We start from the raw sequence: 132,639 nt of genomic DNA on the forward strand, positions 1-132,639 counted from the left end.
CTCAGCAAGAAATGTACTATTGTCAAGCTTATTTTCACCCGACATTCGAATCTTTCTATTACTATAATTGTTAAACTTCATTCCCAGCCAATAAACCTCTTAAACTTCACATTTTTTGACATGTAAATTCCTTTATTCAAAAAATAACTAAAATGCCTCTAAAAACATGTAATTAATTAAAAAAAATATAACAAATCCAATCCGACAAAATCAAACCTAAAAAGACCTAACCAAATTTAAAATCATCTAACCAAATTTAAAATCAACACCCATCTATCTACTACTATACCTGGCGGAAACCACCTTTAGTATTCGATACTGTCCGGATTATTGATTACCAAACTGCCATCTTCCTTAACTCCAGTCATCGCTGCCCACCTCCATTTGAACCACCACCATTGTCCTATCAACCTTAAACCACCTGAATTCATTCCTGCCATCGGAAGACCAAGAAACAAATCGTCTAAGAACAAAAAAACTTGTTCATCTTCAAGCGAACTCATTCTCGTCTCGATGGTGGGTGGAGCAGCGGTGAGTGGTCGGAATTGGGTTGAGTGAGTTTTAGATTTATTTTTTGGTTGAGTTGAGTTTGGGTTGGTTATATTTTTTTAATTAATTACACATTTTTAAGGGACATTCTAATTATTTGTTTGGCAAATAACTTTACTGACCAAAAATGTAAAGTTTATAGGTTTAAAGGCCGAAAATAAAGTTTAGGAACTATAATAATAAAGTGCTTAAAAGTCAGGGACAATTAGTGAAAACAATTACAATTATCTCCCATTGTTTTTTGAATACATTCGTTAATTGTTATCATCCATCTTTTTTCGTTTTAACATACTCGATGTTTAATTTTGTCACAACGATTTTTCATTGGTTGAAGCATAAGCATTCAGGAAAAAGAGCATATATCATCATAATAATTTGATATAAAACAATATGCTTGCGTAATTATATACATAGCATTGCTCGCTTGTCGCTGGTAAAATACAAATAAAATATTATTTAATTTACATTATACATTTTATATATAAACCTTTCATAAAAAGGTCATAGATATAATCTTAATAGAAAAAGATAGACGATAAAATAAAATATTTTAAAAATAAAACTATCATAATCCATAAGTGATTCTATTTTTCATTAGATTATGCAAACATTAAATAGATTTATCGTAAACATTGAAACTATGCACAAAAATCCATGTATTTTCACTATAAAAATACCTACATTTCATAATCTTATGTAGTAGTATATTTTTATTGTATATATTTTGAGAAAATATATTAATTTTGTAGATAGTCGTTACTCATTTATCATCGATGCGTGTATATAAACAATTAATAGATGCCATGAACAAGCACAATTTTTCATTAAATTAACACAATATGGAGTTATAAGCTTTCATAGAAAGTATTATACTCCTCCAATGCAAACTTATATAGCCAATTGAATAATGGTCAATTCGTTACCGGCAACCCGATCCAAATACTAACATTTTTAGTGATAAAAGATTTTAATCTATCTTCGATTTATATTTTGCATAGTAAATAAACTTGATATGTGCTCCGTTGGCAATTTAACCGACTAAAATTGAAAAAGGATGAAAAATATTTGACTTCCACAAGCACTCCCCCCCCCCCCCCACTCCCAATTATTAAAAGAAGACGACTTCCATTATCGTACAACAAGAATAAATCATTAAGAGCGACTGGAAAAAAATTATAAACGGCCAGAACTTTTTATTTGAAATAAAAACGACAAAAAAGGAGCAAGTACTCAATATTTAAGCGCCTTATAAAAGAATACTTACATGGCCAAAACTCACTACATGTGATTACAAACCCTCTATAATTTGCATGACATAAATATTATATTAATTTAATGATATTTAAATTAAAAATAATACATTATGCAAAAATTAAAAAGGTTCGAATTTGTTTCGTAACATTTTAAACATTAGACTTAAATCGCTAAAAAGATAAAACGTTAAAATTTGTTTTATCAATACTCCTTAAATAGTAATGATATTTGTCGTATAATTAACAAATATGTATAACTATAAATGGTGAACTCGGATGAAATAAGAATTTTTGTAAAACTTTCTTATTAGAACATGGAATTCAATTCCAAGTTTGAACATAATCCAACAAAAAATAATCAGCTTTACATGGCATGCATTTTTCGGTTCCTGTCTTAGTTTTGTAAGTTAATTTATTGAGATTCCATTTCATTTTGTTGTTTTTTAATTCAATAAATAATTATATATCCTTTTAGAACATCTTCAGCAGAGCCGGCAAATCTCAGTTTGCCGTCCCCCGCAACACCAATTTGTGTTGATATTTTATAATTTAAAATGAAGAAAAAAGAGAGAAGAATACAAGTATAACGTCAAGAATAATACTATGTGTTAGAGTAAATTTAATATATCTACATTAAATTGGTGTAATATTAATATGGGGCAAGCAGAGGTGGAGCTAGAGCAGGGAAAGATGGGGAACTTGTCCCATCCCCATCCCGGTTCCAAAATATTATAAATCGATGAATATCGAATAATTAATTTAAAAGAATTCGATATTTTTTTTAAAAAAAATTATGTCAAACGATATGTCATTTGGTATTGATAACGTAGTAGTATAACTAGTAGGGGCGAAGCAACCTCGCCTGGAACAAACATCGCTAAATTAAGCATTTAACCGACCTGATATCTAAGATAGACTCTAGGCTGTGATGAGCAAAAGACACTCCAACCAAACACTGAAATCCGGAAACACATAAGGCGGACGACTTTCATAGGTCGGACCAGATTACTCCAAAATCATAGACTGCAGGACCTGAGGGGGTCACCAGACCGAAAATGTTGAAATATCATCCGAGCTTTGGAACCAGAAATATAGAAGCTCCGCAATGATCCATACTCACGTGTAACTGATTCTGAGACCACAAAAGATCCTCTGACAGGTGCGAGAGGAATGTTCCCTACACCTGACACACCTAACAAACTGCGACCAATGCAGGGGATTTTCGCCACGTAGGCGTAACAGAATACTGGGACCACAAGAAGGAGAGCATGCCAGCAAGGCAAGGTTTGCACCAAACCCTTAACTATAAAAGGAGGTTTATGGTGCAAACCCTATGTAATTTATTTTTTCTCTCTCTAAGTCATCTTCTTTCTTTCTTTCCCCACCGAAATTTACTAGAGCGTCGGAGCGAACGTCCGGTGACCCCACCGGAAGTTCCATCTGACCTCTATTATTGGTCTGTGGAGGTTTAGCAGATCAGATCCTCTTTTGGTGATTTATTAGGTATGAAAAAACCAGTAAGTCGTTCGGTCTAAGGAATTTATCATTTTTTTAAGTCAATCGGATATCGCTCAATAAAAAAATCTGTTCCGCCTGAATAAAATTCGTCGTTCTCCCATCGGTGTGAGAAGAAGATTGTACCATGGCAGAAGAACGGAGGACAACATCTTTCAAATGTACAACATGAATTATGTCAATGCAATTTACTCGCATGTCGATCCGAATGTAGGGTTGTAAAATGAACCGAGCCGAGACAAATTTTGAGCTGTTCATGTTTGTTCGAGTTTTGGACAAAGTGTATATATTCGGTTTCGGTCCATATTCATCCCATGTTCTTTTCTTTTAGCTGTTAAAAGAACGAGCTTGTGTTTGACAATTAAACGAATGCACTAAACGAGCTCGTTCGTTTAGCAGCTAAATGACAAATACAAGCTCAACTTGTTTAACATATGAAGTAGAGAACATGAACGTTGAGATAAACGAACATTTTTTTTTAAAAAAACTAAATAGTTTTATTTTAAAATGAGTAATTTTAATAAATTAAAAGAATATTATATATTTAATCTAACTGCAAGCTAGTTCGCAAACTCTAAACAAAACTTTTGTATAAGCCGGAGAGTTAACTATTTATCGAACCCATATACGAGCCAATTTACAAACTCTTAACTATGCATATATTTGATCGTCATTAAAAATTAAACGAGGTCATATACGAGTTATGCGTAAACATAAACAAGCTGAACATCAATATATTCATGTCAAACTCGTTTAAATAAATGATCGTAAAATCAAGCTTGATCTCGGTTCGTTTAATATATGAACGAACGCGGACCGAGCTCTTGTTGAGCCAAACGTTGACCTTGCTCATGAGCAGCTCAGAACTCTAACTAATGGCGACATTTTTTACTTATTCAATTTATTTTATTTATTTTTAAAAATAAAATATATAATATTCTCGGAACTCTAACTAGTGGTAACGTTTTTTATTTATTCAATTTATTTATTTTATTTATTTTTACAAATAAAATATATAATAATTTTATATTGATTAAGTATAAAGTATGTATAACACGGAATAAAATATCCAATAGATGAATGTAAGACATGAAGCTATACTAATTTTTCATATAAAAAAAGTAAACATCTGCTGGAATTAAATTGTAGTTTTTACCAACTTGAGAAAATTTATACTAGTTTAATTAGAAAATATTGATACGAGCATGGTTCATATGCCTTCATCTTCATGGTCTGACAGTTGGATTAAATAAATTTATTCCGTTAAGAACTCCGTCGGCACACGTAAACAACGCTTTCCAGCTGACAGACAAACATCCAAAAAATTCATCAATGGAAAACGAGTCCGTCATTTATTTATCGGCTGTCAGTTTAACAGATTCATATACACGTAAGCTTCGCTGAGTCAGCTAAATAACTGATGCCCCACAACTCCAATCCGATCCAATCCAACTGGATAAGCCCTCTTGTAAAACTTGGTAACCAATCCTTAACTAACCATAGTTAAAACACCTCACTAACACCTCTTTATAAATAAACAAACTCCCCCAACACCCGACCCATAAACCAAAGAAACAACCCAAGCAAAACAATGGCCGCCACGTCATCACACTGTTACTCCTCCGTCGCTCAATTCACCGGCGCAAAGCTCTCTTCTGACTGTAATCGTACTCCGCCGTCTCGTATCAGCTTCCGTCAACTCCGCATCTCCGCTAATTGCGCTACCACCGCGGAGAGAGCATCATCGGCTCATGTTTTAACAACGCCGGGATCACTTTATGAAGTGCTAGGGATTCAAATGGGGGCCACGTGTCAAGAAATTAAGTCTGCATACAGGAGATTGGCTAGGGTTTTGCATCCTGACGTAGCAGCAGATCAAAAGGAGAACAATGTGAGCGAGTTTATAAAAGTAAATGAAGCTTATGAAACTTTGTCCGATCCTGAGAAAAGAGCCGATTATGACCGGAGCCTTTTCTGGCGAGGGAGGCAGCTGAGTTCGTCTTTTATTACGTCTGCAATGGCGGGTTCGTCAGGATTCTCACGGCGGAGATGGGAAACTGATCAGTGCTGGTAGAAATACGTAAATTAGTAATTAATTGACATCATCATATGTTTCAACTAGAATCGGTAAAGGGAAAATTATACAACAAATAATAGAAGCATTCGGTATTAGTTACCTCCAAATATGTTAAATTGGGGGTTTATTACTGTATTCATGTACATAATTGAAAGCAGGCGACATTTTTACTGCCTGTTTGAATTAATAAAGTTCTTATTCTAAATTCCCATTTAATTTCTGGAGATTTGCTTTAATTGCATTTAAACATTTTGCTGCTAGTTAGTGCTAGATTTAAACATTTATCTGTTATTTTCTTCTTCTTTTATTTTTTGGGATAGATTTGGATAATGTGTGGATAGAGAGGGCCCTTTTTGAATCAAAAATTGGTTGAGTTACTATAAATGTGACAGACAGTGACATAGATATTTTTTGATTGGAAGATGGTTTTATTTTTACTAATGAAAATTCTAATATAAAAGTCTCAAATTTAGACTAATTGAACTAGATAAATTTAGACTAATTATAACAACGTTTTCAGTTTTTGACAATATAAGTGGCATCCAACATTATCTTCGCAAAACTAGATTTAAAAATAAATTTAAGCAAATGAACACGAAATATACAAATTAAAATAATTACAATAAGCAAATCCTAGATTTATAACAAATGAAAATAATATTCAAACTGTAAAAATTAAAATTGTAAATAAATTTCTCAAACAAGAGCGCAAAAAAATCCTAATTTGAAATACCACAAAGTGATATCAAAAAACCCAAAATACTTTGCAATGTTTCCATTTGAAGAAATAAACCTATAAAGAATATATGAACAATATGAAGAAGCTGCAATGTTACACTAGAATAATAAATAGCCTTCACAAGAGTTTGTAGTTTTAATAGCTTCAGCATAGTATTTGTAAAAAGGACATGGACGTGATAGAAGATAGTTGTGAGATGCAAAAATTAGAATAAAATCCTCTCAGTTTATTCGTATCGTCCTAAGAGTCGCCCTGCCGACCGAAACACTGAGAAGTTAAGTTCAATGAATCTATGTTGAACTGAGTATAGGTTCTTTTCTTTGTATAGATTTGGATAATGTGTGGATAGAGAGCCTTTATGAATCAAATATCGGTTGGTTTACTATAATTGTGATAGTGAAATTGAGATGAGCAATGTTAAGACATTTGGTGCTTTGAGCACTAAAATATCTAACAATAATAATTGTCTCCATAAAAATTTGTAAATTTGACAGCCTCATTTTTTTTGAAAAGGACAGGGGACAAGATAGATCAGAGGAAGAGAGCTGTATAGAGCTTAGAAATAGAATTAAGATCCTCCACGTGTTTATTACAAGGGTGCAGTAAATCCCAATTCTAGAATTATGTAGCCAAAAAATCTATGTATCTCAATGGGCTTTTTACTGGACTGAAAGACCCAAAGCCCACTTAGATCTCCGGCCTATGTAGGTTTAATGAGGCCTCTAAATTTTTAATGGCTTCTTTAAATAAGTACCCTACATGGCTATACTTAATTAGATTTTTACTGTTGACCAAAAAAAAGTTGATGACATACTTTTTAAGTTTCTAAATTGCACAAATAACTTTATGATATTTGAGGATTACTGTCAACTATAAAAAAAGGAAGGAAGTGGTTACAAGAATCAAAATCTCAAAGCATAAATATATAGCAATTAATATTCAAAAATCTTTAATAATCCTTAATTATAGCAACTGATAATTTGAATTATATGCCATAAACGGCAAAAGGGAAACCAAAAAAATAAAATGATTAAAAAAATGAAAACAACAAGCATTTGAGAAATAAAAAAAATCCAGCAAAACAAGAAATTCAAATGTAATTCCCATATATAATGGCAAATACATGATTATTCAAATACATGATTCTTAAAAAACAAATAACAATTTTTTTAAAACTAGCTGTAATTATTTTTTCAACAAAAAAACGATTTGATTTTTTTTAAATAATAAAATTTTACTAATAGTTACCTAATGGTTAACTAATATGAAAATTAACAAATTTTTTATTTTATAAATGCAAGAATGACAACATTGAAAGTTCTGATATGACGGAGTATGGAAGGAAGATCTTTATGTAGACATTGATTTTACTTTTCAGTTAACTAATAGTATACTATGAATCATTAAAAATATCAATTTGTTCTTAATAACTTAACATTAGGTTGAAAAAATAAAGTTAATATGAAATTAACATGCAGTTAACTAATAGTATGCTATTACTCATTAAATAGGCACAATTAGTTAACTATTAGTCACATATTAGTTAATTGTAATTAAAAAAAGTAATTATCAATATATATTCATATTTTATATAAAAATTCATACAAAGTCAGTTAACTATTAATTAACCATTAAAAAACATATAGTTAGCCTTAATTATTTGTACATCATTGCCAATATCCCAATTATAATAAAAAAAGACAACAGCTGCCAGACACCGCGCCTTCGTTTATCGTTCGCTTTCGTTCATCATTCGCCTATCTTCGTCCCACTCCAACGACTGCTTTCTTCGTTCATCGTTTTTTTCATCAGTTTGCAAAAAAAAAACTGCAATATAAAAAATAACAAAGACGATTCAAAAACTTTAGAAATGCTTGCAGAATTAAAGTTTCTGTTATGAGTTAACTAATAGTTACCTAATGGTTAACTAACATGGATACTAACAGTAATTATTTTTTAAAAATGCAGGAATGACTACATTGAAGGTTGTTGTTTATTATAAGATCAAAGGAATTTTAATTAAAGACGATGCCGGATTCTGAACTCTAAAAGAAATAACATATAAGGATTTTTTAGAACAATTACCTTGACATCAACGGATTTCTTGACGTTTCTGTCGTCTCCTCCATGACTTCATATATGCGATTTTTGGACGTACGACGGCAGCTTGGCAACGGCGGGCTTGAGACAAATAGTTAGCTGAGGGCTGCAGCAAAAACGAACTCGATGGCGGTCGCGATGGCGGAGGGCTTGCGTCGGAGGCGGGCTGAGAGAGATGAAGAGATTTCTCGGTTGGAGGTGGGTTTTTTGGCAGCCCTTGTTTTCGTCATTTTCAGAAGATATTCAACCTAATTTCTAAACAAAATTGGGAATATTTTGTTAATGATAGGAGTTACAGATTGAAGGCAAGAATCTAGGGAAAATATATGAGGAAAAGGAAAGTGCATAAAGATTGTGGGTGTTACCAAAATAACGGCATTGTATTTCTTTAATTTATAAAGTGTATTTGTGTAGAACATAAATTGTTAATTCAAAAAAAAAAAGATGGCAACTGTAAATATCAAAAGAGAACTTACTCACCGTATAAATCTAATTAAGTTGTCCCAACCAAGTAACTGAGCTAATTTTCTCATTTTTAATTTATGTCTTTGTCAAAGAAAAAGGCTTGTAATCCGACGTGGTATTATTGATTACAATTAAATAATTATTTATATGTTGTCAAAAAAAAATCACTTATATATATATATATTAATTAATAATACTTTATTTAAAATTATCTTTTTATTGACTATCATAATTAATAATGTTATCCTACAACATAATAAAAAGATGATTTATAATATTACAGATTTAAGTGGTAATTTACTCTTTCAACTTCTAAATGATGGACAACTAGCTTAGCATATATTTTAATTTTATAATTCATTCAATATCAAATTTAATTTATATGGCTATTTTATTCAATTCCAATTTACTAAACAATTATCGTTTAGGGTGAATAACACACGCCGTTACTCAGATGTTGATGGAGTAGCTATAACTCACAAATTATCATATTGTATAAGAAACTTAATCAGAGAATTATTTGAGTGATATCTTTTTTCAATACAATGTTATAATAATTAGATGTTATAATAATTGGATGACCCATTTGTGGCTAAACTAATCATTCAGTATGACTGTATTTACAGTATCATCATTTTTTTAAACTGACTCACTCAGTTTGTTGAGGAGTTACATATTCTTTATAATTATAATAATTCTATCAATGAAGATTAGCCTTTGAAAAAAAAAATACACTCTAGGATCAGGTTTAAAAATGGAATAAATTGACTATATAAATTATATTTAATACTGAACTGACCATAAAATTAAAATATATGTCAATTTGGATATCACTTACAAATTACGGAGAAAAATTGTGAGCTTATAGTCCAATTTTACATGGTAAATTTGATCATTTAGTTATGTTTCAACAGGAAAGTTGAGTAATTGTTACAAATTTTCTTCAGACATAAAAAAAAAAATCCTTTTCTATAGTAAATGTAAACGAGTGACCAAAAGAACGAGTAAAATGTTTAAGTATTACCAAATGATTTAGGATACACATATAGAATTATCTTGATAGAATCAAAAAAAACTCTCCAAAACCACCAAATTGCCACAGATTCTAATCTTTCAATTCTCATCCACTCGCTCTGTAATCTTCTCAGGTTCTCTCACATATTCATTTTTTGTCCCTTCCTCTTCTTTATTTTTAATTTTCATCCTCCTAATTATTTCTCCTCTTCATTCTTGATTTTCATTAACGATGGCCGCCACTGTAAATGCCGCAGTTTCATTCCCAACCACTAACTCAACGTCCCTTCCCGCCAGATTCTCCACCATTACTCCAGAAAGAATCAGCTTTAACAAGGTCTAATATAATTATGCATTTACAGTTAAGTTAATTACCACTTAATTTATCATAGTTTTAATTAAGATGTGAATTCTGTTACTGTAGGGATTCTTGTACTCCAGAAATGTCTCATCGGGTGGAAAAGCTGTTAAAATTAGAGCTCAAGTTACTACAGAGGCTCCTGCTAAAGTGGTAAAGGTGTCAAAGAAGAATGATGAAGGTATAGTTGTCAATAAATTCAAGCCTAAGAATCCGTACACTGGATTATGTCTTCTTAACACCAAAATTACTGGAGATGATGCTCCTGGAGAGACCTGGCACATGGTTTTCAGTACGGAAGGTGAGACTTGGTTGCCGTTATCTTGAAAATTTCAGATTATATGGACACTGATCATTTGGAAATTTCAGTTTTGGCTCAAATTTTGAAATTTGGTGATGCAGGAGAAGTGCCGTACAGAGAAGGGCAATCGATCGGTGTGATTGCTGATGGTATCGACAAAAATGGGAAGCCGCACAAGCTTAGATTATATTCAATTGCCAGTAGTGCTATTGGAGACTTTGGCAACTCTAAAACTGTAATCAGTCATCTAATGATTAAATTATATTGCTTGCTGGATGATGCAATGGAATCATAACTCTCTGAGTATGATTTCTACAGGTTTCTTTGTGTGTTAAGAGGCTTGTTTACACCAATGATCAAGGAGAGACAGTGAAAGGAGTCTGCTCTAATTTTTTGTGTAAGAATCTAACTATTTCTTACTCTTATGGTTGGAAATGTTGCACGAAAATTATCTAGTCTTATATTTCGGTGTTCCATTTCTTTTCGGAAAAATATTTAAAAAACTTCAAAAGTTTATATTTTTTACTTATTTCTGTTAAAAATATTTGGTTTTCCATTTTAGCGTTTTAGATAAAGAATCGTTTAGATTTAACAATTTCTTTTGCATTTAATCAGGTGACCTGAAACCTGGGGCAGAAGTAAAGATCACAGGACCTGTAGGAAAAGAAATGCTCATGCCAAAAGATCCAAATGCCACAATCATTATGGTATGATGTTGCTTATATTTCCAGCATATTATGCTAATGTATAATCAAATTATATTTTACATGATTTATTATTATGCTCCATTCCCTTAATTATGTAGCTTGCAACCGGAACGGGAATTGCACCATTCCGCTCATTCTTGTGGAACATGTTCTTTGAGAAGCACCAAGACTACGAGGTACTTCCTTCGTCCCAAATTGTTAGAGTTAGACATTATTTAAATTTTTTTAATTATAAATTATAGGCTAAATTTATTAAATAGTATCATATAGTATTACCCTTGTTAATATATCAGAATGTGTTAAAAATAAGTATAATTATGGTTTTATTTTTGTATTAACTCATTGTATCTAGGTAATATTTTCAATACTTGTATTTGTACTATCAATTTGGTATGTGATTGGTGCAAGATTAATTAAATGCAGTTTAAAGGATTGGCTTGGCTTTTCCTGGGTGTTCCAACCACTAGCTCACTGCTATACAAAGATGAGTTTGAGAAGATGAAGAGTAAATACCCAGAAAACTTGAGGGTTGATTATGCTGTGAGCAGAGAACAAACAAATGAAAAAGGTGAAAAAATGTACATTCAAACAAGAATGGCACAGTATGCAGAAGAGTTATGGGAATTACTCAAAAAGGACAACACCTTTATCTACATGTGTGGTCTTAAAGGAATGGAGAAGGGTATTGATGACATTATGGTCAATCTCGCAGCTAGAGACGGTAAGATCATACGCACATTTTATTGATATTTAGTTATTTAGTGTCCTTGTCTAATTAATAAATTTCTTATCAGGCATTGACTGGATTGAATACAAACGGCAACTGAAGAAGAGTGAGCAATGGAACGTTGAAGTCTATTAATCTTAGCTACTGATTTTCTTTTGGACTACGTTAGATAATGTAAACTTGTAAAACTTCTTCAAATTTCTGGCTTTTTGGTCCTTGTATAATTATTTTCTCAATTTTTTTGCTTTCTAAACATGAAGCAATTATATCAGTATATTCAATGGAAGTGTCTCATGTAAACAGAATTATGAGTCCCATGCTTCAAGAGAGTATTGATGATCCCTTTTGCATCTTAACAAAATTTTGACTAAAGTCCCCTTCATTCATGTTATCATCTTATAGTAAAATTAGATTTAAACCCCAGTACTTTTTTTTTGATTATTGAAAATAATGGCTACAGAGACCTCTTTTTTTTTTCTTATTTTCACCAACAATATTAGCCTCATTTAGTAGTTTAAGATATTTCCACCCCAGGGAGATTCTTAGGTAGACTCAGTCCACCACGTCATCCGTGGACTAAGCCTATCACAAAATGACACGTCATTAAAATGATGGCAATCTTGTAAATTCTCTTCCATCTAAATATCAATTTACTCATGATCTTCTATGTATGATCAAATTATTACATAAATTATTTCCTTAATTAAATTTATTGAAAATTTACATATTATTATCAATTCTCACTTCCTCCATAATCCCAACACATGCATCCCTGGTTCGGCAGTGCTTATACATTTTCTTTATCGAATCAATGATAATAGATAAATTTTTAATTCATCGAACAATAAAATAGTTTTCCATATAAATTAATTAAAATATTTAAATTCAAAAATAGATTAATTTTTAAGCTGTGATATTCTTTATTCATAGTAACATAATTCCACATAGCCAATTTATTGGGCCTACTTTTCATGGATCAGAATAATGGGGCCTTCTTAAAATGGGCTTTGAAGCAAAGCTGAAAATGGCTCAATAAAAGGCTCAGTCCAGCATATTTGAAAATTTTAGGATTTTCTTCTCCCGTGCGTACAACGAGAACCAAACAGAGCGCCAAACTGTCAAATGGCTAGACTGATACGGCCACTAAGACAATGGCCAATGCTGTTGCAGCACCAGTGCAGTTCTCACACTACAATTCATCTTCGCCTATCTCCATCTTCTCTACTATTATCCGCCCAAACGAATCCTCACATTGTCGCTTTCGCTACTTCAGCATCCTCGTCCAAATCTGGTCGCAGTGTCCAATTCCGATCACGCGGTCTTATATCACCCGACGCTCCAACACCGGTCGATCACGATGACGGAGAATCAAAGAGTAGCAGTGATTCAGAATCCGATAATGCAAAGAGCCGCAACCAGAAGAAGCGCGAAGCTAAGCGTGCTGTCAGTTGGGGCATGCAGCTTGCTTCCTTCACTGCTCCGCAAATCAAACGCATTGTCAGGTAACCTAACCATCAAACGTTACAAAATCAGTTTGTTTTTAGGTTATTTTGTGCTTTGTTTTCTTGCTAGCTTATGTTATTGTGTGTCTGCCTGTAATTTTAGAATGGCGTCACTTGAGCGAGAAGTGTACGAGGGGTTAATGCTAGTCAAGGTAATTCTGTTGTAATATGCTTTTTTTTTTAATGTGGTTATAGAATGGTTAATTTTAGTTGATTTATTGCTGTTGGCTTTGGTCATAAGTAATTTTATGGGAATTAAATGGGAAAAAACCCATATATAGTGTTCTTGTCTAACTAATAAAATTCTTATCAGGCATTGACTGGCTTGAATACAAACGGCAACTGAAGAAGAGCGAGCAATGGAACGTTGAAGTCTATTAATCTTAGCTACTGATTTTCTTTTGGACAACGTTAGATAATGTAAACTTGTAAAACTTCTTTGAATTTCAGGTTTTTTGGTCCTTGTATAATTATTTTCTCCATTTTTTTTGCTTTCTAAACATGAAGCAATTATATCAGTATATTCAATGGAAGTGTCTCATGTAAACAGAATTACGAGTCCCATGCTTCAAGAGAGTATTGATGATCCCTTTTGCTGCTTTACAAAATTTTGACTAAAGTCCCCTTCATTCATGTTATCATCTTATAGTCAAATTAAATTAAACCCCAGTACTCATTATTGAAGATAATGGCTACAGAGACCTCTTTTTTTCTTATTTTCACCAACAATATTAGCCTCATTTAGTAGTTTAAATATCAATAATGTATTATCAAATTATTACATAAAATATTTCTTTATTTAAATTTATTGAAAATTTATAATATGTAATATCAATTCCCACTTCCTCCATAATCCCAACACATGCATCCCTAATTCGGCAGCAAACTGCTAGGTCGTGGGTTCGATTCCTCCCACAAGCGCTCCCCCTCCCCAATTATAAAAAAAAGATAAAAAATCCGGCAGTGCTTATACAATTTTTTTATCGAATCAATGATAATAGGTAAATTTTTGATTAATCCAATAATAAAATAATTTTCGTATAAATTAATTAAAATATTAAATTTCAAAAATAAATTAATTTTTAAGCTGTGATATTCTTTATTACATAGCCAATTTATTGGGCTTACTTTTCCATGGATCAGAATAATGGGGCCTTCTCAAAATGGGCTTTGAAGTGAAGCTGAAAATGGCTCAATAAAATGCTCAGTCCAGCATATTTGAAAATTTTAGGATTTTCTTCTCTGCGTGCGTAAAACGAGAACCAAACAGAGCGCCAAACTGTGAAATGGCTAGACTGATACGGCCACTAAGACAATGGCCAATGCTGTTACAGCACCAGTGCGGTTCTCACACTACATTTCATCTTCGCCTGTCTCCATCTTCTCTACTATTATCCACTAAAACGACTCCTCACTCTGTCGCTTTCGCTACTGCAGCATCCTCGTCCAAATCTGGTCGCAGTGTTCAAATTCGATCACGCGGTCTTATATCACCCGATGCTCCAACACCGGCTGATCGCGACGAAGGAGAATCAAAGAGTAGTAGTGATTCAGAATCCGATAATGCAAAGAGCCGCAACCAGAAGAAGCGCGAAGCTAAGCGCGCTGTCAGCTGGGGCATGCAGCTTGCTTCCTTCACTGCTCCGCAAATCAAACGCATTGTCAGGTAACCTAACCATCAAACGTTACAAAATCAGTTTGTTTTTAGGTTATTTTGTTCTTTGTTTACTTGCTAGCTTATGTTATTGTGTTTTAGAATGGCGTCACTTGAGCGAGAAGTGTACGAGGGGTTAATGCTAGTCAAGGTAATTCTGTTGTAATATGGCTTTTTTTTTTATGGGGTTATAGAATGGTGAATTTTAGTTGATTTATTGCTGTTGGCTTCGGTCATAAAGACTTGATGTTAAGGTGTTTGTTTTAATGCCGCAGAGACTAGGACCTGATGTTCGTGAGGGTAAACGGAGGCAATTCAGCTATATCGGTACTCAATTCTCTAGTCTTTTTGGTTTAGTCTTGCCTTTCGACACTCTAACAGGCATTTTGTTTAATGGAATTAACAGAATTGATTTCTGAATTTGCTAATTTATCATCTATTGTTAGTATATGTGAAAACCATGGTAATGTATGTATTGATCTGTTCTGAAGAATCATTGAGCTTGAATTTGTATTTGATTTTTATTTACGATAGTTTACTTGCACATTTTTTTCTAATTTATTTGTGAATGTATTGATAGGAAAATTATTGCGGGATGTAAAACCAGAATTGATGGATGCTTTAATTCATTCAACAAAAGATGGTGACTGGAGCAGGGTGCAGGCTGTGTCTGATTTAGACATTGAGATTATTGAGGAAAAAGTTGAAGAATCTGAAGAACATGAATGTGAAGAGGAAGAGGAGGTAGAGTACTCATTCGTAACTTTGATTATGTTTATCTTTGTGAAGTCTTGTTAGCTTCATGCTGCTCTGAATATTGACTCATGGTTAGACGATTCATTCCTTGTTGCAGAAGTATCATCAACTTTTTTTCCTGAATTTTCTTTCAGCTAGACATATGCTCTATACCACTATAATTGTTGTCTTTCTATATTCACAAACTAGTCAGTAAATGTCAGATACTTTACATGGCACTTAATGTTACTGGCATCTAACAGAAAGAGGTTGATTGAGAACCTCTAACTTTCGTTTGAAATTGAAACTTGTTGGGAAATTTCTGATTATCACCATGGAAAAACAAGTAAGATTAAAATTAAATATGCAAAAACCAAGCAAAAAAACTTTCCTATCTCACAAATGTTAAGATAACATGTACAAGGTGACACATCGCATCTTACTTCTTGTGTAACACTTCAGGATTCGCATGAGTGTGTTGAAATAGCTACCAGATGGCTTGACGGATTGATCACTAAGGATATTCAGATTACGAATGAAGTTTATGCCATTAGCTCTATTGATTTTGATCGCCAGGTTAGTATAATCTCACCTTTATTATCGAAGTATATGCCAACAAAATGCTTGCCTACTATTTGATGGAACTTATTGTCTGAATGGCAAAAGAGAAATATAGAACTCATCATAACTTCTGTCATTGCAAGTGAAAAGTCTACAAGTCATTTTGTGGAGATTTCAAGTTTTTGGGTATTTAAAGGACATAATGGAAGAAAAAGGAAGAACTCAAGAAAAGAAGTAGCTATGAACTTGTTTAATCCAACACATTTTGGCACATGTTTTTGTCGAAAGGATCATTTTGCAACTGCTTTGTATATCTCATATAGTTGCATGATTGTTTATCTACTCTTGTTTCTTATGATGGCATTTCTTCGTTAGGAACTACGTAAACTTGTCCGGAGGGTGCATGAAGTTCAAGATCGCAAGAATGTCACTGAGGAGAATGAACAAGAAGCAGAAGCAGCAATATTGGCTGCCAAGAAGCCCCTTACACGCTTTCTCCGTGCCCTTGCCAGGCAGATTCCAGCTGATGCATGACGGTTTGTAACCTTATTAATATTTATTCAAAATCATTTATTTATGCAATTGAGTTGTCTTAGATGAACCATTTTCGATAGTAATATAGGATAAAGTAAGTATATCAATTTATCTGGCAGCTTTAGTGTAGGATTGGCCTTTGCTAATTTATGCCATGGTAGGTAACTATTTTTTATCTAGTGATCAATCATCAGACCATGTAAGCATGGTTGGCAACCATTTTTAGCCTATTGGGCTATGATCAGGACCATGCACCATGGTTGCATTTTTTCTTTCAGCCCTATTTGAGCTGTAGGCCCAGTACTATTGGTAGAAATAGAGCACATATTGAGCTTTATCAGTTACCTAATAGAGACTTGATGAGGATGGAGATTTAGGCCTTAGAAGTTTAAAGGTTTGATATGTTTTGGGCTTTTCTCAGAGTGGGTGGGGCTAGGAGTTTTGGATCACTTTCAAAAGTCATAATTAAACGTATTGAATGACACCATTCACATCCTCTATCTTACGCGTGTTTCGTTTACGGTCCTCATTTCTTGTGAATTGTTTTGGCTCAGAACACTTTGTTTATTAGCTATCACAGTTTTTCAATGACAAAATTGTGATATTAGAGAGTGAACAAATGAGGACAAGAGATGGTATAGGATAGCAACATATTTGTCATGATAGATACCTACAAAATAGGCTGTTGAATTATGCATAAAATTTCTCAATAATTGTCGTGCGTGTCAAGTCTTTCATTTAGAGTTCCTTTTTGCATCAGCTGATGTCAATTAATCAAAGATTGCTTAAATTTCCTTTAGTGGAATGTTGTGTAGTGAATGATGCCCATCTCTTTCTATTATATTTAGTCATGTAGTGATAAATATGATATCATCACTATAGTTTGTGCTGAATATGGTGTGAATCTATTCTGATTTAAAAATAGGCAGCTGATATTATTTTAGTTTTGACATTTTGTGGGCGGCGTTTAATCTCTGTGTTGCTTATACTTCTGAAACTCTTAGCTTGAATTTTAGCTTATTAATTTCAACAATCTACTTGTTTGTTCACAAAGTGATTTTCCTTTTAAATCGTCCTCAGAAGTTGGAATTACAAAAACTAAATATTTTCACTATTGATTGTAAATGAGATATTTATAGGTGAAAGGCAGATTTTTTGTTTTAAGTGGCTTTCTAATGTCATTTTCTGGTTAATAAGTGAGGCAACTGTGATACTTTTCCTTGAATATGATAAAAGTGCCATTGCTTTATGGCAAAATTAAGCCAATATCATACTCTGGTCCCAAAGCTGAGTCACGCTATTAATTTAGATTTCTAGGGAATTCCCTTCCTATCGACTGTTAGATTCAGACATGGGCATTTGAGAAACATTTAATTCAGACATGGGCGTTTGAGAAACATTTAAAATTTTCAGTTTGCATAGTCAGAAAGAAGAATACAAATTAGATACATTTAATTGTTGTTTCTTGGGTGGGGGACAAAGTAATTAGCTGAGCAAGTGAAATGAGCAGAATTGAAATGAATTAGCTGTTCTACCTACTACGATATTTATTTGTTCTAATTATTTTTCTGTCATGAACCAGCTATAGATATTTGTTTATTTTCCTTTATAATGGCTTAATTCTTTCTGAATTCTGGTAAATTAAAAAATGTAACCTCTGATATCCATGTGAAATATGAAGAGCGCAAGTTGCAAATATTGCTATTTTTGCTAGCAGTTAGGTAACAGTAAATTAATGATGCCAATTTGTACACGAAATTCGGCATATGATGCCATGCTTGTCATCTGAAATCTAGTTGCGTCAATTTGTAGGTCACGGCCTTATCCTTTCTGACTTTTTGTTGTGCATCTCTGAACCAACAACACTCGTGGGGGTTTAAATGAACTGCACATGGATAGAGCTATTACGGGAGGAAACTAGGTTGTCATATTAAGAGAGAGCCTTCTTAGTTGCAGATAGAAAGTGTTGAAAAAATTACTACTTAGTTATGGAAAATTCTAAGGCTTGGTGGTATAATGGCCAAGTCCTTCCATATGTATGAGGTCGGGGGTTCGAACTTTCGATTCTCCTCAAGCCGAGATTTGCATGTTTTAATTTTGAAAATGCATACTAATTTTCCCTTATTTCCACTAATAACTAATTTAGAATAGGTCTATATCTGATAAAAAAAATATAAGAGAGAATTCTAACTGCCGATTTTTCATACCTCCAAGTGTGAAATTTAGAATCGAAGATTGCTTTCTAAATAAATTTTCATTTTGCACCAGGCCAGGTGCTAAGGCCCACCCGTTAGTGCCCCCCCGTGCCATACATTCTGAAGCTTAATTGGCTCCCCAATATGAACATGAATGATTGAGATTATTATCTCACTCAACCAATCAACGAAAATTTACAAGGATATTGAACCTAAAACATACTCAAACCGTTGGACTGAGCTCATCATTTGGTTTGAATGGTCTAACTACCGCCATTAAGTAGGCATATATTAAATTAAAGATTATTAAGTATAGCTATCTAGTTGCTTTGCAAAGCCAATCAAATTTTGGGACTTGCCTAGCTGACCAAGTACCTTGTATGAACTGTTAGCGTTAGCGTGCTAAGCTTGCAAACATGTCAATTTGGACACTAATTAAACCGCTCTAGTCCAAGCTGGTGGCTCAATTTCTTACCGGAAATCATCTTCAAACCAACTTGTACTTTTTTTAATTTGTTTGAGCTCAGACAGACCTTGCGTTTTAAAATTAGTTTATTTCTTACATTCAATTAAAAGATGCTAATCTTTTATTAAAATAGGTAGATATGGTCTGTAGAGTTTCCAATCCGATATTCTAATAATTTTTTGTGGAGATGTTTCAACATTGAATGATTATGATAAAATATTTTCAAGAACTAATGGGCGAGTTGTTGTTTTCTGGTACGACTAATTTCTGGTCACAACTAATGTTTTCAAACAATAGAAACACACCAAACTTCAGGCAGTTTAACTATACAGACATGTGGACTCTGAAACAGTTGGGAAGTTGAAGCAAACTTTAACTTACCGCGAGAAATTGTCAGACCAACTCAAATCGATTGGTCACTGGTCAGCCGACCTGGATAATTTCGATTCTAGGCTGATTAAGATTGAAAGAAAAAACGTGGGTTATATACAAAAGTTAACCAAATATGACTCTTCCATTATCCGCATAAGAAAATATTAGTATTTCTAAGACGACCACTATGATGAGCAAAAGGCTGCAAGCCGCACTTGACTTGACCCTCTTTTTGTCCTTTGTATTGTAGCTCTTTTTTTGAAGGGCCTAATCACTCAAAAACCCCTCACCTTTAAACTTTTTTTCAATTCTACCCCGACGTTGAAAATTTGTCAATTTTACCCACTTTTGAATTTTCCGTTTTCAATTGTACCCCAATATTTTAATTTTTGTTAATTTTTTTACTTAAATGATGAAATCATTCAATTAATTAAGTCTAAACATGAAATTAAATTCTTTTTTATTCAAAAAAGTACAAATAAGTCCTTTATTTTTAAAAACTAACTAAAAACCATAATCAAATTAACACTAATTTAAATTCTTAATTAATTTAACTAAATTTAAATAAATTTTAAAAATATACAATTAATATATGCGATACATGTAGAATGTTTTAAACAAATTTCCAAACGCAAAAGACGTTAATTTAATTTTTCAGGATACAATTGAAACACAAAAATACAAAATAGGGTAAAATTGACAAATTTGCAACGTCGGGGTATGATTGAAAAGGGGCTAAAAGGTCGGGGTTTTTTAAGACATTAGGCCTTTTTTGAAGAGTGTCCTTTGTAGCACTGATCTTAAACAAATTTATCTTTACTCATCATTTATTTATGCAAGAAACTATTAAAATCATTTATAAAAACAATAAGATAGGTAGAATGTGTTTTGTTTTATAATAATCATACAAGCATTAAAAATTTCATACATCTTTATGGTTTGTAGTTCATATGCTGTGATATAGTTTTTATAAGATAATCATTTTTATCTCAATTTCAAATTATTTAGCTAAAATCTTATTCTCTCCGTTTCATAAGTATAGAAAAATGAAAAGACACTTTTTTATTTGCACATGGAGTAAGAAATATCATTATATTTGTTTAATTTTGTTTCTAAGATAGCTCTAAAGTATAATTATTAAATTTTAAATTAATTAAAAATCAAAAATTTACTGAAACTATCAATATTAATTCATAATTATTAGCAGCCATAAAAATTAATTAAAAATGTTTTTTTATCAAAAATTTAAATAAGAGCATTTTTTTTAATATTTTAGAACACTTCAAAATAGAAATATATTTTTATATTTATGGAACAAATGCAATATTTGTCTTATCTATTCTTGCTGAACAATCAACTTCATTCTATTGTATTCAGTATGTTTGTAGTTTTTTGTCAAAGTAAATCTGTATATATTAATTAAAATTTATGTACATGCACTGTAATATTTCGATGTTTGTTTTTCTGTGGTCAATTGAAAAAGTCATATTGGCAAACAAGTTGGTCTTGACCTTCATGTTATTCTTTTTGCAAAGATTCATCTCATTTTTCACATTGCAAAGAATAGGAACATATATTATCAGTGTATCACCCACCATGCCAAGTGGAGGAAAGTCCAGCAAGCATAGGATGATCACTGATCATTGAAATGTTTTATTTTATTGCGTATACATCCAAATATTTTATAGTACATCTTATTTAAACAAAAATATTACTCTTTCCGTCATATAACGATAAAAAAATAGTATATAAAAATTGAGAAACTCACTGATTATGGTTGATATATTAGAATATTTCTACAACAGTCTTTATTTTTTTTAAGAATTAATCATTATAGACCTAGTATAGTTCATACAATAAAATTATGAGAGTAGTTTGATAATTTTATTTTAAATTAATAATAAACATGGTTTTTTTTTTATTGTTTTTGTTTGACCATGAGGCGTCATAAACAAATTCTAACTATGAAACAACACTTTTAAACTTTCTACGTTCAGACTAATCCCCGCTCGACCCGGATAGGTCTTTTGCGGGAGGCAAAACTCTGGATTCAAGTTTTAAACAGCTGCATACATGAGTATGGTTCGAACCCGCAACTTCACATAAGTCAGAATAGCGTTTTACCAACTCATCTGCATTTTGGGGTTTATTTTTCGATTTTATGAGATAAAAGAAGCGCATGTTTTTTCTATTTTTATGGGACAAAAAGAAAGAATATTTAATAAATGATTGAAAAGATTCTTTTACAGATAAATTGCATTCTCGGGACAAATTATATAGCCGGATGATTAAAACTGTATCATCCGTCAGGTCAATATTAAGAAGGCGATAGCACCTGGTTGGAATGAGAATGCGCCACTGATGTTTTCTCATTCAATAAAAATTCTTACGTAAATTATTTATAAGAAATAAGATAAATTATAAATCATTTTCTATTTTGATATATAATATGCGTGGCAGAAATTACTTTGTTTTCTGCACTACCGACTGTGATATACAATGACGAACAATACAAGCAGTTTGGAGATCAATCTCCACGATGGTTAGTGAAAAATGGTACTAATTAGTAAGACATTACCACAAGATAATGGTGTCATTGTTACAGAATTTATGATATTATGCCAACCAAATCTAGTGAGGTGTTAGCAAATGGACGTTTCATCTAAAGCCACAACTGGAACACGACATCTAAGCATCCATTCAAATAGTTCCACTTTTAAGGTCTTATTAATTCCAAAGAATTTCTTGACATTTCATTTCCAAATTCCTTTTCTCCTCTTTAATACTTTAGAAAATGATTTATCTGCATCTGGTTTATAAATTTTCTCCTTTAATTACTTTACTAGAAGTTTTTTAAATGAAGAATAAAAGCTTTATATCACTCGTAAAAAAGAATTAAATATATATTAAAAGGAGTTAAATACATAAACAAAAACAAGTTAAAACAAAAACTAAGGCACCGTTTGGATTGAGGGTTTTTAAAATCCATGGATTTTAGCAAAATCGATGGATTTTAAATCAATAGAATTTAAATCCATAAATTTTAAAATTCCATCGTTTGGATTGAATATAAAATCAATGGATTTTAAATATTATTTATGAAAAATAATAAATAGTATAACAATCCATCATCTATAAAAAATGGTGGATTTGGACTTTTTCACCTAGTAGGTGGGAAATCAAAACCCTAAAAAATGATGGATTGTAGAAAATGAGGGAATTTATAAATCTATGGATTTTATTAATTTTTTTTCTAGATAAACGATAGATTTTGTTTAAATTCATGGATTGTTTAGAATCCATCGTTGAGAATCTATTAATTCAAACGGTGCCTAGAGGTTAAGTTAAGTTGGTTTGGCTATTGATTATAGACAAGGTTAGGCATTTATATATGTATGCAAATAAAAATATGTCGTTTTGAAATATAGCTGGACCAGTTGGTAGTTAAATATATAATATACAACAGAGTTGTGACAATATTATTTTGGATTTATCATATTTTAAAATAAAATAAAAATATATATCTTCTATTAAATCAATTTCTTCTAAGAGCTACAATTTTTATTATTTTATAAATTGTAATATATACAGGATGTTTCAGAAAATAATTATACTTCTAAATAGTGTTTCTTCTAGTCAATTTTAAAAGTCTCACGTTTTATTTTAGAATGTTGTATTTTAAAAGTTTTATTTTCAATTTTAAAATAGTTTTACATTATATTTTCCTTTTCCTCTTTCAATTTAAAATAAATTTCATAAAAAAATTTAAATATCATTAAGAAGGATAACAAAATAATAATAATAATAATAATAATAGTTATTATATAGAATTAAATGAGAATTATAAAATGAATAGAGGATTGCCCTGTTTCTTAACAACAAGACCATTAGTATAACCAAATGAAAACGACAATGTCGTATTAATGAGGAGTAATGGTCGCGCCACGTCAACAATATACATGTGGGTCCATTATCAAACAAATACGCACCGTTTAACTCTCTTTCCCTTCTATAAAAACCCCACTCGTTTCAGTTTTATAAAATCCAACCCTCCTCTCCAATTTCTCTTGAAGAAGAAGTTATTTAGCTTCAACATTCTTCTTCTTCTCCATTAATATCTCATATTTTCTCTGTAAATCTATTTCAATGGCACAATTAACATTTCCATCCATTCTATTGTCTCTCGTAATCGCTCATTCATTCATTTCAGGTACTAATTACAATCTAAGTCCTTCAGTTTCGATTCTAAACAAACAATCTACTCCTTCAATTTCAATTCTATGTATAATTTTAGCTTAAATTAACTAGCTGTTTTTCACGATTTGTTATTGTTGCTGTAGGTGTTGTTTCAACGTCCTTTACATTATCGAATAAATGTGACTACACAGTATGGCCAGGCATTCTCTCAAACGCGGACGCGCCGCCTCTCTCAACTACCGGTTTCGTCCTCCAAAAAGGCGAAACGAAGACCGTTACAGCACCTGCTTCATGGGGCGGCCGTATGTGGGGCCGCACACACTGCACACAAGACTCCACCGGAAAATTCTCTTGCTTAACTGGCGATTGCGGCTCCGGTAAGCTAGAATGTTCAGGAACCGGCGCTATTCCTCCTGCCACGCTGGCGGAATTCAAGCTTGACGGTTATGGCGGCATGGATTATTTCGATGTCAGTCTTGTGGACGGCTATAACCTTCCTCTGCTTGTAGTGCCTCAAGGCGGCTCTGGTCAAAATTGTACAAGTACTGGCTGCGTTGTGGATTTGAACGGCGCGTGTCCTTCCGAGCTTAAGGTTACCAGTACAGGCGGTGATGGTATTGCTTGTAGAAGTGCGTGCGAAGCTTTTAGGCAACCAGAGTATTGTTGCAATGGCGCGTATGCTACACCAGATACATGTAAACCGTCGTCGTATTCTCTGATCTTCAAAAACGCGTGCCCACGTGCTTACAGCTATGCTTACGATGACAAGACCAGTACCTTCACTTGTGCATCCGTATCAGATTACACAATCACCTTCTGCCCAACCCCAAACACAAGGTAACCTTTTTTCACTTTACTGAGTTACTGCGCTTTAACATTTACTGTTCCATGGAAATGAACGTTAGGCTAACTTTATTAAATATTTATAACAAATACTGATACAAAATACTTATATAATATACTATGGAAATACTTTTTTTATAATAAGATCGTATATAAATTTTTACCGTTGCTGCCAGACAAAGCATAATATGTGAAATTATTGCATGTGTCAGTGCTGGTGCTGACATTTACGAGGCTTAGTAGAATGTGGCGCGATTCGTGCTCATAAAGTGACTACTTTTTCTAAGCCGACATCGGTTTTAGTCACCTAGTGCTTAAAACGTCACCGTTTCTGAAGTTCTTAAACGGTGCTGTTTTGTCATCTTTTGCCAATTGATGTACGGATTTTTATATGAATGCACATCTCCCGAGCCCACCTTCGTAACGGCCAGTTATGAAGTCTTATTGTACACCAATCCCCATCTGACACGTTTATTGTATTTTTCTGGGACAATATAGTACAGAAGCTAACGGTTATTTATTGGACATTTTGCAGCCAAAAAGCATCCCAAGGCCAAAACACAGAGAATACAAATACTGGCACAGGAAATTCTGTCATCAACAGCACTATGGTGTATGAAGGTGCATTGGCTCAAAGTGAAGCGTCATCATCCATTAACCACGTGTATGGATCACATGTAATTGCTGGCTTAGTCAGCATTACAGCAGCTTTTTGGCAGTTGAGGCACTTCTATTAAGATTTTTTAAAATTCTTTTTAATCTAGAAAAAGAAATAGTTATACACACCGTAATCAGTTGAGGGGAAGGGTAGGCTAAAGAAACAAGAAAACCAAAATATTTTTGGCCCAATTAAAAGTCTCGAGTGGACCCTACTGGTTTATCTCTTTTTTATGCATGGGCCATACGATTGGGCCCCTTTACGTGGTAGTGAGTCATGATTGAAAAGGCTCACCACCCTCGAATTGATGGCCACCCCACTCTACCCTCCGATTTTATGGTTAAATAGGATTTAATTTTTTATTTTATTTTAGTATAGTACTGTAATAAAGTTAGATTACTATTTCTTTTAATTACTATCGAGTGAAAATGAGGATTCATTTGTTGGTTTAGAAATTAGTAGAATTTTATAACGTGTAGCCACCGAATATGGTACCAATACATGAATTCTCTATTGAAATTCTAGCTTTTTGTCTACTTGCATGTGTTTCATGTCATACTACCACTCTGCATTTTGTAATCCCACATTACAAAAATAAAATAAAGATTCTTGCCAGCATTATGGAGTAATAATCGCTCATTAAAATGTTGAAATATTTTATGTATTCTACGGATTGGATAATATAAACAATTTGAGGGGTATTTGAGGCGTGGACAGTGATGCTACTAATGACTTGTTATTTCCCAACTTACTCGGTTAATGCAATCATATGTTAGCGAATTAGGATTTTCTCAAGTTGATTTTAATTTAAAGGATCAAGTTCATGATTTATACTGTTCATAATAAAATGAACGGTGTAAATTAATTTACTTAAAATGGTATTTTTTTTTTTAATTTACATCATACATATTATAATGAGTGGTGTAGATTTCTTGAATTTAATCATTTAAATTCAAAAGAACTTGACAGAATCTCAATCTATATTGGGCAGCCTTTTTGACCAATTTTTTTTTGATATAATACTATAAAAAAGTCTACCGTTTTAAACTAATGCAAATTATTTTATTTGTCCACAACTAAATAAATAAAAATATTTAAAAAAGAAAATACTTTCAACAATTTGACCAATCATTGACCTATCATTTTTATAAATTTTAATATATACCATAATAAAAAAAATTTAAATTCAAATTCAAATTTATTATCTTATTTGTTTATTGTTCGAATATAATATCCAGACTTGTAAAATTAACGGATGAAACTATTTTATAAAAATATTTATATTATTTTGTTCATAATTATAGATAGATAAAATTATTACATTAATTAGTTATTTTTACTAGGGGTCAAATGTTATTGTAAGGAGTTAGGCAGTTGGCCATACTTAAAGAGACGTTAGCCTGTAAGACTTATCCCTTCAAGGTTGAAAGAGTCCCCACAAGAAAGCATCCAAAATCGTAAAAAGAACCTAACCCCATTACCATAAACATCCAGTAATCTGCCCTGTCCCGAACCCTACAGGAGTTTGGTATCGATTGAGATGTTTATAGTTGACAAATTTAGCTTAATAGTTCCTAAACATAACGCATTTTATGGAATTACGAATTTAATCAGGGCATAGTACCCCATATTGAATTGATTTATTTCCATGTGTATCCCATGTTAGCTGACCTCAGCTATCCTAAAACTTCACATTAGACTACAATGATAAGGACCCAGTACCTTCAGCTTAGCCACATATTATGATATTCATATAGTATAATGTTCAATTGATTGTATAATAATTGATTTGAGAATTATTTATTAATTACTTAGTGGAGTTAAATGGCTTAGATTTAAAGGAACATATAATTATAAATTTTGCAAAATATTATCACAATTATAAGTTTAAAAGAGTATAATTTATTTCACTAATTATTTAATATAATCAATATGTTATGTTTTTTTTATGACTAGAGGAAAAACACTTGTGGAAAAAATGAGCACACAAATTTGATAGAATGTTGATCAATGATCATACCATCTGAACTATAATTCATTTGTAAATTAATATTGTATGTTGCATGAGATAATTATTTATAATATATATGGAAAAAAAAGTAAACATCTAAGTCTCACATGGCAACTTTGTCCTTAAAACGAGAAGAACGTGCAATGTTGCATGCTTGGGTTACACACACAATCAACCACTTCATAATATGAAGAATCATCACCACAAAATTATTAGAAATGAAACTCCAAATTGTTTATCTATTATTTGACAAGATTTGACTGATTAATTCAATTATATAATTAATATTTCTATGTAAAAAAATATTATTTTCTGTGTGCATATGTTTGGTGTTTCACTAGCTGAAATTCAATATCAACAAGATTATTTTTAATTTATAGGTCCAATGAACCCTGTGAACTACACAATGTGAAATGACTTATTGTTCTTAAATTAACCGTAAAGAGGATAAATTTTCATCTACACATATGATGTGGCAATAAGGAGACTCGAATGTTGTTGGGGAATAGATCGGACATTTTATTGTTATAACTAAATGAACCTTCTATCTTACGACTTAACTTATTTTTACACAAATTTATTAGCCTTTGTCAAACTTAATTATCCATTAACCACAATTTATATTAGAATCTGAGAAGATCTGGACTATTAATTATTAAAATTATAGGGATAAAAAGGAAATTAACGCATTCTGATGCCTCGGATTTTATGTTGCAGATTCGTGATAGATTCAAATTTGTGATAGATTTTTATGCCAATAAGCTTGTATCTTGTAGATTCATAATGAATTGTGTTTTTTTTTCAGCTCTTAGCAGTTATGTAATTTCACTTTTTTAAAAATTGAAAGATGGTTTACGTTCAAAGTGTGTACATATTATGTCGTCTTATTATGAGCTAATGGAATGGTTTTTACCTTAAAAATATAGACTAAAGGCAAAATAATGCGTTAGCACCGATTAGTTACAAAGTTAATAACACCAAGGTGGCATAATATCATACTTTTTCTTTTCAAAAGGGTAAATTTTTTATTAATAATAACAAAAATTACATGAACGGTTTCTCAACACATTGAGTCAACTATTCTAGAAAATATGATGAGAACTGTAAAAATACAGTCATCGACCATGGCTCAACTAACCACCACGTGTCACCCAATTATATAAGCTAAAATAACTAGATCGAATAATTGAACGTTATAAGGGACCCCAGAACCTGAACGCTCCAACTTCGGGCTTTTATTGTTGTCGGTGGTCCTGATTAACAGGAACCACCGCTGAGGATACCATATCCGACTCTCCACAATATAGTCTACAGATTGAGATAATATTTTTGAAATACAACCATCTTTTTTTCTTCTACAATTGCATTTCCTTTCAATTTACAAGATCCATTTTGCTCAGGGACCGTTATATAGAGATATTTGTAAACGGTTTACCACTAAATTGGAGTTGGGCTTTCTTAAACTGATTATTTTTTGAGCTGGGCTTTTTCACCCCATTTCCGTTAATTTTTAAGTTCTGAAAAAAAATCACACTTAAGTTTAACTAATCAAGATTGTTTGATCAAAACGCTGTCATTTCTCAAAAAAGTTTCCAATTACAAAATTATAAGTTCTTTGGCAATTTCACACTGAGAAGAAACTCAAGGTCAGAAGCCCAATAATAGAGCTGTGTGATTTTTATTTTTTTACCATTAGATAGGGTAGATTTTTCAATTTGCGTTTTCTTTCATAGAAAATTAAAAATTGCTTTCTTGTGGAACTCTCATAAATTGGATAAACAAGGCTAATTACCTGATCTTGTTCTAAAAGAGAACTTTTAGTTGGGCCAGGCCTGTGCTATTAAGCCCAGACCCTTGACTCTGGGCAGGCAATGCCATATTATCTAGATAAAATAATAAAATTTTGAAAAAAAATGTAATTTAGCTACATAAAATCAGTTAATTTATATATATAAAAAAATATTATACGTGTCTTTATTTAATTAAATAGTATTTTTAGGGACTTTTAACGCATTATGTTATAGATAATGAGATTAATAGCTATGGAATTTAATTGTTTAAATAAAAATGAATGCTTATAATTTGAAATAAAAAGTTTTAAATAGCGTCTATTAAAGTGAAACTGAAACAGTATATAAATTAAGAGATAATGAATCAATTTTCTAAAATTTAATTTATCATGTCCATTTTTTGCATAAACAAATAAAGGGGCAAAAACTTAGCTTGGAAGGTAGTGATGAATGGTTGTGTTACTATTGTGAAGGATAATGTTCACTTTCGATGTCATATTTACACCAATTTTGTTATCTTTCCTTTTTGAGCTCCAACTACCATCAAGATTTTAACACTGCCTTTACTGAATTTGTATAAAGTTGGCAGCTGAGCTAAAGCATGCATGTAAATGGTTGTCTCAATCATCCAATTCAATTTATTTCTTTTTATAATATTATACCACGCAATATATCCAAATGCAAAGGATTTATTTGCATGCAGAGCTCTAATGTGTTGAATTAAACCTTAAATTTGTGTTTATTTGCAGCCTATTAGTAAGGCATGCAGACGTGAATTTCGTTAAATCTAAGAAAAGAATTAGAGAAGATGGATACTCACAATAGCGGACTCAAAAATATATTTTTAAAATATAACATAACTTTATAGAAGTTGATAAAAATAAAAATTTCAAAATGATAAATTATCAATATAATATTATTTCAAAAATTATATTTATAAAATGGATCCGGCTCTTAAATTTGTGTTTTGGTGTTAAATAAATTATTTTAATTTTTTTAGTAAATTAGATCCGTAAATTTATATTTCTGAATTATATAGATCACTTTAGTCAATTAGATTTCTAAATTTATGATCGAAATGAAATAACCAGCTACTCATGTTCAATGTAAGTCTGCCATATATATGCGCACAGAAAGAATAGCTAAAAAATAAAAAAACTTTTTGAATGAATATATCAAATTTTAGCTAGTGTGACGAAAATGTTTTCATAAAGAAACCAAAGTTGATGTAAAAGCCAAATTTAAATATATTGGACCAAAAAACATATATTACAGTAACAATTATCCATATATTATACTTTACACGACAGATAACATGTCAAAAAGCATTCATTCCATCTGCAAATATTGAAATTAGTATGACCGTCGTCACTTAATTATAAAGAAAAAATTGGTAGGGTCAATTTGTAGATTTAGGATAAAATGTTGACCTCATAAATAAATTTTGCCTTCAAGATTTATTTCACGACTTCTGTAGCATTATCTAAACTTTTATCATTATGTCAAGATCCATCTTTATGGCAATTTAGTGGATTGATCGCAACCCTATATGCCGGCTAGCTTGCATTTTGTCGAAACATAAGTTTTCAATTAATTTCAAATTTGTTTTATTTTAGGTTCTTTGCAAATAAAGTCTACTCTTTAGTTTTTTAGTGATTTAAGTTTAAAAGTCGGTAAATAATATTCTAACTTCCATTTTTTGGTGAATTCTAGTGCTTAATATTTTCTACCAAATTTAACTGTTTCTAATAAATAATATTACGCCGGATAATGATATTAGAATGTAAATTACAAATTTAAAAAAATGTGTTGTGCATGGATAAATTTTATAAGTTGTGATTAAATCGTTAAAAAGTGGAAAGATAAGTTTTTATTTACAAATACAACTCATTTACTTTATCTAAATTTCTAATCTGTTTTGTCCTTACTACAACTAGTTATAAAGCCTTATTTATGTGGAAATTAAAATCAAGTGATAGAGCAGAAAATACTGGCTATATTCAGATGCTTGAAAAGTGACAGGAAAGTTAAAGAGCATGCATAATAGAAATCAAAAAGTTGTGGCGAAAAAGAAATGGTATCCACATCATGTTTACTCGGCTACAGATCAACAATTGTCATCCGTATGAGGCAGTTGAATTTGTCTCAAAGATACTGCGCTAAAAATTAATATTGCTTTCTGCAATTAATGTCTCCCGATGCATAACAAACTACAATTTATTAAACCTGAAAACTTATTCTACAATTTCTTTTCATGGTATGCAACGTATAGATATTGCACTTTTGCATGTCATGATCATCTGCTATAAGTCTAATCTTGCATGGTCAACCACTAATTTTTTTTGTTACAAATACGAAATACGGTATTCAGAAACGTTTGTTAGAGGAATTGAACTCACGACCTTTCCCGGCGTATATACCATTTGAGCTATATCTCCGCTTTGCTAATAAACCACAAATTTGATGTCTTACAATTTATAAAACCACCAAGCTGTAGCTGTGGACAATGCAATCTTATCTTGAAAACAACTAACATTACTTTGAGAAACTTCAAAGATGTTACAATTTTTATTTTATTTTTTGTAAGTCTATTCGGTTTCCAAGGCTTCGCCCTGACTAATCTGAATCCAACCCGTATCGCGCACCTGGGATGGTGGGTGAGTCTATCGGTGGAAATTTTCTGCATTCACAAGGACTCGAACCCGATACCTTGCTTAAGCGATAGCAAGTCGCTTACCACTTGAACCAACCCCCATTGGTTAATTTTTCTTTAATTATGTGATAATAATCTTCTACCACATGTTAATTATTGCTTATTTATTCTTATCCTTGCTTTTAGTACACTACGTTTGACTATATATACTGTTATTATCACTAATAAGTAGCTGCTCAAGTTTCGCATAAAAACAAAATATTTTCAATAAATAATTAAAATAAGCTGACGAGAGAGTAGATGCTTATCAGCATAATGCAAAAAGTCAATATTAAAATAACTAAGGTATCAATAAAAGTAACTAATGGGTGTTAATGAATTAATGCACTACATAGTGTCCAATGCAATTTTCTGAAGCTTCAATGAACTTGCTTCTTTTAAATTAAGAACCATAAACAGATATCCAGATATACATTTATAATCTATATTTAAATGTAGATGTACATAAATTGCTATCAAGCATTCGAATGGCTTTAAATTGGTAAATTTTGATTGGATACTTTATACAAATTAAAGCCAACAAGGAAATATTTTTTCTAGCCATGCAAATCTCCACTTTAAAAGCACCCTCCATCTTTTCTACACGCTGCATTGATTCTTCGCGAAAAAATTTTAGATGGACCAAAACCATCATACAACTCATAAACTATTTATTTAAAGACTAATTTCATAAAAAAATCACGATATTTTATCTGAAATTTTATTTTAATCACGATTTTTAAAGTTGCCATATAAAATCATGATCTTTTATTTATTTCAAATATATCATTTCAATGTATTTTTAAAGTTTAAGATAATCCTTCAATTTATATTTATATACTAATTAGGCGTATGTTATAACTCTTTATTTAATTGTTTTTAATGTTTTTATCCTTTAATTCATTAAATTGTCAATTATATTCTTGTATTGGGTAGAGATGAAACTTAAAAACTCAAAATTGAGTACAAATGATTTTTTTATAAAATCAGGGTATAAACGAAAAAAAAATTTAAAATAGAGTTTTTTTTTAAATAATTAAATTAAAATAATTTTCTCAAAAAAACATGTGCTTTATGAGTCTGTATATCCGGAACCTTTATTCTGGAAAGTAGTATAAAAATAATGAAAAGAAATTTTAGAAAGTGGGATGATGAAGGAAAATTTGTAGGTCATATATAAACATTGGAAAACAAAATTAAAATGTCAGAAGTGGGATTTGAACCCACGCCCTCTTTCGAAGACCAGAACTTGAGTCTGGCGCCTTAGACCACTCGGCCATCCTGACTTGATTGTTTTGTTTGTTACAGACAGATAATTAAACCTATCATGGGCATACAATCACTCCGCAACATGAACAGAGTGGGCCTACAGTCTATTTGCTAATTTTGATTTTTACTAGTTTTTAGATTATTATTTTATATATATATGTGGTCTTTTATTTGCAATTGATTTTTATTTTGTTATTATCTAATAAAATGGCATTTATGAATGTTTTCTAAGCAATTAGGTCTCTATTTATGATTCAATCAGCAACTTCATTATATGGGTCCATATTTAATATACTATTTGTGACTGATTTATCTACATTAAGATTTGAATTTTTGGCTTTCAAGGATTATACAAAAATTGGTACATTTTTTTTTTGATACATTTCTGCTTTTGATTCTATAACAAAAATAAAACGCACATATTACATTTAAATATATAGTAAAAAAACATATTACATTTCAAAATTATTAAAATAAAATTATACATTGTAGTCGTAGATGCTCTACCATTCCATTATCAGTTCAGCTATATTGAAGTATAGCTGCCGGCACTAACAACGGAGGCAGTGTCCACGGTCGGTGGCACAGTGTTGCCGAAAACGTGGCAAACTATTATGCAGAAACAATATTTTTATGTAGCCACCGCCCCACGATCCATTTCTCATGGATATGAGGTGTCAATTTCCCATGCAACATCTTGCTTATTATGCCAATGCCTAATTATTATATATCACCGTCATTTCTTCCATAGATGTTGGAGCCATTACTTGCTTCAATATACACATAAATCAGATTCAATTTTAATAATTGGCTTGATTCAAAAGCTATAGAAAAATAAAAAACCAAAATTTCCAGTTCAAAAGCTGATATTATATATCTTTTTCTATTCACAACCACCTAAATCAAACGGAATGATTGAAAAATTTATGATCATTAATTGGAGTAGTGGAGCTTTTTAACAACTACTACTAAAAGAAAAACTCATACTTACACTATATGTTACCGACCTTAGTTCTTTGTTGTACTAATGTTAACTTAATGCCAACAAATAAATAAAAACTGGTTGAATCATCAATCAGATTTCTGAGAATCTAATTCCATTAAAAAAGTTATAATAAAGACCAAAGATTTGTATATTTTGCCAGATAGCCTCATAAATTCATTATTAAAACTAAAGAAATTGATCACGAATTTATTTCTTCAAACAGATTAGGTAGGTGCATGGAATAAGCTTTTTAGCAAATTGAATTTAAAGATGCTTTTGACAAATTGTAGTGCAGATCATTCCTGTTCAAGATATTATGAATCGAATTTAGCTTGAATTATTTTCTCAATCTAAATATTTATTTTGTAATGAATCTTCATGAGTATTTTTGTCGGCCAAAGAAGCACTTTGGCATTGGTCAATTAATAATGTCATTTTTTGATAATTAAATTGATTTAAAATTTAAGAACAGAATCAAATGAAAATTGTTTGAAACAAGTCTGTATTCGGTGAATTTCCGACTTAAGTGACAATTTGCCCCACCAATTTGCAAGTTATGGTCAAAAATAGCACATACTGTAACTTTACAATTATTTAACCATAAACTTTGTTTTATCAATTTATCTCATTTTAATATAATAATCAATATTTGAGGTGAGTAACACACGCCAAATTAGATAATAAAATGGGATAAACTGATAAAAAAATGCCAAATGTGCGATTAAATTGACTGTAAAATTAAAATTTGTGCTAATAGAACATCGTTTGTAACCTGAATTTCCTGTATTTGAGTTTGACTGCCATAGTCGACGTGGCTGTGGGACTTTGTCTGTGTTTTGTACATGATATATGAGTCAGCAATCTATATAAATACACAAAGTGACATAAGTTACTTCCCCATCAAATCCTCCTAATTCCATTCTCATTTTCTATTCAAAAACGCACCAAACACTACTCTTAAACTCCTTTGTATTTTCATCTTTATTTTGCTATTATTACCTATCAATCCAAAAATTCATCTTTAAAGCCAATGCAACCTTTTTTTCATCATATAAATCTTTCATCACACCTAACCTCATAAGTCATATCCATATATAATTATTTCATTTTAGTTGTTTCTCTTTAAATGGATCCATTTATCGTCCTCATCACTTTGCTTACAATCTGCAGAGGTAATTAATTTCCAACCATTGCATTTTTCCTACTTTAGGAATAACTATGTAAGTGGTTTGTATTTCGGTATTTGTATGATTCATAGTCGATCCGCTCAATTAAATGAATTTATGGGTTAATGTACATAATCCGTTAAAAGAATAATAGCTTTGCATTTAATTTTTGTGTCGTTTTAGTTTTGACACAGATAATAATCCGATCTTGTTGACTTTAATTGTGTCACTAAAACGGATCGACATGATAATAACATGAACACGACCCGTGAATCCGTTTTCACTGCCCACTAAGTCTTTATTGTTTTCACTTCAGGAGTATCAGGTGCTACATTTACACTGATAAACAAATGTGGATACACAGTATGGCCCGGTACTCTATCCAATTCAGGCAGCACTCCATTGGAAAGCACCGGATTTGAGCTTCAACCGGGTGGGTCTCGATCCTTTCCGTCACCGCCAAATTGGTCGGGTCGGTTCTGGGGTAGAACCGGTTGCACATTTGACCCAGCTACAGGTCAGGGTACTTGCTTAACAGGTGATTGTGGAACGAACTTAATTTCATGCAATGGTCAAAATGCCAAGCCACCTGCCACTTTAGCCGAATTCACAATCGGGTCGGGCACCCAGGATTTCTACGATGTTAGTTTAGTTGATGGGTATAACGTACCAATGATTGTTCAACCCAATGGTGGGTCGGGTCCTTGTTTGGCAACTGGATGTGTAACTGATGTGAATCAGCAATGCCCGATGGAGCTACGGGTCGGGTCGGGTGAGGCTTGTAAGAGTGCTTGTGAAGCATTTGGGACGCCTGAGTACTGTTGCAGCGGCGCTTATGCTACGCCGGACACGTGTAAGCCGTCTGTTTATTCGGAAATGTTTAAAACGGCGTGTCCGAAATCATACAGCTATGCGTACGATGATGCTACAAGTACATTTACGTGCACAGGAGCTGATTATTTGATTACATTCTGCCCTTCCTCAACAAGGTAAGGATTGTCTTTTTAACTTTGTTCCATTCTACTACATTTCATCTGAAAAAATTAACTTTAACTAAATCTTATTTTATTGATTGCATTTTTAAGAATATTTAAATTATTTTTTGACATTGAGAAAAAAAAAATCTAATTTCTTATATTAAAAAATTACTCCATATATTTAAAGTATTTAGAAATCAATAAATCAGTCCTTCTGGTTAATTTCGTTTATCAATGAGTGTAATATTTTTTTAAAAAAATTAAGTGTGTAAATGTATTTTTTTTATCTTCTCATTAGTTTTTTCTTTTTTATAATTGGGGGAGGGGCAGCGCTTATGGGAGGAATTTAATCCACGACCTTAACAGTTTTCTGCGGAGCGTTTATACCATTTGAGCTCCAGCTCATTGGTATCTTCTCATTAGTTAGCTATATTTAACAATATCACTTGTTACGGAATTAATGAGTTATAAATAATTCTACGTAGCAAACTAAATTTATCTAAATGCTTCATAATGTAATTGAATTTGTTTTAATTAATAATTGGGTTATTTTTGTAGTCAAAAATCTGCAACTGCAGCTGCAACTGCAACAGTTCCATCTCAATCTAATAGCACAAGCACAACAGATGGATCTGAAAATGATGATAATAATGGGGTCGGCATTTCATGGTTGCCAAATTTGTTCACCGGAGGCTCGTCCAAATCGTTTTCTTCATCATCGGCGGGGTACTTCACATCGGTCGCTTCGACAATTTATATTATGTTCATATATTCATAGGCTGTTCTTTCTTTGAAGAGCAGACTTTGGAGTTGTAAAGCCAATTTTCCAGGCCACACACATGTATATAGGAGTTTTATTTAAGACTTTAGGAAACTGCATCCTTTGGCTTTTTTATTTTTCAAAACACTTTTTGAAATTGAAATAATGTTATCTAAAGCCGAAAGAAAGGGATAATTGCTAAAGAAAAAAAAACTTTAGCGTATATTATAATTATAGTATAAAATTTTAATTTCGATAATTTAAAAAACGCAGTTTTCTTTTAAATTTGAAACACAACAATTTTTTAATCAAAAAATCAATAATGTGGATACTGGAATAATGAACACCGGAACGGTCCACATCAGTGTTCTTTAAAAAAAAATTATTGATATTCTACATTACAAAAATTGATAATTTATAATATTTTTAATTATCAAAATTAAATTTTTTTTGTTAAAATTAAAATACAACAAGTTCATGTTTTGTTTTACAATTAGCCAATAGAAAGTAGGGGTGTGCACGGATCCTGTATATCTCTAAAATCGAACTACAAACCGAACTGAAAATATCTAGCACCGAGAAATATTTGTTGACCATTGACTTTTCCCAAACCGAACCGTATCGTACCGTACCGAACATTTTATTTAAATAATATATATTAAAAATATGGCTTATCCCCTTAAAAACCCCTCACCTTTTACCCCCAATTCGTTTGCACCCTCACGTTGCAAAACCACCAAATATACCCAAATTATGACCTTTCACTTTCAATTGCACCCTCAAGCATTAAATTGATCTCTTTTCACTTGAAAAAATAGATTTATTTTTGTTTTAAATAAATTATTAAGTCCTATTTTAAAATATATGCTAAAATTTAAAGTATTGATTTGAACATTTTTCAAATAAAAAGAGGTCAATTTAATGCTTGAGGGTACAATTGAAAGTGAAAGGTCGTAATTTGGGTATATTTGGTGGTTTTACAACGTGAGGGTGCAAATGAAATGGGGGTAAAAGGTGGGGGGATTTTAAGGGGATAAGCCTAAAAATATTAGTCTATATAGATATATATAAATTATTAATTTACATAAATTAATATGAACAATTTACATATATTTTTTATCATTGACCAAATTACATAATTTAACAAAAATGATATAGTTTTAGACTTCAGAATAGCTAAAAGTACCTTTATCAAATAATATAAAATTTAATATTAAATCGAACGATAACATACATGTTATGCATTTTTATTTTATTGATGATTATTTATTTGTGATAGTCGAAAATTTAAAAAAAATGAATGAGTAGCTAATTAATTTTAAAGGTCAAAATAATATATTATAATACAGTAGAGATTATATTTTAAATAAAACAATATTCATAGTTCTAGTAATATCCATACCGAACCGTAACAATCCATTAGGACTGAACGTACTGAACCATACCGAAAAATAAAATTTCCGAACCGAACCGAATCGATTATTGGTACGGATCCGGAGAATGAAAAATAATTATTTGTAAAGAAAAAATATGATTGCTTTATTGTGAATCTTGAGTTAACTTGGTTGGTGGATGGATGCCAAATGAACCCAACTTTGCTGGGATTGCACGATTTGTAGATTTTTATTATTTCAAATGATGTCTTTTGGTTGTAGAACGATTTTCATGATGTTCTCCAGGAGATTAATCAAAAAATAATTATAGAATATTACGTCATTCGTGTAATAAATCAATAAAATACTTGCCATGTTAAAATATTTAACGGAAATCATAACTAAAAATTTATATTGCAAATGCTCATTAATTTGTTATAAAAATGATATAATATAACTGGCATGAGATAAATACTCATAATTATAACTTGAATGACAAATATTTAGATGCGTGTATTAAAAATAAATATCAAATTGTACATACTCATTCAAATTCATTCTAGTTGTACCGAGTCAAAAATAAAATGAGAAATAAAAAAAAGCTAAATTAAAAAATAATCAATAACTAGAGCCGCCTAGCGATAAGCAACAGAAATGTACAGATATATTTCTTGACTGATATGATTATTTAAAAAAATGTTGTCTAATTGGGGGTGGAATCTCCGGTTTTAAGTTTCTTTTTTATTTATAAAACAATGCTCTTGATATTATATTAATATTAATAAGAAATATTAAATTACAATGATATCTAAAAAATTAGAATTTATAATCTTCAATCATTAATAATATAAAATAAATTATATAAATTCTTTGATTATATAATTCTTTTTAACATTAATAGTAGAGTCAAACTTCTGTAAAGTTTTATTTCTAAAATTTATAAGTTCTTCAAAATTAATTATAAAGATATATAAAACACAGTAAGTTAAAAAAATAAATCTAACTTTTAAAATTCTATAAAATTTAAATGTTAATAACACAAAAATTAATTAAAAAAAAAACTTAATATCTAAAATCCTTCAAAATATATAATTTTAAAAAAGTAAAATCAAACAAAATATAAATATAAAAGATCGTTGTCACCTTTTAATGATAAAAAAAAAAACAATATCACCTTTTATTTCTGTATTCTGTTTGGAAATGAATTGTCACCATTCAATGAAAAATGCCGAAGGGAACAAAATAAATCAAATATTTATCTACCTCCTCCAAATTGGGAGTACTTTTTGGCCTCTAAACCAAAAAAAAAGAATTCAGTCTAATTTAACTAGTTTTAATACAAACCCAAATTCAGTCTAAGCCCAGTTCATATCCTATATTCATAAGGGTGCAAATGAGTGTGGATACTCGCGAATTATTCGAAAGCGACTCTAAAAAATTTGAATTGAGCTCAATCTACTCGAGCTTCACTCTAAGTCGAGCTCGAGTATTAGTTAAAGAGACTCATACGTCTAAATGAGTTTAAAGGAACCTCTTACGCACATAAAATGATGATTTATCTTTAACTATATTGGCTTTTTATAGTTCTAAATTTAATAGATAATATAATTATTAATTAATCAATGTTTATATTATATGGTGAAAATAATTTAAAATACATCAAATATGATAATTTTTAATAGTTTTTTATTTTTTGTTAAATTCTGATAGAGCTCGAGTTCGAGTAGATCGAATATAGTTCGAGTTCGAACATAAAAAATTAAGGTCATTCGGATTTGAGCTTGTATAACACACTCCAGATTGAGCTCAATTTAGCTAGGGACTCGGCCCGTACACACTTTTATATATCTACTACAGTAGACCCTTTAATAATTTATATTCAATAAATTAATAATTCTAATAATTAATTAAATTTTAGGAAATCAACTTCAATATTACGTCTTATGTAATATTCAATAAATTAATAATTCTAGTAATTAATAGAAATTTAATCCACCATGTATATTGATTATTAGAGAGTCGACTGTATACGAATCCGTCATGTTTATTATAATTTTACGAGCTCAATCTGTTTTCAAACTTATATGAGAAATTAAACAATAGCAAAAGTCTAAGTCCGTCATAACAGCGAGCTGATTAGGGACTCAAATTGAGCTTGAATTAAAAGCTAACCGTCTATATCCGAGCCAAGCATACAGTCCCTTGATCAAGCTTAAACCCCACAAGCTGTGTTTACGGTGATCTACACTCGTATATTTTTGCCTCCTCCCTAAATGGAACTTAGGACATTGGTCCAATGTAACAATCATTTATGTCAACAAAGAAACAAGAGGTATGAGAAAAGGAAGCAACAGTACTTGAATACTACAAGGGTCGTGGATTAGATGCTAAAGGCAAAATTCTTGATTTTATGATTACATTAACACTACAAGCTAGAGTTCTCCAAGTTTGACAAATTGAAAAAAATTGCACAATGCAGCTGTTTCAACCTTACTCAAGCGAGTGACTAAAATGACCCGTGCTTAGGGCAATCTACAACTCATCCTTGGCTTCAGATGGTTCAGTATCCTCATCATCTTTGGAATCTTCAGTTTCACCCTTGAAATTGTCTTTTGTTTCCGCTTCGGTTTCAGTTTCAGTTTCTTCAACATCGTCTTCCTCCTCAACACTTACATCTGGACTGATGTCGAGACTAGTTCTCACCGAGCTGTAAATACGGGAGGCAAAATCCTTAGGATCCTCCAGCATGAAGCCACTCTCTAGTAGAGCTGTTTGATAAATGAGCTGCGCTGTTTGCTTCACACTTTCATCCTGAAGAACAAGACTCGTCAGTAATTAACAACAGCAAATACTGATGAAATGTCAAAAACTTCAAATTTGTGATGTTTACATAAATACAGCCAAATCTCAGCATTGCAATCAGCTACAAGATCCTAGCAAACTAAAAAAACAAACTCAAACTTGCTAAAAACATAACATTATAACTTGTTCTCAAATTTTGAAGGAAGTTGGTTTTCAAATGAGAAATATAATTACTTAATTATTTCCTCTATACTATGAGTTAAACAAAATCCAATTAACAACCCATAAAAAAATGGCAATATGGTCCCAAAAAAAAAAGTACCAAAAATAATAAAAGTACCTCAGAGTCCTTTACTACTCTCTCGCGAAGCTCCTTGATGATAGGGTGTCTGGGGTTGATCTCCAACACCCTCTTGCCGCGCATATATGCTTGCTTGCTAGCATCTGATAAAGTCTGGGATTGCATGATTCTCTCCATGTTGGAACTCCATCCGTACTTAGATGTAACTACTACACAAGGTGTATTATCCAAACGGTTGGATATCTTCACATCATCCACATTTTCATTGGCAAGGGTACCTTTCCACCACTTGGTAAGATCCTTGAATGATTCCTTTAGCTCCTTGGCTTTTGAGTCTTTGCCAAGTTTTAGACCCTCTTTGGACACATTCTGAAAATGTTTGCCTTCATAATCCATCAAATATTGCATCAGGTATTCATCAACTGGATCTGTGAAGAAAATGACCTGCCAAGTGACAACAGCATCAAATCAGAAGAAACAAGGGAGAAACAAGAGAAAGAGAAGAAATAATAATGTGGATAAACTGCATCCTTCAGGAAAAATATATAGAAATCATACCTCATAGCCTTTCTTGTTGAGTCTTTCAAGGAATGGAGATTTTTCCAATTGTTCCTTGTTTGATCCAGTAATGTAAAAGATATCCTTTTGCCCTGACTTCATTCTTGAAATATACTGATCAAGTGAAGTCAGTTTACCATCGGACTTTGAGCTGCATAATGAGATTCATTAACCAGAAATTATCACCAAAGAACTGTTAGACTTATAGAATATGATTAGGGGGTGTATGAAGAATAAGAAATTTACCTCTCAAATCTGAGAAGGTTTGCTAATCGATTTCTGTTGGTTGCATCTTCAATGATACCAAGCTTTATGGACTTGCCAAACTCATTCCAGAATTTTGCATATTGACCTCTCTTCTCATCGTCACTTGATTCCTCAACATCTGCATACGTTTATCAAAATATTGATGATTAGATAAAGTATCCATAAACCACAGAACATAGGTTGGCTAGTTAAGGTTTATAGTGAAAACGGTGCTATGTCAAGGGTGCAATAAATAACTTCTGTAGAAATAACTTAGTTCAAGAACAGAACTGCTAAGCATCTTGCAGTGGAAAGGTAAAGTTTGCAGTAATACCTTTCTTGTCACTGTCCTTAACCTCATCTGGATCTTCCTTGGCTATTTTACGGATCATATCAAGGGCCTTACGGATAAGTTTCTTCTTAATTGTTTTCAAGCTGCTGTGTTGTTGGAGCATTTCTCGAGAAACATTGAGTGGTAAAGTGTCGGAATCAACAAGACCCTGCTCGACAGAGATTACAGATAAGTGACAAACTACCTCTACAAATTTCGTAAGGCTAAATGAGATGGTATTTTAGCATTAATCACCTTCAAAAAGTTCAGATATTTAGGCAAAAGCTCATCAAACTCGTCTGAGATGAAAACACGTCTGACATAAAGTTTCAAATTGGATTTTTGAGCGTTGTAATAACTTTCATAAAGATCATGAGGAGCCTTTGGAGGCACAAACAAAACAGCCTTAAACTCCACATCGCCTTCTGCTGTAAAATGACTCCAAGCCATAGGCTTCTCATCACCGAAATCCTGTATTGCACAACAAAATATTTTAAAGTTGAAGAAAACTTGATTTTCAATAAAATTCTTTAAATGTCTTATTTTATTTATGGTAGAGCCATCATAAAAATCAAAAGCTTACCTTTGCTAGAGAATGATAAAACTTTGTGTACTCTTCATCTGTCACCTCCTTCGGATTTCGCAGCCATATAGCTTTAACATCATTCAAGAGTTCCCACTCATAGGTAGTTTCCTTCACCTTTTTAGTCTTTGGTTTTACCTCTGCATCCTCGTCTTCATCTTTCACAGATTCCTCTTCTTCCTCAGTGGAGCTGCTTTCAGCTGTTTGTAGAAATGGAAGAAACAAAAATTAGATTCTAAACAACTCGACTGAACACAGCAATAGCATATTAATCTGTACACAATTAGCTGACATGCTGCCTACTTTTTTCCTCTTCATCATTTGCTTCATCTTCATCAACAGGAACTTCCACGTCAACTTCTTTACTTGCCCATAAATAGATGGGGAAGTTGATGAATTCAGAATACCTCTTCACCAGCTCCTGAAAAGAGAATTTGTTATGGCAAACTGATCTAACCTTATCTAAAACAGTAATTCTTTAAATGCAAAAAGGAAAAGGATATTTAACCATAGCCAACATAAAAAATAAAATCTTAAAATTCAATTGAAGCCTTCAACATTCAGTACATATACCATGAAATTTAAATAGAACTTCATAATTTTTAAAAATAAATGTACTTTTCTAAGCTAAGCTGCAAAAGGAAATAAAGCTGATATTTATTTATTTTCCCTGATATATAAAATTCTAAAATATCATCCTACAGGCAAGAACCCAAGAAAATTTAGGGACAACAGCAAAAAGAATAGTTCTCAATAATAGTAGTCCAAAACTCTAATTAAAAAAATGCTATTGTGCTGAAGATACTAACTTTCAATTTACTCTCTTCCAAGTATTCTCCTGCTTCATCTTTAAGATGAAGTCTAATTTCTGTTCCACGTCCCAACTGTTCATTCCATGTGTCCTCAGAGATTGCAAATGCTCCATCAGCCTTTGATTCCCACACATACCTACATAGATGCAATAGTGAGTCATATTAATCACCTCAGTAACTCATATCATACATAAGTAGTATTTATTATTTAATTGTACAAGTTTGCCAAATTAATAATCATAAAATCTTACTGTTTATCGTCGTTATGTTTACTGATGACTTCAACATAGTCAGCAACCAGATACACAGAATAGAATCCAACACCGAACTGTCCAATTAGATTCAGGTCTCCACTTGTCTGCATTTTCTCCACAAATGCTGGACCCATAACAGAACACTTTTCATGAGAAATGGTTTAACACTTTGGACCCCTGGAAATATGCATGAGGAACATTTATACCTGAAGTTCCAGACTTTGCTATGGTTCCCAAGTTCTTGATCAAATCATCCTTTGTCATACCAATACCTCTATCACGAATCGAAAGAATTCTCTTTTCTTTGTCCAGTTTAATCTGATATTACCACATATAAAGAAATGCATAACGTAAAATACCAAAAAAATTGAACAAAATTATAAAAATTAAAAGGTTAGGTCGTAATTGATAAAAGAATCAAAGGTTTGGATTTAAAAAAAAAGATAGTTTGGCCCTCAAATAACTATAGCGCCTACATTATCAATTTATCAGCTACACTACAATCACAAATTGATACTCCACATGTGTATGTCTGAGATATGTTACCTGAATGTCAAGCTTGGTATTATCACCTTCGCCTAGAACCTCTTTATCAGTGAGGGACAGGAACCTGATTTTGTCTAGCGCCTGAATATCAGAACAGTCTCTTTGTTTAAAACATTCAATTAAAACACAACCAAAATAAACAAAGGAAAAATGTGCGCATCAATATACTGTAAATAAGAAGTTCCATAAGCTTACATCAGATGCATTGGAAATCAACTCCCTCAGGAAAATGTCTTTGTTACTGTAAAGAGAGTTGATAATGATATCCATAAGCCGAGACACCTCAGCTTGGAACTGAAATTTCTCCGCGTCAGCACGGATTGATCTTTTAGAAATCGACTCAGATTCCCTAATTTAAGACAAAATCAACATATTTAATTTAAAAACATACAGGAGCAGACTGCACTATAGCTCTCACTTACTTTAAAGAAACATTTTAAACATTTTAAAATACCTCTTAACAACATCAGAATCAGTGGATAAACCATGAGGAACAGCACCGAGTTTCTCCTCAATTTTAGGAGGATCTACGGGATTCTCCGAATCAGCTTCAGCATTTGCGTGTATATTCCGGCCTAAACAGTCATAGATCCAAACTTAAACTAACTAAGTAAAACAACATAAAATGAAATAACATTTTAATACTAGAAATTAAAATGTTAAATGATTCAGATGCCAAATTAAATCTGAAAAAATTCTCATCCAAATGAAACTAAGAAATGGAGAGTACCTTGATCTGAAATGAGAGAAAAAAGACATAACAGAAGCAAAGCGGAAGCGATCGTCCACTTCCTCATCGCAATTTTTCAGTGTCTAGTAGCTTCAGTTACAGAGCCTTTCAATGGCTAATGAGCATAAATAATGTGTTCGCCAATGAATTTTGTAGGGTGGTTTTAAATGAAGGAGCTCCTAGATCTCACCAAGTTAGAGCTTAAAATATTTCGATTGGGTTCCCACTGCCAGCATGGATAATCCGACGGTGAAAATTTTCCAGATGAGACGTGGCGGATGTTGATTGGTGAAAGAATCGGTAGTCGACGTGGAGAAAACAAGGGCTTTGGACGGTCCCACCGTCGACTTACAACTCCAGGTCTTATTGACCGATATTGGCTTATATTTGCCACGCTGGATCATCGAACGATGAACTGTGCTTAACTGACACGTGGTATATTTTTATTGGAAGTTCATCTTTCCATTGACGTGGAGTGACCGATGTTCTGGATTGCTCTATGCTACATGAATTATTTATTAGTTTGGCTGTGAAGAAGTTTGTATCTCAGCTGCGGATAAATATATCCGTGCATCTGTTTTAGGAAATTCGCTTTTGATGTATCTATGAGGGAAAATTATACAACACAACCGTGCGCCATGTTATTCGTGCAACAAATTAATAGCGGTTAGTTTTATAGAAAATAGAATGATAAAAAAGGGATTTTTCTATCGGAAATGTTCATTGCCTTGTTATAAAATAATATGGCGCAACGGTTGTACGAGATAAACACTCCATCATCAGATAACAAGTTGAGGAAGGGAACCAGTTAAATAAAAGAATTCCTAAAATGTTCTAAAAAAAGTTGAAAGTGTCTGATAACAAATTAAGAAAAGGAACCAGTTAAATAAATGAAAAATTAGATTCCTAAAATGTTCTAAAAAAATTGGGAGTACAAATTAAGGAAAAGGAACCAAGTTAACAAATGAAATTTTAAATTTCATAAATGTTCCAAGAATATATGAAAAGGAGCTCGTGTGCTAGTGCTCAAATTATTGGATCATGCAAGTCCAAAAACTTATCCTTGATAAATAAAATAATCATAATGAATCTTAAGATTTACCAAAAAACTTAATAATTATTATGAATCTTTAAGATTTACCAAAAAAACTACTACGTTTTTATAGTAGAGTGTAAGTATAAACAATCTTTTTGTGATTGTCCGATTGTTATGTACATTATATTATACATGTGCCAACAAGCTTTGTGTTTGTTGCCTAAATGTGTGGTAAGTTTCATATAAAGAATCACACATATTAACTCCATCCTGCAAACTCTGGTATCTCCATTGATCTTTTAGTTTGTTCATAAGCAGTGCTACATTGTGTGTTTTTTCTCTGGTTATGCTGATTATAAATATAGGTGATTGTTCAAGTCCGGATCAAGTCTAAACGGACTTGACTTTTTCAAACGCAACAGCTATTTCGATCCAAATTTGGTTCAAGTTTAATATTTATTAATCTGATCCAATTATGCGAGTTTGAATCAAATTTTCATATTTACATATACAAGTCCAACTAAAAATAAAAAAATTGAATATGCAAGTAAACACTCAGATTTATATTATAACACAAAATTTGATGAACATAAATAAGTAGCAAAGCTCAGCCAAAATCGGGTTTAACATGCCGAACAGATAACGATCCAATGATAAGCTCCAGCCCGGGCAGAGGGATAATGCCAGCAGGGCCAGGGCAGTCTTGTGTCCTTACTTGTCCAAAGGTTCAAATTGACTTCAGACTTCAAAGCAGTGTTTAAAAACTAGACCGGACTTGCCTGTTGAACCGGTTAAACCGGGAATCGGCTAGTGGCCCGGTTCAAAACTATAAAAAAACAGATTTTTTTGTTGAACTGGGTTGGACCGGATTGAACCGGTAAAAAAACTAGAGATTAAACTGGTAAAAAACCGGTGAACCAAATTTTTTTAAAATTTATTAAACCAGTTGAACCGGTCATTGAACATATATTTAAAACACTGCTTCAAAGTCCTTCTATTGATTGCACCAATAATTTTTAGAATTTTCACACCAAACCTTGTGATAGTAACAATTTCACCACTGTTGAACCTTACAATAGGTTCTGTAACTCTTCATCAAACACTAATCTTTTGAACATATATTTAATTCCAGAGCTGCATTAAACTCTAGGCACATACATGAACATTGAACGCACAAATACATGAACAATGAATATCTCCAAAGGAATAGGTTAAACTAAAATGCAATGAATAAGCAGATTGCAATTTAGGTATCAAATTTTGGGCAAACATGTCCCAATGGATCCTTTTAAGGCCTTGGCCAAGAAACGAGGTCAATTTATATAATGGTACTAATTACACATGGAGACTTAGAAGTGAAATTGTTGAGATGATAGGTTTTATATAATGTCTGGTGGGATTTTGTAAGAAACTAACCAAATCGAATCGAAAAGATAAATATGGCTCCTAAACCCTAGATTATCTTCAGCGCTTTTGTAGAAGATGATTTTTGGCCAAAATAATTTTTTCTATTTACAAAAATAAATAGTTTGTTTACCATAAATTTCTAATTTGTTGGTTTTTTCGGTTGTTCTTGTGAAGAAATCAGGTTAAAATTAGTTATGGTTTTTCGGCGGCTTTAGAGTCTTTTCAGCGGCTCCAGCGTCATTTTCGCGTTTTTGGTGTCCTCCTCGATATCTATGGTATATTACGATGAGTTGGAATATTACATTTACAACTCATGATTAGATATGACACTATTGTAGTCGGTGTATTTCATTAAATAAAATTTTATCTTTTGACAACAAAAAAGTTTTACAATATAGTTTTTATATATCCTTTGAATTCCGTTTAGTTTTATATGTAAAGTCTCCCAAGTTAAGGTTTAATGTAATCCTGATCGAAAAATTGAACCAAACTAACAATAAATCATGCCATTTATATTATTTCAATTTAAAAAATCACAATTTTATAAAATTTGTTCAGATTAAGTTTGAAAAGGTTTAAAATACAGTTCAATGATTTGAGATTTTTTTTTTTGTCGAAAAATGATTTGAGATGAATGCACAATTTCTTTTATTAGGATGCACCAGCGACTTAAAAAAGTTAGAGTAAAGTACTATGAGATTTTCTACATATATTATAATTAACAGTTTGATACTCTTTTTAAAAAAATCATATTTAATGGTCGAGCACTTTCAATTTCATTAACTATTAGATCCTTCTGTTAATTTAAGGTGCCAAATTTGTTAACGAAATTGAAAGCGGGGTACAAAAATGTCTGAAAATAAGTTAATGGAGGGGTTTAATAGTTAATATAATTAAATGTAAAATGACCATTAAATAAAATTTTAAAACAAGAGACATCAAACTGTTAGTTATGGTACAATTGAGGATTTTAGAGTAATTTGTTCAAAAATTTATACTTGTGGTATTTGAACTTATCAAAGTTTGTTATTTCATTATCCGTATTTTTATTTTTCACAAGTTTCAAAAAGTTCAAACATCATTTATATTATTTTCCTTTAAATATAATTAGAAAAGATAAAGCCGCACTAAAGTGTTGAGTCATTCTCATGGCCTAATCAACACCTTGTTTATACTTGGATGGAAAGTGAAGTTGTAAATTAACTTTACGCAACAGCAAAAACAAGGATTTTATTTTTTATTTTTCCGTATAGCTATTTTTTGAATGATGAATTTCCTTATGGCTATTAAATTAGCAAAATGTCATCACATCAAGGAATAGCCAAAATTAACCCAGAAAATAACTTAACAAAAAAGTTGGTTCATATCATGTCTTACATCAAGAAAAAAAATCACATATGTTTACATGAAATCAACGTGCAGGACCATTGCATTGATGACATATAAAACTTAGGTCCAATTCATATACTCTTTGTTTTTCTTTTTTAATTCTAAAACTTCTCAATAAGCAAAGTTTAAAACGCTTCCATGTATAAAAAATATTAAAAAACTCTAAAAATCAACTATGATGGCTCGAAAAGAAGCGGACGGCTTTATTAAAAAATACAATCTAATTTGATAACCACGTTCGACCACCCTTTGAGCGAACTAAAAATTTCCCAAATACCAATAAACTCAGTAGAACACGAGTTAAAATCGTTTCGATACTTGAATAATCTAACCACCGCTGGCCCGCGCCATTCACTCCATAACAATACTTTCCGACAAGATTGCAGCTGCATCATCGTTGTTTTTTTACTTAGCCGTTATACGCTAAATTTTATCACTTCAATCACTTACATATTTTTAAATTTTAATAATAACATTATAAATCCACTTATTTATTATATTTAGACAAATTTAGTATAGTTATAAAAATTAATGAACCCTATATTTTAAATAGAGGATCAAAAATGATGAAAGTTCATTTCTTTGATAAATTACTTCAAATATTTTATATAATTTTTTTTATCAGATATCTTTGTTTTATTAGATATAGTGATTATTTCTTTATTCGTCGAATACCATAAATCAAAATGCATTATACTATATAATATCTATAGCATAACATTTTTTTTTTATAAATTTCAAAAAAAAAATCCACTAATTCTCTTAATGATTCTTAATTTATAGTTCTCAAAATAGTTCTTTCTGGGTTTCTAAATGGTTCAACATCTTTTATATGTGTTTAATTGACACATTAAAAGATCAATAATATTTGTTATCCTTTTTAAATTTAAATGTAAATTTATACTATATGGTTTAATAGAAAAAACTAAATTTATGTTGGTTAATTACGTTAAATTAAAAAAATAAAACTTGATAACAATGACTATTGATGTTAGCTTATTATATATCACATTGCATTTGATCAAGTACGTAGGAAAATAGCATTGAAATTCAATGTTAGATTCTTATATCATACCGGTGAGGGATAATACACATACGATGCTATCTTTTTAAATACTCTAAAACCGGTGAATATATATATATATATATATATATATATATATAAATATGGATTAAATATTCGTTATACTCAACGGTGGATGAAAAAATAATTTTAAAGTTTAAAATTGTAGCATTTATGCACAAGTATAAATAATGAAATACTAAAAATATGTGTATTTCATAAATTGCTATGTGACACAAATGGTAACAATTTTCGGTATAAATAGAACTAGATAGACCTTCCACATTTCTTCCAATAAGGGAGTGTGAAGTTAGGGAGGATAAGCTCGATGAGAAGGTAAGCAAATTAAAAGAAATTAATCAAATCCTATTTTTTTCTGCAATTTCTTTTTGATTAAATTCCCGACATTCACTATAGTCGCATTAAATTAAATCAAATTAAATTAAAATATCTACCCCCTTCTAAAATTCTTTTTATCTCTCTCAATTATGATTCGTTCATCTCCCTTTCACTCTCCTTTTTAACACCTCAAAACCTCAGTTCTAAGAAGCGGCGGAGATGGCGGTTTCTGATGCAGTAATTGGCAATTTAACGACGATCTACGTGGCAGTGATCGCAGTAATTAAGGCGTACTGTCTGGTATGTGGACAGAGTTTCAGCGGCGGAATTGTGCTGATTTTGTCTACTACTGTTGTTGGTTTGATCTTGATTGGCTCGCTTACATGGGACGTTTCTCGAAAAGCTACGTATGCAATTTCGCGAGATCATCACAATAACAATTTCCATTCTCACGAGATGTGTAAGGGCGGAATTTGCTGGCATGGAGTGGCCGTCCGGTCGCCGGCTTCTCAGGTCCGATTCAGACTGCCTCAACATCAGCAGCAGAATCACTACGCCCCTCTATGAATTGAAACCGCAATTTAATTATAAGGGGGAAATTGGAGAAGAATAGTTTTGCTTACGGTGTTTTTGTAGATTTTGGGGGTTTTGTTAGATAAAAAGAAAAATTAGAGATATATCAATATTAAGAATGTGCATAAATAATCAAAAATTTGATACGTTTTGGTTGGTCATCCATGTTTTAAGTTGTTGTTAATAGAGGTGAATTGGATGCTCTTTGCTCTCGTTTTTCTCTCTGGCTTTGGTTAAATTTCCATCAAATTTAGTTGGACAGAACTTGGCAGTAGAAATTTGAACTGAAATACCAAGCTGAAAGGATCAGAGGTTTTGTATAATGAATCTAATTTATTTCCTAAAAAAGGCTATTTTTTTGGCATTTTAGGGCAGTTTGGATGACTAAAGTATCTCTAAATGCATTAAAAAGTTGTGGGTTCAAACCCCGTCCCTGTTCCGTAACTAACTACTAACTATTGAGATTCTAAAAGTCGATTATCATCTCTGACCAAAAAAAAAAAAAAAAAACAGACTACTGATCATTGTTGAAAGGTAGCGTCCCGTGAATTCTGGGCGAGGGAATTGCATTTCTTTCGGAAGGAGGTGCGGAATGCAACGAGTACCATCGCTGTCATGCTACCTACTGTGTGAACTAAAAGAGGGTCAATTTTTTTGGTTTCAATCTGTTCAAAAAGTTTCAGCAAATATCAAATCAACATTTCAAATTGATTGAGTTGGTGTTTCTTTATCAAGAAACTAATAAGCGCTGCATAATGCAATGCAATTGAAAGATGATGGTATTATGAGATTTAGATGAAACATTGCCATCCACTTTCTTTAGGTAGCATTTGATGAATTTTTTTGTTGCTTATCTAATTCTGCTAAATGAGTATACATAAACAGTTGCCCATTTGTTTCATAATTTTGGCCAAGCTGGATCAAGGCTAGATTGAGAAGTACAGTGTAACACCAATCCAATCTGAAATTCACTACATTATGAATTAGTGTTGATACAATTTCTATTCAAACAGATTAGGCGTGGCTTTTACCAAAATGAAGTCAAGTTTCAGTACATACACTGCTTTGGTCTGGTTGATCTAACTTCTATTGTTTTGAAATTTTTTCCATCTATTTCTATCAGTTTATCGCACCAAATTATGCTCTTCATAGTATTTATTTTTACTATTTTTTAATAATTAATGAATATACATAACTGGACTCATGACTTTAAAAATCATTATATCTGGTGCTCTTTTATTAATTTTATCAATTATCTAATTTGAAAGATTTTAATTTAAATAGTGGTGAAGTTAAAGGCATAATCCATCCTCAGGTCCCTGTATTTTTTATTTTTTATTTACTTGGTCCATAGTCTACTTTTCTTCTTTTATTAGTGTCTATAGTTTTCACTTTTTATTTATCTAGTTCATGTACTTTTGTTTTTATCAAGATCTTTTGTAAATTTATATTATTTTCTTATCTTTTATGAAGTTTCATTTTTTATTTACTCCGTCCCTAATCTACTTTTTAAGGACTAAATTATTAAGAAATTTGATAATAGAGAGAATAAGTAAATAAAAAGTGAAAGTATAAGGACTAATTAAAGAAGTAAAATAGATCAGGGACCAAGTAAATAAAAAATAAAAAACACAAGGACCTTAAAATGGATTAAGCACAATTTAAACCCTATTTTATTTATATAAATAATTATTTCACATATTCATTGTATCTCATCATTGTACAACAAATCAATAAGATATATGAATTTTCGATTTTTCTATAATTCCTATATAATGGCGAAATAAATACACACATTTTTTTAGTTTGTTGTACAATCCGCTGATTTGTCCTTCAAGCGATGGTATAAGGTTTGAATTTTAAGAATTACGGAATCGATTAAAAAATTGTTAAATAAAAGTTATGAGCCACTAATACCATATTAAGGTAATCCAAAACATATGTGCTAATCATACTTGTACTAAAATTATGTTCAATTGATTTAGTTGAATATACTTATCAATTAAAATAAAAGTAAATAAATTTTACTATAGCTGATAAAATTAAGATTTATAAAAATATCAAACATTTTAATTTTTGTAGATTTTCTTTTTTCATAGTGCTAAAATCCAAGACTTTGTATTTTTCATTATTTCGCATATAAATACATTCAAAAATATATGATGAGAGTCAGTTTTTTTGTTTTTTGATGAAGGGAAAAGGGTCATTTATGCCCTTAAAGTTTGCCTTTAGGATCAAGTATGCCCTCAACGTACAAAAAGGTTCAAATATGCCCCTAACGTCTTAGAAAATGAACAACCAGGCCCCCGAATTGGACAACCAGACCCCTAACGTTTCATTTATACGTCAAAATTAGGGGTATGGTTGTAAACATTTTAAGACGTTAAGGGCATATTTGAACCTTTCCGGACGTTGAGGGCTTAATTGATCCTGGAGATAAACCATAGGGGCATAAATGACCCTTTTCCCTTTGATGAATAATGAGAGTAAGAACATTATGTTGACATCAATCAAATGTTTATGCAACATAAAAATATAAAAAAATCCAACCGCCTTTTAAACATAATAAAAACTTTAATCAAGCTGCTACAAGGTACAAACTACATATATTGTCAATCAGAACAAGAAAATAAGAAGAATGAAGTCATTACTGATCATAGCTTTAAAATATGATAAAACGACACCTTTTCCACAGTACTACATCAGGTGCCACGACTTGGTCATTAACCTTCAAAATAGCTATGTTAATGTTTACAACTTACAAGTCGTTTCAAAAGCAAGTCAGAGACAAACAAACAAACCTCTTACAGATACAATTACCCAACAGCCGTTAGATTGTCCAGCGCATCATATAATTCAGCCAGTTACGTCCATCAGACGGCTGTACATCAACCGCATCAACAATCTACTTACAATAATTAACGACAGTAAGTGTACCAATCGACTCTCTCTCTCTACCCACTTTCTTCGCAGCTTCCTCTTCTAAGCGGGCGGAGGTCCTCGGCCGTATCAACCCACGCTGAAATGGCCGATAGCCCGTCTCAGTCGCCGACACCTGGTCCGGTATCGGAAACCGAAGCGACGCCGCAGTACTGGTGTCACCACTGCGAGAAACGTGTCTCAATTGAAACCCTAGCTAATCAATCTGATGTTATTTGCCTTGAGTGCAAAAATGGTTTCGTCGAATTAATCGCTGCAACGGCAACCGCACCTTCTGCTACTCCTTCGTTCACATCAGACCAGGATGACGAGTCTTCTTTTGGATCTCAATTCCTTCAAATGATTCGCATAATCGCGCAAGCGGCGCGTGATGAGGACGCTCCCCCTCCTCTTCCGCAGGATTCTCAATCTAACGACGATTTTCTTAGGATCGAGCTTAATGGATGGGGCAACGATGAGGACGACGAAGACGATGATGATGCCGACGGCGCAAACAACGAGAATGAAAACGAGAACGAAGAGAACAGGGGTGAAGGAGAGCGAGGTGATAGATCTGATAACGAGAATGAGGAGGAGAACAGAGAGGTAGATTATGAAGAAGACTTGAGGAGACGGCGGCGCGATATTCTCCGTCTTCAGATACGTGATATTGCGACCCGAGCAAGAAGTGGGCGTAACCGGATCCTTGATTGGGCTGAGATTCTTATGGGACTGGAAGATAACTCCATCGAATTTCGCCTTGAAGTCCCCGAAACAGATAGATACATAGGTAATCCTGAGGATTATGTGGATGCCGCTGGATATGAGACGTTGCTTCAGAATTTAGCTGAGAGCGATAATGGAAGGAGAGGGCCTCCACCTGCTTCGAAATCTGCAATTTCCGCATTGGCGACCGTTGTGATAACATCTGATAACCAAACTGAAGCATGTGCTATATGTAAGGATATGGTTAATGTTGGTGAAACCGAGACTAAATTGCCTTGTGGGCATGGCTACCACGGGGACTGCATTGTGCCTTGGTTAGGTTCTAGGAATTCCTGCCCTGTTTGTAGGTTTGAATTGCCGACTGATGACGTGGAGTATGAGGAGGAGAGGAAGAAGAAAGGCGCCGCAGGAGCAGCAGCTGCAGGTTTGGGTGGAGCCTCAGGTTCTGGTGGTAATAGTCTGTTTTCTGATTGATTGGTACGTTTAAAAACCAGTTCAAAAGAAAGGAAATTACTCCGCGTAGTTTAAATTGTTCATGTAATTTTCGTTGTTTTGCTTTTCGTGGATTAGATAAAGTTGGATTGACTTCCATTTTCGCATTAATGTAAATAATATTTTACTTAGTTTTCTTATAATCATATTACTTGCTACCTTGCATACAAGTTGAAATTGGAACATTTATCTTAAATTTGTGCATTCCAGGGGTTGAAGATGATTTCTTATAGCTGTTGATTGTCTTAGTTTAGTTAAAGGGCAATGTACTCGAGTCCTTGCTATAGTTGGTCTGCATCTCATTTTAAATGGCAACACATTTGTTTTTTTTTTTTATGGTTTATGGTGGTGGTATTAGTCTCTGACTGGTTGTTATGGATACCTTGTATTTGTAACTCTTACTTGTGCTTAATTGGAAGGTGTCATCTAGTTATATAGGGCTGTTCGTCTCGTCTGCAATTGATTATGATATCCCACAATTCTCAGAATCACAATCTGTGCAGAGGCTGGGAAGTGAACAGCAATTAGAAGGTGTAGTTCCTGGTTTTCGTTATGCATATAGCTGTATAGGCATATGCTGTTCAGATCTGTTTCATAATTCATCTTTCTAGTAAATGAAGATGGTTTTGGATGTTTCTAGGCTAGAATTTTTGAAAGGAAATTTGGCGGAGGAATTTGTAAGTTGATGGTAGCTTCTATAGAGGTTTGAACTTGACATTTTTGCAGCTGTTCAGTGTTCAGCATAAGAATTAAGAATTGATTTGTTGCATAAACGTTGGCCTTTAATTTGCCTGCAATTACTAATTTTTTAAGTTACTGCCAAGATTTGAATCCACACTTTTTCTGATCCTATTCTAATTGCTTTTCATTTTACTTTACATATGATATAGCTTATTTGACAGCAAAAAGTGGAACTTTTACTTGCATCATTGGCATCACATTGAACAATAGCATTTTAGTTGCACGCAGAACAGCCATTGTGGATGCATTTTAGATTCTTGTTCTCTACGATCTTTCTATTTTGGAGTAAGGAAAAGGAAAATCAAATTAATCAGTGGCTAGAGACTCTTCATTTTGTCCATCTTTTTACAGGATTTGCTATCAGATGATGGCTTTTATTTCGTATGCAGCCTTGGGTTACCAGGGTGTTCCATTAGTTTTTAACCGGCTTAATACTGCTACGGTAGTTTAAAGAAACAACATTAATCTGTGCAGAGACTGGCAAAATTATTATATATATAATGTATAGTTTTGAAATAATTATTTTATAATAGAAAAATAAAATAAGTATTTTATAAAATAAAAACTCATAAAAATTAATGACTCATGAATCTATATAAATTTAAATTTAAATTATATTTTTTAGAAATAATTACTTTTATAGTGAGATAAATATATGTAGTTTTATATCAAGAATCTATAACTCAAATGGTCTAAATGAAAGCCATAAATATTAAGTATATTGGCGAAATAAATCACAACTTTTCACTTTTATAGCGATTGAAGCCTAATATTTAAAACATTACGAAACAAGTTTTAATTTTTTAAATTTGTATATTTTGTAGCCTAATTTCGAATTCCAGTCATTTTTATCATTTTTAGGCTACATAGAGCAAAAAATGAGGAAGGTTAGGATTTTATTTGTAACATTTTTAAAATATTAGAATCTAATATGCCAATATATGTATCTAAAATGACTGTCATGTATGCAAATAATTGTCGGAAAATGGTATGGGTTACAAAATGTAAAAAATAGAAAGATTGAGATTTGTTTATCACGTTTTGCTAATATTCCTAATACCATTTTCGGAAAATGGTATGAGCTACAAAGTGAAACGTTGGAATCTGTTTTGCTAATATTCCTAATACTTATGGCTTTCATTTGTTCGATTAATCAAAACATCGACGTTCATGTTATTTTTTTTTGACAAAGACACATCAAAATGGATAAGAACATTTTTTTTGTTATAACTATTTAAAAATTGGAGATTATATGGTTAGAAATTGAATAGAAGGATTTTCCAGTGAAAGAATTTAAATTCAGGGATGTAGATGAAAATTATCCGAGAAATTGAGCAAAACAAAAGAAATTACAAAATATAGAAAATGTGGTGGTATAAAAGGCGAAGTTGAGTGACTCCATCTTTAAACCCAAAACCCTTCTATTTCTCACTATGGCTAAAAGCTTCGTATTCGAACCTCCCAGCGACGAAGAGCTTGAATTTTCCCACGAGGAAGAAGAAGACGAAGAAGAACAAGGCGAGCAAGAAGAACGAGAAGAAGACGATACTACAGCTTTAAATAATCGGAAAAAACAATCACCATGGGACCTTGCTTCGTACTCTGAATCAGTAGCAGAAGAACATGCTCGCAGAAGCACTACCTCTATCGATTTCAAGATCTCCAAAGCCCTAGAGCACCGCTCTTTCCCGCTCACTACTCCCGACGATGACGACGACCGCCGCAGCGACACAACCTCCGATTCAGAACCTCACAGACAAGTAAGTAATCATCTCGAATCCCTATCATTTAAACCTAATCCACACTTTGAATTAAGAGATTATAATTCATTTCGGTTTATTGTCATTTGCTTGAATCAGGAAGATTACAAATCTGAAGAGGATGAAGATGCCGCAATTACTCCCGTTGAGACTAAATCATTTTTTGCACCTTCTGAGGGAACTTCTTTTCATGCTAATTCGTTTATGGAGCTCAATTTATCCCGTCCTTTGCTTCGGGCTTGTGAGGCTTTGGGTTATACTAAGCCTACTCCAATTCAGGTTTTATTTTCTCCGTCCTTTCTTTTTATTTCATTTTTCTTAGATTATTGAGTACTAAGATTTTACTGTTCTTATTACTGTTGTAGGCAGCTTGTATACCACTGGCACTCACTGGCCGTGATATTTGCGGGAGTGCAATTACTGGCTCTGGAAAGGTATACTTGTTTCAGTTTCGTATTCGTTTAGAAAGCTGATTGTATACACAATGGCACTCACTGGCCGTGAAGAGAATAAAGCTGCTTTTCTTGTTTTCTTCTAAATTATTTGTATGTCTGCAGACAGCTGCCTTTGCTTTACCTACTTTGGAGAGATTGCTTTTCCGTCCGAAACGACTGCAAGCTATACGTGTCCTCATTTTAACTCCTACTAGAGAGTTGGCTGTTCAGTGAGTGATTACTTTAAGTTTTTGATGCCCGTTTGTAGCATGATTTTGTGGAAATATGTTTCCGGGAATTTTGTTCTTCTATAGTAGTTTATTTTAATTCTGTGAATTTAGTTAATTCTTTGTATTTATGTTTTTGTTGCCAGGTTAATTAACATTCATTTCAATTTTTACCTTGAATTGCAGGGTACACAGCATGATAGAGAAAATCGCTCAGTTTACCGATATTAGATGCTGCTTGATTGTTGGCGGTCTTTCTTCAAAGGTTGCTTCAATTTCTTTTTAATCTAGTATTACTATCAGGTTCTTATCATTTGATAGGCGCAACATGTTAATTTTTTAAAAAATAGTGATATGATGTGTATCTGTTTAGCTCCAAAAATTAAAGGAACATTTTTGGTTTTAACGACAAACATTATTGACAGCCAAATTTACTATATGAGGGTCTTCATTTTTTCCTTTTTCTTATTTGTAGTTTTATGTCTATTACTTCTAAAAAATTTAGGATGGCTATATTTTCTTAATTTCAGGTACAAGAATCTGCCTTGAGATCTGTGCCAGACATTGTCGTAGCAACCCCAGGAAGAATGATAGACCATTTACGCAATACTATGTCTGTGGATTTAGATGATCTTGCAGTTCTGATCCTCGATGAAGCAGACCGCCTTCTGGAACTTGGATTTAATGCCGAAATACACGAACTGGTACTTTTGACTGTTTTGTCATTTTGGCCATTTGAGAGATCTAATTGCAATTATAAATTAGCAGCTGTGCAAGTTTGCACTTTTGCACTTTTGGTTTGGAAATATTTATTCTATCTATAACTTTTCTCATAATTTCCTTCGAGATGCCAAGAATTGTGCCTCCTAGAGTAATGGTTGATTTAATAATACATTGCCTCATGAAGTAATTTGTTCTTGAATGCTTATTTTGGAGCAATCTTGTGCAGCTTGTAGACATAGAATAACTGCAATAGACCAATTTTGGTTTATATTAATGTGATGCGAGTATGCCATTATTACTGTTATATTTCTCAGCAGTTATTAATTTGCAGGTTCGACTATGCCCCAAAAGGAGGCAGACAATGCTTTTCTCAGCTACAATGACGGAAGAAATTGACGAACTTATCAAACTTTCACTTACTAAACCACTGCGTCTGTCGGCGGACCCATCTGCAAAACGACCGGCAACATTAACTGAGGAGTATATTATACCTATCCCAACTTCTACTCCATTGTCTTTCTTTTTCTCAGTGGTTATGCATTTTAGTATGCTGTTTCGCACACATAATTCGTAAAGCTTTTAAATTTTTCTGATTCTGTATGCTTATCAGGATATGGTTTTCTCGTTTGCAGGGTGGTTAGAATACGTAGAACACGTGAGGTGAATCAGGAGGCTGTTCTTCTTGCATTGTGCTCAAAAACATTTGCGTGTAAAGTGATCATCTTCAGGTTGTTTATCATGGTTACATTAACAAATTTCTTATTGATTTTTCTGTTTCTAAATTATAGTATACCATATATTCTGAAGCCTTGACACGACTATGCTATAGCTGTGATATTGGTATTGTTAATATGTTTTTTTTTTTCCATATTTGAGTTATGGAATTAATGACCAATTGAATTCTATTGGCAGTGGAACTAAGCAAGCTGCACATAGGTTGAAGATTTTGTTTGGATTAGCTGGTTTTAAGGCTGCTGAGCTTCATGGAAACCTTACACAAGTCCAGCGTCTTGATGTGAGTAGCTTATTTTTGAATGTCTCAAAAGTATTGTTGGTTAAAGCTTATATCCGTATTTGAATCTGACTTACGATTTATGGTTTAGGCTTTGGAACTCTTCAGAAAGCAGCAAGTTGATTTTTTGATTGCAACTGATGTAGCTGCTCGTGTAAGTAGAGATAAAATACTATATTCGCATAGTTCGCTAGCAATTTTGTGACCTTCTTGTTCATATACAACATTACCTCCTTGACGGTATTTCTTATCAGTGCTCATGATGGCACATGATTTTTAGTTGCTGCACTTTTAAAATGAATGGCAGTTTAATTCTGAGTTTTGAACAATTAACAGTGTGTTTTCCCTTTTATTTGATGTTTGAAAATAGAGCAAAGGGTCATCGCGGTCCCTGAAATTGTGCAGTAGGGTCAATTAACTCAAACTTAGCAATTTTAATCAATTAGGGTCCAATACTCGCTAATTTTAGGTCAATTAACCCCCAAATTATACAAAATAAAAGCGTTCACGAACCGTGATGACCCAATTTGGGGGTTTATTGACCTCAAATTAGATGCTATTGTCCCTTACTGATTGAAATGACTAAATGTGAGTTAATTGACCTCAACTCTCAAATTTAGGGACAACAATGACCCTTTGTTCTTTGAAAATAGGGTATTCTTACTGCCTCTACATTTTCCTCCTCTCTATGGTTACCTTATCACTATCAATATTTGTTTTATATTCTTTGATATTTTCTTCATAAATTTTTGTAGGGACTTGACATTATTGGCGTTCAAACAGTTATTAATTATGCGTGTCCTCGTGAACTGACTAGGTGAGCATGTTATACATTTCTAACAGCGTTTTTTTTATTCCTTTGTATATCCATGTGCAGAAATTCTTACTAAAATCTCCTATTTCTTTGTCTTTGTACCAGCTATGTTCATCGAGTGGGTCGTACAGCAAGAGCTGGTAGAGAAGGTTATGCTGTTACGTTTGTGACAGACAATGATCGCTCTCTTTTAAAAGCCATAGTGAGCCATGATTTTTCCTTCTTTCTTTTGGGGCTTGTTATGTCAAGTATTTTTTAAGGATAAATTGAGAGTTTTTGTTTTAATGCTAATTGGATATGGTATGTCAGTAAAACCATACACTTATCATTATAATTCATCTTAGCTGTTTCTTTTGTTGGAGATATTCTGATTTTCACCTGTTAAATGTATCACTAATGATTCTTATGAAATATTTTTTGAGGCTGTATGCTTTATATTAGATCTGCTATGCAAAGCAATAATTTTGAAATTAAATTTATAAAAGGATGGTTAATTGAAAACAGTCCCAAAGTTGCTTTCTTTTATTTGCTTCGTCAGTTGAGCATAATATGACTCACTAGGCGGTTTTATCAATGCAATAGGCGAAGAGAGCTGGTTCAAAATTGAAGAGCCGTATTGTTGCAGAGCAATCAATTTCTAAGTGGTCTAAGATAATTGAGCAAATGGAAGACCAAGTAGCGGCCATTCTTCGAGAAGAGAGGTTTTTTGACTGTGGTTCATTGTTCCAAGTTCTTATGTTTGACCAACACTTGCTTTTTCTGAATTGTGCTGAAGTGAAAAGTATTGCATTACTGCAGGGAGGAGATAGCTATGAGAAAAGCAGAAATGGAAGTAACAAAGGTATTTATGTCCATTGATGCACTGTTTCAATGTTGATGCCTTCCCAAATTCAGTTACTCGGTCATGGCTTCGATACTTGTTATAAGTGTCCTTATCCTGCCATGGCATCTGTCTGAACAATCTTTATCATCAGTAAATTTTCTCCGGTGCCTACTGTAAGCATTTGTTTTGTTATGAACATTGTTTTGCAATTGCGCAGGCAGAAAATATGATTTCACATAGGGATGAAATTTTTTCACGCCCCAAAAGGACATGGTTTGTAACTGAGAAAGAGAAGAAGCTAGTGGAAAAAGCAGATAAGGTAGTTTATGATGGTTATTGAATTTCAATTACACCACCTACAGTTGTTCAAAAAAAATTACACCACCTACAAAGCAGTCTCATGTGAACATAAGTTGGCATACAATAGATGATTACTATTTCTTTGACCATTAAAATTGCCGATGAAATTATTGCCGATGAAATCATTTAGATTCTTGCTAATGAATATTATGCATCATATGAGATTCTACAAATTTTAACATGATGGAAGTTGTTTGTTTGATGTGGATACAGTGATGTCTATCTTTTGAACATAGAAATGACGAGTATGTCTAATTTGATTTTAGGACAGACCTAGATGGCTGAATAAGATTTATGCTCTAGCTTATCACATCCATTTATATACAAGGAGAAGTGGGCTAGAGACAGATGGTATTTTTCATATTGATGTATTAGTATCTGTTAATTGTGGGTGGAGTACTTACCAAAGATGTTCCTTGCTTTGTCGATTGTTTTTTCTGCTTACAGTATCAGCTAACTTTCAGTTTCATAATTTGAGTATTTAACCGACGATACCTAATCTCCATGACAGGCATCAACTGTAAAAGAAAATGGTCATGGGAGTAAAATTATCAGTGCCCAACAGGCTGAAGAACTTAAGCTGAAGGAGAAGAGGAAACGAGAGCATGAGGTATTCTTCTCAAAAATTAGTTATGTTTTAGTCGGAAAGTATATTTTTAAGGACTCATCACTGTGCATATGTTGGACAGAAAAATTTGCCTCGGAAACGGCGTAGAAAATTACAAGCAGCCAGAGAGATGTTGGAGGATGAAGATGAAACTAAACACTCAGATGTATGCATCTTCTCTTCTGCACATTTAATTTATGCATGTATATAATGTAGTCACATTGCATTCAATCAACGGATTTTTCTGATTTTTTTTCATCTAATTACATTGTAATCGTGTACTTTATGCATATTGGATAAAAACTGATGAGTTTGTTAATTTGCGAATATGGACACTTAATCCTTATATTGAAAGTGCTTTCTACTTATCTAATGATCCTCAAGTCTAAATTGGTGTAATTTTTTAGTTCAACGTTTAGATTTTCACTTAGTTGCATTGACATCTTGGTATTTACGTCAATATAAATACTGCAGAGTTCTGGGAAAAATAAGAAAGAAAAGACTGGATTGTCCCTAGTTGACCTAGGTTATCGGCGGGCAAAAGCAGCCAAGGCTGTGAAAAGGGCACTAGATTCAGGCAAGATTGTAAAAAAGGCTGAAAAGAAGTCAAAACATCCATCCCAAAGAACTAAGCCGAGGGCCGAAGAAATGCAGGAGCTATTCCAGAGTGACATGAGTGAGGGCAAGCGGAAGAAAAGCAGTGGGGGAATACGACCCAACAAAGCTTCCAAGAATTCATTTAAGAGCAAATCACGGTATGATACAAACTAAATTATCTAACTTTTCTAGCTCTGCTGTTATGTTCCAACAGGTAGCAATAGCATGCTTTTATATGGATGTCTTTCTGGCATAAAATATAAGATGTAGACAGTATAGGAGTTTATAATGTGATATCCATGTTCATATAGTTTTGCTGGTGGCAAGTGTTATAAATAAGTATATCTTAAGATGTGAGTTTCATGTTAAATTTTTAAAGAAACTCAGAATTTGGATAAATTTTAGCTCAAGTGGTTGATCATTAGGCTTTTTAAATTTTAATGTTTGCTGAATTTTTATACAAGTGAAAGACTCGGAATGAAATATTCATTGCCTTTTAATTTTATGATCTTTGTCTGCCTTGTTTGATGAGATATTTCTCTTGGCTAGGTATAAGCGAAGGTAGAATCACCAGAGGTATATGCTCCATGAAAGTGATCGACCTCGGTGTTGTTACAAAAGGTCCCATCATTCGCTAGGTCTCTGCAGAAAAATGGCGATGTAACAATATATACCACAATTTTATAAGGGAGCATGCTGCAAATCAAGTTGCTCGACGTCGTTTTCTTATCTTAAACAAGAGAGAACATTTCTCAAGCTAATTGTTGTTGACTGTGATTTGTAATCTATTTTTTAAAAAAATCAACATGAATATTTATATCAGCTCAAAATTATAGCAGTAATTGTAAAATTCGAGAAAATTTTGATGACTTGACATAGAACAAGGCCTATGCTATAGCATAAATTTCTTGATTGCATATTGTCGTATAAATTATAAAAAAAATAAATCAAACAACTGTGCCATAGTTACATAAGTTTTAAATTTTTTAAAGTCAACTTTTTAAAACAAAAAAAAATTATAATATACAAGCTAATCCATCACAAGAAAGAAACATTTAAATGAATCAAGAGGCATATAAAAATGGTTTTAAGAATTGGAATAAGTGATTGTACAAAACGATAAAATCTTGATCTGAGACTATAAAACATCAATAGAAAATGAAACAAACATACCATAAAAAATTCCAAGAAGGAGCATTTATTAGAAAAGCAAAAAAAGTAAAAATATGATTGGAGAGCTAGAAGCCGGATATCATCGTCAAAAACTACCAAATATGGCTTCCTCTATAGGTTCAGTAAGTTTGATGTAATGACTTGGTATTTGATTGAAATCCCAGCTTCTTGTGGATAGGAGCCTTGTACGGTACTAGAGGTGGCAAATATATGCCCAACCCAAGCACCCAATCCAACCCGCCCAAAAAAATACAGCCCATTTGCACCCAAAAAAAGTTTGGGTAATTTTTGACCCAACCCATTTTAGCCCAAAATATTTTGGGGTAAAATGGGTTTATAAGAATGACCCAATGGGTGAAATTAAGTCCAAACAAATTTCAATATGAAGAGTATTTGAGTTTTTAAAATAATATTTATAAGTTGTATAATTTATTTTTCAAAATAATTTTTTCCATAATTTTTTTTTTCCGGAAATTTATTTTTTTTCCATAAAATTATTTTTTCCGGAAATTTATTTTTTTCCGGAATTTATTTTTTTCCGGAAATTTTTGTTTTTCCAGAAATTATTTTTTTTCCAGAATTTTTTTTTTCCAGAATTTTTTTCCCAGAAAATTATTTTTTTTCGAAAAATTTATTTTTTTCCAGAATTTTTTTTTTCAGAAATTTTTTTTTTCCCGGAAAATTAATTTTTCCCAGAAAATTATTTTTTCGGATATTATTTTTTCGGGAAAATTATTTTTTTCCCGGAAAATATTTGTTTCTGAAAAATAATATTTTGAAAAGTAATTTCTTTGAAAAAAATTTAATTTGGTTTTTTTATTTTGAACTCTTTATCTCAAATATAGATTTCAAGTATCTCACTTTCTATTTTGGGTAATTTTGGGTTTTCATGACCCAACCCAACTCAAAATTACCCAACCCAAAACTACCCAAAAATATTATGACCCAAAATTATCCAACCCAAAAATGCCCAAATCCAAAGAAGCCCACCCAAACCCGCCCAAGAACACCCATTTGCCACCTCTATACGGTACCCAAAAGGTTCTTGATCCGCTAAGGTGCTTTGTGGATAATGATGCTCCATTATGGGTTAGTTACTGTATTACCCCTCTCATTTTATTAGACGCGTTTTACATTGAGCAGAAAAGGAAGTCAAAATATCAGTTAAATATTCTTCAAAAAATTATTATTAAAATTTGGAATGAAATATCGTTTTGATACTTTTTTAGACGGATCAAAATGATAAAATATCTATTCGATCAATGGTACACTATACGTTGAAGGCGCATCAACTCAGCCTTCTCTCCAAACCCAACGTTAATCCTAAACAGAATTATTTAGTTGGGTGGTCTTCCCCTCCATCTGATTGGATCAAGCTAAATACGGATGGTGCGATGCGTTCTTTAACGAACAATGTTGCATCCGGCGGTTTAGCTCGCAACAACGTCGGTGAATGGGAATTTGGTTTCGGCAGATTTATCGGTGTTTGCTCTGTGCTCCAGGCTGAATTGTGGGGTGCCCTTGATGGTTTGGATATCGCTTGGAATAGAGGCTACAAAAAGGTTATTCTTGAGATGGATAGCAAGCTTGCCGTAGATGCTCTTCGGAAGAATGTCAAAGTTACTAATGCCAATACGGGTTTGCTTAATGCCATCAGTTCTATCATCAATAGAAATTGGCAAGTAACTGTTTGCCACACGTTTAGAAAAGGGAATCGTTGTGCGGATTGGATGGCAAATCATGGCTTCTCCCTGCCTATTGGAGCTACTATCTATGATAATATGCCTACTGGCATTTCTAGTCTCATGCTAGAAGATATTGCGGGTGTTTCTATTCCTAGAATGTGTAGGATGAACTAGTCTTCTTGGCCTTGGCCATTCCTTTTAAATCAAAAAAAAAATGATAAAATATCTACCCTTTTTTCTCTCTCTCTCATAGCAGTCATTTTTTCCTCCATTTGTTCACTAATATCTCACATCATAGCACCAAACCTAAACCAAAATATCAGTGTTAATCTATTTAACAAGCGATTTCAGCAGTAGAGATGGAACACCAAAAAGATAATATCTTGGACTTCAATATAAATGCAATAGTCTGATAATATTGAAAGAAACAATTAAAGTCGGATGAAAAAGAAATGTTCCAAAATACAATATTTTATTGATCTAGCTCCCAAACTTAGAATAAAAAATTGCCCGACGTATAAATATAAAGAAAAATACTGAAATAAGATGCATTTAATTGAAAATTGATAGAAATAGAATTAGTTTGTAACCTTTGAAGAACAGACTAAAGTATAGTGAGCTCGTATAGAAAATGCGGAGACTAGAGAGTGAACTGAATTAGTTCCTTTGAATACTTGTGGTGCTATATAATAAAAAAGAAGAAACTACATGTACCAAAGCTTCTATGGTTGGGTTGGGGTGACGCCTTCTATGTAACACATTAAGTAAGAAATTAAAATTAAAACCAAAACTAAAGCAACCTAACACTTTTTTCTTCACCAATTAATCTCATGAATCATTACATTCATCAGTCTCCCACTTCTTTTATTCACTTCTGATCTCCTCTTCAGTGAGGCCAATGGAATCGCAGGCTCTTCGTCATTATCTTAGTTTAATTTCATAATAAATACCGTCTTACCCACTCCACCTCCCTGAATGAATTGTCCGATCCAAACATTTACAGCTCAATAATACCAAAAGAGGATCTCTGGCGACTACGACGTGCCTTATCTCCATGGAGGTTGTGGGTGTTTATACGGTAATGAGTAAGGCTCCCACCCACTATCCGGCTCCCGTCTTTTTCCACCCACACCAGAACCTGAAGACGGTTGAGCATTGACCCGCAAATGCTCTTCCATTGACCTAGTTTGACCAGGCATGAAAAGTTGTCTCAACCCTCCAGTGTTTCCACCTTCATTTGCAAAACCTGAATTCAGATCAAAGTTGTGCCGTGACGGTCCTGCACCGTTCAAACTTACTGGTGCACCGGTCATACTCATGATGAACGAAGGCTGGGAAAACGTAGGAACCGGAGATGCAGAGCCCAAAATCTGAGGCATCACAGGGGCACCTCTTGTATCAATCATGTAAGGAACTGATGAACCATGTCCGTAAATAGACATGGGAGCGGTTGTCAGTCCATTGTACCCGAAAACAGGAGAATGTGCGAACGGGCCAGTTGGAATCCCCAGAACACCTCCCATTCTTGCCATGTTAGCATCCATAGCAGGATCCATCGGCTTCCCATTCGGGAACTGAGAATGGAAGTCCTTTCTACCAATTTCCATTCTACCACCGACTTCAACTCTAGTACCCATGATTGAAATAACAGGATCGCCTCGTCTTGGTCCTACAAAAGCACCAACATTTTGGGTGGCACTGTAAAGCCCTTGGTCTAAAGAATCGTTATGAAAAAGAGGCCTATCGTTCAAATCAAAATTCCTTAGTGAAGGCTGCATAGATGATGATGATGATGCGGGAGATGGGCTGCGATGGCCATTCCGAGGGTAAAACAGCTGTTCCTGTATTCTCAAACCTGGAGCATCACCGTCATCACTGATACGATTTAAATCCAGGTTGGGCCTCTCTGATCTTCTAGGACCTACTTCAATCGATGATTCCCCAGAATGCAGGCCAGATGTGACTGGAATTTGTCTTCCGGAAGTTAATTCTATCATCTTCTCATCTCCGTCCTCGGCCACATTTAGATCAATAACAAGGCTGTCCTGTCTTTGTTTTGAACTGCTGCTAGTTCCCCCAGTCTCAAGAATCCTGTCAACATCTGAAGCCCTGCGTGGGGAAGCTGGACGGAAAGCACTAGTAGCTGCAGAACCTTTCCACCCGAGAATCCCCTCAAACTGCAATGGTGCATAAGGAGATCCAGAAACTGCTGTTGGTCTTGAAGCTGAAACAACAGAAATTGGAGTGGAGATGGGATTCATTGGGCGATCCATATCATCAGAACAGACTTCTTGATTCAAATCAAAGCCACAAAGCCCTTTCTCTGTATTAGCTTCTGGTTCTGGAGCCACTTCAGTCACCAGCGAGGACTCCAACTCCTGTGTTCCATTTTCTGCTTCCGCTTCCACATTATTTGAACTAGTTAAGCGTCCATCTTCTGCAGGGGAAACATCAGCTGACGGATTCTCTCCAATTCGCATGTCCTCTCGAGGGACCTCCATGTGTGGACTCTGTTTTCCATTTATAGAATCAGGGCTATCCGGCTGTCTAGTATCAGTTTCCATGACTTCCCCAGAGGAAGAGCTGCAAGACGGTTCATTGTAATCAATCACCTCCCTTTCCACTTCTTGGGCAACTTGTCGAGCAACTTCTAGAGCATCAACTATGCCATATTCAAGTTCAGTAGCAGATCTTCTCCCGTTAATCCAATCAGGTCTCTGAGTATCCATGGCGGGTCTAGAGATATCAGAATCATCTCTTACATCCTCAGCCCCATCACTGCTATGTTCTCTATCATCATCAGCAACTCCAATGTCTTCCAGTTCCATCCGTGAGAAAGGAGTCCCTACATCATCAGATTTCTCCAATTCCTTATCACTGTCAGATGAACCCTGCAGAGTATCAGGCGAGCAACTATCTTTGGCTGTTGACTGGAGCACTAGTGTTCCACAACGATTCATAGCCCCTGCATCATCTGGACTAGTTTTTGTTGGAGATACAGATGTTCCTGTATCTCCACATCCAGTCTTTGAATTAAAATCACCCTCCTCGGTGTCGACATTGTTTTGCAATTCAGGTTTTGCCAAATCCTCTTTAGCACTGGTAGCAAAAGCAACAGAAGAACTGGTGACAGCTTCCACCTTACTAGAGGGAGAAACTATCATACCTGAATTGTCAGAGAAACTGCTACGGGCCTTGGATGAATCCAGCTCTTGTTCATCAGTATTTTCTCCTCTGGGAACAGGAACACTACAAATCTCAGTCAAAGCAGCTCCTTCAATAATAACTGTGGAGGATTTTTCCTTCAATAAAGGACTCTCTGGTACAGAGTTTGACAAGACAGGCATGCTGAGAGGATCTGAGGATTTATCTTCTATGTTTTCTTGAGTTTGAATCTGTACATCATCAACTCTTTCTGATTGAAGAGAACTTGAAATAAATTGCAAATCTTTGTCCCTGGCAGACTCTGCCCCATTATTTTCTACATCGACATTTCCGTTAGGAAGAGGAACATCTGCAGCAGTACATTTTTCCCTGCTCTTCTCACTGCTAAGCAGACTCCCATCATGATGAATACTATCACTAACCCTATCTTGCTTCCAGCTATTGAAAAGTGCTCTTGCTCTATCCTGAACACGGGAGCAACCATGGTCAAGAAGATTATTGACAGTGATCCAGATCCCAGAAGAAACAGATCTCTCTTTATCTATTTGCAGTTTTTCCAGTGCTCTCAACAGGGCAGTAAGTGACTCTTCTATGAAACCATCAGCTGTATCCTTACCAAAATTTTGAGCATCTTTTAACCATCTATCTATAAACAATAGTCCATCTAATTTAATGAAAAGATCAAGACAATCTTTATTCTCTGTAGCAGCTATTGTGCTTGCAACCGCAGCCCACTGCCTGGTAGCATCACCAACATTCTTCACGGTACAATCTTTCTCCTTCTGCATTACAGCAACCAACTCATGTACTCTAGACAGGGCTGTGAGCCCATCTTTCATCTCAGTTAGTGTAAAGAAATCTTCAAGTGTCATAGTGTTTCACATTCGACACCTCCAGGTACTAAATAAGTCCTTGTGATGAACTGATCCTTTCTTTTCCATACAGAACAATTAGCTTTGGAAACAATATTAACAGAAAAGCTGCAGAAGACACAAAACAGAAATCAATAACACCACCAGATGGTATACAATAAGTCACATCGCCACTGTAAATAATTCAGATTCGAAGTCATAAAAAACCAAGGGCATAATTTAAACAAAAATTGGCCACGCGCAAGCCAATGGTAAAAAAAATGCATGTCATTGACAGGACTTATTTTGCTTCAGATGAAGAAAATTCAAGGAACATAGCCCAAACTCGTTGATTACTGAATAGGAAGAATCATAATAAGCTGCTATACTTCGAGAACATCATAAAAATCTAATCAGCTGTTAAACCACTATAAACTATATCCACATCATATATGACATTTGCAACTAATTTATTGTGAGGAGATATGACACAGCTTGAAAAATAACGAGATTCAAGATATGGCTTATTCCAATGTCCTAGATACTTCAACAACAAAAGAAACAATACTGAGTTTTGACAAAATTTACATAATACTTCCAATGATTGTCCAAAGTTGAGGAGTTTAATTCAAGGAAAAAAGAAAATTAATAGAGGACTCAAAGGAAACAAAAAACACAAGCAATTTGAAATCTTCGTCAAACAAGGCAGACGACAATCACCAAAGGAGACTTTTGTTTGCTCTAATAAAAGCACAATATCAGCTAATGAAATTTCCAAATAAGTTTATCAGCACTGACCTGCATTGTTCCACCCATTTCAGGCAAAATGTAGCTAGGCCAGGTAAACAAATGAGATTCACAGTTAAAATGAGAACACCATACAAACTTGCAGCTTGGTGTAAGTATTTTATTGACAATATATTGTTTCATTCTAACACAGAAAAATGAAAGTAAAAAAGAGATCTTTCAACTAGGGTTTTTTCGTCTAGACATTTAAACCATACCATCACAATACTGACTTCTTTTAAATCCCTTTCCATTTATTTCGTTCAATTTGTCAATCCAGGTAATAAGACATCATACAGATAATGTGAGTAAAACACAAGGAGAAACTTGTTCTTACGTCTTAACTTTTTTAGATGAGGTAACCATGAAAGGATAATAAATGTAAATTTTAAAACTCAAAGCTACGGGATCTTCATGAAAACAAGCCAAGCCACAGTTGGGAGAGGGATGGAGAGGTGGAGACGGATGGACTGTCTAACATTCTATGTTGGACACAATTTGCTTAAGAAAAGTCTAATCAAATGCCAATCCTACTCTAACATAACAATCTAGAAGTAACTAAATAAATTTACTTGCCAAAAAATAAATTATAGCCACGTACAATATGGTGATTCAAAAACCGGTGAACAGAAAAAGAACTATCCGGAAAATTATATGAACACCTTTGCATCTTCTAAATCCAAATTTCTATTTACACAGTATATAAGAGAAATGTCTGTAAAATTATAGCATTGGAAGAAACACTATTATTGAGCATTACAAACAAAACACAAGACAGCTAAAAGTTGAGTAAGAGAGCAGTACTTCATAATTAGAAGCACAAGAATCATTATACAGGTATTATATAATCAAAGCTTAATACATCCTAAATTTGACACCTAATAAAACATGTATATGTTACAGTTTACGTTATGGATGTCACCTATCAACTTGACTGCTGTATAAAGTTTGTGTGTGCATTACATAAACCAGAACCACTTGCAACCTTGCAAAGGGTTGCTCTGGCCAGACAGATGATACAAGGGGGGGGAATTCATTCGCCTTGCAACACCCAATTACAGAGGTAGCATATACATTCAACAGATCACAAAGACTTCCACAAACAACACATAACTTAAATTTCATTTTAAAACCTCAACAAAACTTTCAACATGAGCAAAAATCATACTAGTAATCTATTGAAAAGTACAAACCAGGCATACTTACAATTATCAGAATTAAAAATTAAATATTTAATGAAAAACAAACACGAACAAACATAACATTGCATAAGCGAACAAAAATAGTAACATCCGAAGTTATAAGTAAATAGAATTAAAATTACCAGGCTCGTGAAGACCCGTTTGAAGAGCAGCAAGTATACACAGACCACAACTTACAGACAGTTTCACCAAATAAATAGTTTGTCAATCCAAAAACTGCACTGCATAAATCGAATTAAAAAAAATCATCAAATAAACATAATCACACAAAGAATTGCAAAGATAAAAGTTAAGGCATAATTAAATTAGCCTCAATAAACTACATAAAACAACACTAAACAAAACTTTATCAATTACAAATCCTAAAAAGATCAAACCCTAGAAAATCAAAAAATCATTAGCAGAAACATGAAAAACAAAACCCTAGCTATTATGGCAGTGTATATAAAGTGAGGTGTATAATAATTGAATTTAGATTAGGACAATTAATGCAGGGAAAAATGAGGATTAAATAGCGCTAAAACTCCAAAATAGAATAAAATAAAAAACAATAACTAGAAGCGAGAGATAAACTTTACCTTCAATAAATTAATGTTCTTCTATACAGCCGAAATCACAAAAACGGAAACCCTAGCTGCCAAACAGCTATAGTAGAGAATAAGAAACTCAATTTTATTATCGACGAGTTTTCCTTTCTCTCTCTAGAAAATTCTCTCTCTAGAAAATTCTCTCTCTAAAAAGAATTTGTTGTGTTTGGTTAATAGTTTATTTTCTCTCTCTTCACGAAAACCTCGCTTGCTTTGTTCTCTGCGAAAGGCGAACCAGAGAAGAAAGGAGGAGATAGAGAGAGAGCTGTGCGTATAAATTCTTTTTTATTTTATTTTAATTCTGGCCTAATTTTGAAATTTAATTTAATTCAATTTTCTGGTCGCTTTTAGTTTGCTATTGGGTGAAGCGCACGTGCCGCGCATGCGAGCGAGAGCGGCTGGGTTGGAGCCGGCTCGATAGATAGACAGGTAAGCTACCATGGCATCTTAAAAAGGACAGAATTGGAATGAAAATAAAAGAAGGAGAAAAGTGTCAAAATCGGTATGGTGACGTGGCACTGAAGATAGAGTGGACATGAACTGGTCCAAGCTGATATTGATAGGAGCACATCGTTTTCTATGGCTCCATGCTTTTTAAGATAGCAGCTTCTTCTGAGTCACGTGCTCTTTACACGTGTCCCTTTTTATACTGTTTTTTCTTGCTGACTACATGATCTTGTTTCTTGTCATTTATTTGAAATTAAATAAAAAAATTATATAATTTGTTTTCATTAGCACAATCCTTAAATTTCCACAAAAATAAACCTTTGATGAATACTAATTAAGTGGTACAAATTTATGTTTGAAACTATGATAGAACTTAATAAAAAGACATTTGCATGTGATCAAAAGGTAGCTCACTGCAAATTACTGTGAAAAAATAACTCCTTTTTCACGTGGTGGGATTATAGTAAAATGAAATTAATGTCGTTGCTGTGTATACCATATCTTTTTTTTTAATGTTTTATGGATATTTTTTTTTTGATAATTAGAGAGGAGAGCGTTTGTGAGAGACAACGAACCCACAACCTGAGAGTTTATTATGTAGCGCTTATACAGTTTGAGTTATAACTCATTGGTTGAACTTATTGTGCAAGTTAGATGGGATTAATTATATATAGCTTAAGATTGAGGAATATTTGCAACATATTAATAAAAATGTATTTAACCCCAAGGCGCAAGTGAGTTGGTAAAGCATTTTGTTGATTTAAGTGAAGTCGTAAGTTCGAACCGTACTCATGTATGTAACCGTTTAAAATTAAAGATACGAATTTTTCCTCCCGTAAGGCACTTATCCCGCTCGATTGAGTATTAGTTTAAATATAGAAAGTTAAAAGATGTCGTTTCATAGTTGAGATTCATTCAGCATACCTCATGAAATTACCACAAAAATATATACAAAATGTAAGATATAAATTTGATATTCTGATGAATTATATATATGCAAAAATATGTATAAATAGCATGAGCATATGAGTGAGGTCTATCTGCAGAAATGGAGGCTAATTAAAGGAGTGATTGGTGTTGTCCATTTCCTGCAAATCCTAAAAGGTGACGAGTCTCATCAACTATTCATATGCAGGGGCGGAACTAGGGAGGGTCGAAGAGGGTCGGCCGACCCTCCTTGCCGGAAAAAAATTAAAAAAAAATATAATTTTTAGGGTTTTTTCCATAAGGGCGGTTATAACCGCCCCTAGAAACCGCCCCTACATGTGTTAGGGGCGGTTTTTTCTTTGTAAGGGCGGTTAAAACCGCCCCTACAACTACAAATAAACAGATTTAAACTTTATTTATAGCCGTTTGATTTTTAAATAACCGAACGTAAAAATTTCGACTCTCCTAAGTTGGAGTCCTGGTTCCGCCACTGTTCATATGTATACTAAGTTTGTGTACTTTTGAAAGAAATAGTAGGAGAATAAATCATACTCGGGGATTAATGAATAAACACTATAGTATTTTTCTTTGTACAAGACAATGATTCTAATTTATGTAGACTTTAAGCCTTAGTTTTATAGTATTGTTATTCGGATAACAATTAGATCGACATGGAGTCAAAAAGAATTTAAGATTACCAAACTTTAGATTTAATATTTCTTTTTTCAAAATGGTAATCGAATTTTACATTTTTTAATTTAAATAACCAAAAATTACATTCTTATCAATGAGATGTATTTACTATTTACATAATTTCCAGTGTGCTTCTACTTATATGGACGGCAAAAACAGTGTATTATTAATTTTGAAATTACCAAGCTATATACTTTATTTTTTTTAAAATAGAATCTAATCCCATATTGATCTAATTGTTGTTCCACCATCCACGTAAGTAAGATATTGTCAAATAAGTCACCTTCCTTTAATAAGAAAATAAATATTTAATTATCTAAATAATAGATAAAATTTTGATGAATATTATGTAAAACCCAATGTTGTCAAAACCGATCCGGTCATCGAACGGTCGAACCGGTGACGATAGAAGGTGAAGGGTTTAAGATTCAGCCGGGGTTGAATTGAAAATTCGAAAATAATAATATATTTAATAATTATTTATATAATTCTATGAGAAATAAATAGTTTATATATAAAATTATTTAAAAATATAATTATATTATAAAAATTATAATAAATTATTAAAATAATAAAATAAATATATTTTATCAAAAGAGTTTAGTCCAACATTTCAAACAATCTCTATAAAACAGTATGAATCTCTATTTAATCAAGTAATTTGATTAGAAAATAAGATATATAGGTCTTTTAATGTCTGTTTTACGGTAAATAAATTTTTTTGTTTAGAGTGAAAAAATAGGCTAAATAAAAAATAAAAAACCCTTAATACCCATTAAATTCGGACTGGGTCGGCCGGATTTTGTCCGGGTTATTAAAAGAAGGGTTTTATGGGTGTTCCGCCTCGGCCAAGACACCGGTTCCCGGGTTATCAGGTTGAACCGGCCGGGCAGGGTCGGTTTTGACAACCATGGTGAAAACACTAATTTGATAACCTTATTTTTTTTTAACTCCGTGGATATGTATGAATATGTTTAATTACTACACAATCTTGTATCAGTTAATGCCCGACCAATAGGTGCTCTATATGTGTGATGTTGGGAGATCAACTTATTTGGTTCTTTCAAATGCAATTTATTTATACTATTTGACGAGACAGAGAATAAGAACAAATTGGGTAATTATCTTCATCTTGAAATATTTTGATCCTAGAAAAAGCTAAGATACGTCAAGTAAGAAACAACAGACAAATATTCTTTATCCAAATCCATAAAACAAGATATTCATAATATGGTAAATTGATTCGCTACTTCAAACTAATTTTCCTTTAATATTCTTACAAAATTCCAGTCAAAAATTGATCGTCACACTAATGTTAAACTCACTTCACAAGAAAGAGCAGTAATAATTAAAATTGTTCAAAGCAGCCATTTTGGAAAAATTGGTTCAGTAAAATAAACTAAATATGAATTTGCCTTTCGGGTCAGCAAAATTGTAAGTGAAATAATTCTATCAACTGGTGACTTCTTCCAATATTCAACATTGTCGTAATTCTTTTGAACTTCTTTGCACCAACTAAAGTAAACATAAAATTTTGTATCGTTACATGAGCAACGTGATGCTTTTAGTTTTAATTTTTTAAAAATGAGGATTAGGGAATTTCACTTCTATTACCGCAGTCCCGAACGCAAGTCCTGTCAATCTTAGATGAGCTACTTTTACGACTTGGGCAAACCCTTCTCGTCGAGAGTATGCCGTCGAAATTGAATTGATTCACTAATTGACCCAATGTTAAAGCAAATGTTTTAGAAACTGAATTTTATTGTTCAGTCCATGAAGTAAAAAATAAATTTACACTTATACTATGGTGAACACATATTTTCTAGAACCTCTATACATTTAAAATTTAAACACATACAAATATTTTTAATAAGTAATTAGATTGAAACTAGTTGATAATCACATTCTAATTTTACACTTTTATTAATTTAACAATTTTCAGAGTTTCTGAAGAATTATTCGATTCAAAGAAGTTGTGAACCATTTTTAGAGGAAAACCGAATCAAGCTAACATATGATTCTCAATCGAGCCGATTGAACTATCAATTCAGTTCTTAAAGTACCCATTAAAGCTTATTACTTTAGATATTAAATTGGAGGTCAACTATCAATCTATGAAAAAGAGAGAATTTGTTGCTTAAATATATGTGAAATAGTGAGCAATAATTATAATGTAGAACAGACACCTGAAAAGTAAAGAAACAAAAAGGAGGGAAAAAGATAAGGTCAAAAAAGGGTTTAAAGTTTAAAGTTTAAACCTAATGAGTTGGGAGTGAAGTCATACATACATCCCCACTTATAACTCTAATTGCTATTTCTAATCTCATTTCATGCATACAAAATCTCAAAATTAGAAGTTTCTAATTGAGACAACCTGGCCATGAACCTTTTTATTAAAACCACATAAAGGTTGGTCAATGGTCTATCATGATCACCTGCTGGACCCCGTAGAACCATTAAACTACTCAAATTATTTCACTCGGTTTCTACTACCAAAATCGTCAATGGGTCACCTTTAATATTGCAAATATCTTGCTAAACATAATGGTGTTTTAATCAATCGTAAAAAGGTAAATACATGGCCACGTTAAACATTATCCTCCACCGTGAACAACAGAGTTCAGCTTTCAGAAATGTTAAGATTTCTATCAAGCATTATGCAAAACATAGAAAATGCCTAAAACCAAAAGAAAACACACACAAAAAAAGGAAAAGTTATCTGGCATTTTCATATCAACCCACATTCTCATATTTTTACCATAAAAAGAGGGGAAATCAAATTGAAACTCTTAGGTCAAATTACAATGTTCCTACTAATAGACTATGCAAGCGAGGACAGATCAACCAATAATTTCAAAACAAATACATGGCAGTAAAAAATACTTAGGCACGGTTCTAAACAAATATTTTAAAATCAAACCCGAAGGCCATCAATCCACGATTTAATCAGTTCAATCAGTAAAATAAAAACAAATATGTTTATACAACATATACAGTATGTTTATATTTTTTTAAATAACTATTTAAAATTTAAACACAGATAATTTTAATTAGCAAATGGATCACATTCTGACTAGTAAATAAAGAACCACATAATTTTTACAATTTAATCAATTCAATAGTTTTTGCATTTTTTTTCTGTTCAAAGAGATTGAACCGAAAATCTGATTTTTAAGAAAGAACCGAACCAGGCTCATACTGCATTCACGGGCAAACCAGTTAAAGAGGACAGCCCAGTTCAGTTCTTAAAACACTGTTCTACACTATCATTACAATGTTAAAAACCCAACTCCATTAATGTGCTATAGGAGTTTGCTACGCTACCACACTACCCATAATCCATTTACATTTGCTGTAAGTGGTAAACCTTTGGTTTCGTGTAGCATCCAGACCGGAGTTAGTCCTGTGGCTATGACTATAACGGAAAGGCCCAAACAAAAACCGAAAAGACCTCTCCTTTCCTATAAGGCATATGTTACCAAAAACAAAAACTGAGTCAGAAAGATTCACATACTAGCGATACAGTTTGCTTTGAAGCAAACGTTGAAGAGAGATACTGCCCTGAGTTCTTTCATCAGCAACCATTTTCTTTCCAGCCTTTTTACCCTGCAAGTTAAAAAACAGCAAAAGAAAAACGAATAAGAAATTTTGCGTCTTTTGTTAATCAGGCGACATCCGATTTGAACCGGGGAAAAAGGATCCAATAATAAATAAAAAGTAAATTTCCCTCTTTGATAAACTTACTTTTGGTTTCTCAGGCTCATTCTCAATCCCTAGTGCACTAATGTCCCTTAGCAATATAGATGAGACTGGCATAAGTCTCCTGATTTTTACCATACAAATAAAGACTAAATTAATTAGACAGCTGACAGTTTCAAATTGATTTGAAGACAATTGAAATATCTTAAAGAAACAGTATTCGACATAATAATTGTAAGACAGACAACAAACCTCTTTGGTTTTTTCAATGTCGATGATGTTCCTGAAGCCTTGGATATTATTTTGATATCTGGCTCATCAAGGTTAGATGTAACATCATCCTTGTTTGATTGTGGTAGATCCACCAGTTTCTGAAAAGAAAGAACAGAGTTAATTCTTCTTCCGATAGTTATCCTTAGGAATCGATTTGACTAAGGGGTGTTAGATAATGAAATTTATGAATTTAAATAAATTTAATCATATAAAAAGTTTATGAAAATCCAAATTTTTTAAGAACGTAAAATTACAATTTTTATCTCTTAAATGAAAAAGTTGAAATCTAACAAGTTTTTTGATAGGTGAACTATTTTAATATTTTATTATTCTAAATTTAACTTTAAAAATTTATTAATTTCATATTTAATCTAAATGATGAAATTTTTAAATCCATAAATTTATATTCCATGTATTTAAAACTTGGTTTTGATAAATACTATGAATTTCAAACTTTCAATCCAAAGGGGCCTTCATTTAAGTTTCGAAGATGAATTGGAAGGGAGGAGTTCAAAGGTATACCCTATTAGCCTCCTTCAGAATATCCTGATCCTGTCTTGGTGAGCTTTTAGATGCCTTCACAGCTGAAGAATGAACATTCACATCCACCTGGACATAAAAATTTCAAACATAATTTACTTCAACAGTGAAAAAAAAATGCACATCACATGTATTATTGATAATCACACACAAGCGTTGAAATATAATGATCGCATCTTGTAGAACTACAACTTTCAGATTCCTTGAGGTTGGGAGAAGGAACATTCACATCCGTCTAAAAACGAGACCCAAATAGTAACTACTTTGTAAGGAAGAAAATGCACATTTACTACTTTGACGACTGCATACCACTGTTGTAGTGTCTTGATCCTGCATTGGTGTGCTACTGTGTGCAGATACCTTCAGGCCCGAAGAATGAACACTTGCGTCTGCCTACAGACAAAAAACCCCAACAATGAGTTACTTATAAAAGTTGGAGAAATACACTTTGTTATTGATGGTTACATACCAGTGCTGAAATATCCTGATTACATCTTTGAGCGCTTCTGCATTCAGATTCCTCAAGATTGGAAGAATGAATATTCACATTTGTCTAGACAGAAAGAATTAAATACAAATAAAATCCCTTCGCGAGCTTCAAAATGTGCATGTATTACTAATGATTACATACCGGAGTCGAAATCTCCTGATCATGGCTCGGAGTGAAACAACATTTAGATTCCTCAAGGCAAGGAGAGGTGCTGTTCGCTTCCATCTTAGCAACAAAACCCCAATATTAATGGATAGCTTATAAAACTTTAACTGCAGGTATTTACAAGGTGTAAGACTTCAGTCTCCTATTCACCTGACTTCTAACACCCTGATCGCCTTTAGGAGAAGTGGTACAATCAGATGCCTCAAGGTTAGGAGTATTACTGCTCGCAACCATCTGAAGACTAGTTTCATATTGATTTTCCTGAAAAAGTCAAAGTAAATTTATTCAAATGCAATCCATCATTTTCTGCTTGTGTCAAAACATACTATTTGCTGATTGTGCAGTATAAAGTGAAAAAAAGGTTTAAACAGTTATTCATCCAATATTCACATTTGTCTAGACTCAAAGCATTAAATATAAAATCCCTTTGCCCGCTTAAAAATGTGCATGTATTACTAATAATTATGTACCGGAGTCGAAATCTTCTGATCATGTCTTGGAGTGCAACAGGATTTAGATTCCTCAAGGTAGGGAGAAGAGCCATTCACTTCCATCTTAGCAACAAAAGCCCAATATTAATAGATTATAGCTTATAGAACTTAACCGCATAGGTATTCAAGGGGGTGAGATTTCAGTCTCCTATTCACCTGACTTCTAACACCCTGATAGCCTCTAGGAAAAGTGGTACAATCAGATGTCTTGAGATCAGGAGAATTTCTGCTCACACCTGTCTGAAGACTAGTTTCATATTGATTTTCCTGAAATAATTAAAAGTAACTATTGATTCATTTTCAATCCAATATCAATTGCTCTTTGTAAAACATGATGTGAAATAAAGGTTTAAACAATTATTCATCAGACATTCACAATTTTCTAGACAGAAAGCATCAAATGAAAATCCTTTTGCCTGCATGAACATGTTCATGTATTACTAATGATTACATACCGGAGCTGGAATCTCCTGATCATGTCTTGGAGTAGAACAGGATTTAGATTCCTCAAGGTAGGGAGAAAAGCCATTCACTTCCATCTTAGCAACAAAACCCCAAAATTATTAGATAGCATATAAAACTTAACTGCATAGGCATTCAAGGGGATGAGACTTCAGTTTCCTATTCACCTGACTTCTAACACCCTGGTCGCCTCTAGGAGAAGTGGTACAATTAGATGCCTCGAGAACATGTGAATTTCTGCCCACATCCACCGGCAGACTAGTCTCATTTTGATTTTTCTGAAAAATTCAAAGTAACTTTTGATTCATTTTCAATCCAATCTCTTATGTGAGAAAAACATACTATTTGCTACTTGTAAAATATATGGAAAAAAGGTTTAGACAATTATTCATCAGATATCTGCACAAATGTCCAGAAGACATCATATTTGTCCAGAAGACATCATATTAGTGCAGTGTTTATGTATCTTATCCTTGCAAAAATATAATTTTGTTTTAGATACAGAAATAAGAGACGATATTTCTTTGGGATATTATAAGCATCAATTTTACATTATTACCTTCTTTCAAATGCATATATGACACAATACAAATATAAATTTGAATATATTAGTCATGACCACATGATACAGAAATGAAAGGAAGTGCCATCCTCTATTGAGTGTCAAACGCCATGACACCAAAAACTTTTATTTAGTTTTCATATTTCTTTTTGCAATGCAAAATTGTGCTCACAGTATACGCGAGCAACCTATATTTTATTCTACTTCTAATTAGAAGTCAAGATTTAGGATAAATAAAGAAAGGTCTTTGCACCTGGGACAGTAGATCTTTATCCCATAGTGGACTACAGTCACGATTTGCACAATTACTATTAGACTCGAATGCCTCGCGATTCACATCATGAATGCCAACATTCATCTACAGGGGGAAAAAAGAAAAATTATAAAATCAGTAACTCTAAGCAAAAATGTGAACCAAAAAAGTAAGGAACCGTTTCTAGATAGACCTGGTTCAATAAATCTCGATCCAGGTTGCACATTGTAGGAGAACAGTGGAGCTCATTAAGCATCTTCATCTGGACATAGAAACAAGTTTAAATCCATTATCTTCATTATGGATAACTATACAGGTGCGAATAATAGAAAGAACCATAACAGTAACCCAAGAATTAAACAAGGAAAGACAGTTCAAACTTATCAATCGGAAAACAATATCAATCGGAAAATATAACTGCAACATTTGCTTACCTCCTCACTGTAGCTACTTTCATTTTCCTGAAGATATACTGGGACAACAACTTTGTTTTCCGCTTCTAGAAAGGACTTCACAGGATTTTCCTGGGAACAAGTGCATCGTGAATTCAAATCCTCCATCCGCTTTTCCAGCTCAAGATATTTCGACTTTTCACTTCTAAGGTTCTCATTCATACTTTCAATTGTCCTTTCTGCAACCTAATTTACACAATGTGTCAATGGCTTTGACAGGAATATAATAAAATTGAAAAAGACAAAACATAAATTCCTTAACACCTTCAGTTTTCCGTTACATTCCTTCAAGACATTCCACAATGCTTTTGCAAAATTTTGCATTATCGTATGGTTTCTCTCCCTTGTTGCCAAATTACTACAGTCAGACATTACAGAAGCAATTTCATCGGAGTCCAATTTAGAGATTCTCGAGGCTTCTGTCAGTCAAATCAGAATCTTATAAAGAAATAAATAAAGTGGATCATTAAGCAATTTTAACTACACATATAAAAGTAATTACCTTCAATCAAAAGTGAAGTTTGATCTCCATTGCTTTTTTCTTCTTCAATCTGGAAAAAAAAAATTATGACGTAATACTAAATAGTTATGTCTACATAAATAACATAGAACCCTGTAATGTAACATTCAGTTTTAATATCAAAGCTACCCACCAAAATCTCATGCTCAGACAATGAGATCTCATGAAATCAAATTCACAACCATTGCATTTAAGAAATATAAAGATTTACTCAGGAGTGGTCAATTTCAAATTTCAAAGATCCATAGTTGTTGAAAGGTATTCTGTAAATGTTGTATCTGTTCAAAAGGGGAAAAACACAATACCACATGAGGAACAACGCTGCAGAGTTTCTTTCTTTTCGGCTCTACATTTCTAGATAAAGATTGAATTTGCCTCTTCTGATGAACTGAAGAGGATTGCTCCTCAATATTGAACCTATACATATATAGATAAGGTAAGCTGCATCAAGATAGTCCTCAATAAACTTTAAGTGTGAATAGATGTGATAAGTTTACTTGATTTTCATATAAGGTGAAGCTTGTCTAAGGAGGTAAGCTGTATCAAGATAGTCCTCTTCTCCTGGTTTTACCGTTAAAATCTGAAATGACAAAAAGGAAAAAGATATATGAATATATAACATAAAGAAAACTGAATGTCATGAAGAAGATATGAGAGATTTTGCAAAAGTAAAACATATATCTCCAGAATATAACTCGATTAGTTGAGCCAACAAAATTTGGAACCAAAAGTGCATACCAAAGCCATCCGCTTCTTGCCTTCAAAATAGTCTCGTAAATACCTAGTCAGCTGTTCCAAGGAAGTCAAAATGTGTAACTTATGTATAAATCATAAGGAACATTGTTTATCAAACAAAAATAGCTCTTAAATGCAATACAAAACAAATATGATCCATTATAAAAAGATAAAGAAATAATCTCTCCACCGACAAAAAACACAGATCGAGAGAATCAATAATAGACTAATAGTGTCATTTAAACATGTAACAAGGTGCACTATAAATTACCAAAGAATTCTGAAAATGCTTCTGCAATGGCTTCTTGGGGTTCTTTTGGTGCTCCAATAATGACTAGAAACCAAAAAAAAAATGACAAAAGTAAATGAATATGAAAATGTTCAAAAGCACTAAAAAGTAACTTTTTGACATCAGCCAGAGATAAGGCTTGAAAAATAAAAATTGTCACAAGAATAACGAGAATCCCATTTAAGAAACAAGAAACCAAATTGTGATTACGTACTCTTAGGCACAGACCAAAAACCATTGATGTGTTGTTAATGAAGTTACTTTCAAGCAATCTTGACCCCTGCAAAATGATAAACCGAAATTCAGATCCAAGGGATTGAAAGTAGTTTCAGAGCTCTGAAAACTCCAAAGATGTCTACAACAGCATACCAGAAACATTGTTGATTGTCCCAGTTCCAAAAAGAAACCTTTCTACTTAACTATTTGAGGCTTAAATTATTCTTTTCACTAAAAAAGAAATCAGATGTTCCAGCTACCTAGATGTTCTGATCTTACTACACCAGGGAGTTTTTGCGACCAAAACTGTGATTTCAATAAGCATCAAGTTTTAAATTGTACAAATAGTAGAATTAAATCTCGAAACCTGATTCCCTGTTCTCCTTTCTCTCTCAGCTCCAGCAAGGTCAACAATGGTTAAGACAGCATTATTTGGTTGAACATCTACCGCTCTATTGCATTTTTTCGCACAACTGTGAATGTTGATGATGCACTGGGATCGGCTGCAGAATGCAAACATGATGAAATGGGAAAATTTGATCAACCCTGAACCTTACGAGGTAAAGCAATGCTGGTAGAGACATACAGCCAAAATAAAAGTATATATATGCTGAGCACCTCGATTGACTGTTTGTATTGGTCATGGCTGTTGCACGTTTCAGCATTGCAGAAGCTATCAAGGATTCTGCTTGTGCAGCATCAGTAATTGGAATCTGGTTTCATAATGAAGTAGCATAACTTAAATAATCTGAAAGCATCTCAACTGTTATAATAACAACACAACCATCGTTTAACATGAAAAACCAGAGCAAGTACGTTGAATATTAACCTCTTGTAGACCTTTGATTGTTGATTGCTGCATTGACAAATCAGCTCCATCTGGGGATAAATCAAACATTTTCTCTGCCTTCCCTCCTTCAGAATATATTTCAAACATTGATATGGAAAATCTGCAAGCAATCACATCAAATACAAAAAGTGGCCCAAAAATGTCAGTCAAAAACCACACTCCTAAATCATGACCATCATGAGTACCATAGTAAATGGACTCGCGCAATTTTTAACCAAATCATAAGAAGAAACATTGTCAATAACCTTGAAAACTTAGAGCCACCAGCTTCCAGCACTCCAAATATGCGTTTAAGCGCAAGCGGAACCATGCCAGGCTCCTTGGCGGTGCCAAAAACCGTATGAGTCTTTCCTGAACCGCTAGGCCCTAAAGCAGCAATCATTCCATTTTTGCCATTAAGAAAATCATCTACCAGTGGCTTCACCATATCATTGTAAACTGTATTCTACACAACAAATTCAACATTGTAGAGTTATAACCTAGAATCCAAATAATTAATGAACATAGAGCAGACACAAACCTGGGAAGAATCGGAGGGAAAAACACACGAAAACCCTTCATACACCACGGATTTTATCCTTTTCGATTCTTGTAAAGCTACAGGCGGTGATAAAGTCACCGACTGAGAATCATTAACCGAAATACAAATGTTGTTAATCTGCTTCCTCTTCGTGCAATTAGTACTGTTCTCTTTGGTATTATTTTTCTTCTTTGCTTGAGGCCATACATTTTTCTGCCTCAGCTTGATATTTTGATCGTCTTTACAGGGAGTCTTTGGCGGCAAAAGAGGCTTAATTCTGAGATAGACTCTCAGACTTTCGGAATCAGAAGTTAGGGTTAAGGGAGACGGGTCCGGTTGAGGAACATCGATTGAGAGAATGTCCTGCAGAGGAAACGGAGGAATTTCTTGTTTTTTAGGTTTTGAAGAGGTGAAGTTTAGTGCAGGAGGGTTTGATAACGGCGTCGGTCTAGCCCGCCGGTGAGGATTCCGGCGGACGGTTACGGACCATGGAAGTGGAGTATTGGATTCCATTATAATCTATGTTTGTGTCGAAGAGCTTGGAAACGGTGATCTTGTTCTTGGGCGTGAGCACTGAGCAGTGAGTGGGAAGAAAGAAAGAAGGGCACAGTGATTTTGAATTTTAAGGAGGGAGAAATATTGTCTAGTTTGCTCACTCATTTTCCTTTATTACTCCCTCATTTTATCCAAATACTATAAATTAGTACCTCGTGTTTCTACCTTGACAACTAGTAGCAAAGTTGAAAAATATTATCCAGAAATACTACTGCTAAACTGAATTAACCAATCGATTCAATCCAAACTAATAATTTTATCTCTTTAATAGTATTAATCTAATTATTAATTTTAATTGACAATAATATAATTAAATTAATCAAAATATTTATTATGCAACTGACCACATAAACTAGTCAATTAATTCAGTTTCAACCAATAAAATATAAGTTGATTTGAACAATTGAGTTAATTAATTTTTAAAATGTTTAACCATAATGGAACTTAAAATAGTTTATTCACGGGGGCAAATTAACGGATTTAACCAAAACGTATAATTAAATATAATCTAAATAAAAAAGTTAATCTAGTTAACCGACAATCTTATCACCCCTCAAGACATGTTGGTAGGAGTTCATCATAGTTGTCCACTACGTTAACTCCAAATATGTGCTTTACTGGTAAAGAAAGCTGTAAATAACCACATTTTCCATAGACACGGATTGCATTTTCTTTCCTTTACACATAGCAAATTGAAACAAGATCAACAACCACTTTAGTACACATAATGCTTCAAACATTTCATTTTTACAACCTTATTACACTTGTCAGTTTTATTGCTCAGACATTAGTCTTAAAGGCCGGTGCAGACGGGCGGAGGAGGATTAGTGAGCATATGAACAACTTCCCTCATGGTAGGCCTAGCAGAGCTTTCATCTTCAACACACATTATTGCTATCTTAAACAGGTGAATTACTCCGGCCAGCGGATACCCGGTAAGCCTGGAGTCCACAATTGCCAGGATTGAAGCTGCATCAGACGGCTGTGATACTTCTGATGTCATATTCCTTACCCATCTCACTATGTCTACTCCTTCTTCAAATTCCCCAACTGGCTTTTTCCCTGCTATTAGTTCCAGTAGCACTACTCCGAAACTGTACACGTCACTCTTTTCGTCTACTTTTAAAGTGTACGCATATTCTGTTCCACAGTAAATCAATTAGACATAGAGTATTTGAGTCTTTGCAAGAAAATTAAATAGTACATGACTTGGATTATTTAAGACCTAATGATCTACTCCAAACGTTCACCCTTTGATACATTCTAACTAAAACATTTAATTTGTTAGTTATAGCGTGATCTGAATTTTATTTCAGCTATAACGGACGAGCAAGCAATAACCAATTGAATAAATTAAGTATGATTTACTCACTTGAGTTTATTGAAGATAAATCTACCCAATTGAATTTAAAAATTCAAACATAAAAGTCAATCATGGCCGTCAAGTGAGCAAAATCAACTCAATTGATTCAATTAAGAATGACTACAGCTAAAATACAAATTTCAAAAATAAAAAATAAAATCATGCAATTAGAATTGATAAAAGTATAATACTAAAAGTGTAAAACATGGGTCATTATGCCATTATTTAAAGCAATTGAGATCTTAATTCAACATTGTAAATGCCTTGAATCATGAATGATAGCATTAAAGGCAAAACATATCTTCCAACTGAAAGAAATAATTTTGTTCTAAAGATCATGATTGTCCTTGTTTTTCACACAGAATTCAGCAAAGTCAATTCACATCACATGGAGAGAGAGTGAACAATGCTTCAATTATAGCAAAAGCCATCAATTATCATCATATGCAGGCAAATAAATTTGTTCACAAGATTTTGCTGTAAACTATTAAATGATAAATTCATAATTGAATTAAGAAAGTTGAAGATCATGCAAGAACCTGGTGCGATGTAGCCATATGAGCCAGCAACAGCGGACATACATTCCGATTCACCCGCGTCTAGCAAGAATTTAGCCAATCCAAAATCAGCTACATGAGCTTCGAAGTCTGAATCGAGCAATATATTGTTCGACTTCACATCTCTATGTATTATCAAAGGAGAGCAGTCATGGTGGAGATAACAGAGTCCTTTTGCAGCCTCCACAGCAATCCTGAACCTCGACTCCCATTTCAAATGGCCTCCTTTTGAACCATGTAAAACCTCCCCTAAGCTTCCATTAGGCATGTATTCATATAGCAACAAATTCGTATCCTTGTTGGACACATAACCTAACAGCCTCACAATATTTCTGTGCCTGATCCGTCCGAGAGTTTGAATCTCAGCGGAGAATCCATGATCATTCCGTCCACTTCCTCGACCGATCAGTCGTTTAATTGCCACGTCAGAACCGTCAGGCATGGACCCGCGGTAGACAATTCCAGCACCGCCTTTGCCTATAATGTTCTCTTCTTTCAAGCATTCAAGAACGTCTTCTGTTCTGAGATCTAGCCGCTGGAATGCTGTTAATTTCCAAGCCTTTGATTTCTCGAGCCTCCTCTGTCTCAATCTGTAAACTGAGACAATCATTAGCAGCAAAGCTGTAACGAGCGAAATGATCGTGATTATTAACTTGGGAGTGCTGAACGAGGCCGTGTGACCATGGCCAGAACCATGACGTGAGTTTATCAGAGACGGACAGGATTGTTGGTGAGGTGCACAGAGATTGGGGTTTCCGATGAAGGAAACATCCTTGAACACAAGAAACTGACCTCCAGTAGGAATTCGTCCAATCAGATTGTTGTAGGTGAGATCGAGAGTTGTGAGGCTCGTCATGAACCGAATATCGTTAGGTATTTGTCCTGTAATCTGATTTTGTGAAACATTGAGAATGCTCAAATCTTTTAATTTTGTGATCTCCTCAGGAATTTCGCCGTGGAGGCGGTTTCGACTGAAATCAACTGATGTTAGAGAAGTGCAATGCGAAATTGAAGCAGGAATCTCACCGCTCAGATTATTGGCACTAATATTGATCGTTGTAAGATACTTCAGATTAAAGATTTCGTCAGGAATTTCACCTGATAACCTGTTATTCTCAACCTGTATAATGTGTAAATTCCTCAAATTCACAAATGAGCCCGGAATGCTCCCGCCAATTCGGTTGTTAGAAAGCTTCAATAATCCCAGTGCAGCACCTGACATCTCCGACGGAAACTCACCTGAGAAGTAGTTATCATTCATCTCAATCATCCCCATCGCCGGTAAGTTGAAGATTCCAGTCGGAATATTTCCACTCAGGAGATTATTCCCCACACGAATTTTGTTTAACGACTTGCACTGGCCAAGTTCCTCAGGTAGAGGCCCAAGGAAGAAATTTTTCATCAACACTAACTCCCGTAGTCTCCCACCTTTACATAAATCACGCGGAATTAAACCGGTGAGATGATTGTAAGACACGTCAAGCATCTTCAACTTTTCGTTCTGGCCAAGATTTCTCGGTAGTTCAAAAGTGAAGTTGTTCTCCCAAACGTGAAGAACCTCAAGATTTGGAAGATCGCCGATAAACTCAGGGATTTGACCGGCCATGGTGTTCTTAAACAGATGGATAAGCGTGATGTTCTTCAATTTCGCAAAGCTGGCTGGTATTTCACCTCTGAGCTCATTAAATGAGAGGTCAAGAGATTTCAAGCTTACTAAACCAGATAATTCGGAAGGAATATGACCTGAGAGACGATTCATTTGAAGAAACAAAGTGTCGAGATTCTTTAACTGGCCTAAGCTTGGAGGAATCTCGCCGCTGAGATTAGACTGCGCGATGTCGAGAACTTCAAGCGAACTCAACGAGCCAAATTCCGGTGGTATACCTCCCTCATACAAGTTAAAGTACCCGAGGTACAACTTTTTAAGATTCTTCAACTTGGATAAGCTTGCAGGGATGGTACCTGATAATCCGTTGCCGTTTAGCCCTAAATATTCCAAGCTTTGTATCTCTGAATATGAGTCCGGTACTGTACCAGTAAAGAAGTTCCCGCCGAGATGAAGATGCCTGAGATTCTTCAGCTTCGCGAGGTCCAATGGCAGGAAGCCAGAGAAGTTATTGTTGTAAATGTCAAGAACCTCAAGCTGAGTCATGGCGAGAGTAATTTCTCCAGGGAAATTACCAATGAAAACATTATTAGAAATATTCAAAATTCTCAGAGAAGTGAGCTGCGCCATTTCCCGAGGAAGTTTCCCGGTGAGAGCAAGCGAAGGAATAGTAAGATTCACAAGCCTGTTCAACAGGCCAATTTCCGGGGGAAGGAAACCGAAAAAACCTTTACGTGACGTCAGGTTGAGAGAAACAACACGTGAGTCGTCGTCGCATGTAACTCCGGAGAAAGAACAGTGAGCAGACGGCGACGGTGAGAGTTGCCAGTCGTGGAGACCAGAGGCGTTTGATGCGATCACGGAGGATTTAAGCTTCAATAGTAATTCTAAATCAGTGTAGCCATAGCATGGCGCAGAGAACAGAAGAAGAAGAAGAAGAAGTAGAGGAAAATAACTCATTGTGAGTGTAAGTTGCATAGTCTGTCTGAGTTGATGACTGGTTGTTTTTACAGAGAAGATAATGAGCAGTGAAGAAGAGTAGGAGAGTACGGCTATAATAAGTAGAGTTTTGAGTGAGTGCTTTGAAAAACGAATCGAAAAGAAGACTTGCAGAATCAAACTTGAACGAATAAATAAATAAATAAATTTCATTGCCCTTTGCATGAGGTTTTGTGTGTCTGCTGCCTGGACCCTATCGCTTCTCCTGCACCTGCAGTGGGGTATGGCCGTGCGGTCCCCACCACACACACTCTGCCTGTATGCTATGGATTTCAGTTAACCGTGAACGGACCAAGTTAATAGTAAGTTAGCTTCCATCTGTGTATTTTAGTATATGCAGTTAACAGTAAACACTTGACGGAGTTATTCATCTGTCAGGTCAAGCAATGGAGGGCGAAAGCTCTGTCTGGCGTAGGAATGTACCTTAATCTAGCCAACTCGTGGCCTATTCAGGATCGATTCAAAAAATTCTTAAAACCAACTCAACCCATATCGAAATAAGCTGTAGATCGAACTATTCAAGTTAATTATCGAGTCGAGTTTTGAATTTTAAATTTTAGAGTCGAGTGGATCCGGAAGTGGATTACACTTCTAGACTCTAGACTCGTAATTGTTACATTTATTATTGAAACAAAATAAGATTTGTAAAAGAAAAATATAAGGAGTAAACGACATCGTTTGTGGTAAATCTTTAGAGCAATCTGGTGCAGGAAGGTTTTTAATGGTTTCGTCTGGTAGTTAGCAAAAATGAATGTCCTTTGTTTTTGGGCTTTTGGAAAGGATGAGATGGGCCCAGAGAAAGATAACAAAGGTGGTGTGTGTCTTTTCCCAAACAGACAGTTTGGCTTCTGAGTCTGACTGACTCCAATTTGGCTGTGCGCTAAAAGTCCACTCTTTTTGTTCGTTCTCTTCTTCTTACACAAGCTTTGATTTCTCAGTAGCGGGTGGGTCCTTTGTCAAATTCAGACAATTGCATTTGCATTCTTCGCTTTCTCAATCTATTCTCGTGATCCAATTTTTTAAGCAAAATGGGAAAAATAAGTGACCAGCCTCTTTTTAAAACTTATAAATAATTTAATTCGCTCATTAAAATAAAATTAATTATATATTTGGGATGCTTAAAAATTTAGTAGACTACTATTTACCGTCCCAAATTACTACCTACCGCCCAACTTTTTACTAAAATATCCCTAAACCATTTTCAGTTTTTTTTTTTAAATTCAATTCTCTCAACTCAATTAAAAACCCAACGAATATCCGAGCGAATTTACAATAAAAATGTCAAAATCGACTAAAAATAGAAGACGAAACCTCCGGTAAATAATCGGTTTTTATTTATCTAATTTTTTTATTTTTTTTATTTTTTTTATTTTTTTTAATAGGCCATCGCCCTCAGATGGCGATGGCCCATAGAGGGTCATCGCCTTGATTTGGCAATGGCCCTATGGGTAGGGGTGAGCAAAAACCGAACCAAGTTAAAACGGTTAAAATGGATTGGTTTGGTTTAAAATTATAAAAAAATATGGTTTTTGGTTTTGGTTTGGTTTCAACTAATAGTTAACCGAACCGACCTAAAAAAGCGAAGTTTATAATAATATTATTTTTATTAATATTTATATATGTACAAATAAATATAAAATTTATTTATTGAAATATTTATATATAAATATAATATGTGTGTATAGATACATGTATGAAAATAAAACATATAAACTAATACACACATATAAGTAAAAATTATTACGTATAATTTTAAATATTACGTATAATTATATATAATTTTTATCTAAATTTATATTAACCAAACTGAACCGAAACTGATGCTAAAGTTTGGTTAACCGAACCGAAATTTTACATAAGTATTTGACGTGGTTTGGTTTTTATATTTTCCCTTAAAATATGGTTTGGTTTTGGAGTTTACTAAACCAAACCGAACCAAACCGAACCATGCTCACCCCTACCTATGGGGCCATCGCCAAATCAAGACGATGACCCATTAAAAAAATTAAAAAAAAATTAAAAAATTTTAAAAACGAAAAAATTAAAAACCGATTAATTATTACAGGTTACCGTCCTCTATTTTTAGGTGATTTTGATATTTTTATTATAAATTTGCCCGGTTATTTGTCGGGTTTTTGGTTGAGTTGAGAGGATTGAGTTTTTTTTTTAGCTGAAAATGGCTTAGGGATATTTTGGTAAAAAGTTGGACGGTGGGTAGTAATTTTGGACGGCGAATAGTAATACCCAAAATTTATTGTGAAATTTGTTTTATTTAATTCGTCAAATTTCAATTAAACATGATTAATATAAATTGATTGTGGGCGTGATAGATCCGAGGCAGAATTAAAACTTTTATCCAATTGGGGCGGAATTATCTTTAACTTGCATAAACTCGGTCCAAGAAAAATCACCAGTTCCAATTGGTTCAGAATCATATATTTCTTCTGGATGTTTTATTGTTGTTATTATTATTGTTTTTAGGAAAAAGGATACTTTATGCTTTGATTAAAGAAAGCTAAAGTTGGTTGCCAATGGTTTTGTTGTGAAATAAAGTTGGTTCCCAAATAATAGTATAAATTTGGTAGCCGCTGTAATTTGCGGCCAAGAAGATGAGAATTTATTCTAATGAAATTGGTTGGAGAATTTATTCGTATTCTTGCTATAAAGAGTTTTAGTGGACATCTGCAAGTGTTTTACAGAATAAATCTTTTATTTGGATAAATAAATGTTATGATGTTCTTCAATATCCAAGTAAAACAATGTGCTTAATGCAAATTTGGTTCAATGCTACTTTTTGTCCATTGACATTCCATAGAATCGGTTTGTGGGTTTTAAATTTGTAATTTATCAATGAAATCAACTTTCTTATTTTAATGGATTTTTAATTGAATGAAGTGTCATTCCAATTTTTTATATGTAAAATTTGGATGTAAACTAGTCAGACTACTTGCAAACTGCTCGAGATTGATTAAAAAAAATCGAGATCGACTAAAAAATTTGTGTCGAATTCAAAGTAGTTATTTATTTCATTTTAAAGAGATAGATTAAATTTGACGATCTTAGTTTACATGAGTTTATCCCATAAATTCAATACCCGAATAACCCTCTCCTATTATTAAAATGATCAAAGGAACCGTTTGTATTGAGGGTTTTTAAAATCCATGGATTTTAACAAAATCGATAGATTTTAAATCAATGGAATTTAAATCCATAGATTTTAAAATTCCATCTTTTGGATTGAAAACAAAATCAATGGATTTTTAACATTATTTGTGAAAATAATAATAATATAACAATCCACTATTTATAAAAAAAATTGTGGATTTGGACTTTTCCACCTACGTGGAAAATCAAAACCCTAAAAAATGATAAATTGTAGAAAATGAGAAAATTTATAATTAAAATGAATTCAAATTAATTTTTTGTGTAGGCAAATGATAGATTTTGTTCAAATTCATGAATTGTCATTAATTCAAACGGTGCCAACATGTTTTCTTTTTTTTTTTTAATAAAAATGATCAAAATGCCTCAAATCCATTGATGTTATAGAGAATCATTTGACACACCAGGTGGTAGAATGCTGCATGTGGGCAGCGCTAGGGTTAGCTGTATGTATATTTTATTGAGAAAAACAGTGAAAAAATAGCAGTAATTATGGTAGTTTTACTAGTTATAGTAAAAGCCAAAGGCCTTTTTTCACTGGATTGATTTATGATAGAAATCCAGCTTTTAGTGTACAAATTCAAGCAGTCAATGATGATTGATAATGAATATTTATAATCATCAGTGTTCAATCAAATAGTGTGTATCAGTAGCCAACATGTCACATCTCTCATTGTTTATTTATACATTTTCAGCTAGGCCTTGTAAATCTTCTAAAATTGTTCTGTTTGCACTTTGAACTAGAATAAAATGGCTCTTCCATACAACAAAACTATGAAAAATTCATATTGGTAAAGAAAAAACGGAGGATAAAGTGTTAAACCCACGTAAAAAAATCAGGATTAGCTAAAAATAAATTTATGATTTTTAATATGAAACTAAAGTTTTATCACGTCCTTTAAATGGTAAATGCATACACCATACTTTTTTCTTTTTACAGTTTTATTACCATTTCAAAATTTAATAGTAATTTTTTAACTGACTACCGGAGTTTACAATTCGACATCCACTTATGAAACACATATTTCATTTTATGAATTACTTAAAATTCTCTAACAGAAAACATCAAAATGATCTATTTATAACCTATTCATGTAAAAAACAAATCATTTCAACATTTTCTGTTCGGCGTTTTCCGAATGAGAGCGTGCTAACATACTCTAACTTTAAGGAATTACATGTATGCCACTGGACTAGTAGCTCATTGCCAGAGGGCATCTGAAAATGGTCTCAAATACCTGAAGAAATGGTGTATCTGTCTAATTCCATTCTCCAAGGAAACAAGTTTGCTTTACTGAAAAAAGTTTGAGTGGTAACCTTCAAAGTTTTACAGAATTCATTCAACAGTATATTATTAAATAGCACACTAAGGCACTACAAATTCTATCCACAGATTGCACAATAAGAATGTACTCCTCTACTTAAAAAAACCTACCAACATGGGCACTCTCTATGAAGAACTTCGCCACTGCAGCTCAATTTGAATCCGGCCATTCCTTGAATCGATCAGATGGTACTTCTCATTGGTTCTCTTATTGCTTACCACATCAGCCAGATTTATGGTAATATACCCCAAATTTTCCTGATTGTAAATTGTTAATGAAGAAACGATCATAAGTATGGTTAGTTGTTAATTTTCCATTAAGTTTACAAAGGAAAGATATACACAAATACACACCTTAGGATGAAGTAGACCAATCCGATTGGAGGCGCTAAGAACTTCCACGTAGATTTTATCATTTGTGGGTGGCTCCTCTAGCATGAACTGAAACTCCTCGTTCCACCTTGGATCTCTATTTTTCTTCACCGGCTGCATCAATTCCAAATAGAACATTAAATTCACCTGACTAAATATAGCACGGAAAAGGAAAATGATGAAATTGAAAATGTTGAAACATGAAACAGGGAAAATATTTTTTACAAGTATGGGTTATAAAAGATAAGTTTCGGAGCTTTAAAAGCATTTGAAGAAACGGAAACAAAACACCAAAATTTTGGACTCATAAGTTTCCCTGCAACAACATAGGAACCTGAGTCTGCATAAATCAAAACGTGAATACAGAGGATATTGCATACCTTAGTTTTCCTTTCCTCCCCTTTGAAAAGTAATCGCACATAGGGATTCGTGTGGTGTTTTCCTTCAACGTCTTGAGCTTCATGTACAATAACCACAAACAAACCCCCACCAGCAGGTGTTCCTTCTGGAGGTTTTTCTACAGCATTTGAATCTTCAACATTATTTGGCATCTCATCCTTCTTGAAAGCTTTATATAACAGTTCCAAAACAATCTGCCCGCGTGATTTCTCATTTTGAGCATCATTTGGATCCATGTTTTTAAGCAGATCAAGTGTAATGACTTTTGGTTCATCAGCTGTAAGGTCTTTCAATGGAAAGACATTCATACCCATCTTATCATGTTTGCCAACCTAAATAACGAAAGGCTTTAGATTCAAAATGACGGGTACGAAATCTGAAATGTATTTTACACAAGGGAAACTATCTCCTACTAGAGATTAGCACGGTTCGACATTTGTTTTGTACTTCAAGAACTCACTGACACTCCATACTGTGGTTTATGAACATAATAAATCCATTTAGTGATGAAGTGAGAGCATTTACATTGATCAAACAAGGCGTTCAAAGAAACAAACCTGTTCCCAGTCATAAACAATGACCTCCAAGGCTTGAGATTCTGGATCTTTAACAACAATGTTGAATTCCTCATTCCATTCAGGGTTCAAATTTTTATGCTTCACAGTTGTTTTCTTTGAAGGTAGTTTATCTTCAGTGAGCTTTAATTTCACATAAGGATCTGATGCTCCAAGAAGATCTTTCTTTTTAAGCTTTATTGCCCTCACAACCTTCACCGACAGAATCCCAACAGGTCGCTTTGCAGCTCTGACAAATTTTACAGAAAATTATGAATAAGCTCATAAGTTTAAGGATTGGTGTCATAACTGATAAGTTTAAGGAGAAAAAGGAAGAGCGTTTACTTTGCAGGATCCAGGACTGGCACTTGTAAGGCTTTCGGCCATAAATACATATTTGCAACTTGATCTTTGATAAGCTCCTAGAGGGAGGAAAAAACAAAGAAACTAATAAGAACCTCATCTATTTCGTCACGCACAATGCAGAAAGAAATGAAATAACAAATGAGTGCTCATAGTGATGTGATCACTCTTTTTTCTGCATAGCCAAAGAATATAAAGAAGAAGAGCAAAGAACTTGAGGAATCCAAATTATGATCACCTGAACAAATCGATACAGGCCAGGAATGGCCATGGCATCTGCTCCAAGCAATTTCAGTCCAAAATCAACATGGGGCTGCAAAATCAGGGAGAAAGAGATGACATGACTTCCCACACTGCAGATCATTAGACTTACAAAGACGATAATCTTTGTTAAACTAAAGTTGATGGTTTAATCATGTAACGGAGCTAAGATTAAATTAATATAATTTCACTGCAAAGATACATCATATGAGAAGGGTTGTACACCATTAGCACACAAATGAAAAGTACAACTCCCCAGTCATATATGAAACGCCACCACTCAAACATCTTCTGCCATACGGTAAAATTATTTTGACTATTAGCACATACCTTCTCCATTAAAGAGACAAATATAGTGGCAAAACAAGGAAACGTGGGGACTAAAGGCTTCAGCGTGATGCGTGGAGCAGCAAATACTTGCAAATCAACTACCTGAAATGCTCTGAAGAAATTAGTACGCATACATAGGAAAGAATCAAATGACGATTGTGTTATATGTTCTCATTAATCACTTGTTCATGTATGTGTACTTGCGTGTGAGTGTGTGAGAGAGAGATGCACCAAAAGTTGATATGTTTCTTTTAACATATGCAACATAGTCATAGAAATCAAGGAGTAAATTCTGGAGTGCAACATTTTTTCCTTTCATAGATAGTAACAGGAATCAAATACCTGAACCGTTGCTCTCAGACCATATGCTTTGGCTGCAATAGTGATGTTTGGATTTCCAGCCCATTTCAAAACTGGTTCGATGATCAGCTCTTTCTCATCAGTGAGATAAACTTTTATCCCTGGAAATAAATTAAACCTAGAATGAGAACTTCTCTAAAAGTTAGGCATAGCTACCATTTAAAGCAAGCCACAAGGTAACTACATATACAAGTGCTATTCTAGTTATCACAGGTAGCCTTGCCATTTGTAAAGGCAACAAAAGCAGCAACATAAGCCCCGACAATATTTAATATTATGCATAAATTCATGGGAATAAATGCCTGTTAAAGCCTAAGGGGGATGGTAAAACCCATTGATCAATCTACCAGTTCCACTCAATTCCGTGGCCCTAGAACCACTGAGGCTGAAATAATGAAAGCCGGAAAGTTATTCCACAAAAATTCCCCAATATGTTATTAAGTGAGAAACTATGAAAGCTCTAAAAATCTGTAGACATGTATGAGGTTTCTTTTTTCAGATATTAACCTGACAAGAAGTGCTTAAACAATGCAGAATTTAGTTAAGCATACTTATCTTGAAACAGAAGTCAGTTGAATCATAAGCCGAAGAAAGCAATGCTTAAAAAAAAATAAGTGCCTTCAGTTTGTTCAAGTATGATCAAACCAGCACGCATGAAGCATCTAATCCTAAAATGTTATTCATGCTTCATGCTCGGGTTCTGCAGTCACACTTGGTAATATATTACATTAATCTAAAGCCACCACTCTATAGAAAAACAACCACCATTATTATGGCTTCTTTCATTTGCATTCTCTGTTTCTCCTAGTTGACCTTCTACTATCTTAATCAAATAACTTCTGATCACTCAATGTGGTCAACAATCTTTAACATCTGGCAAGCACGACTTCTATACTGAAAGCATAAATTCCCAAAGGGTAAAATTATTCTGACTTGAATGCGAAAATTTCAGAAGACGGATTTTACATATAAGTTAATCCAAGATTTGCACAAAAAACATTTTATACAATTGACAAGTTTAGCCATGAAACCAACTTTGATTTCTCAACAACAGCAATTAAATATGATAAGCCAGCATAGAAAATTCATCTTAACCAGTCAACCGTGATTTATCCAGTGCTCAGGTTCTTCTAGAATTGCTTGCTCTTTATGAGTCCCGTGTAAAAGGGCGTTTTCTTTAACGTTGCAACATGCTTTAACAGATAAAGGGATACATATACATGGTCTATAAGTGAGAGAGATAGCAACTTAACCTTGAAAAGTTGGCGGAAGGGAGCCCAAGGTAAGTTCTTGAAATTCAACAGAGTCGATTTTATATTTCGGAATTTGCTCAGCAATAATGGGCTTTGCTATAGTTTTTACTGTCTTGCAAATTGCCTACAAATTTGATACATAAATGAAAGGTACATAATGGCAAACGAATTTGTCAACAAAACAAAACTAGAAGTCGAAGTGGAAGAACCGATCAGCATTCAAGTACATACTGTATCCAAGTACGGCCACATGGCTGCAATTAATTTGTTAAGCCAGTCAACCTTCACCAGAACAAAACATAAATATGAGAAGCATGCTTAACACGTACAACATTATAAAAACAAAATAGCATAGAAAAAACTCACACGATCATAGTCTGGGTTTTTCACCCAATGGGGTAATTCTGGGAGCATTCTCTGCAAAGTTTTTGAGTCTTGCTCAACCAAGGGACGGATTACAGGATCCTGAAGAATTCGGCAAGAAAAGCAAATTTGACCATTAGAAATTGATATTTGTAACTGCATCTTTATTTCTTCGGAAACTTCTGCCTAGTACCGATGATTGAATGTCACAGAAGACCCAATCCATTTCCGCATAAAAAGATGCAACATCAATTGCTGCTATACATGTCGTATTAGCTCACAAGTCTCAAATATCGCAGTCTACTTAACGAATTAAATCCTACTTCACATCAAAGTTGCATGCACCATTTACAGACGATCCGGAAACACCAAAACAAGTTCATATTACCTAATCATTTCCCATTTAAAGCATGGAAAACATTGTCCTTGCACAACTTTCTTCATTTAGAAAAGTAAGGCTACAAGATGTCACTCACCATTGAAAGAAAGTGGACCAGTAAAGTACAGACAAGGTCGTGTAGAGAGGGTAAAACTCAAATTGGCCCCATAAAAGTAAATCATATAGTTGTTAAATTTTCAATTCAAGGGTTTCTAGTTTCTACATCCAGTAAATCAACAAAACTAGCACACACACACACACACTCATTACTTAGTCCAAACATAAAAAATCTACAGAATTAAGCAGAATAAGCGAAGTAAAATCAAGTTAAAAACACAAACAAACTGCAAATTCATCAAACACGAGCATGATCTGAAGACCTATTAATGTTACGGACCTTGACATCAGTCGGCTGAAAGTAGATAAACATGTAATAACCGATTACAATTCCGATTGAAGTTCCAATTCCGAACCCGCAAAAACCCAGAATACTACTCAAAATACCCATTTTGAATCTCTTCGGTTCGACTCGAAAATCAAGAAAATATGGAGACTTGTTATAGTGGTAATGTTTCAGTTTCCGAAAGATTTCTTACTATTTTTACCATGAGAGAGTAATAAAGGAGCATTTATTCTTGGTGGTGGCCGATCTTTTCTTTTTCTTATTTGGTTTACGTTTAACGGATTGAAAGAAACTGAAGAAAGAAAATCTGTTACGCGCGTGATACTTGGCCATTGTCGGCAAACGCCTATTTGGATATTGGAATCCTACTTGTTCTCTTTTGATTGGCTCTTTGTTTTTGGGACAAACGGAGATATTAGGAAATGGACTAGTAGGGCAATGCCAGGTATTGCTATGCCCGGATCAAGAGGAAAAATATAAGTGATAAATTCCATTGTTATGCAAAGAAAGGAAAAAGACAATCATAGTGATATATTATTGCCTTTTAGATTTTGGCATTATTTTGGATTTTTATTTCTTTGTTGCTTAAATTTATAATTTTAATGTTTATTAAATTATTAATTTTTATGTTGCTAAAATTATTAATTCTGATGTTGACAAATTTTCATATTTACTAAATTTTGCTTCTCGAACTTTTTGTTTTTTTAGAGGTCTAACGAAAACCAAATATTTTGGTTTTTTTAAAATCTATTTAAGTGTTTTAAAAATTATAAATTTGTTTTGTTTAGATTAATTCACCCGAATTTTAATTTTTTTTAAATTGATCTCTATGTAAACAATTGAATGTGTATTTTTAAAAGAAAGTCAATTCTTTTTTACCCATTGGAATGTCGCATGGTTCAGATAATTCAATTTTAAAAAAAATATAATATTAATCTTGAAAAACCTAATAAATTTCTAACAAATTGATAAGCTGTGATAGTTTACAAATTTTAAAAAGTTAAGAATGATTTTTAGAAAATTAAAAAATCTAACTTTTTGACACCATTAGACTTTTTTATAATAAGATAATATTATTAAAATTCAATATTGTATTACAAATCTATTTGTTTATAGATGGAGTTTTGGACGAAATTTATTTATTTTAAATATAAATTTGACATTGGTTCATATCTAGCTCTGGTTTGATATAATTTAAATTCCATTGATATATTTAATTTATGCGGATTTATATTAAAACAATTTAAATTTATATATAGATTTACTTTAAATCAACGAGTTATAATTTAAATATTATAAACGCTAGATATCGTTCTGCCAGGTAATGGGTTCAATTCTTCATACAAACGCTGCCGCTCTCGCTTGTCAAAACAAAATTATATATAAATCTAATTAAAAAATAAAAGGTGAAACCTACACATGAAACATGGATCGAACACGAATTTGGATTGGGACTATGTTCGGCCCAATAATCAGCTTTAATTACAAATAAAACAAAAAGATTTCATTAATTTATAATAGTGGTGTCAAATAATTGAAGATGGTCTCTGGTTACATTATTAAGACTGTTGATGATAAGGACATAGATATCTTCAATGGGAGCCATTTCTTCTCAGGCCTTGGAAAGCAATTGTCACTCTAGTTTATAAGGTGACATTAGTTTTAATACAAACATTTCAAATTAACACTTTTAAATGTAAGCTCCAACGACAATTTTCATGATGAAGGTTTTTTTTTTTTTTTTAACGGATGATGAAGGTTCCACTGTTGCCATCGGAACTAAATATTACAAGCTGATTTCTTAAAAGAAAAAGTATCACCAAATGTTTAGTATTTTAAAATAATTTTATTTAAATACCATTCTTTCTGTTTCATTGTAAAATTTCATTTTATTTTATATAAAGATTAAAAAAATTATTACTTTTATGTTTTCATATTTTGTCCCTACTAGTGATAGTGGAATCTGTAGATTCTTTTAAATGATTTAAAAAAAGATAAATTAAAAAACGTTAAGAAAAAAATACTCTAAAAATAAAAATGAAATTTTTAAATTGAATATTTAAAAATAGAAAATGGAATTTTTTAAATGGGACGGAAAAAATATATAATTTTAACTTTTGATACAACAAATTTTATAGGATTTTAATATTTTAAAGTAATTTTATTATTTAATGAAATTAACATTTTATATACTTTTTCAGCTAAGATGAAAAAACGTAAAATCAATGGTTTGTTTTATATAGAATTATAATGAAGAAAAAAAACACGAGAAAATTCACCAATTTAATTATTTATAAGTATTATTTTAATTGATAAAAAAGTAAGGATTTTATATTTATTTTTTAAAATTATAAAAGAAAGTAAAATAAAAGCACCTAAATACCATGATAGACACGAATCATATCACATGATACTTCGACAAACAAAACATCACGTGATACAGATGTGAGAGTTTATGGGCTTGTTAATGTGTACCTGTAGGCTGTAGCCCATACCTTGGATGAGATGTGGCTGGGCTAGACATTTGGTTTGTATATCCACATTTGTAAATGTTTGTAGTGCATACAAATGTTTGTAAATTTTAATAAATTTTTAATAAAAAATAATAAAGAAATAGTTGCCAAAACCATATAAATAATAATTATGTCATACATATTTAAGAAACTTTAAAGTAATTAGGTTAAATGTAAAACCAATTTAATATATTTTTCTCAGCATCCATCAATTATAGAACGAAAATCACCACTTCATATGCTAATACTGACTAGGGCTGTCTAAAAATCGAACCAAACCGAACCGTTTCACCGAACCAAATCGAAATAACAATTACGGTTCTGTTTTTTGGTGATTATGGTTTTCTTCGGTTTGTAATTAGGTAAAAGTTTTGTGTTCGGTTTTCGGTTCTGTTTGAGCATTTTAAAAACCGAAAAACCGAACAATTAAATAAAAAATATAAAAATATATGTAAATTTATATTTGTTGGTTTTAATATTTTAATTATAGTTGATATATAAGTTAATAAATTTCATACAACATATAATTATGCTAATAAATATATAAAAATATTTATTAGACACTTATTATTTAATATTAGAATTTATTTTATTATTAAAAAGTAAAAAAATTCGATTTTTCGGTTCGGTTTGGTATAAGCCAAAATTAAATTTCGGTCCGGTTCGGTTTAGAATTTTTACCTCACCGAACCGAACTAACCGAACGCACAACCCTAATACTGACTACTGAGCAATCCACCAATTTTTTTTCTTTCAAGGAACAAAATGGTGTGATTTGATACAAATGAAGAAAAATAATCATACAACTCAAAATTCAAAGTCTTCAAGTTGGCGAACTCCTCTTAAAAGATAAAGAATTAAAAGATAAAATTTAACGTGTGTGAAAATCGCTCTAATATCAAATCGGAAAATATTATTTTAACTGTAAATGTTTATAGATTTCAGTGGTACTTTATATCTTTTTATAGGATTTTCGAGGTGATTTTATTATATATATTAAATGTTTATAAGTTGTTATAATATCGTTCTCATATTAAAGTGAGCATTTGCGATAAGAAATTTTTAATTAATTATTTATTTTTTATGCATAATTAATTTGTTAAATGAATAATCTTGACGCAGCCGTTAAATTTAATAAATTACCTTGTAACAATGATGAAAAGAGAAACAAAACAACTTTTCATTATAATCTATCATTTGACCATTCTTTTAAGTTTTAAGAAACCGACCTTTGCTTTTTCTTGCTATCATTGTTTGATGCAAAAGATGGTAGCTTTTATGTCATGCATGAATGTTTAATTGTGATATGTTTGCCTTTTCTTTTACATCAACATAATTACGCTAACCAATCCCATAAACCCTAGATAACACAGACACTTCCTTCAATCAACGCAGTGACGGATTTACACAAGAGCCAAGGGGGACACTGGACCACCCTGGATTGTGGGTTTCTTTTATAGCTAACTTAATAGTGAATCCCTTATTTTTTTATGAAAGACTGAAGTATACAAATGGCAAACATATACAAAGAGTTAAAGTCACAATTTAAAATAAACAACCAGTGTATATTTCTTTAGCATATTAAATAATTAGTTTGTACATTAAATTAATCAATATACTAAATAAATAGATAAATAAGAGGTGATATATACACATATTTTAAATTATTTAATAGCTTATTCTTTATTGTTAGTAATATTAAAATAGCATTTTAATAATTCACATTGAAGTATTTTATTTTTTAAAATATTATACTAAATATGATCTGTATAATCTGTATAATGCACATAATTTACTAATTTAAAAATTTAACAATTAATACTACATAAATTTATATTTTAAAATTGGTCTGCCAGCTTCTTTTTTTGGTTGTACTGATTGGTTCAAACCGGATTTTAAGAGACCACTTATAACTAGTGTTTTAAAAACTGAACGGATCAGTCTGGTTTAATTTTTCAACTAATATATTACTCCCTCAGTCTTAAACTGATAGACGCTATTTTAAATTTTTTTGTCCCAAATTATAGACAGTCATTTATTACTTAAATGATAAAATGACATGGATACCCTCATTGGTTATACTATATTACATGAAAAAAGAGCAAACACCACTAAAAGACAAAGTCAACACTGCATTAAATAAGGGGCAAGTCTGGTATGTTTTTATAAAATTACTCATTTTCATAAATGTACTAAATTTCTTAATACTTGTGTTTGTCCTAAACTCCCTATCAATTTGGAACTCCCTAAGAGACTGGTCAATTCAACTAGTTCGGCCAAAACGATTGTAGTTCAAGTTCAATTCTTCTCCACAAATTTTAAATTACGAAAAATTATAAAAATAAGAAAACTATTAAAATGATTAAATTAAAAATATCGCAAAAACTGTTAAATGACTGTCATAGTAGAAAATTAATAATTTATTATCTGATTACTTACATTATAAAAAATGTGCTTGCCAATATTAATAATGAAGCTATTATGTATACACTTGAAAATTTGGCCCAGTTGGCTAAGTTCTAATGATATGTGTATGAGGTTGAGGGTTCGACCCTCAATACTCACATGCCTATTTAAAAAATGTCTAACATTAACTCCCGCTAACCCCCACTAACAATTAGAGTAGACTATCTTTGACAAAAAAAAGCTATTATGTATTTATTTTTAAAGATGAAAAAAAATATTTTACATACTCGTAATTCGGACCCCCCTAAATGAAAAGTTTGTATCCGTCACTGAATCAACGTGTCCTGTTTCAAAAACGTTTCAAACATTTGATGTATCGGATATGAAATTTCATTTTTTTTATATAGAAAACCTTCAATAACACTGTTTCGTTGTGTCCGTGTCCAAATGTTTTATTTTTCCATGTCCGTGTCCATACAACCTGCCATAAACTTAATTTCGCCTAATTAGAGAACTTTATATAAATATTTATTTGAAAAAAAAAACTCACGTGAAGGTTAAATAAATTCAACGTCTTACATCTTACAAGTTGATATTATATAATTTTGGCTTCTTTTTTATTGCAGCTTTCTATATTTTCGTTTACTTAATGTCATGGACGGTGCACAAGGCCAACGTCAACCCCACAATATCATCAACTTTTCATACTTATTTAATGGCTATGATTCATCTTCTCTTTACTTCCAAATCAATTTTAAAATTGTCATATGGATTTATTTTTTCTTTTTATGGATATATGGATTAGTTTGTTTTGGTATAAATGAATATAATAAACATTGTTATTATTTTTAATATTTGTTTGATTCTGATGATCATGTGATCTACTATAAAATTAATTTGTTCCATTTTGAGATTAAATAAAACTAGCCACCCGAAAATCTTGATTATTGGCTATGATCATCTGGAACAGTAGCTAGAAATATATTCATTTGGTGGTCTGTGTTTCCTAAGAAAAATAAAATCAGTAGTCACTATCAGCTATTTCTAACCAAATACTTATATACAAATCAATTGTCAGCCGTCCGGCATACAATTAGTTTGTCGATTTCTTTAGAAAATAGAATATATCAAGATAACATATATTGAAATAAATCCTAAATCTATTGTTATAAATCTATTAAAGAAATAAGATTAATGAAATAAGTAAGTCTGCTTGAATCAAAACAAAGCGAAAGAACAAAATTTGAAAATCAAAATGACAGCGCAATATTCATAAATTTCAAATATCAAATTTTCTTTTGTTTTAGATATAATTTTAAATTTATATATACATATTTATTTTTTAATAATCTTTCATATAAGGTATTTGTTGGTATATGGGTCGGGTCGCCCATGACGGATTGACCCGAACCAATTACCCAATATGGGTTTACATGGGAGAGTGTTGCAACCTTTAATGAAAGGTTGCAACTCCATGAAAGGTTGTAACTTATTGGAAAGTTACACTTATTCATGGCACCCAAATTGATGTTTATATATATCATTATATTACATACTCCCTCCATTCTGAAATAGTTGTTGCTTTAGGGAGATTTTTTTGTTCCATAATACTTGTCACTTTAGAAAACCAAGAAAGCATTTATTGCTATTTTTCCACATATATCCCTCATCAATTCATTCAAAGAATACAAAATACAAATAAAGAATCATACTAATTAATGTTAACAAGTTTCAAGAAGGGCTAATTTAGTAAAGATACTTATAATTTTAGACATATTTATTGATTTCTTAATTTGTGTGAAAATGACTAAAGCGACAACTATTTCAGAATGGAGGGAGTATCAAATAAGGTTGGTTGATCATAAATACACTCTCTAAATATACACAATAAAGATAGTACACAAGGTGATGAATTATAAGTATTATTTATAGTAATAATACTTGGACTTAGTGACATAATCAATCATTCAAACTTGTGGAATCAATAAGAGGTACGCCTAGAACGATTCTATATTTTTTCCGCATGTTCCAACAGTATTTGTTTGTTTTAGTGCGTGTATATGATTTATTACTTGATTTTTATTTAAAATAATATAGAGGTGGAGTCCGAGAAAAAGTTGATTTTAGACGCTTACCATTATTAAATAATAACGTCCTATAAAGATAGTCAAATTGAATCTACAAAGAATTAAAAATAATAATTAAGTAGTAAAAATTTATTGTTTATAATTACGTTTCATCCTATTAATTCTTCCTTCATCATTTTAGATTTTATTTTTATTTTTTAAACAGTAAATTATTTTAGCAAATATTAAATAGTAGTAGAAAAACAGATACAAAAGATATTTAAATAATACTTATAAAAATTTAGACATCAAGTATCATTGTCTCAATAAACTAGTGAAAATTGTATTATGAAGGGAGTAATAGTTTATAAGGTGGGCATGAATCGGTTAAACAGTCCATAAATATTATTTATAAATCGGTCTATGATATTATGATTTTTAAATTTAAAAATTTAAACTTAAAAATTTAAATATAAGGTTTCTAACCATATAATCAAAAAATGATAAATTCAAAAAAAATATTAAATCTAAATTTAAATATAGTTTAATATGATAATACAATTATATTCCGTTTTTTTTACAAACAAAAATATTAAATCTAAATTTAAATTCTGGGACCATAAATAACATTTTCTGATTTGATTTTTAGTTTCACCCTAATAGTTTATTAGTTATTACGGATAGATCTTTTAAAAACGGACTTAAATAGCAATTTGCCCCTTCAACTTGTAAGCAATGGGCAATTAACACACAAATTAATTTTGTTGGCAAATCAGTACACGAACTTGTTGATTATGGGCAATTAGCCCATTTTGACAAATTAACTTACAAATTAAGGGGGCAAATTGCCAATTTAAGAGACAATTAACTTACAAATTGAGGGGGCAAATTGCCAAATGCGGCGAATTGCCCATAATCATCAAGTTCGTGTACTGATTTGCCCACAAAGTTAATATATGTGTTAATTGCCCATTACTTGCAAGTTCAAGGGGCATATTGCCACTTAAATCTTTAAAAACGTGTATGGCTAGGATTCTTATGGTCCTTATGAAATGTATCCAAGTTTGAAGAACCCAAGAATCGATCAACGGACAAAATGCTCTCAACGGCTATTTGAAAATAATCATCCAACGGTTTCTATACATTCGGCGGCAACCGCCCTACAGTATCCTCGTTCTTGCCTTCTTGGACCATAGGGGTAGCCGATCGCAGCGGTTGTCGGTAAATTCGCAGTAATTGCGACATTTTCAATTAAAAAAATACTATAAGTTGGCAAAAAATTAATATTAAAAATTTAAGATTTAAAAAAAGTCACAGAAAGCGAAGTAGCCGTTGAAGGCTCATACATTCCCCGTGGCTTCTATAAATTAGTCATGAATTCAGAACCCTGAAAATATCAATTTCATAGGGATTTTAAGATCTCTAATTGTGAGAGTGGTCTTTTTATAGTTATACACGTTATTTTTGTAAATTTTTGCTGATTTTTAATCCTTTTTCTTTAAAGTTAACGATTTTTTTGTTTTAAAAAACAATCTTAATTTAGTGTAAAGAAAAATCTTCATCAAACGCAGTTGATCGTGTTATTTTTTGTCAAGATCATCGCCTTTTAACAATATCTGCAGATCCTGTCTTTCTTGTTTTCTTTTGGACAAGTTATAATCAAACCCTAAATGGAAGCAATTTTTGCAGCAGCAGATCACCATCATCATCAATCAATCTCTCCTTACAAGCAGCAAATCAAGAACCCATCGAAGAGAAACAATAATATTTCTCGAGGTTTCATTTCAAGATCCGCTGAGAATTCACCTCCGCCAATCAACAACAGCATCTATGGAGGCGTTTTATTTTCTGCTCCGCCGTCTCTTTCTAATTTCTCACCCTATTATCCGTTAGGGCTTTATCCAAACCCACAGCAAAATTTTCATCATAAACAACCGCCTCTTCTTCCTCTTCCCATCTCAAGATCTCACAGCTCGCTTCCGTCTCCAACCCGAAACGTTTCTTACTCTCCAAATAGAAAAACAAACCGTCCCAAATATCAGTCTCTCCCTTTAAATAAACCGAAACAGCCTCCCATGATCACCGAATTAAAACGAGATTTAAAACCATCTACCAATAAAATTTCTTCCACTACTGTTCCATTAGGACCAAACCCTAATATGTTATCCAAAAATGTTTCTAAAGGTGTTGATATTAATAATAATCTTGGTGTCAGAGATTGGGATCAGTTTACAGGCTCTTCAGTTTATACAATATCTCCACCACCCAGTAGCTTACCTATGCCTAAGTTTTCAGTCAGGCCAAAAACTCTCAGTTGCACTGCAGAAGCTGCCGCGACAGACGCCGGAGCAACTGACAATCTCAGGCGACTTCTACGACTCCGTTCAATTAATTGAATAACTTCAGTTGATAATATGAAGGATCCTGTGTGAATATTAATGGTGGAAAGTCGGTTGGCTCGTAATGTCTTTAACTTTTTTTTCTTGTTTTTAGTGAGTGAGTGGAGATTAAGTTGGTGAACACTTTACCTGTGATTTTTTGAGTTAGGGGGTGCACAAATTAGCCAACTTCAAAGCAGATTAAAGAATTATTCTGCTGGTCCATCTTTTGATAATTTCTTCAGTTTCTTGTTTTTTTTCTACGTTGATTTTAAATAAATATAGTAAGGTTTTCTCAAGTTGAAATAATGATTCTGATATGTTTATTTATGTTTTAAAAACAATTCTGAATTTCTGATGAATTTATCCTGTACTAATTGGATTTTTTTACATTTAATTTCCTGTTTGTCAAAGATTCTGAAACTTGTATTACAAAGGGGACATGTAGCTTAAAAATTGGGAAAGATACGGATCAAACTTTATTTTCAGATTTGAGAATTATCCAATGAACATCTTGAACCAGAAACAAGAATAGATTAAAAGCAATAATGTACCATTTTAAAAACTTAAGTATGCTATAATTTAATTCATTCGCCAAATAAAATGTCTGACATGACGGTTTCATATATTCTCTTCTGTATAAGGAAGGTCCATGAAAATAGATAAGTAAAACTGATAAATATTTGAGAGATGTAAATGAAATTTATAGACATTTTCCCCAACTACAGAAAAAACCTAAAATACTTTTTTTATAAAAATTAAAATATCCAATTTCTTCATTATATTATGTTAGATATGATTATTAGTTTTTCTTTTATAAATATTAGGAAAAAAGAGAAAACGGTAGCTGTAGCTAGAGCGAGCTTACAAAGTTTGTTGAAAAAGCAAACAAAAAAAAAGAATAAAAGTAAAAATTTACATATAAAACACAACTTTATAAAATTACTTTTATTTAAATAGAATAAATAATGCTTGGCCAATTAATCATATTAGATAAATTCTGATTAAATTAATATTACTTTGACAATTAATCATATTAGATAAATACAATAAATTTGTATTTATTATATACTATAATTTTAGAAAAAGCCTATAACACATGATAATACTTGACATTTTCTCAAACATCAGCATTGCGAAATCATAGTCATTGACTCATTAGGTACATGGATTGGGCTCAAGTGGGCCATTCAATTTCGCTTATGAAGGCCCATTCCATTCTGGGTCTGTTTTAGATAGTCATATCAAAACCTTTAACTAGCCTTGAAAAAAGAGAGCTATGAATTGGTTAGCTTGCAATTAGCAAGGTTAAATATTTTTAGATCACCGAATTATAATATTTTTATAAAACGGTTATCGAACTATAAAAATTATAAAATAATTACCGACCTATAGTATTATCATAAAAAGATCACCTAATTATAAAAAATTATAAAATAATTACTGAACTATAGTTATTTTATAACAAATTGGTTGTTTTTTTACAAAAATATTATCTTATTATACATATTTTTCTTATCCACATAATTAAGATAGTAATCCATTTATAAAAAATAATACTCCAAGTATTTGTTTTATAACTTTTTATAGTTCGGTAATTGTTTTATAATCTATAATTCGGTAATCATTTAATAAAAACACTACCCCCAATTAGCAATTTCATGACTCAATATATATATCATCTGAATGGTTGGCTTATTTGCAACATTCATAGTGCATTGTTGGATTGGATGTGGTTATGGACACTAAATCTTTCCATATACACAATAATCCAAGTCCAAAAGAAATCTAATGGCTACTGCTTTTACAGGAATGAATGACCCACCTCAATTAATAGCAATAGCAAGAAAAAGAAGAAGAATACAATACTTGCCACTTATTAAGTTGTTATTTTAATTTAATGAAAGAACACTGTGACTACGTTACTCCCTTCAGCACCAGTCCCTAATCTATAGCTATGAAGTACAAAAACTTACAGTAATGGAGCCGAATTGTTAGTTGGCCAGCTACTTAAATTCAACCAACTCCTACACATTTATTGGCGGGAATAGACTACTCGTCCTCCATGGATTCTCCGTGATATACCTCTCATTTCTATGCTTCATTCTATAATTCTCTCTCTATTTGGAACCAGTCTCTGATCACGTTATGGATCAGAATTCTCCTCAAGAAATGGACCAATCGTCATCACAATCAAGCAAAACAACACCAAGTGTTTCCTTCTTTGGTTTATTCTCTGCTGCAGATAAAATTGATTATCTCTTAATGTTTTTAGGAAGTGTGGGCGCATGTATTCATGGTGCTTCACTTCCTGTATTTCTCATCCTTTTCGGTCGCATGATTAATTCCCTCGGAAATTTAGCTGTGGATCCTCATAAAATGTCTTCACAAGTCTCCAAGGTATGTAATCAAATCAACACAGTGAAAATGAAGTGGTAACTGTTAATTTTTGCATAAAAAAGCTAATGGTCATCTTCTGTTGCAGCATGCTTTGTATTTAGTGTATTTAGGGTTTGTGGTTTTTGTATCAGCTTGGATGGGTATGTTTCTTCATTTCCAACTTATTCCGGTTTGGATAATGTTGATTTCAGGGAGCAATTCTAGAAAATATGCTTGGTTTTACCGTTTCAGGTGTTGCATTTTGGATGCAAACTGGTGAGAGGCAAACTGCTCGTTTGCGTCTTAAATACCTTCAGTCGATTTTACGAAAGGATATGAATTATTTCGACACAGAAGCCAGAGATTCCAACATCATATTTCACATTTCTAGTGATGCAATACTAGTTCAAGACGCAATTGGTGACAAGGTAATTTTGAAAATTATCAGCTTGATTTCATTTATAAACAAAATTAATTTCTATGTTTACATATCTTGATGCAGACAGGCCATGCTATTCGCTATCTTTCGCAATTTACTGTTGGATTTGCCATTGGATTTGCATATGTATGGCAGCTAACACTCCTCACATTGGCTGTGGTTCCACTGATAGCTCTTGCCGGTGGTGCTTACACAATAATCATGTCTACCTTATCAAAAAAAGGAGAGGCTGCTTACGCTGAGGCTGCCAAGGTTGCAGAAGAGGTAGATTTAGCTTCTGAAACAAGGAAACTTTATATTTATAACATATTCTCGTAAAGAATATTGTTTCTCCCTTTTTGTTTCAAAAGTGTCTTGTTTAGCGTTTTTTGTTTCGATGTTGTTGTAGCTTATTGAGTGTATCTTCTATGCGTTAGGCTATATCGCAAATTCGGACTGTATACTCATTTGTAGGAGAGGCTAAAGCAATTGAAGCATACTCCAAGTCTCTTAAAAAAGCACTAAAATTAGGGAAGAAAAGTGGGGTTGCAAAAGGAGTTGGTGTTGGATTTACATATGGGCTATTGTTCTGTGCTTGGGCATTGCTTCTTTGGTATGCCAGCATTTTAGTCAGACATCACCACACAGATGGGGCAAAAGCATTTACAATGATCATCAATGTCATTTTCAGTGGATTGTAAGTGAACTAAATTAGTCTCAGATTCTGTTACATTTCCACCTGATCTGATAAATACAGAAATTTTATGTTTACAGTGCTCTCGGTCAAGCTGCTCCAAGCCTCGCCGCAATTGCCAAAGGCCGAGCTGCTGCTGCCAATATCATTCATATGATCAAAACAGACACCACAACATCTAAAAGCGCGGAAGATGGTTTTATATTGCCAAAAGTAGATGGGAAAATTGAGTTCTGCGATGTCTTTTTTGCTTACCCCTCGCGATCTAATATGGTTTTTGAAAATCTGAGCTTTTCAATAAGTACAGGGAAGACATTTGCAATTGTTGGTCCCAGTGGTTCAGGAAAGAGCACTGTTATATCAATGGTTCAACGTTTTTATGAACCCAATTCAGGTATCTAAACAACCTTCAGATGCCATTTGTATTACAGAATTTCGCAACTTCCATTACTTAATTAGTGATGGTCAAATATAAAACTTGTGTAGTTTATGAACCAAAATTCACTAGGTAAAATACTATTGGATGGACATGATTTTAAGACTCTTCACTTGAAATGGCTGAGAGAACAGATGGGAATGGTCAGTCAGGAACCAGCATTATTCGCCACGACCATAGCCGATAATATTCTGTTGGGAAAAGAAGATGCAAGCTTAGATCAGGCCATTGAAGCTGCAAAAGTTGCCAATGCGCATTCTTTCGTTCAACAACTGCCAGATGGCTATCAAACTCAGGTGTGTTCCATCCAAAGCCTCTCATAAAATAATAAGACCTAGCTAAAAACACAAATCTAAGAACAAAATGGCTTGAAGAAATTCTTTGCTTTTGTGACATTTGATGGTTTGCTGAATTTAGGTAGGAGAAGGTGGAACTCAGCTTTCTGGGGGACAAAAGCAAAGAATTGCTATAGCAAGAGCAGTGGTGAGAAATCCAAAGATACTACTTCTAGATGAGGCTACTAGTGCACTCGATTCAGAATCAGAGCTCGTTGTTCAGCAGGCCCTCGATAAAATCATGTCAAATCGGACTACAATTATTGTTGCACACCGGCTATCTACAATTCGAGATGTTGATACTATCATTGTTTTGAAGAATGGTCAAGTTGCTGAGAGTGGGAGCCATTTGGACTTGTTATCTAAGGCAGGAGAGTATGCAAGTCTTGTGAGCTTGCAAATATCATCAGAACATTCGAAACATTCAAGTTCAATAGACAATTCCGAAACAGCAGGAAACTCTAGCTTTCGAGAACATGATTTTGAAAATCAAAACAATAAGGAGATACAGTCATTAAATGATGAAAGCATTGTCGCAGCCAACCGTGCTTCCACTCCATCGATTTGGGAATTACTAAAGCTAAATTCACCAGAGTGGCCTTATGCGGTACTTGGATCAGTAGGCGCCGTTTTGGCTGGCATGGAAGCTCCTATGTTTGCTCTTGGGATAACACATGTTTTGACTGCATTTTACAATCCTGATGCTTCTGAAATGAAACACGAGATTCAAAGAGTAGCTCTGATTTTTGTTGGACTGGCCGTTATTACAATTCCTATATATCTTCTCCAACATTACTTCTATACATTAATGGGAGAGCGTCTCACCTCTCGTGTGCGTTTATCGATGTTTTCAGGTTTCTTTCTGACTTGCTATACTTTTTAATAGGCATTTGAGATATTAATAATTTGACAACCTTATGAAACTATTTCCTACATAAACTGCAGCTATACTCTCCAATGAAATAGGGTGGTTTGATTTAGATGAGAATAATATAGGCTCATTGACATCAACGTTAGCTGCTGACGCAACCTTGGTGCGGAGTGCTCTTGCTGACCGCCTCTCAACAATCGTGCAGAATGTAGCACTTACAGTGACAGCCTGTGTTATCGCCTTCACGTTGAGCTGGCGAGTAGCCTCTGTTGTTGTTGCCTCCTTCCCTCTGCTTGTTGGAGCTTCCGTAGCTGAGGTATGTTCTCGAAAACACCATGATTATTACTAAAAATGTTGATTCAATCTTAAATATTCTTATTGTCAATGATCTGCAGCAACTATTTCTCAAGGGGTTTGGAGGAGACTATCATGCTTACTCTAGAGCCACGTCCGTGGCACGAGAAGCACTCACGAATATTCGCACGGTGGCTGCATTTGGGTCTGAAGAACGAATCTCTTATCAGTTTTCCTCTGAACTAAACAAGCCAAACAAGCAAGCACTCTTACGAGGACATATTTCAGGTTTTGGCTATGGCTTTTCACAACTCTGTGCTTTCGGTTCCTACGCACTTGGCCTTTGGTACGCATCAATTCTGATCAGACACAGAGACTCGAATTTCGGGCAAGTCATGAAGTCTTTCATGGTTTTGATTATCACCGCATTGTCTATAGCTGAAACGCTTGCTCTTACACCAGACATTGTGAAGGGTTCTCAGGCACTCGGATCGGTTTTCAGGATTCTCAATAGAAGAACAGTTATAGATACTGATAATCCAACATCAAATATGGTAGCTGATGTTAAAGGAGATATTGATTTCAGGAATGTGAATTTCAAGTACCCTGCTAGACCTAACATTGCTATTTTTCAGAATCTAAATCTTCAAATTCCTTCAGGCACAAGCCTAGCTATTGTGGGTCAAAGTGGATCAGGCAAGAGTACAATAATCGCCCTGGTACTCCGATTCTACGATCCTATTTCCGGGGAAATTCTGATCGACGGATGCAATATAAAAGCCTTAAACCTGAAGTCACTCCGGGGAAAAATAGGACTAGTCCAACAAGAACCAGCATTATTCTCCACAACTATTTACGAAAACATCAAATATGGAAACGAAAACGCATCAGAAATTGAGATAATGAAAGCAGCAAAAGCAGCAAATGCTCATGGATTCATCAGCAGAATGCCTGAAGGGTACCAAACTGATGTGGGCGATAGAGGAATGCAATTATCAGGAGGACAGAAACAAAGAGTAGCCATTGCTAGAGCAATACTTAAAGACCCTTCAATTCTTCTTCTGGATGAAGCAACGAGTGCATTGGATACAGCATCAGAGAACCTGGTTCAAGAGGCTTTAGATAAACTTATGCAAGGAAGAACAACTATTTTGGTAGCTCACAGGTTGTCGACAATTCGCGATGCCGGTAGTATTGCTGTACTGCAAAATGGGAGAGTATCTGAAATTGGCAGCCATAAACAGCTGATTGGAAAACCTGATAGTATTTATAAGCAATTGGTTAGCCTACAACAAGATACAAGCTGCATTGAGTGATTAAACCAAACCCTAACCAAACCAACAAATTCCGATCGGTTATATTTTGGATATAAATAAATTTAGTTAAAATTTTAGTGTATATCAAACCAAATCAAAAAAGCGACTGCACCAACTAGTTCAGTTCAGTTCGGTTTGAATTTTTTCAATTACTTAAAATTTTGGTATAGTTTTTTTAGAAAATAAGCACTATGTCATTTGGTTCAAATCGAATGCATACCCGAGTTATGATAGAAGTGATGCTTTTGAAAGAAATTTGAACATTTTGGTAAGGAATGAATGTAAATGCAATTTGTTGATATATTCAAGCACTAATAAGGTATATTAATGGTATATTTTTTTCTAAACCTGATTTTGTTTATTTTTCAGCCTTTCCTAATTTTAACACAGCACAGATCGATTTGAGTGTGGGTTCTGATTTGATAAAGTGGGCTGCGACTTGAACAAATTGTTCAAATGGGCTAGAAAATTTCATCAATTTTAGTCAAGCTTGGTCCAGATTCCAGTTCAAAAATAGATAAATAAATAAAAATGAAGCAAATGGAGGCAGTGTAATAGAACTTTGTGTGCGTTAATTTAGGAAAAGTTTAGCTTTCTGACAATAGCAGGTGAAGAACGCTATTTGTATAAGTTAAACAAAAAGGACATAAAACATTAAATAGTAATGGAATCTCACCTATAACATTCAAACAATTTGATTAAGAAAGTTGTTAGATAGGTTTGGTGAGTCTAATCCTCTATAGTCTATGCCTAAAGAGCATGCACATGGGTTTGTAACACCTGTCCCATCTTCTTTAATTAACCACTTAAACTATATGCTATAATTTTAATTCCTAATTAAGTATTTCTTAGTAGATAGAACAGAGATATCATATGAGATTTTCAAGGAAAAAATTGTGAAAATAATAGTAATTTGGACGGTGGGTTATGTTATGATTGAGAGCATATGCATGAGATATTTGCAAATGAAAATCCCAATGATTGGTTTGCAGAAATATAGTACTAATTTGTAAGAGCTGGGCACGTCTTCAATATATTTATATTTCGCTTGTTTTAAACAAAAAGTTAAAGTTAATTAGTAGTAGTATTATATTCAATCAAACAATATGCCATCCACGTTCATATAATGACATCCACATTTACCAAAGTAGCAATTTATCCTCTAAATTTAAATGAATAATTGATATATAAATTAATTTTATAGACAAATCAATATTAAAATTAATAATTATGATCGATTAATTTTATTTTTGTAATTTGCCCATTCAACTTATAATACAGTTGTCCCTTTATTTAGCAATTTGCCACCCTAAACTTGTAAGTTAATTTAATAAAATTAAATGAATTGCCAATAATCATTAATTTTTAAACTAATTTGTTCACAAAGTTAATTTATATGTTAATTGCTTATTGTTTACGAATTGAAAGGTTAAATTGCTATTTAAGTCTTTATCTAATTACCTAAGTAGTTCAAATCAAAAAATAATACCTACTCTAATTGTGAATCTATATAAACAATTCTACATGTTTAAAATTCAAATACATATATAAAATTATAACTAATTAGAAAATTGAAATATTAACCAGTGAAAATCTTATAATATTACAGTTTAACCGAATTATTATTTTTAAAATTTTTATAGTTTTTTTTATTCAAAGAGGTTGAACTAAATTTATAATTTTCAAAAAGAATCCAACAATACTAGCTTCTGATTTTCAATTGAATTAGTTGAAATATGGTTGGTTTGATTCTTAAGAAACTGGGTAAATTTATAATTTAGTCACCTTCAACTCTTGTAATTAAATTAACACTGCTTCTTCTATCTTAATTTAATTGAAAATATTATTTTTACACATTGTTTAAAGAAAATTATAGTTAATACAACACTAGCAATTTATTTACTATCCTCATATTAGATTAAAAATATGAGTCGTAATATTTTTTTTTTAAATTCGTTCTATACACATTAATTGAAAGGATAAAAGAAAAAAATTATCGTAGGAAAGTTATTATATAAATGAAACTTGTCAAGTAAAATAGGACATTAAAAAGGAAATTGATGTAAATTAAATTGAAATGGAGGTTGAGGAAGTTTTGCCAAATGGGATGTGTTGGTTATCACCCTGGCTAAATGATTGTTCAGCCTATACTTGATCATCATTCATTACAGTTATAGTATTATTAGGTTTTAGTGACAGCTGATCTATTTTACTTATTCCATTATTAACGTAATTATTTGGATTTGGGTGGAAAAAGGATAAAATTGGCAGCTAATTAATATTATTCATTGCAAGTAATTAGTCTTATCCCTTAAAACCCAAGAAATGTGTGTGGTCATAGCCATTGAGCTATTATATCTTGAGGAACAAGTCATGCAATTGAAATGGAATAAAGAGATTTGTGCATAGAACTATATTTTTTATTTTTTAAATTAATTAAGAATAATATTTTATATTTTTTGGTGAATTAACTCCCAAATTGAATCATCGTGGTTTCTAAATTCCTTCATTTTATAAAATTTGAAAATTAATGATCTAAAAATAGAAAATATTATTTGTAATTAATTAAAATTATTAAATGTGAATTAAATGATTATGATAGTATAAATTTAGGAACCGAAATAACCTTTGCTGAATTGAAATGGACAAAGCATACATCAACCCTACAACTACTTTATGGGTTAAGCTTCACTTCACTTGAGTTGTGTGTTTTTAAAAGTAAATCAGAAGAGACATTGGTTAATGTTTTTAGGCTAAACCTATTTTGTAGTCTCTAAATTATAAATTTTTTGTTCATTAGGTCCCTTAACTTCTATTTGACTTTTTCGGGTTCTTAAACTTTTATTTTTTGGTTCATCAGGTCCTTCAATTTTTATTTGTCTTTCTCAAGTCCCTAATTGTTTATTTTTTGGTTCATTGGGTCCTTAAATGGATCTTCGTTTAAGGACTTAATGAAGCAAAAAACAAAAGTTTAAAGACCTGATAAAGTCAAATAGAAGTTGAAGGACTTGATGAACTAAAAAATTAAAGTTTAAGGATCTTAAAATAGATTTAGCCATGTTTTTAATCACAGTGTTGTGTAAATACTAAATAGACAGAAACCTATCAGTAACGGCACTTTGAATGCTACCATTACTCATATTTATTGTCTGCACATTTCTGTTCCATCTTCACCATTTAATGCATTTCATTTAAAGCCACATCTCTAATCCACCAATGCCACTTCAAGAATTACCATTCATTTCCTAGCAAGATTTAATATTTTATTTTATGAACTAAACTTAAATTAATACTTTGTCCTTGAATTTAAATTAATACTTTGTCCATTAGTACTAGATGCTAGTAATTTCTTTTATCAATTGAAGAAGGGAAATTTTAGTTTTGTGAGAATATTTAATCTCACCAGCATAATGATATATGGCGCACGCACCGTCTGAATTATAACTCATCGGTTTAGGTGTTAATATTTTAATTCATCGTGTTACTCCATCATCAAAAAAGTTTTGTTTGATGAATAATTTTTCACGAAAAAAATGAAATTAGAGTAAAATTAAAATTAAAACGAGAAACAGAAAGGGAAAGAGAAAAACGAAGAGAATACGAATAAAAAGTCATTCTAGCCCTTTAACATAGGCCTAATACTTTAAAAACTCCAACTTTTTAGCCCATTTTCAATCCTACCCTGACGTAAAAAACTGGTAATTTTTACCATATTTCGCATTATATCGTTTCAATTGTACCTCAATTATCTATTTTTGTCAAATTTTTTTACTTAAATGATGAAAGCATTAAATTAACTAAGTTTAAAGATAAAAGTAAATTTATTTTCATTCAAAAAAATACAAATAAGTCCTTTATTTTTAAAAACTAACTAAAAATCATAATCAAATTAAAACTAATTTAAATTTTTAATTAATTTAACTAAATATAAGTAAATTTTAAACATATACAATTAATAGATGCTAGACATGGAGAACGTTTTTGAATTTTTCCAAATGAAAAAGACGTTAATTTAATATTTATAGTACAATTGAAAAAAAAATTGACCAGTTTTCAATGTCATGATAGGATCGAAAATAGACTAAAAAGTCGGGGGGTTTTAAGGCATTAGCCTTTGACATATGAGCTGGGATAATATAAAATTTAGATCGATTACATCCAATTTTATATTTTTAGGGCGCATAAGAATAATATATTATGCCAATTTCAACATATTGTATTTAATATTTTTTAATTTTAACATATTTATGTACGCACTAAAAATAAACAAATAGATATAATTATTCTTATCTTAAAAAATGTATATTAAAATATTAAACTATGTATTAAATTTTATTTATATGAATCCGTTATATAAGTTTAAGGATGAAAGAAATTTAAATAATTTCTTTGCTCCAAAGAATAATGTGGGGCGGATCACATATAATAACAAATTCCACTGAACGTTGGTTGGAGGGTAAAAATAATGTGGGGCAAACTTATTATTCAAATAATTATTCATTAGTACTAGTATAAAAGAAATTTAAATTTAAGGCTAAAATTTAATTAAGAAAAAAAAAAAAAAAGAGAGGAGTGGTTAGATAGATTAGCTGGCAAAAAGAGATTTGTCTAGGTCAGCTCTTCAACCGCAAAAACAAAAACAATACCATCCCTTCCCTTTTTTTTCCTTTCATTTCCATTTCTCTAATTTTCAACCCAATTACAAATACAATTCCTCTTCTACATTTCAAATTAGGGTTTACAATTACACGAATCTCTCCGTTTTAGGGTTTCCGGAGGATTGCGGTGGTGATGAGCGGTAACTATAATCTTGATTTCGAATTGAATCAATTCGAAGGCATTGTTGTTATTTGAAGAAGATAGTGAGAGAATAGTGAGGTCTAGTCGCACGAGTTTTGAGGGAAGAGGATAAAGATCGAGCGGCGGTTGGAAATGAGCGCCTCTCGGTTCATCAAGTGCGTCACCGTCGGCGATGGTGCCGTCGGTAAAACCTGCATGCTTATTTCTTACACCAGCAACACTTTTCCTACGGTACTCTCTCTCTGATGGTCTTTGTTTTTTTTTTTTTATCTTTTTTGCTTTCGTGATTCAAAGAAATTTTAGAATCTTGCTCTTTAAGGTTTTCTTTAACTTTTTCTTTTCTATAAATCAAGATTATATAAGAATCCTGTCATGTTGCTATAAATGTTAATTTGGTACTTGTGGAAGCATAGTCTTGGTTTTTAATTTAATCAAGTGCGTAAAAAATTGTGAACTAGATTGAGATGGTGTTTGGTAAACTAATGTGTCCTCATAATCATAGATGTGGTTGAGTTTTTTTTTTTTAAATTGACTGAAATTTGAACTCTGACTAGTGACTACCTACATTGAGATTATTTATCATGATGATCGTTGTTGCTTTTGCAGGCTTTTGTGATTTCTTCAATTGCTTTAAAGTTTTTGTTTTCTGTTGATCTATTTGCGTAGCTTTGGTGCATTGTATTTCATTATTTTTGCTGCTGTTTGATTTGCTTATTTGTTTTGTTTTGTTGTGATTGAAAACAGGACTATGTGCCAACTGTTTTTGACAACTTCAGTGCAAATGTAGTTGTGGATGGGAGCACTGTCAATTTAGGACTATGGGATACAGCTGGTAATTTGATGTTTTAGTAAAATGTCATCATTAGTATTGCTGGTTGTGTTCTTTCCTTATTTGAGTACTTTGCTTTTGTTATCCCATTTGAACAGGCCAGGAAGATTACAATAGGTTACGGCCTTTGAGTTATCGAGGGGCTGATGTGTTTATTCTCGCCTTCTCTCTAATCAGCAAGGCCAGCTATGAAAATGTCGCCAAAAAGGTTACTCTCATCAAATGTTTTGTTTTTACGATGATGAGTTCCGGGAAAACAATATGTTTGCCATTCTAGGTGCTGATAATTTTCTTATTGGTTTCTGTTTCAGTGGATACCTGAACTGAGGCATTATGCACCTGGAGTTCCAATCATTCTTGTTGGAACAAAACTAGGTAATGTTTTATCTATCTTCTTATTTTGTTTGTGTAACTTCACTTTAGGCATAACGAGATGGTGCTAGCAGAGTAGCTGTTAGTTTGATTAGAAAGCTATAGCTGTCCCAAGTTCTTACAATGGATGGCATGTTGTTTCTTTTCTTTATTGATCATTTTGTTGTCACTTCAAGTAACCACATTCCTGCAATGGAGATTATCCTTTCCAAAAGGTTTTATTTAATTGTATTTCAGTGAGCTGGCTAATTTGTTGATTTAAGTTTAAACATCCTTCATTCCTGGTATTAAATTTAGTTTACAACTGTTATAGTAGTGGCTGTTGCTGCTAGTCCACGTGTATGATGCCTGTGCTTGAGGGTTTTGGTCTGTAAAGCTATTAATTTTGGCATTTGTGTAGTTATTTCTGGTCTCTAGCCAGTTTTTTGGAAATTAAAAGACTTGAAAGAACTTGAATCTCTCAGCGGAACCATTTCTGCCCTATTAATCAAGAGTAGACACAACCTAACCTGTCTTAATTTTGAATTGTAATGCTATTTTCTCGAGTTAAGCTTACATTCTGATATTTGCATGGCAGATCTTCGGGAGGATAAGCAGTTTTTCATTGATCATCCTGGTGCACTACCTATTACTACTGCTCAGGTAAAAATCAGTCAAGTCCACACTGTCTCTATGTCTATTTTTCTTTCTTTTGCTCTTATATGGATGAGGAACTGAGAAAATATTATTAAATCTTTTTCTCCTTGTGTTCAATCATTCTCAAAATTTACTTCTTTTTTAAGGGAGAGGAACTGAGAAAACTTATCGGAGCTCCTGCCTACATCGAATGCAGCTCAAAAACGCAGCAGGTATGCGATGCCTTTTCTTTTTCTTGGACCCTAGGAAGTAGGGGTGTGCACAGACCGAACCAAACCCAATAATCAAACTGACAACTTTGGTTCGGCTTGGCTTGATACGTAAACAAGTTTTTGTCAAGTAATACAAACCAAACAGAACTAAAAAAACAGCTGAACTGACTAGTTCGGTTCTGTTTGGAAAATTTAATTCATTAAAATTATGGGTTGCTTTGGTTTGAACCGGATGCACACTCCTAATAGGAAGTATGCAATCATGACTTTGCTGTCTGATAATACATATTTATTATTTTCATTTTCAGAATGTGAAGGGAGTTTTTGATGCGGCCATCAAAGTGGTCCTCCAGCCACCAAAGCAAAAGAAGAAGAAGAAAAAGGGACAAAAAGGTTGCTCAATATTGTGATGATCTAGGCCTAGGTTCGACAACGAGAAGCTTCCCTTTCAGCCACTCACTCACTGCAGTCAATTATCGCGTTGTTTCCTTTTAATTTTATGCCCTCGTGAAGAAGCAGGACCACCTTGTTGTATAGTCTTGACTGACATTTTAGGAAGTTTCTTTGGAAGCATCAGATTGTTTGTTTCTTAATCTCATGATCTGTAATTGTACTGTATTTTCTTGTCGAATATCAACATTTGTATCTGTATTCTTGTGTCTAAATTTGTTTCATGTATTAACCGTATTTGTTGTAGTTCCCTACTTTTAGAGAACTGTTATTGGTCCAATTGATGTTCTAGGTGCTGCATTTTAGATGTTATTACCTCGAAAATCATTCTGCCAATTATTTATTCTATTTACTACATGAAGGCAGGTGGTGGTTGCCCCTTGAAATTCGCAAAAAATGTCTTAATGTTCTAACCAAGTTAGGGCTTCTCCAATTTTACAGTATTTTTTTGTAAAGCACCAAATTTTAGTGTTAAATATACTCTAATCAAAAACCAATTTTAAGAGTTAAATATACTAATTATATCATATTTTTGGTGCTAAGTTGGAATTTAACCAATGCCAAATCAAATTTGTCGTGATAATGTAGTCACATTAAAATATATTTTGTTTAATAAGTTTAGAATTTATATCTTCCTTTTTAAGCTATTTATTACTCATAGGAAGTTTCAATGGAATAAATTCTAGTAAGAAATTTAACAATACAAATATAGTAATAATAAGAAACTTAATTGAATATATTATAAAAGAAAATGACAATACAAATATCAAAAATTACAAATTCAAATATTCTTAATATATACAAATATAGTAATAATAATAAAATAGATTAGCAAATGATATACAAATATAGTAATAATAAGAAACTAAATTAGCAAATGAAATACAAATATCTAACTTAAGATAAATAAATAAACTAAGAAAAATAGTAGCAACAGTTGAGAGAAATAACACTATATAATTCTTCATTGAACAATCCAACATGAAATGCAAATCATACACAAGAAATGGAAGGAACGACAATTGACAGAAACGTCAGAACATCAAACTAGAGATAGAGCCTATACACCATTCACAGTCCACAACAATCAACCAATTATTTTCCCAGGCTACTGACATAAAAACGAACAGAGTTGCACAACTCTCGAATCTCGAATAAGCCTGGATCAGTCGACCGAATCAAAAACAATTTGCAGTTTTAAATTAGAGAAATAATACCTTTAGCGCCTTTTTTCAAATCCAAACACTTTCTTGCTTGTACTCGCATAAAGTAGGTGAAGATTTGAAAGACTGCAGCAGAACATCACATTAAGGAAGACCAGTGATTCGATTCTCCAGTAAAAATCAAAACCATTAGTTTCATCGCTCACCTTTTAGACACCCCGCTTCAAACACAACTCAGACCTTGATGGATTCATATTTCTCACCCATAAGACCACCCTTTTGTTTCTGGAATTGAATATACCGAACTGTGCTGGCAAAGAATGCAGTTGCAGCTGAATCTGGGGTTGCAGAGTCGCTTTCCATTTCTGTATTAATTAATTCCACCAAACTCTGAATTGCAGCACTAGTAACCTGCAGGTTTCCTTTCTCAAAATAGTATATGTACCTGAAACACAATCCCACAAAATACAAATTTTACCTATCAGCTAAAATATGGGATTTCTAGGTTTTCCAGGCCAAAGCTACTCACTTGTTTAATATTTCAACAAAGAGTATGACTGGCCCGTTGCTACCTCTTGTAACATTAGCCATCTGCTGAGCAGCATTTGCAATCCTCAAGGCACGCTTTAGGCAGAGCAGGACCCTGATATTATACAGGTATCAATATTAATATGTAAGAATTATTTGGTGAAATTTCTTACTTCGAAGCAAAAAAGAGGAACCTTTCTCCATCTTTGATGCCATCATGATCATCAGCCCAAAATAGATGCGAACAGGCATAAACTGCTCTGCATTGATCAGGTTTTTTCAGAAGTTTTGCAGAGAACTGACAAAGGAAGCCAAACAATATAATTAAGAAAAAAGAAAAGACACATATATTGGAATAGCAAAAAAGATCGAAGATTAAGCATAGTTACTCCAGTGGCCTTGTGTGTTAATGTATCCCTGTTCTCAACACCAAATACATTCATCCTCTGAAGAGTACCGATAATTAAATGTATTGCAGTCAGCTGCGCTTTGGAGTCCTGAAAACAATGTGTATGCTAAGAAAAATTGCACAAACTTCAAAGCAAAAAATGTGATTCTCTACTACTAAAGTTTCAGGAAGAACTTACTGCAATTTCTTCTTCATATAACACAAATGCCCGAGTGAAAAAATCATATGCAGCTGGCTCGAGACCACAGTCATTTGCAGCCTGATCAACAAAGGAAAAAAAAGTCCAACTTAATTGGCAATATCTTATAAGACTAAAAATTTGAAAAAAAGAAGATAATATTAGATTCTGTCTTAAACTTTTTCTTCAAGAAGGCTGCTAGTTGTACAGCCCAAGTGTGAAGGTGATAAACACATGCTTGCGGTGCAGGTATGAGCCACGTGACTATGGATAGGCTGGCAAGCATATAAGTACATGCATGAGCAGTTGTGTTCACGAATGGGACCAGTTGCTGATGTCAGCATTTGGCGGGTACTAAAAGTCAAGATGGTTACAAGTTGTAGAATGTGCAAATGTTAGGAATGAAATGAATGAGTAGACATTAGCTTCAGCTGTAACAGAAACATGAAAAACTTCAAGCCAAACTTTGTACATGGATGGGTCCACCGTCCACATCATGAATTTTTTGTTTTCTTTTAAACTTCGTATTCAATTTTTCTGCAGCACCAAGTGAAACATTAACATACCTCAGCACATTGTAAATACAATCTTAGCGCAAGCTCAGGTGATGGAACAGATGAAAGATCCTCGATAGTCTGATAAAAGTAAATACTGTCATTATAAGCAGCAGGAGATAATTCCTCCAGGCATTATATCAAGCAAATAATATGAAGTACATAAAAATTAGAGGGACAAAGGACAATACTTAGATACAGCTGGAAGGAGAGCATAAACCAAGATAGCTTGCAAGTTACAGCTTAAAAGTATGCTAAGAAAAGTCGACTTTACTTATCCAAATTGATAGCAGATTTTGAATTGATTGGCCATTAAACGGTGTAAAAGCAAAAGAAGAACATTTAAACTGACTAACCTGATTCAGGAGTTGAAAAATTTTCCCAGGCGTCGGGCACAGCTCTTCTCCCACTACATCAGCATCCTGATCTGGCAACTGCCTGACAAGCTGCAAGGAACATATATTTATCCAAAAAATGATTAATCTTTGCAAATTTATGTGTTGCATATATAACATATGTCAAGTGGCCAATGATGCAGAAATACCGGTCAAAAATGTAGAAACTATTTTATTCACAGGATGCAACTAACTAATAATACCTTAAGCGTCTGAAATGAAAAGACCCAAATTTATAATAATAAGAATTGTCTCCAGAGAGCTATCAAGGATCGTCACATCTTAACTGTAACAGGGTTGTGCACAATATAGACATGGCAAGACAAGAAATTTTCATATAGTATGTTTTACTGAATAAACCAGCTGTCCTGATATATATCTTCATCGATTGGCTTCTCTAATTTATGCTTACCAGCAAATAAACTGGCTAATAAACAAAACAATATGTTACCTTAAACTAGTGCTATCTGCCAACAAAAATGCAGTTAAAACTGAAGAGAAAATCAAACGAAGGAAGAAAAATACCCTCAGTGCAGAGTATACAAGTGAAGGAATTGTGAAAGGTAAACGTTTTGGTCCTCCAGCCATTATATGCTTTCTCACAATATGTATAATCTGTATTTGAAATTATGAAACTGTGAATAGTCCATTAAAAGGCGACCAACAGCCTAATTAAGAAAAAACGAAGGACAAGTCATTTAACCGAGGGATGATAATTTTCGAGTGTTGTCCAAGACAGGTAAAATAGCCTTGGAACGTAGATGCGATTAACAAAAACATTATGAGAAGCAATTAGCAGTGAATCAACTGAAGGATTGCACCTCCTAGCTCAAAACATCAGAATATCATAATGTTAATCTACCGAAGACTAAATTTTTGGCTGTATATTGTTAGGAAATTATGATAGAAAGAGCTGAATCCAGCTTCCACAGGTTTCTTTGAATTCAAAATACCCAGAAAGATCTTGCCCAATCATATCTATAAAAGTATTCATTACAAAAATATTATTTTAAAGACTTCAAGTAAATTTAGTAATAGAGAAGTATCTTACCTTTAACATTTCTTCTAAATCGTTATTAAAGAGCATGTGTATTAGGCGAGCAACAGAACTTTGTTCCTCCGCAAAATCCTCTTCATCAAGCTATTGGAGCTTATATATTACATTATGAAAAGGGTTAGCATACTCAGGTAGCTGGAATAATACAGATCATAACTATGCAAAAGAAAATAATATACAGCAGGTTAAAAAAACATACAACTGTTTAAAATTTCAAATAGGGAAAATTTACTGCAAAATCTCTCAACATTCACCTTGTCTCCAGTAGTTTCATCCAAATCCTTAACGAGGCCTTTTAACATTTCAAACAACACCTCAACCTACAAGAGAGAAAAAACATCCTTACAGCTTTTTTCAAGAGCCATCTAAGCTATGATTTACAAAAGGCCAACCTTATCAGCACTAGAAATGCATGTGTTATTTTTCATGATGCTTTGAATGATAACCATTGCCATGAGTTTGTTAGTTTCAGTATCAATGCGGTCCATGACTAGAGGATAGTTCGAAAGTGTTAAGGCAGTGACAACATCATTGTATTTGTCTAATGGAGCACTCAGAATTGCAACTATCTGTTTTGTTGCTCTGCTTTCTTCAATCTTTGGCTTGCCATGAAGCTTCTTTACACATGCTCCCTGCAAAAAATTTAATTTAAGATTATGGTTAGAGGAATTTCTTTAATCATAATTCTAAAGGTTATGGGCGCATGGACATGTCAAAAGCCAAACAGAGAAAGACATAATCCACATAATCATACCAGCACTAGATCCACATAATCCAGCCGATCAGGATGTACATGGAGTGTAAAAGTGAGAAGGGATAAGTACAAAGTAATGGCTCCAACAATCGGCATGTCCGTCTGTGCCTCTATTACCTGATGTTAAATTAAGTCTATAAGGTTAAATCAAGTCTATAAATAAAAGTGAAAGAAATTTCATCTTCTCAATCACACATATTAACAAAGAAAAACCAACATAAGTACATTCTTCTGTAGCTGAAGTATTAACATACTGTTTATTTCTCTTTTATTGCATAATATTTTAAATTAGTAGCACTTGGCTATTTAAATGGAAAACTATATATTCAAAAGCAAAAACAGGTAGCACTATAGATTATAGCTGTTTTTTAAAATCTCCAAACCAATAATCTGAAATTGTAAAATTACTAAATTCTCTGTTGAACTTTTATATGGCAAGTTCAACATATAACAAGAAAACATGCATGTCAGCTCTATAAACACAACAATATGTTGGCAAACAAATCAAGTTTACCTTCCCTATGGCGCTACTCAATTTTGCGAAAGCTTCTACTTGCAGGAACTCGAATATAACCTGGAAGAAAGCAACGCCATGAATGAAAATGAGAAAGCATACAATCTGAAGGTGGAGTAAAGGTGACTCACGTCTTCACTTGAAGCAGCATAAGTGGACAATCTCTCCATCAATCTTGAAAGCACCGTCTTGACATCAACTGTCGGCTAAAATCCAAGATGACGACAAGAGACGTGTCAGTCACTATCCTAAAATTACCTTATTCCTTGTATCCATAAAACACAAAAGACAAAAGAAAAGAACAAGGTGGAAGATGCTGAAGTACTTGATCCTAAAACCAAAAGAATTACCAGATCAAAATAATTTACCTGAAGTTGAGGACAAGCTCCCAATAATGTGTCAAGGGTCTGCAAGTGATACTCATCTGGAAAAACCTGAATTATGCAATCCATTAAATAATATTGCGCAAGCTCATCTTTACAGTTGATAACCTGCAGCATTATATTTAGATAAACACATTAAACATCATTCAATACTCTTAAAATGGGGAAACTTATTGACACCAAATTTTCTAATAAGGGCACCAATCAGACAAGGCCTATTATTATCATACTTGCTCTAAAACTCTGGGAAGGACAGTGTCTCTGTAGATTTCAAGGTCCACACCTTCTATTTGACTAAGAACATGAAGATTCTTCCCTACCTAACAAGAAAGATCAAAAAGGCATATGTAAATTCCTCTATAAATACATTGCATGTTATATATATTCTTATTTGGAAGATGGATCATCAGTATTACAAGATCGCAGAGCTCGCTTCTTTCCTTCTCCTGCTTCTCTCTTGCCCGACCAGGTCCCTGCAGATGAGAAAGCCCAATTGAAGGCCTCAACTCAGGATCACCAAAGAGTATGAATGATCACAAGCACCAAAAAAACCTGTATGGTCAAAAACCATGCACTGATTCATTTTTACCTGTATGGCATGCAATTACTGGTGCTATCAACATCAAGAACATAACAATATACATGAGTTAATAGATGAGCATCAAACCTGATACTGCAATCGAACCCAAAGCTTATTCATCTCAGTGAAGTTTTGCAGCACGAATTCTACAGCATCCATGACCGTGCCAGCATCTCTACAGAAATATACCATCAGCATTCAATTGAAAACTAAAAAGAAAGAAATACAAAATTGCAAACGTTAATTTTTTACTTGAAAGCCTCACTATTTACATTGATAAATAACAAAGGACATATGAAGTTAGTCTAACAATGATCGGCAAATACCACAGCCTTTTTTATGCCTGAGGTAAAAGATTCCGCCGTGCAACATTAAGTATGCTAAATCATATCAACAGTAACTACAGTTCAATGCAGAAATATGGATAAAGATTGTGACTCGCTGTATCATTCTTTTTACCCTAACAAGGTACATGTGAATACCTTTTCAGCAAATAATCCTATAGTAAGTTTTGAGCAATAACGGCAAGCCGGTTTGTATAGTAAACACAAAGAAGCTTACCAATCACAAGATGCAAAACCTACAATTATTGTGTGGGATTACTATTCTAACAACTATAATCTGGTCAAAATTTAAAAGAATAAACAAGAGAGAAACAAAATGCTGTTACCCTTGATACTCGGAACCAATATCAGGCAATTTATCTCTGCTAACTTGAGCAAGGTAACTTCTAAGAAATAGTCCACGAATGGGATTTTGAACACCGTGACACATTTCCACAAGATCCTTAAGCACATCATTTGCCGGTGCCTCCTTTGATTTTATGTACACTGATCCTACTGTACATAGCAGATACCTGTACGAAATTTATTCAACCATGGATATCTATGTTCACAAGAATCAACCAAAAAAAATTGCATAACTACATTTATACTTGAAATGACTCACAGTCTAGGCAAAATATTTCCAGCATGCTGCACTAGCTCATATAAATCAACCACAGAAACACCGTGTCTGCTCTCGTCTTTGAAAAATATCTCTAGCATCCTCAACTCATCGAACGCTCTCATATCTACAATCAATCAATTTGAGAAAATCAAAACAAAAAAACAATAACAATTCCCAGAATGGGAATGACTGAATTAAAATCCAAGGTAACATCAAGTTCATACAGAGTTGGTAGTATTTGTGAGGAGAAAGCTTCGAAGTTCGAAGCTCCGATAGCATCTGAGCCGAGTACTTGAGAACATCTCTGAGATTATTTGAATCCTAATCAGATTGAGAAATAAAACGATAAGTAAAAGATAATTAGGGTTTCAGATCAAAGAATTAAGAGAAGGAAAAGGAAATACCAAAGCGCGATGCATGTAGAAGGCGTTGTGTTGGATGGAAGCAATTCCTTCTGCAAGCCATTTGTCCTCGTCTTCTAAACTGTCTAAGATCATCTTCTCTTTTTCGAACGGATGATACTGAATAATTGACCGATCTATTTAGAAATTAGCATCGCCGGAAATGCCAACGGATTCACAGCAATGGAAATCAGTTGAACAAAAACTGTTTGTTTCCGTCGTGTTTTTTTAGAAGAAAGTTAAAGAACAAAGGGTCATTGAGGTCCATAAACTTGTACGTTAAAATTAAGAACAAAGGGTCAATGCGCTCCCTGAACTTGTGACATAAGATTATTTAACTCAATTTTTATTTTTTTGAACAAACAACCCCTAAATTCTTCAATTTTAGGTCAGATTATCCTCATAATTTAGGTTTTTATTGCAAAAATTAGGTTTAGGATAATTTTATCGCAATAATTAGAGAGCTCTCTAATTTATTTCTCACATCATTCACTTTCGGTTTGTATTACACGCATTTTAAAAATACAATTATGGTTATCTGATCTAAAATTAAAGAGTTTAGGAGTTAGTTTTTCAAAAAAAGTAAAAATTAAATTAAATAACCATGTGTTACAAGTTTAAAAAGCAGATTGACTCTTTCTTCTTAAAATTAATTAACTCGCATTTGGCAATTTTAATCAATTACAAATAGTATTCTCCAATTTTAAGTCAATTAGCTCCAAATTAGAGCATTACGGCTGTGAACATGTTTATTTTATTGAGAATTTGTAAAAACTTTTACATCTGTAATTTTGTTCGTAAAAAATATTTATGATTCCTATTCTTAACTCTTTGCTTTTAATATTTGTATACGTACTCTCTAATATTTAACTCCTTGCTTTTAGTGTTTTTTATCCATACTCTTATTAATTTAGAAGCTATTTGAAATTATTAATTTTTTTTATTTTATAAACAATTGCAAACTATGTTTTTAACATTGTTTTA

General features: G+C 33.0%; 17 protein-coding genes and 1 non-coding gene across 30 annotated transcripts; 11 read left to right on the plus strand and 7 right to left on the minus strand.

The window, feature by feature from the left end:
- The first annotated feature begins 4,859 nt into the window (after positions 1–4,859).
- Positions 4,860–5,610, plus strand: LOC126676842 (chaperone protein dnaJ 11, chloroplastic-like). Its single transcript, XM_050371149.1, has one exon. The coding sequence runs from the start codon at positions 4,909–4,911 to the stop codon at positions 5,389–5,391; it is 483 nt and encodes a 160-aa protein (XP_050227106.1). The 5' UTR covers positions 4,860–4,908; the 3' UTR covers positions 5,392–5,610.
- Positions 5,611–9,791: 4,181 nt separating this feature from the next.
- LOC126654496 (ferredoxin--NADP reductase, leaf isozyme, chloroplastic) lies at positions 9,792–13,859 on the plus strand. Of its 2 annotated transcripts, none has more exons than XM_050348394.2 (8): positions 9,792–10,049; positions 10,137–10,371; positions 10,473–10,606; positions 10,690–10,768; positions 10,987–11,078; positions 11,177–11,254; positions 11,502–11,799; positions 11,873–12,110. In XM_050348394.2, the coding sequence occupies exons 1-8, from the start codon at positions 9,945–9,947 to the stop codon at positions 11,938–11,940; spliced, it is 1,089 nt and encodes a 362-aa protein (XP_050204351.1). In that variant the 5' UTR covers positions 9,792–9,944; the 3' UTR covers positions 11,941–12,110. The 2 variants fall into 2 exon arrangements, with proteins under 2 accessions (XP_050204351.1, XP_050204344.1); XM_050348387.2 differs by lacking the exon at positions 11,873–12,110 and adding an exon at positions 13,621–13,859 and having other exon boundaries at positions 9,793–10,049.
- Positions 13,860–14,533: 674 nt separating this feature from the next.
- LOC126654518 (uncharacterized) lies at positions 14,534–18,749 on the plus strand. Of its 2 annotated transcripts, XM_050348414.2 has the most exons (7): positions 14,534–14,973; positions 15,064–15,112; positions 15,237–15,288; positions 15,542–15,705; positions 16,159–16,272; positions 16,633–16,793; positions 18,604–18,749. In XM_050348414.2, the coding sequence occupies exons 1-6, from the start codon at positions 14,594–14,596 to the stop codon at positions 16,789–16,791; spliced, it is 918 nt and encodes a 305-aa protein (XP_050204371.1). In that variant the 5' UTR covers positions 14,534–14,593; the 3' UTR covers positions 16,792–16,793; positions 18,604–18,749. The 2 variants fall into 2 exon arrangements, with proteins under 2 accessions (XP_050204371.1, XP_050204365.1); XM_050348408.2 differs by lacking the exon at positions 18,604–18,749 and having other exon boundaries at positions 16,633–16,858.
- Positions 18,750–23,862: 5,113 nt separating this feature from the next.
- On the plus strand, positions 23,863–26,058 carry LOC126664702 (thaumatin-like protein 1b). Its single transcript, XM_050357214.1, has 3 exons — positions 23,863–24,034; positions 24,165–24,858; positions 25,400–26,058. Exons 1-3 carry the CDS (start codon positions 23,971–23,973, stop codon positions 25,599–25,601), a joined length of 960 nt encoding a protein of 319 aa, XP_050213171.1. The 5' UTR covers positions 23,863–23,970; the 3' UTR covers positions 25,602–26,058.
- Positions 26,059–33,217: 7,159 nt separating this feature from the next.
- TRNAL-CAA (transfer RNA leucine (anticodon CAA)) lies at positions 33,218–33,301 on the minus strand. Its single transcript has one exon. It is a non-coding gene; the product is annotated as a tRNA-Leu (tRNA).
- A 1,885-nt stretch (positions 33,302–35,186) lies between these two features.
- LOC126677105 (thaumatin-like protein 1) lies at positions 35,187–37,291 on the plus strand. Its single transcript, XM_050371564.2, has 3 exons — positions 35,187–35,441; positions 35,752–36,424; positions 36,971–37,291. Exons 1-3 carry the CDS (start codon positions 35,396–35,398, stop codon positions 37,188–37,190), a joined length of 939 nt encoding a protein of 312 aa, XP_050227521.1. The 5' UTR covers positions 35,187–35,395; the 3' UTR covers positions 37,191–37,291.
- Positions 37,292–40,902: 3,611 nt separating this feature from the next.
- On the minus strand, positions 40,903–45,875 carry LOC126682277 (endoplasmin homolog). Its single transcript, XM_050377889.2, has 15 exons — positions 45,709–45,875; positions 45,433–45,553; positions 45,174–45,327; positions 44,979–45,059; positions 44,639–44,750; positions 44,430–44,556; positions 44,176–44,314; positions 43,670–43,787; positions 43,367–43,566; positions 43,039–43,254; positions 42,787–42,952; positions 42,453–42,591; positions 42,207–42,357; positions 41,688–42,092; positions 40,903–41,356 (listed from the first exon to the last, which is right to left on the minus strand). Exons 1-15 carry the CDS (start codon positions 45,773–45,775, stop codon positions 41,078–41,080), a joined length of 2,475 nt encoding a protein of 824 aa, XP_050233846.1. The 5' UTR covers positions 45,776–45,875; the 3' UTR covers positions 40,903–41,077.
- Positions 45,876–50,883: 5,008 nt separating this feature from the next.
- LOC126664544 (uncharacterized) lies at positions 50,884–51,727 on the plus strand. The gene has a single exon (XM_050356977.2). The coding sequence runs from the start codon at positions 51,162–51,164 to the stop codon at positions 51,507–51,509; it is 348 nt and encodes a 115-aa protein (XP_050212934.1). The 5' UTR covers positions 50,884–51,161; the 3' UTR covers positions 51,510–51,727.
- A 2,691-nt stretch (positions 51,728–54,418) lies between these two features.
- LOC126664785 (E3 ubiquitin-protein ligase CIP8) lies at positions 54,419–55,783 on the plus strand. Its single transcript, XM_050357336.2, has one exon. The coding sequence runs from the start codon at positions 54,540–54,542 to the stop codon at positions 55,632–55,634; it is 1,095 nt and encodes a 364-aa protein (XP_050213293.1). The 5' UTR covers positions 54,419–54,539; the 3' UTR covers positions 55,635–55,783.
- A 1,995-nt stretch (positions 55,784–57,778) lies between these two features.
- Positions 57,779–64,621, plus strand: LOC126664280 (DEAD-box ATP-dependent RNA helicase 28). The gene is made up of 19 exons (XM_050356592.2): positions 57,779–58,153; positions 58,253–58,432; positions 58,519–58,587; positions 58,711–58,817; positions 59,001–59,079; positions 59,345–59,518; positions 59,869–60,017; positions 60,170–60,265; positions 60,450–60,552; positions 60,641–60,703; positions 61,305–61,366; positions 61,469–61,565; positions 61,946–62,064; positions 62,162–62,204; positions 62,404–62,505; positions 63,058–63,156; positions 63,236–63,319; positions 63,628–63,908; positions 64,300–64,621. Exons 1-19 carry the CDS (start codon positions 57,827–57,829, stop codon positions 64,313–64,315), a joined length of 2,250 nt encoding a protein of 749 aa, XP_050212549.1. The 5' UTR covers positions 57,779–57,826; the 3' UTR covers positions 64,316–64,621.
- Positions 64,622–67,256: 2,635 nt separating this feature from the next.
- Positions 67,257–73,508, minus strand: LOC126688227 (uncharacterized). 3 transcript variants are annotated; one of them, XM_050382865.2, is made up of 3 exons: positions 73,191–73,508; positions 72,735–72,828; positions 67,257–70,753 (listed from the first exon to the last, which is right to left on the minus strand). In XM_050382865.2, the coding sequence occupies exon 3, from the start codon at positions 70,643–70,645 to the stop codon at positions 67,655–67,657; it is 2,991 nt and encodes a 996-aa protein (XP_050238822.1). In that variant the 5' UTR covers positions 70,646–70,753; positions 72,735–72,828; positions 73,191–73,508; the 3' UTR covers positions 67,257–67,654. The 3 variants fall into 3 exon arrangements, with proteins under 3 accessions (XP_050238822.1, XP_050238814.1, XP_050238830.1); XM_050382857.2 differs by having other exon boundaries at positions 72,735–72,833; XM_050382873.2 differs by lacking the exon at positions 72,735–72,828.
- Positions 73,509–78,340: 4,832 nt separating this feature from the next.
- LOC126665424 (kinesin-like protein KIN-6) lies at positions 78,341–86,431 on the minus strand. Of its 4 annotated transcripts, none has more exons than XM_050358233.2 (27): positions 85,784–86,423; positions 85,509–85,708; positions 85,243–85,363; positions 85,032–85,126; positions 84,781–84,916; positions 84,412–84,477; positions 84,180–84,242; positions 83,912–83,962; positions 83,671–83,753; positions 83,479–83,590; positions 83,156–83,204; positions 82,918–83,069; positions 82,636–82,839; positions 82,395–82,463; positions 82,202–82,306; positions 81,554–81,664; positions 81,380–81,463; positions 81,081–81,191; positions 80,904–80,987; positions 80,584–80,694; positions 80,410–80,493; positions 80,248–80,331; positions 80,088–80,171; positions 79,761–79,847; positions 79,218–79,336; positions 79,011–79,089; positions 78,341–78,872 (listed from the first exon to the last, which is right to left on the minus strand). In XM_050358233.2, the coding sequence occupies exons 1-27, from the start codon at positions 86,294–86,296 to the stop codon at positions 78,780–78,782; spliced, it is 3,150 nt and encodes a 1,049-aa protein (XP_050214190.1). In that variant the 5' UTR covers positions 86,297–86,423; the 3' UTR covers positions 78,341–78,779. The 4 variants fall into 4 exon arrangements, with proteins under 4 accessions (XP_050214190.1, XP_050214189.1, XP_050214191.1 ...); XM_050358232.2 differs by having other exon boundaries at positions 82,918–83,072; positions 85,784–86,422; XM_050358234.2 differs by lacking the exon at positions 80,904–80,987 and having other exon boundaries at positions 82,918–83,072; positions 85,784–86,424.
- Positions 86,432–86,971: 540 nt separating this feature from the next.
- Positions 86,972–91,031, minus strand: LOC126664223 (receptor protein kinase CLAVATA1). Its single transcript, XM_050356505.1, has 2 exons — positions 88,241–91,031; positions 86,972–87,478 (listed from the first exon to the last, which is right to left on the minus strand). Exons 1-2 carry the CDS (start codon positions 91,026–91,028, stop codon positions 87,132–87,134), a joined length of 3,135 nt encoding a protein of 1,044 aa, XP_050212462.1. The 5' UTR covers positions 91,029–91,031; the 3' UTR covers positions 86,972–87,131.
- Positions 91,032–95,293: 4,262 nt separating this feature from the next.
- LOC126659023 (synaptotagmin-2) lies at positions 95,294–100,676 on the minus strand. Its single transcript, XM_050352706.2, has 12 exons — positions 100,381–100,676; positions 99,608–99,706; positions 99,473–99,523; positions 99,242–99,365; positions 97,971–98,089; positions 97,629–97,730; positions 97,276–97,350; positions 97,020–97,096; positions 96,678–96,924; positions 96,102–96,452; positions 95,704–95,835; positions 95,294–95,607 (listed from the first exon to the last, which is right to left on the minus strand). Exons 1-12 carry the CDS (start codon positions 100,489–100,491, stop codon positions 95,476–95,478), a joined length of 1,620 nt encoding a protein of 539 aa, XP_050208663.1. The 5' UTR covers positions 100,492–100,676; the 3' UTR covers positions 95,294–95,475.
- Positions 100,677–108,737: 8,061 nt separating this feature from the next.
- LOC126676233 (uncharacterized) lies at positions 108,738–110,048 on the plus strand. Its single transcript, XM_050370396.2, has one exon. The coding sequence runs from the start codon at positions 109,042–109,044 to the stop codon at positions 109,765–109,767; it is 726 nt and encodes a 241-aa protein (XP_050226353.1). The 5' UTR covers positions 108,738–109,041; the 3' UTR covers positions 109,768–110,048.
- Positions 110,049–111,719: 1,671 nt separating this feature from the next.
- On the plus strand, positions 111,720–116,839 carry LOC126657256 (ABC transporter B family member 13-like). 4 transcript variants are annotated; one of them, XM_050351926.2, is made up of 10 exons: positions 111,720–112,149; positions 112,235–112,289; positions 112,381–112,556; positions 112,631–112,831; positions 112,984–113,243; positions 113,321–113,634; positions 113,749–113,972; positions 114,094–114,865; positions 114,957–115,198; positions 115,278–116,839. In XM_050351926.2, exons 1-10 carry the CDS (start codon positions 111,898–111,900, stop codon positions 116,490–116,492), a joined length of 3,711 nt encoding a protein of 1,236 aa, XP_050207883.1. In that variant the 5' UTR covers positions 111,720–111,897; the 3' UTR covers positions 116,493–116,839. The 4 variants fall into 4 exon arrangements, with proteins under 4 accessions (XP_050207883.1, XP_055960362.1, XP_050207889.1 ...); XM_056104387.1 differs by lacking the exon at positions 112,235–112,289 and having other exon boundaries at positions 112,341–112,556; XM_050351932.2 differs by lacking the exon at positions 112,235–112,289 and having other exon boundaries at positions 112,086–112,149.
- Positions 116,840–121,093: 4,254 nt separating this feature from the next.
- On the plus strand, positions 121,094–124,071 carry LOC126664572 (rac-like GTP-binding protein 5). Its single transcript, XM_050357021.2, has 7 exons — positions 121,094–121,523; positions 122,037–122,124; positions 122,220–122,329; positions 122,433–122,496; positions 123,071–123,135; positions 123,276–123,341; positions 123,650–124,071. Exons 1-7 carry the CDS (start codon positions 121,425–121,427, stop codon positions 123,749–123,751), a joined length of 594 nt encoding a protein of 197 aa, XP_050212978.1. The 5' UTR covers positions 121,094–121,424; the 3' UTR covers positions 123,752–124,071.
- A 657-nt stretch (positions 124,072–124,728) lies between these two features.
- LOC126659496 (vacuolar protein sorting-associated protein 35B-like) lies at positions 124,729–131,900 on the minus strand. Of its 3 annotated transcripts, XM_050352797.2 has the most exons (23): positions 131,659–131,900; positions 131,479–131,575; positions 131,255–131,378; positions 130,977–131,162; positions 130,394–130,481; positions 130,143–130,199; positions 129,957–130,046; positions 129,712–129,834; positions 129,475–129,549; positions 129,344–129,403; positions 128,830–128,946; positions 128,468–128,707; positions 128,330–128,395; positions 128,070–128,159; positions 127,544–127,633; positions 126,980–127,069; positions 126,636–126,704; positions 126,070–126,150; positions 125,872–125,979; positions 125,677–125,780; positions 125,484–125,597; positions 125,161–125,399; positions 124,729–125,080 (listed from the first exon to the last, which is right to left on the minus strand). In XM_050352797.2, the coding sequence occupies exons 1-22, from the start codon at positions 131,749–131,751 to the stop codon at positions 125,189–125,191; spliced, it is 2,373 nt and encodes a 790-aa protein (XP_050208754.1). In that variant the 5' UTR covers positions 131,752–131,900; the 3' UTR covers positions 124,729–125,080; positions 125,161–125,188. The 3 variants fall into 3 exon arrangements, with proteins under 3 accessions (XP_050208754.1, XP_050208747.1, XP_050208759.1); XM_050352790.2 differs by having other exon boundaries at positions 124,729–125,399; XM_050352802.2 differs by lacking the exon at positions 124,729–125,080 and having other exon boundaries at positions 125,189–125,399; positions 125,527–125,597.
- Between the last annotated feature and the right edge of the window lie 739 nt (positions 131,901–132,639).

Source organism: Mercurialis annua, linkage group LG1-X, assembly GCF_937616625.2.
Source record: "Mercurialis annua linkage group LG1-X, ddMerAnnu1.2, whole genome shotgun sequence".
NCBI lineage: Eukaryota > Viridiplantae > Streptophyta > Magnoliopsida > Malpighiales > Euphorbiaceae > Mercurialis > Mercurialis annua.

Coding starts and splice junctions, on each gene's coding strand:
- LOC126659496 (XM_050352797.2), bottom strand. CDS start 131,751: ATGATCTTAGACAGTTTAGAAGACGAGGACAAATGGCTTGCAGAAGGA. Junction 130,047..130,142: donor GAAGCGAGCTCTGCGATCTT/GTAATACTGATG, acceptor CTTTCTTGTTAG/GTAGGGAAGAATCTTCATGT. Junction 126,705..126,979: donor TTTTTCAACTCCTGAATCAG/GTTAGTCAGTTT, acceptor TACTTTTATCAG/ACTATCGAGGATCTTTCATC.
- LOC126654518 (XM_050348414.2), top strand. CDS start 14,594: ATGGCTAGACTGATACGGCCACTAAGACAATGGCCAATGCTGTTACAG. Junction 14,974..15,063: donor CAAATCAAACGCATTGTCAG/GTAACCTAACCA, acceptor ATTGTGTTTTAG/AATGGCGTCACTTGAGCGAG. Junction 15,113..15,236: donor AGGGGTTAATGCTAGTCAAG/GTAATTCTGTTG, acceptor TTAATGCCGCAG/AGACTAGGACCTGATGTTCG.
- LOC126664572 (XM_050357021.2), top strand. CDS start 121,425: ATGAGCGCCTCTCGGTTCATCAAGTGCGTCACCGTCGGCGATGGTGCC. Junction 122,330..122,432: donor ATGAAAATGTCGCCAAAAAG/GTTACTCTCATC, acceptor TTTCTGTTTCAG/TGGATACCTGAACTGAGGCA. Junction 123,342..123,649: donor GCAGCTCAAAAACGCAGCAG/GTATGCGATGCC, acceptor TTTCATTTTCAG/AATGTGAAGGGAGTTTTTGA.
- LOC126664702 (XM_050357214.1), top strand. CDS start 23,971: ATGGCACAATTAACATTTCCATCCATTCTATTGTCTCTCGTAATCGCT. Junction 24,035..24,164: donor CGCTCATTCATTCATTTCAG/GTACTAATTACA, acceptor TTGTTGCTGTAG/GTGTTGTTTCAACGTCCTTT. Junction 24,859..25,399: donor TGCCCAACCCCAAACACAAG/GTAACCTTTTTT, acceptor GACATTTTGCAG/CCAAAAAGCATCCCAAGGCC.
- LOC126665424 (XM_050358232.2), bottom strand. CDS start 86,296: ATGGAATCCAATACTCCACTTCCATGGTCCGTAACCGTCCGCCGGAAT. Junction 85,127..85,242: donor CAATCAAAGGTCTACAAGAG/GTTAATATTCAA, acceptor TTATGAAACCAG/ATTCCAATTACTGATGCTGC. Junction 82,464..82,635: donor AAAGTAGCTACAGTGAGGAG/GTAAGCAAATGT, acceptor TTCTATGTCCAG/ATGAAGATGCTTAATGAGCT.
- LOC126664544 (XM_050356977.2), top strand. CDS start 51,162: ATGGCGGTTTCTGATGCAGTAATTGGCAATTTAACGACGATCTACGTG.
- LOC126677105 (XM_050371564.2), top strand. CDS start 35,396: ATGGATCCATTTATCGTCCTCATCACTTTGCTTACAATCTGCAGAG. Junction 35,442..35,751: donor TTTGCTTACAATCTGCAGAG/GTAATTAATTTC, acceptor TTTTCACTTCAG/GAGTATCAGGTGCTACATTT. Junction 36,425..36,970: donor TTCTGCCCTTCCTCAACAAG/GTAAGGATTGTC, acceptor TTATTTTTGTAG/TCAAAAATCTGCAACTGCAG.
- LOC126682277 (XM_050377889.2), bottom strand. CDS start 45,775: ATGAGGAAGTGGACGATCGCTTCCGCTTTGCTTCTGTTATGTCTTTTT. Junction 45,554..45,708: donor TTCTCTCATTTCAGATCAAG/GTACTCTCCATT, acceptor ATGACTGTTTAG/GCCGGAATATACACGCAAAT. Junction 45,060..45,173: donor TGATTTCCAATGCATCTGAT/GTAAGCTTATGG, acceptor TCTGATATTCAG/GCGCTAGACAAAATCAGGTT.
- LOC126688227 (XM_050382873.2), bottom strand. CDS start 70,645: ATGACACTTGAAGATTTCTTTACACTAACTGAGATGAAAGATGGGCTC.
- LOC126657256 (XM_050351926.2), top strand. CDS start 111,898: ATGGATCAGAATTCTCCTCAAGAAATGGACCAATCGTCATCACAATCA. Junction 113,635..113,748: donor TTTTTATGAACCCAATTCAG/GTATCTAAACAA, acceptor AAAATTCACTAG/GTAAAATACTATTGGATGGA. Junction 115,199..115,277: donor TTGGAGCTTCCGTAGCTGAG/GTATGTTCTCGA, acceptor AATGATCTGCAG/CAACTATTTCTCAAGGGGTT.
- LOC126659023 (XM_050352706.2), bottom strand. CDS start 100,491: ATGGGTATTTTGAGTAGTATTCTGGGTTTTTGCGGGTTCGGAATTGGA. Junction 98,090..99,241: donor CCTTCCGCCAACTTTTCAAG/GTTAAGTTGCTA, acceptor ATTTATTTCCAG/GGATAAAAGTTTATCTCACT. Junction 96,925..97,019: donor CCAGTCCTGGATCCTGCAAA/GTAAACGCTCTT, acceptor AAAATTTGTCAG/AGCTGCAAAGCGACCTGTTG.
- LOC126664280 (XM_050356592.2), top strand. CDS start 57,827: ATGGCTAAAAGCTTCGTATTCGAACCTCCCAGCGACGAAGAGCTTGAA. Junction 60,018..60,169: donor CCGGCAACATTAACTGAGGA/GTATATTATACC, acceptor TCTCGTTTGCAG/GGTGGTTAGAATACGTAGAA. Junction 63,320..63,627: donor ATGAAACTAAACACTCAGAT/GTATGCATCTTC, acceptor TAAATACTGCAG/AGTTCTGGGAAAAATAAGAA.
- LOC126676233 (XM_050370396.2), top strand. CDS start 109,042: ATGGAAGCAATTTTTGCAGCAGCAGATCACCATCATCATCAATCAATC.
- LOC126654496 (XM_050348394.2), top strand. CDS start 9,945: ATGGCCGCCACTGTAAATGCCGCAGTTTCATTCCCAACCACTAACTCA. Junction 10,372..10,472: donor CATGGTTTTCAGTACGGAAG/GTGAGACTTGGT, acceptor TTGGTGATGCAG/GAGAAGTGCCGTACAGAGAA. Junction 11,079..11,176: donor CAAATGCCACAATCATTATG/GTATGATGTTGC, acceptor TTAATTATGTAG/CTTGCAACCGGAACGGGAAT.
- LOC126664785 (XM_050357336.2), top strand. CDS start 54,540: ATGGCCGATAGCCCGTCTCAGTCGCCGACACCTGGTCCGGTATCGGAA.
- LOC126664223 (XM_050356505.1), bottom strand. CDS start 91,028: ATGCAAAGGGCAATGAAATTTATTTATTTATTTATTCGTTCAAGTTTG. Junction 87,479..88,240: donor ATATGGCTACATCGCACCAG/GTTCTTGCATGA, acceptor ACTGTGGAACAG/AATATGCGTACACTTTAAAA.
- LOC126676842 (XM_050371149.1), top strand. CDS start 4,909: ATGGCCGCCACGTCATCACACTGTTACTCCTCCGTCGCTCAATTCACC.